Source organism: Littorina saxatilis, linkage group LG9 (assembly GCF_037325665.1).
Source record: "Littorina saxatilis isolate snail1 linkage group LG9, US_GU_Lsax_2.0, whole genome shotgun sequence".
NCBI lineage: Eukaryota > Metazoa > Mollusca > Gastropoda > Littorinimorpha > Littorinidae > Littorina > Littorina saxatilis.
In genome coordinates, this window is record NC_090253.1 from 37,031,600 (window position 1) to 37,140,346 (window position 108,747).

Consider the following 108,747-nt stretch of genomic DNA (forward strand, 5'->3'; position numbering starts at 1 on the left):
CAGTCGGCGTGTCCCCGTAACTGAGTAGGCTACAGACAGGTCTAGATCTAGTGTATCGCACTCTTGCGCCGTGTCACCTATGCTTACTGTGTGTGTGTGTGTATGTGTGACGGAGTGATTGAGTTTGTGTTACTGTTTGTCGATTTCTTACGTGAGCCTTGAAGGCTTCGCCTCTTGTTCACAATGTTGTCGTCAGTTTGTAATTCGCTGTGAGCTTATCTGCAATAGCACGTTATTATGTACCTCTGACTATGCACGAAACAAACAGCTGTGGTTCACAAGAACTCTAGCGATGGCTTTTGACTGTTCAGAGGAACTGGCGATAGGCATAAGCCGTCGTCTGCAGGCTACGAGAACCACGACCTTGCGTGACCCTGCTTCCGGGCTTTTCTTTTTTCAAACTTTCAAAACTTCGAACTGTACTGATCTTGTCTTGATGAAAAAAGAATTCTTTTATGATTTAAGAATGTTTGTGTAACAAGCTGTCAATTTATTATTTAGATTTTAAAAGTTAGGTCTGGCGCCAAAACGCACCACGGTCCGATTGTGTGAGGAGACAATCCGCAAAATTAATTCTTTGAAAATTGCTCGCTCTTTACGTAGGGCACCTAGGATGTTCCCGTTCGGTGAGCGTTCAAATGGAAGGGTGTTTGTACTGTGTGTGAAAGCCTGACAGTATCTGTGATGGTTTACGGGAGGCTTACTGTGCCTTTAATGCACGGAAGTCGTTCTAGCGCAATGATTAGCGAACTGCGATTAGAGTCGTGAGGTCTTAGGTTCGAGCCCTGTCAGGGCGGTAGTTTTATTTTATTTTTTGTTACATTTAGTCAAGTTTTTGACTAAATGTTTTAACATAGAGGGGGAATCGAGACGAGGGTCGTGGTGTATGTGTGTCTGTGTGTGTGTGTGTGTGTGTGTGTCCGTGCGTGCGTGTGTGTAGAGCGATTCAGACCAAACTACTGGACCGATCTTTATGAAATTTTACATGAGAGTTCCTGGGTATGATATCCCCAGATGTTTTTTTCATTTTTTCGATAAATGTCTTTTATGACGTCATATCCGGCTTTTTGTAAAAGTTGAGGCGGCACTGTCACACTTTCATTTTTCAATCAAATGGATTGAAATTTTGGCCAAGCAATCTTCGCCGAAGGCCGGACTTCGGTATTGCATTTCAGCATGGAGGCTTAAAAATCAATAAATGACTTTGGTCATTAAAAATCTAAAAAGTTGTAATTAAAATTATTGTTTTATAAAACGATCCAAAATTACTTTTATTTTATTTTTCATCATGTTCTGATTCCAAAAACATGTAAATATGTTATATTCGGATTAAAAACAAGCTCTGAAAATTAAAAATATAAAAATTATGATTAAAATTAAATTTCCGAAATTGTTTTAAAAACAATTTTATCTTATTCCTTGTCGGTTCCTGATTCCAAAAACATATAGATATGATATGTTTGGATTAAAAACACGCTCAGAAAGTTAAAACGAAGAGAGGTACAGTAAAGCGTGCTATGCAGCACAGCGCAACCGCTACCGCGCTAAACAGGCTCGTCACTTTCACTGCCTTTTGCACTAGCGGCGGACTACGGTCATTGTGAAAAAATGCAGTGCGTTCAGTTTCATTCTGTGAGTTCCACAGCTTGACTAAATGTAGTAATTTCGCCTGACGCGACTTGTTTTCTTTACTTTCCTTTCTTTTGTTTTATTTGACTGTATTCATTTTTATTCCAAAGCATTATTGGTGATCAATTATGGCATTCCATTTGTCAAATAATTATTTGGATACTTTTTCATGTTTTTTCACCAGTTTTAGCTAAATAATCATTATTTAGAAGCTCATGTGCTAAATAAGTAATTGTTTATAAAACAATGTAAAACAATTGGAAATATTTTTTTGTTTACGTAAACCATTCATTATTTACCTAAACAATTCATTGTTTACGTAAATAATTAATTGTTTACGTAAATAATTAATTGTTTACGTAAATAATGATTAATTAGCAACATTGCTGATTGTTTACAAACAATGTAAAATACGTCTAAATAATATATTGTTTACGTAAACAATATATTATTTAGACTTATATAACATTGTTTATAAACAATCAGCAATGTTGCTAAACAAATCATTATTTACGTAAACAATTAATTATTTACGTAAACAATGAATTGTTTAGCCAACACATTTTCCATTATTTAGGGGTTTCTAGGATTCGCTTCTGAACTAAGTTTTATGTCTTTCAGTGATTACTATAATTGAATACAAGGTCTCTCCACACACTCTTATCTTAAAATAGCTGTTGTTTGGATATTATTTTGTTTATTTTACAAGCCGAATTTGCTGTACGAAAATAACTGATCTCAAACACAGTCAAAGGTCAAGGTCAATTAAGGTTTTTCCCTGCCGGGAGTGTTTAGTGTTTGCATTTTCTTGCTTGAAGTTGTTGAAACACAGTTTTTTCCCCTTATGTTCTCTGTTCAGCTGTTTATGTCCCAACAACATGCCTGTCTTTCCATTTCTCTTCCTTTAATCGTTTCATTTCAAAGAGAAAAGTAAAAACATATTCAAAACAGAAAACTTAGGAAGGAAAACTTTTTTTTCAACAACTTCAAGGGAGAGAATGCAAACACTAAACACTCCCGGTCATGACCTTGACCTTTTGTTTGTTTTCGCATTCAGTTCTTTTCGTACGGCAATTTCAGCTTGTAAAATAAACAAATTTACGTAGTATATACACAAAGAAAAAAAATGAAGCTTAGAAGTCAATTCTTGATTCCCCTAAATAATGAAAACTGCTTTCCCTAAACAATGAATTGTTTGGGGAAAGCAGTTTTCATTATTTAGCGAATCTGCTAAATAATGCATTAAGCTTATATAGGTAAACAATGATTTATTTAGCAACTGCTCACTTTATCCACCCAAAAAATATTATTTTGTGAAATAAGTGATTATTTGTGTAAACAATACATTATTTACGTAAACAATGAATTATGTACGTAAACAATGAATTATTTACGTAAACAATGAATTGTTTAGGTAAACAATGAATGGTTTACGTAAACAAAAAATTATTTAGAATTTTTTTACATTGTTTATAAACAATTACTTATTTAGCACGTGAGCTTCTAAATAATGATTATTTAGCTAAAACTGGTGAAAAAAACCATGAAAAAGTATCCAAATAATTATTTGACAAACGGAATGCCATATATCCAGGAACTCTCATGTCAAATTTCATAAAGATCAGTCCAGTAGTTTAGTCTGAATCGCTCTACACACACACACAGACACACACACACACACACACACACACACACACACACACACACACACACACACACACACACATACACCACGACCCTCGTCTCGATTCCCTCTCTATGTTAAAACATTTAGTCAAAACTTGACTAAATGTAAAAAGGAGGGAGTCTTAAAATGGGGTTATGTTTTCAGAGGGTATGAACAGAAAGTCTACATAAGCAAGCCTTAAAGGGGGAGGTCTTAAACTGGGGGTGGGATGGGGTGGTTAATTGTTGTCACGCACACAAACTCACGCAAACGTACCACCATCCATACTAGGTGCAGACCTAGGCAAACATAAATTGAACACTACACTAATTTTAATCACAATATTTAACAAAACATTATACCACCAAACTCTACTACCCAAAACGCACTCATTAACTCATTTGCTCTTTAACGAAACCCTCTCACTCATGAATACAAATACAAATCAAATACAAAAGCAACAATCTCTCAGGTCCGTAGACGGGGCACACAAAGGCAATGTCCAACACAGAATGTCCGAATTGTTAGAGCTCATTTACATGATATACACACGTGTGATTTGAACGATTATTATCTCATGAGTGTCTCTCTCACGAATGTAGGATAAACGGCGTTATTACTGTATATACAGTGGTGTCTGTGTTGAAAGGCGAATACCGTTTGGACCAGCCATGAGTGTTGGAACATTGCACGCGGGGGATCTTGACCGGCACATTTTAGAAGAAATAATTATGAAAGTAACACCAAAAGGTCCGCAATCTGCATGGAAGAGTATACCTCTTAATTTGTCTACAGCGATCGATCTGTTCTCCTATTTCATTGTGTGTGTATGTATGTGTGTCAGTGTGTGTGTGTGTGTGTGCCGTGTGAGTACATGTGTGTGTGTGTGTGTGTGTGTGTCACGGCCGGTGAGCCGCCTGTCTGTGTCACGCCGTCAGTGTGAGCCTGTCTCAGTGTGTGTGTTTGTCAGTATTTGTCGGGTTTCGGCCACGTGCCTGTGTGTGTGTGTGTGTGTGTGTGTTTGTATGTGCGTGTTTGCCTGTGTGGGTGCGTGTGTGTGTTTCAGTGTGTGTGTGTGTCACAGTGTCAGTGTCAGTTCAAGTTGATCCGCTTCAGTAGTTCAGAAGTTGAGATTTTAAGGTGTTAGACGCATCAGGTCAAATGAATAAAGCCATTATATGATAAATGGAGAATGAATCTCTGCAAAAAAAATGTTATTCGAGACGTAGAAAAGATAACTTATCGAAGGTCTCGAAATAAACCCTGCGGGACAAATATTCACAGGTAACAAAACTTTGTCCAGGCTAAGGGAAACAACTCGTATGGCGCAAGCAGATAAACATGGCGACGGATGACAGAAATTTTCATGCGAGGACCCTCCTCCAACTTGCACGCTCTCTTGGTGCAATAAAAGACACGCCATGGGAGAAGGTAAGTCGCTTTTGATTTAATTTTAGTATTCAGAAGTTTCTTTGAGTTACATTTGAGTCGGTTATACTCTGTATCTCTTCGCATTCGCTCTTTTCTTGCTAGGTAGTAGGTAACCCCGGCTCGGCAATCTTGGCCCCTTGCACGGCTGTATTGATCGATCGATGTCTTTTGATAGTGGAATGTGTTTGCCAAAGCTAGGATAGCAAGTCTACATGGCGTTTGTTTTGCGCATCTGTAAAATGGATGAAAACAGCCGTCCTCGATACCTGTTTATTTCGGGCAGGTGTTTTTGATTGCTTTGCCTTTGAAATTAATTTGACGTGTCCAGAGTTGAAGAAAAGCGCACAGATGCAGTTTTCGTAGTGTCTGTCTGTCCATATTTTTCTCACACATAGTACATGTATAATGTGCTCTTCTCAGCAAACTTGCAAAATTCCCTTGCATCACATCACCTGCAAATGCTACTTATACGTGAGTTGTTCTTTGCTACTGGTCACAAGTGGGGGTCAGCTCAGACGGACGCATTTTTTCAATACAGTCTAGGGGAGAAACTGGTCACAAAGCACCCAGTACATGCCAGAGAGATAGGAGAATCGGCACAATCAAAGAAAATAACAAAATCATTCAATAGATATGGAAATATTACGATTTACTGTGAAAATGCTAGCAAAAATGGTGTCCAAAAATGGGAACGCACACTTGGTGCGTCTTTGAAGACTTACCTCCCGTTCTGTGTTGTTGATAATAGTCGTGTTTGTGCTGTTTTTGTTGAAATAGTATCTAATAAAACTGATGCAGTTCTTCAAATGTTGCAAATTATTGTTGTCTTTGTGAAATGCGAGAGTGTTCTGAGGCGTAATCTGCATACGGCTGATGTCCCACATAGGGTACCCCACTTCGATCAGCGTATCACTCCAAATGAGCTTCATAGCAGAAAAGCAGATACACTACCAAAACACTGCATAACAGATCTACAAGTCTGAGCCAGAATCATTGACATTTACTTTCTGTATAAAATATTGCAATCAAATTTGTTCACGCCGTCCCACAAATAACGCAGGTTACCCTCGCCTTCGATTCAAAGTAACTCCAATCTGACTGAATTACCATCGAAACGCAGATGACGAACTGATTCACCACACATTTGTGGTATTTTACACACAAATTTCAACTGTGTTGTTTCGCGATAAACAAACAAATGTGGCGTCGTCACGTCGCCTCGGAAGGAATAACGCAGGTGACCAAGACTTGTTTCCGATACCTGTCTGATTAAAATCATCGTTTTTTTCACAAATGACGGCTCTTTGGCAGATCTGGTGAGTTGGAAACTGTCTATGAATGTTTCATTCAATGTCAAATGCGTACATTCTTGTCGATATTGTTACCTTTGGACTCATTAATTAAGTCAATCGTCGTGTTGTCCAAAAGTGACTTTTGTCAGCATAGAACTTACTGTGCTTTGATCATTGACTGAGAAGAATCTTCCGATGACACTAGTTCATTTCACTATGCGACTGCAGATCTGCAAGGAAACTTATGGCAGGGGAAATAAGCTTAACTGAAGACGAATAAGCGGAGTAACTGTTCTTCAACGGATTGCTCTCACTGATCTAAATATTTAGATCTTGTCGTCTGCTAGTCTGCTAGTAAGTAGTCTTCGGTCGTGTGAAAGTCACATCTATTTCGACTGTGTGCATCGATCCGTGTAGTGAAATGTTGATCTTTGATGATTTGGCAACATAACTTCGCTAAATGTGCTTCGAGTGTATCTCCCCGTTAACCGCATTTGAAAACGTCTTTTAGCAAGACCATGTTTCGACAGCCCAGACGGGGAGGATCCTCGATAGCTCACAGGGTATATAATGTTTTCCGCCGTTTTTTGAAGAATCCTTTCAAATTTGCTATTCCAAAAGTACCTTATGACACGACTCGAGTGGCAAAGAACATTCTCTGCAATTCCTGTCTCAGTCCGTGCAGCCGTTTCGGGTCCTATCGTCATCATACAAACATACACACAGACACACAAGAACCAGCTTTAAAAGTTAGATTATGTAGGAACCATGTGAACCAGTGATTTTTTCTTATGTACAACAGATACTACAATATTTCTGCTTTATGAAAAGCAATATTTCAAAAACAAAACTAGAGATTTGAATTTTGACCACTTTTCCCCCTTTCTGTCACCAGTACTGAAGAACAACTCACATATATATCTTATCCATGTCCACCCAACCCACCCCTCTGTTTTGTGTGAGTGTGTTTTTCACTTGGTCATGCAAGCTGGTGCTGCTAGCGCCAAACTTCAAAGCATAGCATCAACTTTTACTTTTAGAACCTAAATCCAGTTAATGTGGTTACTTTTTTTATTGTCAAAAATAGAACAAGGGACTGCAGGTGAGAGTAACTAGAACAAGATGACATTAAGAATGTAGGCAAAAGCTATACGCACTCCGAGTGTATACAGGATCGATGAGTCTGTATACACTCCGGCAATGAAAAGCTCTGTTACAAATCTGTAGCCAATGAAATGCCAACTAAGAAGTCGTTAGGAAGTAGCCAAAGAAAAATCAGTCTGACGTATGGACTTCCGCTATCTCTTTTTCGGAGTGTCCAGGGTTGGCAAATAATGTACATTCACATAGTATACAACTGTTTCTAGGTCGATACAAATTCCAAGTGTGTTCCAAACTCCGACAATAAACTGCCATGAAGCATCAGTTTCGTGTGTGTGTTTGTTTTTCTTCTGTGTTTGTTCCCAGCATACTTTGATACCATGAATCAAAAGTGAAGCGTACCTTCACAAAATGGCGTCGAATGACGCTCCGAGTGTTGATGCGGTTCAGTGTCGAAAATGTGAAAATGTAATCTATGTCACAGCAAAGGCCGTGCAGCATCAGATTGTTTTCGTTTCTTTGTACTCTTTTATAATCAACTGTTCTGCGTTCCCATCGCAAAGTGGTGTCAAATGGCATATTCGCTTCGCGACCGGAAGTTAAAGCCGGAGTGTATATACAGTGGTCAGGTCTTTTATACACTCCGAGTGCGTATAGCCAGTGCAAAGAATGTACTCACCAGAAAATAGCAACATGAACGAATGAACATAGTTTTTGTTGTACATGAATGTACATGATATCATTAATGTTCATGTTGCTGTTTTGTGGTGAGTAAATTAGTTTTGTTATCTTGTTATATTGTCAAAAACAATAATTATTACATCACAAAAACATTTTCAATGTCACACAGTGGTACCAGCAAAATGAAGCCCCTTCGATGATTGATACTATTGATACTGATAGGATACCTCCCGAGAAAGGAGACCTTCTGTTGTGGTTGTACCTTTGTTCTTTCGTCAAAATAGATCTGTCAAGTATTATGACAAGTCGCCTGTAATGTACACATGAAGGGACACTGTTAGCTGGTCCCAAGGGTGTTATGCCGTTAATAATTTTGTTCCAGACCTAGCTGTTCTAACTACTATTCAACAGATTTTGACTGGGGTTTCACTTTCAACAATTGATACATACTGAAGTGGAGGCAGTTTTCAAGAGGGTCATCAAGATGCAATTGCAAACACAATGCAATGACCAAAACAATAAATAAGTCACCATCTCATGCACCAAAATTTGTATAATATATATATATATATATACACATTATCTACAAGTACAATACCTGTTGAGCCATTTGCACTCATTTAAATCTGATTCTGAACACAAGCCTGCCGATAGGTCTACACACAAAATTGTGGGTTTATTCTTTTTCAGGTTGGCCGCCTGATGGCAATGTGTCCTGCTGACTCGGGCAAAGGGGTGTACAGACTAGATGTTCGAAGCCAAGATGCTATCATTGCCCTAGGGGTGTATTTCTTGGAATCAGGACTACAGGTAAGTCACATCCCCTTTGACCTTCATTTTCAAAAGAGATTATGTTTTGAGAGAGTTATAGAATAGATAGATTATAGGGTATACATTTGCCCTCTAGTACTGAAACTGTATCAAATTATCAGATCAGCAGGCATTAGACAAACTTGTGGTACATAATGACGAAATAACAAATGATTTATTCTTGCAAAGACTAATGCACTCACTTGATGAAACAGTCACGCATACAAAACTGCACAAGCAGAATAAGTACTCACAAAGAGTCACATAGTCACCAATTAAAGCAGCAACTAGCATAACATTTCTGATGGCAAGACAGGGAGTTTGCTCTGTTGGATTATCAATCATGGCACTTACTGTGTTTTTAAAATGGCTCCATTTAACTTTCCATCCCCATTTCATTCTTAAAAGTCTTTTATGACGCCCATAATCTTCATTTTTCTTTCAGCACAAGTTACAGATTCTGCCCTACCTGCTGAAAATACTAAGAGGCATGGCCAAGGCTAAATGGGTGGAAGGACCGAGGGGTCTCAATCGATACAGTGAGTTTCCTTGACGGATGTCATATGAGTTTGATTTATGGCTGACAGTGATGCCATAGATGATAGATCAAATTGCTGGGTGAGAGTTTCTGTTTTTTCTTCTGCATTTATGGGCTGTGACTCCCACCTACACTTGCAGGCACAAGTGGGCTTTTATTTGTATCACCATTTGTTTCCGCCATTTTGGTAGTCTGATACTCTGACTCGGGGGAGGGCGAGAGTTTGATATGGTGTGTCACAGTGTGTGTGTGACTGTGAGGAAAAGAGGGAAAAGAATACAAAGCCATTTATCGTCAGTATGTATATTGCTGCAGCCATTGGTACACATTTTGCATTTGTGTCTGTGAATGTATGTTTGTCAAATCGATGTATAGCCAAGGCTGAAGACCATATTGAAACAAAATGCCTTGGAGCACCTGAATTTTATCAAAAAGAAGAAGCATGTTACAGTGGGTCATTTGTGTCGAGCAGTAATTCACTTTGATATATTTACTTGAATATATTTGACCGTATTACCGTATTTGACGGACTACAAGCCGCGACTTTTTAAAAAAAAAATCGCATTGCGGCTTATAAAAATATGCGGCTTAAACGTTACCTAAACTTGAATAGCATTCACCTAATGCAAGTCGCCGCGGATTTTCATTTCGCTCGATTAGCGATTACCGGTACTTTATTAGCTCTCTACTCAAGACTCGGCGCTTTTCTCTTTCTTTCGCGAATCTTCGTTTGTGAACAAGTCGTCGTGGCAAGATAGCGTACAGAGAAACACCGAATGTTTAAGGATCTCGCGTGCGCGAGATTTCGTTTTTATTTGTGTCTCGCGATAGTTGGAGGAGCGAGAGCCGCCATGTTGTGTTTTCGTCTGCTCAAAATGTGCGCAAAAGTAGTAAATCATCCCAAAAAAGCTTATTCCGGGCGGGACTACATTGTGTGTGTTGGTTACAAATTGTGTGTGTGATATTTTTCTTCAAACTTTTTCACTTTTCTTCTTTGTTTCACTTGTTTATTCTCGGAGCCGATTTCACCAAATAACGGCCGTACTTTCGTTTGCCTGGTTGTTTTGATTGATTGACACGATCTGATTATATTTTTTTTGACGGCGGCTAATATAGTGACGCGGCCTATACGTGGCTCGTCCCAATTTTTGAGTCACTTGAGAAAAAGTGACTCTATGTAATCGGTCAGTGTTAGTCTGTCCGGCCGGCCGTCCGGCCGGCCGTCCGTCCGGCCGGCCGTCCGTCCGGCCGGCCGTCCGTAGACACCACCTTAACGTTGGACTTTTCTCGGAAACTATCAAAGCGATCCGGCTCATATTTTGTTTAGTCGTGACCTCCAATGACCTCTACACTTTAACGATGGTTTCGTTGACCTTTGACCTTTTTCAAGGTCACAGGTCAGCGTCAAAGGAAAAATTAGACATTTTATATCTTTGACAAAGTTCATCGGATGTGATTGAAACTTTGTAGGATTATTCTTTACATCAAAGTATTTACATCTGTAGCCTTTTACGAACGTTATCAGAAAAACAAGGGAGATAACTAGCCTTTTCTGTTCGGCAACACACAACTTAACGTTGGGCTTTTCTCGGAAACTATAAAAGTGACCGGGCTCAAATTTTATGTGAACGTGACTCCCAGTGACCTCTACACTTTGACGTCTGCTTTGGTGACCTTTGACCTTGAAGGAAAAAAATTGAAATATCATATCTCTGAAACTTATTCATCGGATTTGATTCAAACTTTATAGGATTATTCTTTACATCAAATTATTTACATCTGTATTGTGTTGTGAATAGCAATTTCTTCCTGTCCATCTGATGCCTCATATAATATTCAGAACTGCGAAAGTGACTCGATCGAGCGTTTGCTCTTCTTGGTTTTTTTTAAAGTCGGGGGTGCGGCTTATAAAACGGTGCGTCTTGTAATCCGTCAAATACGGTATGCTGTTTTCATGTTTTATCTTCCCCTAAAAGGTCTAATAATTTGGTTTGCTTTCCTTCATAGGGCTTCCCATGGCAGAGTGCTTCAGCTTTTGCCTCAACACCATTCTGACAGATGTGGCTTTCAGAGACAAAGATGTGAAGGATCAGGTATGGTTTTAAGACATCTACCTGAACCATTGCTTCAAACGTATTGCCTGTAAAAACTCTGGATTGTTATGGGATGGTTTAAAATCAAACTTTGGTTTACTTCAAATCCAGAGCTCTTCTTCTCCTGAGATTTATCGCTATAGTATCAGGAGGCAAAGATCGTGATTTTTATACCTGGAACTAAACAGTTAAGCGACTATATACTTCAATGCAGACCAACTGTTGGCATTGCATGCTTGTGTGCTTATATTTGATTCTCAAACTGTGTCTTTCTGTCTTCACAGATAATATCAGCTCAGCTGGAAGTGATGGAGGTACTCACCAAACTGGTGGAAGGGGCACTCAAGCTGCCTGCAGGTATTTGTGTTTTTGATGTGTTTTTCCATTTTCTTTTTTCTTTTTGTGGTTGTTATTGACTGGTTTGACTGTATAAGTAACGCGTCAACATGAAAGACAAGAGATAGGTTCAGATGAAGATACTTGTTGTGACATTGCAACACACACAAAAAGACAGAGCGACAAACAGAACTACTCTTTACAGACTCTTACAGATGCAGACGAAATCATCAGTCGAAACAGTTCACAACTCTCACTCTTGCAAACTCTCATCTTTTCAATTCCTTTCTTGCAGACACACTGTGCCAGTACATGGTGCCAATCCTCATGGGCATGTGCCGGGCGGTGGGCCGCTCCAGTGACGAGGAGATGCCGCTCATCTCCTACCTCCTGTCGGTCCACCGCGACTCCCGTGTGGAGGCGCCAGAGAACCAGGAGAGCCAGCTGGTCCAGCAGCGAAAGTCCTTCAATGCTTTCCGTCCCATTCTGCCCAGGACCATGTCCACCTTGGTGCTGAACCAGACGGATCTGCCAAGTCCCACCTCTCATAGTCTCCTCAGCCCTCCCGATTTCACCACCAGGGAGTGCTCCTCGTCACCCCTCGAAACGCAGGGTCATGGAGGGAAGGAGGGGGCTGTGGATGAGCAGGGTGACCCGGCTGATTTGCAATTCAACAAGGTGTGTGTGTTTGTGTGTGTGTGGTGTTGAAGGCGGAGACTTGTGTTTTTTGTTCACACACAGCATTCCCTGCAGACAGTTTCAAATCAGTGCACTTTCTGGACACACGTTGGGGTTGTGGGGTTAGTTAAAGTTAACAGGAATAGAATGTGTGGAATTGTATGGGGGATGAGAGAAACTGGATGATAGTTGAAATTTGCAGGGATAAAGAAGAATTGCTCAATTAGAAATAATTTGTAGGTTACGGGTATGTTCACATGTGTCTGTATCTGTGTGTTGTCTGCACACATGTATGCTCACTTGAATCTGGCAATGTGTGTCTTCATGACTTTCATGTGAAACTGTGCAGGTTGGATCCAGTTTTACAAGAACGAAGCCTTGGGGGTTTGAAATCATCCCAGAGGAGGATCATCTCAAGTTTTCTAGCAGCCACCTGCAGACACTGGTTGGAGTGGTGAGCATTTTTTCACGCTCCCTTTCTCTGGGCCTATTTTTCCTTTCTTTACCTTTGTGCACTTTTTAAAATTTGTTTATTAATTAATTAAACAATTTATTTATTCAGTATGGAACACAAATGAGTTTGTTAAAATGCTTCCAATTTAATATATTCTTTGCTTTTTCTCTCAGGATAGTGTAGTATTTATCTCTTCACATTGGCTTCTTTAAAACAACAACTGTTGTATTGATTGAGATGTGTATTTTACCCATTGCCAAATTTTGGGAAGATTAGAAACAGCTGTAGGGAAATTTGCACGGAATATTTCTTCTTTTTTTTCAGGCCAAGAGATTGCTGAACAAAGACGTGCAGAAAAGCCTGGACTCCAAAGTCCATGAGTTTATTGCTGATGCTGTAAGTTTTGACACTGTGGCCAGGGGTCGGGTAGCTCAGTTAGTAGAGCACTTGACTTGTGATCCTAAGGTTGCAGGTTTGAATCCCAGCAGGGACGGACACGGTCAACTTTATGTGCAAACTCAGACCCATGTCCTACCCCCGTGTCACCACAGTGGCACGTAAAAGACCTCAGTCATTCGGCCATAAGTACAGGTGGCTGATTACAGCTAAACATGCATACACAGGGATGAAAATTCTCCGTTTTTTCCGACTTTTCCGATTAGTTTCAATGGGCCATCCGATTTATTTGTGCGATTCCGTTTTTTTTACGGTACGGTTTCTGTTTAAAGACGAACAGTCTCATCCTTCTCAAACAAAATGGCGAGCGCGAAAGTTCTCCAACGTGACAAGGATCGACTTCCCGATTCATGCTCCAAGAACAAATTCCGATGGGATTGGATGGACAAACACATCGATGATGTTCGAGTTGGGGACGTTATCCGAAAATTGGACGAGGAAGGCGTGGTGAAGTGCGTGTGTTGCGGAAAAAACATTAAGTATGGTCAGGCCTGAAAGTCTCGGTCATTGTTTTTTGAGCGGGCCGAGACTAGTTGGCAGTCGTGTCGTAGATTGTTGACACTCTCTCTCTCTCTCTCTCTCTCTCTCTCTCTCTCACTCACTCTCTCTCTCTCTCTCTCTCTCTCTCTCTCTCTCTCTCTCTCTCTCTCTCTCTCTCTCTCTCTCTCTCTCTTTATTTTGCACCCACTGACATTTTTTTTTCCGGGCCAACATGCCCCTGGACCCCCCCCCCCTAGTAGTCTGAAAGTGATATAAAATTATATATATATATATATATATATTTCATGACAATACCAGCTTGTTGTAATCCCTTTTTAATGCCTGAAAAAGAAGTAGATTTGCTTTCAAATGAGCACCAGATTGCTTCATTTTGTATGTATTTTGGGGCCATGTTTGAATCCAATTTTAAGGCTCAGATAGCCCCAGATTGCACCAAATTGCACCCTTGAAAAAAACAAATTCCGGGGGGGCATGCCCCCGGACCCCCCTAGAAGTCTTGGCGCTTCGCGCCTGCGAAACTATTGTTTTTTTCAGTTGTTTTTTTTCCCTTCAGTTTTCATCCCTGATACACCGAGGTAGCGCACTCTTGTTGCTGCTAGCTTTCCACTGGGAGGCAGCGACCCCAGCATTGCCATTGGGATAATAGAGTAAATTAAATGAAATGAAATGATAACATTTTCAAGTGAAACTGAAGCTGAGCATCATTCCAGCAACTTCCAGAAAAGAAGCAGTCTATAAAGTGCGCTATAGGGTTTTGCCTTGGTGGTCACGAGGGCACCTGCAATGAGAGGTCACCCTTGGGATCAGCCAAACGTGTCCCTACATTGCAGGTGGCCTGTCATGACAGGTATTGTTTAGTGATGATAAAAAAAAGAGACAACGTAAGGTGTTCTTTATCGGGAGTTGGCCTGTCCACTGAGGGGCCTCACATCACAGGTACAGCTCAAGCAGAGTGCTCCTTTCTTACAAACACGCAGGCAAAAATAGGTAGAAGAAACATAATTTCTATACAGTTAGTGATTTTGATGTCAGTTTGATGCTGGTGGAATGAACTGCTGTTGAAAAATGCCCTTGATCATGTGTGACGCGCACAAGCAAATGAGGAGAGTACTGCTTGACTTTATTGTTTAACATACACATGCAGGTTGTGTATGACTGTTCTGAATTCAGAAAGAGAAGGGTTGGTTAGAAGCTGTGCAGGTACAGTTTTCAGATATTTTGTTTTTTGTTTGACCAGAACGGCAATCTGACCAGATTTCCCTACAAGTCATACAGTGAAGCCATCACAGTGGTTGTTGTCACACTTCTCAGAGATGTTTTGGAGCAAGAACAAGGTTGGTTGTCTTGGTTTTTTTAGAGAAATGGAGTCTGCATGTATGGTGTGGGTTTGACATTTTGATTTTTGTAGTTTTTGATTTTTGTTGTTGTAACTTGCTGTTCTGTCAAACTCTAAATGTCTTCACAATATCAGACCAAACTTACGTAAAGGCAAGGGTCAGGTAGCTCTGCAGACATTTGGTATCTTTATATATTGGTATGTTTTTTCTTCTTCTCTCAGATGTTTGCTTTGAAAATGGTAGACACCGCTTTTTGTTGTCTTTGTTTGACTTTTGTATACATAAGCATATATATAATAATATTACAGAAAGTATCCCGGTAAAACCTACATTTTTGTCTAATCAGATCTGCCAACTTCATTCATGCGTGAAATGTTTGACTTTTGTATGCATGAGCATATAAATATAATAATATAACAGAAAGTATCCCGGTAACTTCTATATTTTTGTTCCTCATTAGATCTGCCAACGTCGTTCATGCGTCAAGTGTTTGACTTTTGTATACATAAGCATATATGATAATAATATTACAGAAAGTACCCCAGTAACCTCTACATTTTTTCTCATCAGATCTGCCAGCGTCGTTCATGCGTGAAGTGTTTGACTTTGTAACGGAGCTGTACCACACGGGTCAAACGGAACTGGAGCACCGCCCCCACAGCCACTCCGACAAACCGCTGGAGTTCAACCCCTACTCCCTCAACGTTCACAGCAACGCTGCCTGCGTCGACCTCCTCTTCTGGGCCATCAAAGATGAAGCAGGTGAGATGTGCATAATCTTGACATTTTTGATTGGAGATGAAAGACCTAACTGAGCTAAGCCGTCAATTTCTGTTCCCTTTTCTATTATAATCTGTCTGTCTGACCTCTTCAAAAGACCACTGGGTCAAAGATCTAGTCAGTGTTTGATTTTGTTAACGATTCAACGTTGGATGAATGAACTTTTTAGTTTTGTTCATTCTTGATTTTAAAATGTTAGCAGTGTATCTGTTTCGAATTTATTTTTTTACAGTGAACACGGCTTTGTTATTTTCGTATGTTGACGAAAGAAAAAGGAGGCACACTTACTTCTCTCTGCGTTTTTTTCTGTTTAGATGCAGAGAACCTTTTTTCTGTTTATATGCAGAGAACCTTTTTTCTGTTTAGATGCGGAGAACCTTTTTTCTGTTTAGATGCAGAGAACCTTTTTTCTGTTTAGATGCAGAGAACCTTTTTTCTGTTTAGATGCAGAGAACCTTTTTTCTGTTTAGATGCAGAGAACCTTTTTTCTGTTTAGATGCAGAGAACCTTTTTTCTGTTTAGATGCAGAGAACCTGTGTCTGAAACTGTCGGAGAAGATCAGCATGAACACAGAGAAGAAGATGTTGCTTTCTCACACGCCACTGATCTTTGCGGTTTTTTCTGTTTAGATGCAGAGAACCTGTGTCTGAAACTGTCAGAGAAGATCAGCATGAACACAGAGAAGAAGATGTTGCTTTCTCACACGCCACTGATCTTGGTGGCTTTGGAGGTACGCAAGGGATGCATGGATAGCAACCGGCACGGTTGGCCTAGTGGTAAGGCGTCCGCCCCGTGATCGGGAGGTCGTGGGTTCGAACCCCGGCCGGGTCATACCTAAGACTTTGAAATTGGCAATCTAGTGGCTGCTCCGCCTGGCGTCTGGCATTATGGGGTTAGTGCTAGGACTGGTTGGTCCGGTGTCAGAATAATGTGACTGGGTGAGACATGAAGCCTGTGCTGCGACTTCTGTCTTGTGTGTGGCGCACGTTATATGTCAAAGCAGCACCGCCCTGATATGGCCCTTCGTGGTCGGCTGGGCGTTAAGCAAACAAACAAACAAAACAAACATGGATAGCAAAACACACGCTTGAAGCAGGAATGACTTTAGATGAACAGTTTCCATTTTCATAGACTGTTTTTCTCACCAACAGTCTTTTTTTTAAAATTTTTTAGATATTTATGTATTAAGGTTGGAATAATTGCAGTAAAGTTTCTCTGTTTGATTTTGGAAGGTAGATTTCCTAGAGGAAGTTTCTTTTCTTTAATTGATTAAATAGACCATGTGTGTGAATTAAGTAAAGTTTAGCATGATAAAAAAGGAGATTGATGATGATTCTTCTTCTTCTTCTTGTTCGTAAATCTTAATCCTTGTAAAATAAAGTTCAATTCAATTCAATCTTCTTCTTCGTTCATGGGCTGTAACTCCATCGTTCACTCGTGGTTTTGCACAAGGTTTTTGTTGTTGATGATACATTTAATAATTGTAACCTTGTCTGCTTAGCCTTAGACTGCTACTAGTATTCCTGCAGAGTTTAGTCATAGTTATATCACTATGCAGTTTACATAACTCCTTGCATTCGTTGTCTACCCTCAAAACTGTCTTCACCATGGCATGAAGTGGTGGTGGAGGGGAGGAAGACGTCCAGGGCTTTGGGCAAAGAAAATTTTTTGAAAATAACCTTAAGTTACGCTATGGAAGTACAGCGTCCATGAGCACCTTTGACGTGATTTTTTCATTTTAAACATGTTTTCACTCCGGTAGGCCATCGGCAAGTTGGCGGTCAAGTTCCCGCACCTGTCGTCCACCATGGTGGCGTCCTTGCGCGACTTTCTGGTCAGCCCCTCCCCCATCCTCAGCAAGCTCAACAAGTATTCCCTGCAGGCAAGCGGCAACAGCGTAGGTGGCAACAACAATGCCAGTCCCAGCATTCGCATCACCGTCACGGACGAAGACCGCCAGTCTGGACGTCGCACCAAGAAACAGAAGAAGGACAAACTCATGACCACGTTGGAGAATCTTAGAGACAATGCCATTCACAACATCTGCAGGTGAGCAGGTTTTTTAGTTTTTGTTATAAGTTAGCGGCGCTCGCAGTGATGTTTTGTTTTGTTTTGCATTTTACAATTCTTTGTACGATCTGTGCAGGGCTCTGAAGGCAGGTCTCCAGGCTGATCCCGACTGTGTGCAGGCATTCCTTGCCTCCATCTCAAACCGTTTATACCGTGCAGAGATGAGTGATAGGTGAGTTCCATGGTAATAGATAAGTGTACATAAAACACAAGTTGCTGATTCGATGTTGTCACATGCATGTTGTTCTGTAAAGTAGTGGTGGATTCTTACAGTGGAAGATCTTGATGCATGACTTCTTTGGGCAGTAGAAGAGTTTAAGTTTTTGCATGGTAGGACAGTTTTACTACACAACTGAAATAGCTCCATAGTCACAGTGTTTGTCAGGCCAGACAACCACTTACGGAAAGATGCAGGGAAGGACAGATTACATGGAGACTTTTTTTTTGACAGTCTAGCAATCACACTTCTCAGGGAGAGAGCAACAAACAGAAAGCCAGAAAGACAAAAAGAGTCAGAATTAAGTGACATGATAAACGCACAACTATTGAGATGGAAAAAAAGAGAGAAACAGGGACAGTGAAAGAATTATGGAAAGGTTCACACTTTAGAAGTAAACAGAGAGAACAAAAATCAAAAGGAAAGAAAGTAGTCAAAGATGACCTGGCGACCACCCATTGATAACGACATGCCCTGACGACCACCTCTCAATAACGACATGCCCTGACGACTATCTCTCAATAACGACATGCCCTGACGACCACTTCTCAATAACGACATGCCCTGACGACCACCTCTCAATAACAACATGCCCTGACGACCACCTCTCAATAACGACATGCCCTGACTACCACCTCTCAATAACGACATGCCCTGACGACCACCTCTCAATAACGACATGCCCTGACGACCACCTCTCAATAACAACGTGCCCTGACGACCACCTCTCAATAACGACATGCCCTGACGACCACCTCTCAGTAACAACGTGCCCTGACGACCACCTCTCAATAACAACATGCCCTGATGACCACCTCTCAATAACAACATGCCCTTACGACCACCTCTCAATAACAACATGCCCTGACAACCACCTCTCAATAACAACATGCCCTGACGACCACCTCTCAATAACAACATGCCCTGACAACCACCTCTCAATAACAGCATGCCCATTACAACCACCCCAAAGGATCCCAGACCATTTTTTTCCTATGTAATTCACATTTCCATAGCAACCATCTGTCTATAACAAAACCTGTCAGTCAGTCCTTTAGGTGGTCGTTATAGACAGGTTGTCTGGACCAAGTGAGTGGGGAAGAAGATGTGAATGAACGAAAGAGTTTTACTGTGTGTTTTAGATGTGCTTAACATATTCCTGCACTTAGTGTATAATTCATAGAAATAAAAATGTTTGTTCTAGTTTTGTGCATTATGGATGTCAAAGCATGAGTTTATTTGTTGGTGAATCAATGTGCTGCATTATTTTTTAAATGTTTCTGGTGGCTGAACGCTATTGTTTGTAAGGCCAAAAAAAAATAGGTCTGTTTACGGTAACATAGGGTGAAAAAATAGGGTCGGTAGGTCAGCTTTTTTTTTTTTTCAATTTTTTTTCAAATTTTTTTTTTTTTTTTTTTTTTCTCCCCTCTCTATGATGTTTCACAGTTCATTTCTTCTCATCAATCCCTGTTTTTGCCTGTTGAAAAACGTTAATGATACTAAAACTCGCTGGATAGGTACTGATAATTTTCACCCCATCCTTTTCATGACAACATTTATCAAGCTTTACAGCTAGCGGGTGGCGAACACCACTGCGTGCATCCATTTTGAAAGGAAGTAACACGAGTGACGACCCTTTACTCCTAACAGTACTTTGAGCTTACCTCCCTTCTGTCGTCTGCTGTTTGAGCGCAAACAGCTCTATTTTGGATGCGGGTTTTTTTGTTTGTTTTTTTCAGACGATCCAAAAAATAGATTAGGGTCGGGCCTAAAAACTAGGGTCGGTCGGGTTACCGTAAACAGACATTTTTTTTTGTTTTGCCTAAGCTGGGCCTCGCATCCTGTGGCTAACTGTGTATCTGCAGTTTCCTCCCTGTCTTATTAAACCTGTTTCCAAGCCGTGGTAGTTTCAACAGGATTCACTCCTATTTCCCCATAACCCCAACCCCCCCCCCAACGTTTTGTTTTGGTAGGGGTATTCTAGCTCTGGCAAGAATCATCATTTAATCTGCCATTAAATTACATTCTTATCCCAACTCACATCAAGCAATTTACTCCAGTTTAGTGCTAGGACGCTGAATAGCATCGCCTTGGTAACAAGGGGAGGTCACCCTAAAAAAGAGCTACCTTGACCCCTTAACATGACAAGTCACGCGTGACTTCCTGACCTTGCCGCCATCTTTGAATCATTCACTCTCCAGCGGTCTGTGTCTACAGACGTGTTTTGATTTTGCTCCGGCTTTCAGCCGGTTTGTCTGACTTCTGCCTTTGTCAGACTCTGCCTTGGTACTTGCACACGGTCCCTCTGCTCCTACTGTGTGTTTGGGTGAGCATTTTTGTCGTTTGTTATCGTTTTGTGACTTAGGTTTTGTCGAGTACTTAGCATTGTTTACACTTTTTTCTGTTCGTCATGTCGGATAAGGAAAAGAAGAATAACGCTAAGTCGGCGGCCGAGCCTTCTCCTACGAGGAAGTCTTCTCGTAAATCTAAGCACTCGTCTAGTCAAGCTTCGATTAGAGTCACTGACCCTTTGTCTAAATCCTCGTTTGATGTTGACATAGACTTGCCGGATTCTCCGGCTATGCCTAGTTTGCCTTTGTCTGCTTCACCGGTCTTGTCCGGTTCAGGTCCGGTCAGCGAGAAGCAGGATGTTTCTGCTATTTTGCACTCCTTGAGTGCTCAGATATCCTCTCTTTCAGCGGAGTTATCTTCTACCAAGGCCGAGATGTTGTCTTTGCCTCCCGGTGTGGGGGGTGTGCGTTCCCTGGCCAGGGTGCGTGTTCCGCCCTCCTCCACTGTTACGTCTGCCGACGTACACGCCTCTTTTGATGGTAGCCGTGGTGTTTCCCTGCTGCGTTCAGCGGCTGCTTGGACTGACGACGATCAAGGTATTTATACTTCGCCAGTAACCGGGTTCTCCGGCCAAAACGAAGTGCGTGGTTTGGAGAGAGTAGCCACACCGGTTCGTGTGCGCGAAAGCTTAGGCCCTCGGTCTACGTCGTTCCGATTGAGTGAACGTCTAGATCGGGGGATAAGCCCAGACACGCGTTCGGTCTCCGACCGAACAGGGGAAGTGCGTCCTCCGACACTCCCTAGAGGAGCGGTTGGTGCGGCAGCACAGCTTTCACAGCTTTCCCCGCTTCCGCCTTACAGGCAGGAAGCAGTCCATAGAGACGTACCGCTTGGGTATAAAATCCCTCGTGTGGCGTCTCTTCCGGGCGACGCTTTGTCGGACTATGGTAGTCACGGCGGAAGTGTCGTGCCCGGCTTCACGGAAGTGAGGGACTACCAGTCGGATTTTGGCACTTCCGTCCAGGGTGACGAAGATGTCAGCTTCCGCATACCGAATAAGCTTCCGCAAGCTCTGGCGTTAGCGGCGGAAGTGGCTTCTCGGTATTTTGAGGAGGGTGTGACGGCGCCTTCCGGTTCAGTTGGTCAACCCTCTTCTGCTTTAGGGGATTTCCGTTCGACCAAGGACGAGAAACAGCAGTTCCGGTTTCGGGAATCCCCGTTAGTAGCGTTTGAGCTTTCAAGGCTTCTGGCCACTGGTCAGTCTGGTGGTGCTTCCCAAGCTGTTCCTCTGTTAACAGCTCATGCTCAAGCTCCTGAGTCTGTACAGGCTTATCTGGCTACTTCGAGTGCGACCTCAGCTTTGCCTCACGGCGCTTCTAAGAGGGTGTTGCTGTCTTTTAACCCGGTCAATCTCATTGACTCGTATGCCTTGCCGCGTTCAACGCTTCCGGTTACGCCGGAGCTCGCAGCACTTAGGCAGGATGGTTACAGCAGAGATAGAGCAGTCCCTTACACGGAAGCCTCTCTTTTGTCTCTGGAGGAGACTGGCAGGCGTCTGCTCGAATTGTCTTCTCTGTCTGAGACTCTGCAAAGATCTCTGTCAAGGTCTATCGCGTCGTCTTTAGATCCATTCATGTTTCGGGACGATGCTGTGGAGTTGGATGTCACTGTTCTGCTAGCCTCTCTGGCTAAGGTGTCGGCTGAACAGATGAATCTGTCGGCTCGCCTTTACGCTCACTCTATCCATGCTCGGAGGTCAGCTTTCCTCTCGGGATCTCGGATTCAGGACAAGGTGACCATTGAGGCTCTTAAGACCTCTCCTTTTGTTGAGGGTGCGTTGCTTGGTCAGCCATCCTTGGATGCGCTTCGCAAGGAGACGCAGGATGCGAGAGATATGGCAATAGCTCAGATTGCGCACCATGGTTTCGCAAACCAGAACAAGAACCAGTCCTCTTCTAAGCCCCATGCTTCGGGTTCGTTCAGGGGCAAGGCTCAGCGCCGAGGTTCTTCTTCTCGGGGTAGGGGCGGAGGTGCCCCTTACCCGAAGAGTGCGCCATCGTTTGGCAAATCGCGGGGGTCGGGGCGCAAGCCCCCCCCCCAATGATGCCCCCCCGATCCACCTGCTCACCTGGCCCCCACCCCTTTGGTGGCGGGCGGCCCCACCAGGGCCCTACTGGCTTGGTTACTGCTAGTAAACAGCCAGTGGATAGTGAGCATCGTGCGTTCGGGGTTCCGGCTCCTCTGGTTAGACGGCAAGGCCCCGTTGACCAGAGTTCCTCCCTCTTTTCGTTTTCCCAAGAGGAGGGAGGCTCAGGAGGCCATTCAGGGAGAAGTTTACTCGTTGCTAGAGAAGCAAGCGATAGAGGAGGTGTTGGACCGCAATTCACCGGGATTCTACGGCAGAATTTTTGTGGTGCCAAAAGCCTCGGGCGCCTGGCGCCCAGTCTTAGATCTGTCTCCTTTGAACAAATACCTCAGAGTGGTGAAGTTCCGCATGGAGACTCCGGCGTCGGTTCGGGACGCACTCAGGCCAGGGGACTGGGTGACGTCAATAGATTTAACCGACGCCTACTTCCACGTTCTCATTCATCCTGCGCACAGGAAGTGGCTGAGATTTCTTTGGGGCAAGAAGATTTATCAGTTTCGGGCTCTGCCGTTCGGCTTATCCCTTGCACCATGGATATTCACGATGGTTGTCCGCCAGCTTGCCGCTCTGGTCAGGCAGAAGGGGGTGCGTTTTCGGGCGTATCTCGACGACTGGCTTGTTCTCAGTCAGAGCTCGGAGTTGTGCGCGACACATACTCAGTGGGTGCTCGCACAAGCGCTGGAGCTGGGCTTTTCAATCAACCAGCTGAAGTCAGAACTCACGCCTTCTCAGGAGTTCACGTACTTGGGCATGACGTTCAACACAGTCGATTGGCTGGTACGCCCTTCACAGAGAAGGGTGGACAAGTTGCAAAGTCTCATTCGAACTCTGTCCTTGAAAGACAAAGCGTCTGTACGTGTTCTGACCTCTCTTCTTGGCCAAATGGAGTCAATGGCCACTCTTGTGCCCTTAGGCAGAGTCCACAAGCGGCCATTTCAGGCCGCCCTGAGTTCGCTGTGGAAGCCTTCTCTTCAGGGCTGGGAGACGGTGGTCTCTATCGAAAGCTGGTTTCGGCACACAACGAGGCAGTGGCTGCTTCCCTGGATTTCACAGGGGGTGCCAATCTCGATGTCCCCTCCAGACGAGTTTCTGTTCACAGATGCGTCTATGGAGGGTTGGGGTGCCCATCTTTCTGTTCACACTGCGTCAGGCCTGTGGAGCGAGACGCAGAGTCGGTGGCACATCAATGCCCTAGAGCTAGAGGCTGTTTTCCTGGGACTCCAGTCATTTCTGTCCCTGGTCAGGAACAAGCATATTCGGGTTCGCACAGACAACACGACCGTGGCGGCCTATATCAACAGACAGGGAGGCACTTTGTCTCTCACTCTCTCTGTCAGGGCATGTCAGATTCTGGCCTGGTGCAGCCAGCACCTGATTCTGTTGTCGGCGAAGTTCATTCCAGGCAAACTCAACGTCCTTGCGGACTGCCTCAGTCGTCCGTCGCGGACTTTGCACACGGAGTGGACTCTGACTCATCAGATCCTACAGCGTCTGTGGTTGCATTTCGGCAAGCCCACAGTCGATCTTTTTGCGACAAGATTCTCCCGCAGGCTCCAGGTCTTTGTCTCCCCCTTTCCAGATCCGGAAGCGTGGGAAACGAACGCCCTCGAAGTAGACTGGTCGCGCCTGATAGCTTATGCTTTCCCCCCGTTTCATCTCTTGGGGAAGGTTCTCAGGAAGGCGGAGCTGGAACAGCCTTGCTTGGTGTTGGTGGCCCCTTGGTGGCCCAGCCAACATTGGTTCCCCGACCTCCTTCGTCTCGCAGACGGTCCTCCCTTCTTTCTGGGCGTGAAAAAGGGAGATCTCGTGCAACCAAGGTCGGGGGTTCCTCACGAGAACCCCCAGTTCCTACGGCTTCACGCCTGGAAGCTGTCCAGGTATCGCTGCGCCGTTCTGGCGCCTCAGAGGCTACTTTAGGGTTTGTCCAAAAGGCCCACAGGGATTCGACCAGCACCGTTTATGCTTCTCACTGGTTAAATTGGACAAAGTGGTGTTCGGAGAACGGTGTTTCTGCTACTTCTCCTCGCTCTATGCATGTAGCAAATCATCTATCGTGTTTGGCTGCTCAGGGCTTGGCTCCTTCTTCTTTGAGAGTCAGGCGCTCAGCCATTTCTTCTACTCTGAAGCAATTAGGGCATAGCATTAACCTGGGAGGTGTCATTGCTAGTGTTATTAAGGGGGCAGCGATTGGTTTTGCGAAGGCTAAGTCTCCTCTTCCCGCGTGGGACTTATTTTTGGTATTGAAGTTTCTAGCCTCACCGGACTTTGAACCTTTAGCTTCAGCGAGCTTAGCTAACCTGACTCGTAAAGCATTGTTCCTCGTTTTGTTAGCCTCTGCCCGTAGAGGCAGTGAGGTGCACGCTCTCTCAGGCCTGGCTAAGGATATTTCTTTTGAGAGCGATGGCTCTGTCGTTTTAAGATTTAGGCCAGAGTTCCTTGCCAAAAATCAAAAACCTGGTCGTTCTTCTCCTGTTATTCGCATCCCTCCTTTAAGTAGGATTCTCGCGTCTGGTGACCCTGATTTGGTAAATTGTCCCGTTCGTACTCTCACCAGCTACTTATCCCGTACCACTCCTATTAGGTCTAGGGACCAAAAACTGCTCTTCATCTCAATTAACGCAGAACGGAGCAAGGACGTGTCGCGGGTCACTTTGGCAAGATGGGTCTCTACGCTGATTAAACAAGCGTATGCGTGGTGGCACAGTCAAGCTGGCATTGGGTATTCTGTCCTACCTATGACGTCGTCAAGGACGCACGAAGCCAGGGCCTGGGCTACTTCTCTGGCAGTCCTCCGCTCAGGCAGGCTAGCAGAGGTCCTAGACGCTGCCTACTGGAAGTCGCAGGATGTGTTCATCAACTTCTACCTGCGAGATGTGGCCAGCACTCGTCATGATGGCAGTAGCTCCCTACCAGCCATTGTCGCGGCTGGACAAGTCTTACCTTCTGTCTGAGGTAAGTGGAATTTTGTTTCCCCACCTCCTTCATTAGCATTCTGCTTGATGTGAGTTGGGATAAGAATGTAATTTAATTGAAAATTTTCATCTAAATTTTAATTTGATTATATACTTACCCAACTCACATAGTTGATACCCGCCCGCCTGCCCCGCTTTTGGGGTTTTATGGGGGTTTCTCCTAAAAAAGAGGGAAATTTTTCTATGTTCGCTTTCGATTGAATGATTCAAAGATGGCGGCAAGGTCAGGAAGTCACGCGTGACTTGTCATGTTAAGGGGTCAAGGTAGCTCTTTTTTAGGGTGACCTCCCCTTGTTACCAAGGCGATGCTATTCAGCGTCCTAGCACTAAACTGGAGTAAATTGCTTGATGTGAGTTGGGTAAGTATATAATCAAATTAAAATTTAGATGAAAATTTTCAATTTTGCCTTGCCTTCACACACACACACACTCGCACTCACACCCACACACACACACACACACACACACACACACACACACACACACACACACACACACACATTCTACCATACCAACACCTCCAATGCCCTTCCCTTCATTCCCTCCTTATCGTACCCTCATGCCCATACTCCCATGCCTTCAACTCAATAGAATTGCCCCTTTGAAAACATTTACTTTTTCTATATTATATATGCATCGTCGTCGTCCTAGAGTAGAATGTTGGCGTAACTCGATTCTTGGCGATTTTGATTTGAAGCAAATTATGCGCACACACACACACACAAACAACAGAGTATATCATTGGGAGCTTTGGTAAAAATTGTATGAACAATGCGTTGCTTTCCATCTCACAATAACTTCATCAACCAAGTTTTTATCCAGTGGTCTCATGAACAATCTGCCCTTCACCCAGCTATATCCAAAACTTATACCCCTCCCCAAACTTTGTTTTCATGAGAAGGAGTGTGCCTTTTAAGCGAAGAATGGAAACGTTGCTCCCATGCAGTCTACACGCCAGTGACTGTCAGTGCCTTAATTGCTGTCTGTATTGTACTGTTGTTGCAACTCCTATTCTCACTGACCCTATTGTTTTGCTTGCGTTTTGGTTGTTTGGGTGAGAGCAAGTCTTGTACTGTGCTATCCCTCTGTAAATTAGAACCACTTTAGTTTGCATGGTTGATTGCATTTTTGTTGAATTTTTCTTTGCAATGTAGTAGTTTTGAGTTATGGTGACAACCTGTTTCTGCCTCAGAGCTCAGCAGATCAAATCCCCGGAAGCTCGTTGGAACCAGCTAAAAATGGTCATGAAATTTCTGCGTCCAAACTCTTCGCTACTGAACCCTGTGCAGTTGGAAAGGCAATGACCTCCATGAGCATTTTGACACATGCTTGTGTCTCATTATAAGCACTAAATCCCTGATCACTAAAATAACACTGATCCCTAAACTGCTGTTTTGCACAGACATAAAATCAAAGGTTGCCCTCTCAGAAAGCAGACTGTCTCATCGTTTCAAGTCATGATTCAGGCAAGGCATTCTGACAGACAACCATGAAAAGTTTCCATGAAGAAAGGTTAGAAATAAAGAAAATAACGATAAAACACTGGAAATATGAAAAAAAAGAAATTTGTAAAAGACGAGGAGTTTTTTTACCTTTGGTCTCGTGTGAAACTGATTTTATTTTCAGAATTGATTCATATGACCGTTGTCAAAGTTAATAGATTTTGTGTCTGTGGGAAACTCCACTTGTAATGTGGAGCTTGAAAGAGCACTGCCATCTCTTTGCTGCTCTTTGCTTTGCGCAGTTTCTAACAAGAGCTATTCTGCTTTTCAGGTGCTATTCCTGGCTTGCTTTCTTACTGTTCAATGCTCTTCTTTTCTTATTCAGCCTGTATATTAACCAAGCTGTTTACCTGAAAAAAACTAACCCATACCGCAAAAGGTACGGTCTGTATTGAGTTTTATTCTTTCTGTCTTGATTGCTCTGATGAGCCTAGTTTTGACTGCACAACATTTTCTTGAAGGTTATACTTATAATTCTGGTTTTGATTTAAAGTGTTTTTGTTGAATGTTATACTTTTTGAGTCACTTGAGAAAAAGTGACTCTATGTAATCGGTCAGTGTTAGTCTGTCCGGCCGGCCGGCCGGCCGTCCGGCCGGCCGTCCGTAGACACCACCTTAACGTTGGACTTTTCTCGGAAACTATCAAAGCGATCCGGCTCATATTTTGTTTAGTCGTGACCTCCAATGACCTCTACACTTTAACGATGGTTTCGTTGACCTTTGACCTTTTTCAAGGTCACAGGTCAGCGTCAAAGGAAAAATTAGACATTTTATATCTTTGACAAAGTTCATCGGATGTGATTGAAACTTTGTAGGATTATTCTTTACATCAAAGTATTTACATCTGTAGCCTTTTACGAACGTTATCAGAAAAACAAGGGAGATAACTAGCCTTTTCTGTTCGGCAACACACAACTTAACGTTGGGCTTTTCTCGGAAACTATAAAAGTGACCGGGCTCAAATTTTATGTGAACGTGACTCCCAGTGACCTCTACACTTTGACGTCTGCTTTGGTGACCTTTGACCTTTTTCAAGGTCACAGGTATGTCTTGAAGGAAAAAAATTGAAATATCATATCTCTGAAACTATTCATCGGATTTGATTCAAACTTTATAGGATTATTCTTTACATCAAATTATTTACATCTGTATTGTGTTGTGAATAGCAATTTCTTCCTGTCCATCTGATGCCTCATATAATATTCAGAACTGCGAAAGTGACTCGATCGAGCGTTTGCTCTTCTTGTCTTGTGTAATAATGATCATGACTGTCAGGTAACAGGTAAGTTGAATATGACTGTTGCTGATCAAAAGAAGAGCTTCCAAGAATAATGGTTACCGTGACCACGGAAGCAATTTGTTGTGTATGGTCTATGCGCAAGACTGTGAATAACATTGTGTTTAATGTTTTGAAGTCTTGTGAGGTGAGAAGTTTTACATTTTTATTCTAGTAAGCAGACCGGTGAAAGCTATAATGCTTCAATGTAATTAAATTTATAACACAAAGAATGCTGTATGAATAACATATTTTTGAATCGTACACGGGCAAGCTGTTTCACTCACAGTCAAAAACATGTTCTTTGTTGCTTATAACCACAAGTCTTTTGAAGTCTCTTTCCTCCTCATGCTTTGAGCAGACTACCCAAACAAAGTATATGTACATCACTACATGGTCTATGGGAACACTCAATCACTCTCTCTCTCTCTCTCTCTCTCTCTCTCTCTCTCTCTCTCTCTCTCTCTCTCTCTCTCTCTCTCTCTCTCTCTCTCTCTCTCTCTCTCTCTCTCTCTCTCTCTCTTAAAGAACAGGTTGGAAGATTAGGCTGAGCCTAAAACCTTTATCCTTATGTAATAAAGTTCTGAGTTCTGAGTTCTCGCTCAATCAGTCTCTTGTCTATCTTTCTGTCTTTGTAGAGAATGAAAAGGTCTAAATGTTTTGGAGCAATTATGATAACATTCTTGGCTGTACATTTGTAAATGATTGTTATTCAAGTCTCAGTCTGTCTGTCCTTCTGTTTGTTTGTCTCTATCTCTGTCTGTCTCTCTGTCTGACTCTCTGTCTGTCTCTCTGTCTGACTCTCTTCTCTCTCTCTTTCTTTCTCTCGGCAACTTGGTGTGAGTGAGTGTGTGTTTGTGTGTGTGTGTGTGTGTGAAAGAGAAAGAGGGATAGAGAGAGGATAGGGATGAGTAGGTAGGATTATTAAGTGAAATACTGTACTGTACTATTTTAAAAGAGTGTCCGTTTAGTGAAAACTTTCCTTAGCTTGTTCAGTTGTTATGAATTTTGTTGTTGTAAATTCTTATTTTGCGTTCTTATGCATTTATTCACTTGACTACACACAAACAAACAAAAGTTGAGAGTACATTTCAGTCAGTTTGAGTCTTGTAAATTGTTTCATTTTATTTTGATCGCGAAAAGATCTATTTGAATTTAACTTTTCTTGATTCTTTTCCTGGTTTGTCTTAGTTGATTTTTCATTTTCATGTATAAAGCATTAGATGTTGCTTTGTTAAATGGCATTTATAGACAGGTGCAGCATAAATAAATCCCTGCGCCTTGAATATGTGCGCGATATAAATTGCATAAAATAAAAACAAAACAAAAAACTAAATAAATCCCTGCGCTTAGAACTGTACCCACGGAATACGCGTGATATAAGCCTCATATTGATTAATTGAAATACTGATGTTGAAATGTTGAAAATGGTTTCATTTTTTGTATTATTAGCATTGACACAATTTAGTGGAAATTTTTTTTTTATTAAACGTTAAGAATGTCAACCAGAATTGGAAGAAGACTGAATTTGAAAACTGGTCAAAGGGGTCAAGTTTGAAAAGGGGTAACAAAACTGTTACATGTACAATACACTAATGGAGTAACATTGAGCATAGGATTTTTTGTGAGGTCCATGTATTTACTCCAGAACAGATTTATTTAAGTTTTGCATTTTAGTCAGATTCAATTTATTTTAACTAATTTCATTATCCACTGCCCTGTGTTAAATCCAACCAGATTATTCACATTACTGGTGCTAATATAATATTGTATATCATGCATGGAATCAGTAAAAACTGGAAGAATAACCTGAGGGACCGAGTTTAAATTAGACATTCTCTCGAAGACTTTGATAACACTTTACTTACTTCTTTAATACTGTATATGAGGAATTTTGACTACACATGCAAAATGCTAAAAATCATACGTTTTTGACTTTTCATTTGTCTTTTGAAGAAAGGAACATGATCTGGTTAGTTCAGAAACCCTAGCCAGGAAATTGCAGGATATTTGTTGAATAATTTAAAAAAAACATAATAATTTTATAGTAATATATCCTTAGGGTGTTGTCATTTAGTTTATAACCGTAAAGTAATTACTTCAGGCAAGAGGTATTATGAAAATGAAGTTGTTGGATGCAGTTAGGTAAATGCATTTTGTTTTATTAGAACAACAGGTTGTTGGTCTCTAGTGTCATTGCCTTCAACAGGTTTTGAGTGTGCTTCGATCACCTCACTGAAAATTTGAAGATTGTAAATTAGTTCAGATGCACTTTACATGTATTGTGTTTAGAATATGTGTTGGTCTGTTGAAATAATTTTTTCAAGGCATTTGTGTAACTTAATTGTAAGTATTTCTTTTTTTTGTGTAATAATTGTATAAAAAGTTTGATTAAGGAATAACAATAGTTCAATCAACATTGCTGAAGATGCTAATTTTACAGTGCTTCGAGAAACCAATTTTTTTTCAATTAAATTTAAGATGTGTACAGCATATGCTTCTGTGTACAGTGAGTCCAAAGGGAGTCTCAAGCGCCAGCTATTAAGTCAATGGATGACACAGTGGACTTATTAAAATGGAGAGCATGCAGTCTGAATACTTCAATAGAATCTGAAATAACACTGCTTTATCAATGCCCTCACAACTATAATTATGTTTGCTGGAAGACAGGAACATTGAAGACAATTGGCTGATATTACAAGAGTTACTTTCTACTGACGCGACTCCTCAGGGTAGCATGTTTCAGAGAACATATGAAATAAAGCTTACAGGGATACAGTGTAGTGTCAGTTCCTGCCTAATTAGTTCTGCTAAAACAATGAATGCGATTATGTACATTTAGCAACCTCTTCATGAGAAAATGATGAAAAATAACTCTTGCCTCAGCACTGCCTTTGTAATCACAATGAATTAAGTTATCAATGGGGTCCTGATTTGGCCTATTATAGTCCGCTGGACCCCAAAAGCAAAAACTAACTAACTAAGTTATCAATACTGCGGCAGTATGTGGAGCAGTGTTAAACCTCATGCAAAAAGAACGGTTTGAAAGACACGGATTTCTTGAACGAACTCCCAGACCTTCTTGAAATGTACCACACAAAGAAACACTTGTTTGTTGGTGATTTTAATTGTCACTTCGACGCACAGGCAAACAGTTCAGTGAACCGAGTAAAGACATTTCTGAAGGACTATAGTCTTGTTCAGCTGATCAATGAACCCACACATACAGATGGTCACACTCTTGACTGGCTTGTTGTGCGTGAGGCCGACAATCCAACAAGCTCATTTTCTGTGAGAGACTGTCAGATATCCGACCACTCAGCTCTTTTCTTCAACATCAGCATTCAGAAGCCCAAGCCTGCAGTAAGAACGGTCACGTCACGAAACCTGAAGAAGATGAACGTGGACAATTTCAGGGAAGACGTGAGGGTGTTTGCCGCCTCCACTGCTGCCGACACGCCAGACACAGACCTCTTGATGGTCTTCAACACCTGTCTACGTCAGCTGATGGACAGCCACGCCCCCCTTGTCACCAGGCAAGTCACTGATCGTCCCTCAGCACCATGGATGTCCGAAGATATAAAGGACCACAAACGGCTCGTACGCAAGTGGGAGAGGTTATGGAGAACGTCAGGCCTGACAGTTCACCGTCAGATTTATCGTCAACAGCTTGACGACATCAAAGCTCTCCACACCAGTGCCAAGCAGGAATACTATACATCCCGCCTCGCTGAGTGCAAAGACACCAAGGCTCTGTTTTCTGTAACAGATGAGCTATTTGCGAAGAAGAAAGCCACTGCCCTCCCTAAATTGATTCCCCCATCAGAACTCCCCGAGACTTTCAGCAATTTCTTTGACCAGAAGATCTCTGACATTCGCAAAGGTCTCGACTCATCCAAAACACAAATGTCCTTCGCCGCATTTTCAGGGACCCCCCTTACACGGTTTAGCCCTGTTTCTGAGAAGTTTGTTTTTGAACTTATTTCAAAATGTGCTCCAAAATCCTGCACACTTGACCCCATTCCCACGTCACTCATGAAAACTTGCCTGGATTTCCTTGTTCCTGTTGTAACGAGAATCTTAAACCTTTCTCTTCAGTCTGGGTCTGTGCCTGCACAGTTTAAAGAGGCAGTCATAACACCACTTCTAAAAAAGCCAGGCCTTGACACGGAGTGCTTAAAGAACTATAGACCCATTTCAAACTTACCCTTTCTGACCAAGCTGTTAGAAAAGTGTGTGCTAGCGCAGCTCCAAGAACATCTGCTGAGTAATGATCTTTTGGACGTCCATCAGTCCGCATACAAGAAAAATCATAGCACAGAAACCGCTCTTCTTTACGTAACTGACAAGCTGCTGACCAGTGCTGACAACAAGGAAGTGTCTGTGCTCGCACTCTTGGACCTCTCGGCGGCATTTGACACCATCGACCACGACGTCCTCCTAAAGAGACTACAGTTCACGTTTGGAATTGCCGACAAAGCCTTCCAGTGGTTCGTGTCATATCTCTCTGAACGCTTTCAAAGAGTACAAATAGGTCAAAAAGAATCATCCCCTGTTCCCCTGAAGCACGGAGTACCTCAGGGCTCTGTTCTAGGCCCGGTTCTGTTTACACTATATACACAGGACCTATCTGACGTCATCTCGAGGCATGGCTGCGAACACCACAAGTATGCCGACGACACCCAAATAGAGGATTCTGCTCCCCCCAGTGATTTTCCAAAAGTGGTTAAAAACACTGAGCGCTGCATTGAGTCAGTTAAAGACTGGATGATAGACAATAAACTCAAGCTGAATGACTCAAAAACTGAGGTGATGCTGTCAGGCTCAAGGCATGCTTTAAATCAGATTGACTGTACTTCCCTGACAATAGGCGACACTCAGATTGTTTCCCAAACCGCTGTTAAGGACCTAGGCGTGTACCTGGACTCTGCTCTGACAATGCAAAAACACATTAGTTTTGTTTGTAAATGTGCCTTTTTTGAGTTGCGCAAGATTTCCTCTGTCAGATCATTCCTGACACTCCAAGCCACTGTTCAACTTGTCTCCTCTCTGATCCTGAGTCGACTTGACTACTGCAACTCATTGCTTGCCGGCCTCCCCACTGAAGAACTTGATCGCTTACAGAGAGTCCAGAACAGTGCTGCAAGGCTCATTCTGCAGAAGTCTAAGAAAGACCATGTCACTCCCCTACTTACCACCCTTCACTGGCTTCCTATGAAGTATAGAATCGAGTACAAGCTCGCTCTGTTAGGGTACCGCTGTTTTGAGAAATCACTTCCCCCCTATTTGTCCCATTCCCTCAGTATCTACGAGCCATCCCGTTCTCTCAGATCCTCCTCTGAAAAACTCCTTCGCATCCCCAAAACCAGGACCAAGACCTTTGGTGAAAGAACCTTTAGGTACCAGATTCCGACCGTCTGGAACTCGCTTCCAAGTTCTATCCGTGATTCCAGCAGCCTTTCCTCCTTCAAAACCCAACTCAAAACATACCTGTTTCGTAAAGCCTTTGCTTAGCCTGAGTAGACTCTCCACAACTCTATTCTGTTTTGGAACTCTCTACCCTGTATGTGCTTTATGGTCTCTTTGTCAATGGTATCTTTGTGTGTGCGCGTGCGTGCGTGTGTGTGTGTGTGTGTGTGCGTGTGTGTGTGTGTGTGTGTGTGTGTGTGTACTTTTAACATTGTACGCTAAGTTTTGCTTAGTGCTTGGGTTCTTGGTGTTATGTCTCAGTTAAATGTATGCTTTGTATGCTTGTTGATTTGTGCTAGTTTATTCTATAATGAATTTGTAAAGCGCCTGGAGCCAATTGATGGGACTCGCGCTATAGAAAAGTTATTTATTATTATTATTATTATTAAACCTACAAAGATAATTGATTAAAATCATTGAAGAATGAAGGTGGCGGAGCCATTGCTTTATGAATCTTGAAATCATGGGGTAGCATAAGATGGACATTTTTCAATGGGTAGTCAATTCTTGTCTCCGCAATGCAAAAGCTAAGTTTGAATTAACATGGATACCAAGGGTAATATTTAATCTCGCTCATTATTTTTCACAGAGAGTCCACCCTGATCTCCACCAACACCATTTTGACCTTGGGTCACCTTGCCGTGGCGCTCAAGGACACTCCGAAGACGGTGGAATCCATCTTGCAGATCTTCCAGCAGCGCTTTTGCTCCCCACCTTCTCCTCTGGACGTTCTCATCATCGACCAGCTGGGCTGCATGATCATGGCCGGATGTGTGAGTTTGAGGAGGGAATGGGGGGGTTTAGGGAGGGAAAGGGGTGGTAGGGAGGGGTTGGGAGATGGAGTTGGGGGGGGGGGGGTGATGGTGGGATAGAGATGGTGTGAGTACCAGCTAGTGCAATGAGTAGCAGTTGCATCTCATATTTTCATGAGTGTCAGGTAGTTGTCGTTTTTTAAGATCTATAAATTGCTTGTACTCGCAGGGGATACACAAAAGATGTTGGATGTTTCATTTGTCTTAAATTAAACATTCCACTAACTAATCTTTCTTGATTTTTGATTCTTAGAAAAAAAAACATCTAACGCAGAAGAAAGAGATTCTTAAAAAAGAGTATTTTACATCTCTTTGTATGTACTTGACATCCCTTAAGAAAAATTCATTAAAAGATTCAGGATGGTGAGTAAAAGCTAATGTAAGGTAATCCATTAAAAACCTTTGTTATATCTTCCTCTTTTAGTCAGGAATCTACCAAGAAGTGATGTCCATGTTCACACAAATCAGCGTTGAGAGCAGCTCCCCCTACAAAAAGACGGAAGCTGATGAAAAACTTCGAGGCTACCGGTAAGCATAAGAGCTGTGGACCGATCTAATGAAAATTGACGTTTGAGTGTGACACATGCATAGGTTTTGTAGTTATTGACTGATATCTTATCTAAACTCAGTAAACTTACTGACACTATCAGAACCACTGGATTATCTGTTTTCCCACTGAAAGTAGAAACAAATATGTCGTTATCTTGCATTTGCCCCTTCGTCTTTCTTTTTACAAGATACCTAACAATACCCCCCCTCCCCCCCCCCCCCCACCCCCACTACCCCTCTCTCCACCCCCACCCCTCCCCCCGCCCCCACCCCCCAAAAAAAGAGAAAAGAACAGCAACACACACACAATAGCAAATAATAACAAGTCGCGTAAGGCGAAAATACAATATTTAGTCAAGTAGCTGTCGAACTCACAGAATGAAACTGAACGCAATGCCATTTTTCAGCAAGACCGTATACTCGTAGCATCGTCAGTCCACCGCTCATGGCAAAGGCAGTGAAATTGACAAGAAGAGCGGGGTAGTAGTTGCGCTAAGAAGGATAGCACGCTTTTCTGTACCTCTCTTTGTTTTAACTTTCTGAGCGTGTTTTTAATCCAAACATATCATATCTATATGTTTTTGGAATCAGGAACCGACAAGGAATAAGATGAAAGTGTTTTTAAATTGATTTGGACAATTTAATTTTGATAATAATTTTTATATATTTAATTTTCAGAGCTTGTTTTTAATCCGAATATAACATATTTATATGTTTTTGGAATCAGCAAATGATGGAGAATAAGATAAACGTAAATTTGGATCGTTTTATAAATTTTTATTTTTTTTTTACAATTTTCAGATTTTTAATGACCAAAGTCATTAATTAATTTTTAAGCCACCAAGCTGAAATGCAATACCGAAGTCCGGGCTTCGTCGAAGATTACTTGATTAAAATTTCAACCAATTTGGTTGAAAAATGAGGGCGTGACAGTGCCGCCTCAACTTTCACGAAAAGCCGGATATGACGTCATCAAAGACATTTATCAAAAAAATGAAAAAAACGTTCGGGGATTTCATACCCAGGAACTCTCATGTCAAATTTCATAAAGATCGGTCCAGTAGTTTAGTCTGAATCGCTCTACACACACACACAGACACACACACACACACACACACGCACACACACACGCACACACGCACATACACCACGACCCTTGTTTCGATTCCCCCTCGATGTTAAAATATTTAGTCAAAACTTGACTAAATATAATTAAAAAAACAACCCAATACAAAAAAATAAACTAGTATTGAAAGCTTGTTGTATTTTGTTACACCTCCGATGTGCATTTTCAAAATGGCATGATGCTCAGGCTGATGGCTTTGAGGATTAGAACATTTTAAAGAGTTTAATTTCAGCTTCTCAGGAATGATTCAGGCAGAGATGACAAATGATGGTTGATTTCTTCATAACTCAGGATTTAAAGTTTTCAGAGCGGAGTAATGAAAGATAATTTTCAACAGCCATGCAATCCAAGCGTAGATCCGTGAGAATGAAATGCCCACCTGTGCATGAAAAACTGACTATCTCTCCATTGCTTTCTGTTCAAAAGTTTCTGACATACTTTTTTCCAGTGATGTTTATGGCAGTACAGGTCTTTATTCAGAGTGAGTGGCTGCTTTGGTATTTTCTGTTAAAGACTTATACATTTTGTTATTGTTTCTTCTTTGTTAAAGTTGAGTTGCATGCGTTTCAGTCCGAGAGGAAGAGTATCAGTGCGTCTCAGATCTAGTTCTATTTTTAGATTTTCACAGTTTATTGTTGTGTTCTGCCGTTGAAAGCAGATTCATGTGGTGCAATCTGTGCGCATGCTGAGTCTTCCCGTTTTCTTTGTGTTGTTGTTCGACTCCTTTTCCATTTTTATATTTTCCACGTTGACATTGTTGATATTTTGAACAGGCACATGTCAAACCTCAACAGACATTTTCGGCCACCTTTGAAATAGACCTACTAAGGAGACTTACGTAGACTTTCTTTGTTGCATGTACATGTACAAGCAACTGTCACATGCAGTCATCATTGCTCTTTCCCTTGTGATGATCGTCAGATACAGTGGAACCCCCGTTTTAAGACCTCAAATAATCTGAGAAAATCAGATCTTAAATAGAAAAGAGTCTTCAAATGGAGATTATAATGATAATTGCAGATATTAAAAACAAGTCGCGTAAGGCGAAAATACAACATTTAGTCAAGTAGCTGTCGAACTCACAGAATGAAACTGAACGCAATGCCATTTTTCAGCAAGACCGTATACTCGTAGCATCGTCAGTCCACCGCTCATGGCAAAGGCAGTGAAATTGACAAGAAGAGCGGGGTAGTAGTTGCGCTAAGAAGGATAGCACGCTTTTCTGTACCTCTCTTTGTTTTAACTTTCTGAGCGTGTTTTTAATCCAAACATATCATATCTATATGTTTTTGGAATCAGGAACCGACAAGGAATAAGATGAAAGTGTTTTTAAATTGATTTGGACAATTTAATTTTGATAATAATTTTTATATATTTAATTTTCAGAGCTTGTTTTTAATCCGAATATAACATATTTATATGTTTTTGGAATCAGCAAATGATGGAGAATAAGATAAACGTAAATTTGGATCGTTTTATAAATTTTGATTTTTTTTTACAATTTTCAGATTTTTAATGACCAAAGTCATTAATTAATTTTTAAGCCACCAAGCTGAAATGCAATACCGAAGTCCGGGCTTCGTCGAAGATTACTTGACCAAAATTTCAACCAATTTGGTTGAAAAATGAGGGCGTGACAGTGCCGCCTCAACTTTCACGAAAAGCCGGATATGACGTCATCAAAGAAAAATGAAAAAAACGTTCGGGGATTTCATACCCAGGAACTCTCATGTCAAATTTCATAAAGATCGGTCCAGTAGTTTAGTCTGAATCGCTCTACACACACACACACACACACACACAGACACACACACACACGCACATACACCACGACCCTCGTTTCGATTCCCCCTCGATGTTAAAATATTTAGTCAAAACTTGACTAAATATAAAAAGCAAAGTCTTAAAAGGGAGGCAAGTCTTTAATGGTGGGGGAGAATCTTGAAAAGGGGGGTTCCACTGTGATACAGATTCATAAACAAGGCTGAAATGAAATCAACTGTGGCATTATCACAGTCTGAGTTACTGAACCTCAATGGTCATCAATTTTAGAGCAGCATAAACAACTTCCATGGATAAATATTTACTCACAAGGGCTAATTTTACACCAGAATCAGGGTCTTTTGGCCGATTTATGATAGAATTAATGTCTTTTTTTCTAATAGACGACGTTGGGAAATACCTCTTTGTGAAAGAGTGAATACCCTTGCTTTTAGGGAGACAAACAGTCCACACATGCTCCTCGACACTGTTTGTCTCACATAAAAGCGAGGGTATTAACTCTTTCACAACACGTAAAAACCTGACAGTTATTTCCGGACTTCGTCTATAAGTGTGTTAGTCTGTGACATTTTTGGATAAGTGAATCATTTGTGTGAATCCCAGCCAGAATGATTGGTCCGATATTTCAGTATTTAATCCATCAGTGACTGGCAACTGATGCCTGGAGCCTAAACATTGATACGAGAAGTATGTTGTATGTATTGGCCAGCATTCCCGTCTGTACCCAACACACTCTGGCCAAACTCAGTGCATGAATAGTCAGTCTTTTACAGTGGATTACGCCTTTTTATACCTAAAAAAAAAACCTTGAGATGATCAGGTCTTGAAAAGGAGGTAAATTTACAAATGTTATGAAAAGAAATCTGTCTTTAAAAAAACCCAACAAGGTCTTAAAAAGGGTTGGGGGTGGGGGGTGAATCAGAAATCAGGGAGGTCATCAACGGGGGTTTTCGTTGTACAAATGTTTCATCCAGGACCTTGGAAATCTCTTTGATAATTACTGATACATAATCTGAAAAGAGGAAATTTAAGACTCCTTGTTTTGAGAGCAACCGGCTTTTAAGACCTTAGTTTTTCAGATCCCCCCCGCGGGTTAGGGGGAAGAATTTACCCGATGCTTCCCCCCCCCCCCCTCCCCCCGCTGGTTAGGGGGGAAGAATTTACCCGATGCTCCCCCCCCCCCCCCTCCGCAGGTTAGTGGGAAGAATTTACCCGATGCCCCCCCCCCCCCCCCCCCCCCCCCCCCCCGCGGGTTGGGGGGAAGAATTACCCGATGCTCCCCCCCCTAACCCGCAGGGGGAAGAATTACCCGATGCTCCCCCCCCCCCCCTGCGGGTTAGGGGGGAAATTTACCCGATGCTCCCCCCCCCCCCCCCCCCCCCCCCCCCGCGGTTAGGGGGAAGAATTTACCCGATGCTCCCCCCCCCTGCGGGTTAGGGGGAAGAATTTACCCGATGCTCCCCCCCCCGCGGGTTAGGGGGAAGAATTTACCCGATGCTCCCCCCCCCCCCCCCCGCGGGTTAGGGGGAAGAATTTACCCGATGCTCCCCCCCCCGCGGGTTAGGGGGGAGAATTTACCCGATGCTCCCCCCCCCCCCCCCCCCCCCGCGGGTTAGGGGGAAGAATTTACCCGATGCTCCCCCCCCCCCCCCCCCCAGGGGTTAGGGGGAAGAATTTACCCAATGCCCCCTCCCCCCCGCGGGTTAGGGGGAAGAATTTACCCGATGCTCCCCAGCATGTCGTAAGAGGCGACTAACGGATTCTGTTTCTCCTTTTACCCTTGTTAAGTGTTTCTTGTATAGAATATAGTCAATTTTTGTAAAGATTTTAGTCAAGCAGTATGTAAGAAATGTTAAGTCCTTTGTACTGGAAACTTGCATTCTCCCAGTAAGGTAATATATTGTACTACGTTGCAAGCCCCTGGAGCAAATTTTTGATTAGTGCTTTTGTGAACAAGAAACATTTGACAAGTGGCTCTATCCCATCTCCCCCCTTTCCCCGTCACGATATAACCTTTCGTGGTTGAAAACGACGTTAAACACCAAATAAATAAAGAAAGAAAGATGACCTCTATTTTGAGACTCCCTCCCTGTTAGACCTGATTTCTAATCATTTTTGAGTTGTTAAAAAGTGATAGGGGGGTGCCCCTGTACAGATTTCACATCCAGCACCTTGGACTTGGAGATCTCTCTGACAACAATTTCTTCTTCTGTTCTTCTTCGTTGATGGGCTGAAACTCCCATGTACACTCATGTTTTAAGCACAAGTGGGTTTTTATGTGTATGACTGTATTAACCCCGCCATTTAGGCAGCCATATGCCGCTTTCGGGGTGAAGCATGCTGGGTATTTTTGTGTTTCTATAACCCACCGAACTATGACATATTGGATCACAGGATCTTTTCCCTGCGCACTTTGTCTTGTATTTACATGTACACATGAAGGGGGATGATTAAGGCACTTGCAGGTTTGCACATAAGTTGACCTGGGAGATCGGATAAATCTCCACCCTTAACCCACCAGGCGCGGCCGGGATTCAAACCCACGACCTTCCGCTTGGGAGGCCGGCGTCTTATCCACTAGGCCATTGCGCCCGTCTGACAACAACGAGTGATACATAATCTGTTACACAGAAGATAATGTAAAATGGACCCCCTCCCCCCAATTTAAGACCTCTCCACTTTTTCCTAGATTTTCTGTTCATTACATCTTTAAATTGAGCTCCGTTTTCAGACTGATCCCCTCCCTTTTAAGACCTGATTTTCTCAGATGTTGCGGCATCTTAAAAGAGGGGTTCCTCAAATTGTACATGATCTGTGCACGGTGTATGATGAACATGATCTGTGCACAGGCAAGTGTCTCAAGCGGTGATCAACGCCCTTGCCAACATTGCGGCCAACCTGAACGGGGAAGCGGAACAGGTGGACCTGCTGTCAAGGCTGCTGGAACTTTTCGTCCAGATGGGGCTGGAGGCGAAGAGAGCTAGTGAGAAGATGTCGGGACTCATGAAGGTGAGCGGGAAGTACTATGCTGAACTGTTCTGCATGGTCAGAAATGTTTACGATATTTTATCCCACTATCTTCTGTATGTTGCTCAGATCTGGAGAATTTAAAAGTCCTCCCCTTTTCCCTTCTCCGCCCCCTCCCATTCTCCCCCCCCCCCTCTTCTCCTATCCCCCTCCCCCCCCCCACTCCTCCCCTCATAGTCAACAGTTTAAAACTGATCAGCCTTTTTCCTGTATCTTTCCTGTGTGCCTCAGATAAAATAGAGAATTTCAAAGTCCTCCCTCTCCTCAAAATTTGTGATGATTTTTTCCCTGGCATTCCTGCAACCAATTTTCTCTTTACCAATGCTGTCCAAGCGTTATGTGTTATAGAATTTAAATCCCCAAACTTCATGACTATAGTAAGTAAACTTGAAAAGAAGAGGAAAAAAAAGAAGGAAAAAAAAAGAAAGAGGATTCCAGAGGCCAGGAGTTTATTTTGGTGTTGTCAAGAAAAAACAAGAGACAATTTTGTGATGATTTTGAATTTGTTCCCATCTCGTTAGTAACTGGCTGACAGACGGATAAATAATATCTTTTTTGTGTGCATTTTGCTCCCATGCTTTTATGTGCAGAATTAGCTCTACTGGTTTTACAGACGTGAATTAAAATTTGTTTCAGAATGTGTTTATGATAAAAATTCTGAAACAGTTGGTAAAGACCACTTTATATTTATGTTATTTGTTTGCTTTTGTTGTGGAGTGTTAAGAATTGAATTTGGTTTTGATTTTGTTGATTCGGTGGGTGAAATATTTTGATACTTTCGTTTATGTTTGAAATTGTGATCATTCAGAGCATTTGCTTCCAAATGTAATGCCTTACTTTTTTATGAACTGATTGTTTTGTTTTTGTTCTGATGCCATTAAATTATCATAAGTAAAGTAAAAAATTTGCTCCCACAAAAAGAGGCTATTAAAACTGTTTTTTCCCCATTCATTGAAAAACACATTTGATCTGATTTTGAAAAAAAGAAAAGAAAAGAAAGATCACTTAGGCAGTTTCTGTTTAATGCATGCATGCATGCATGCATGCATGTCTACACAGACAGTGAGAATTAAATCTTATTTCAGTTTAAAAAAAAAAGAAAAAAAGAAAGGTTGTTCATAGGCTCTTGCATCAGTTAGATACTTTCTGAATGCTAATGTTCAATTGTATCTTTATGAGTATTGATTGACTCTGCAGTTGATGCTGATATTTGTTGTCAGAACAGTTGCAGAAACTTCCATGATATGCTGTGCAGTTGGTGCTTACATTTTCTATTAGAAGAGTCACAAGAACTTGAATTAAGTCTTTTGCGCAGATCTAAGCTGTTGCAGTTTAATTGCATTTTGAAAGATCAGAGAAACTAAGGGAAGTAATTAGCGCTCTAAATGCATTAGAGTAAGTGAGAGTCCGTACTTTCATCATACTATCCTGAAGAAGGTAGTTTATCACTGCCGAAATATTGATGAAGAACAGAAGAACATACCAAACCTGGTTTCCTGTTGTGTCCTCTTTTTGTGTAATGGAGAGTTATTCAGGCCCATTCTCCTGGCACCTGAGAGAATAACAAGCATTTAAATAAACAAGCAACTTTCATACTCACTTGCATCTTGCAAGTCTTCATTTTAATCTTGCATTTTGAAAGATTCCCACTCCAGCATGATGAATGAATAATGACACTCTTACGATGATTGCAGGCGTCGAGCACAGCAGGCAACCTGGGCGTTCTGATCCCTGTGATTGCGGTGTTGATGCGCCGCCTGCCACCAATCAGCAACCCCAACCGACGTCTCCACAAGCTGTTCCGAGACTTCTGGCAGTATTCTGTGGTCATGGGCTTCACTGATGAAGACTCGGGTGAGCTGATGTTTTTTGACAATCTTGGCCCGGTAGCTCAGTTGGCAAAGCATTGGACATGTGATTCACGGGTCACGGATTAGAATCCGGGCTGGGATCGAGTCATAACACATAAAGTTGACCAGTGTCTGTCCACGCCTGGATTCGAACCTGTGACCCGCTGATCACAAGTCAAGTGCTCTATCAACTGAGCTACCGGACCCCTCTCTTGGGCCATCTCTATGGTCATACAGTTGAACAATGTCAGCAAATGCCTGAACATGGATGTAAATATTCATCTAATAAGGTCGTTTTGAATGCAAAACATGTAAAAACTAACAGTGGCTATCAAGCAGTGATCAGCAAACATGTTAAAAGTAATTTGTACCTCATGTGCAAACCATAGATATCTAACAGGGCGGGGGAGGGGGGGGGGGGCTCAGTGGTTGTGGCGCTGGCTTTTAAACCTGTTTGTTGGTATCCCCGTGCGTTCGACCCCAACATTCGGCAAGGGATTAATTTCCCAGTCAGCTTTGTGTAGATTCTCCTCAGTGTCTGAACACCCTCGTGTGCAAAGATCCCAAGTTCTCAACAAAAGTTTCAGGGCTTGGAAACACGAACACACGCAAAAAAGGAAATACAATTTTTTTAAAAATGGGTAGCGGTAGCAACGTACTATATTGCATTTCACTTTCCCCTGGGTGAAAGCAAGCTGAATTTCCATGAGGATAACCTCACAGGACTATATGATACCATGTCCTTATCCTAATGCATGACACTGTCCTTTTCAGGCCTGTGGCCCCCCGAGTGGTACCATGGTGTGTGCGTCATCGCCACCAAGTCACCGCTGTTGCTGTCCAAGGAGGTGATCAGGAAAGAACTGCTCTACAACACTGCTCTCAGGAATGACTCTGTAGCACCGGTATGGTAGCGCTGATGTCATGTACAGTGGAACCCACCTTTTAAGACTCTGTATTTTAAGACCTTGTTTTCTCAGACTTTCTGTCCAGAACCTCTGTAAGGACTGGGTGGGCGAGTGGTAAACGCACTTGCCTCGGAAGCGAGAGGTTGCGAGTTCGACCCTGGGTCAGGGCGTTAGCAATTTTCTCCCCCCCTTTCCTAACCTATGTGGTGGGTTCAAGTGCTAGTCTTTCGGATGAGACGAAAAACCGAGGTCCCTTCGTGTACACTACATTGGGGTGTGCACGTTAAAGATCCCACGATTGACAAAAGGGTCTTTCCTGGCAAAATTGTATAGGCATAGATAAAAATGTCCACCAAATACCCGTGTGACTTAGAATAAAGGCCGTGAAAGGTGAATGCTCGCCCTAATAGGCTTGAGGTTTGCTGGCCGATGTGAATGCGTGATATATTGTGTAAAAAATTCCATCTCACACGGCAGAAATTAATATTGTAAAGCGCATTGAGCATACATATGATTATGCGCTATAGCAAATGTCCATTATTATTATTATTATTATTATTAAATGTACCCCCATTTTAAGACCTTGTTTTCTCAGACTTTCTGTTCATAACCTGTGTAAATTTACCCCCATTTTAAGACCCCCTCCTTTTTCAGACCCGATTTTCTCACATTTTTTGGGTCTTTAAAGGGGGGTTCCACCGTACTGTTGTAATGCTGAAAGTCTGTTCAGTGCTTTGAGGCAAGAGACTGGTTGGTAGTGTTGTAGTTTTGTTAGAAGAAAAAGGGAATTGTGTAGTTTCATATCTGCTTTGGTTTCAGGTCTTTGTTAAAAGTTGTGTCTAAAATGTTTCTGATATCTTTAAAAAAAATTTAAAAAATCCGAAAAAATCAAGAAAGAATAAAAAAGATAACAAGACAGTAAACAGGGTTCGTACAGGTCATGGAAAACCTGGAAAGTCATGGAATTTGATTTTTGATTTTCCAGGCCTGGAAAGTCATGGAATTTCAATTCAAGTCATGGAAAGTCATGGAATTTAACAAAAATAAGAAAGGAAGAAAAATTAACCAATTAGCACGCCAGCGGCGATTTTCGTTGCCCAGCCATTCCCCCCCCCCCCCCCCCCCCTTTGCCAGCCAGCAGCGATTTGCGTCGCCAGCACAAGGCTTGTTCGTATGACCAACTTCTCGTTCGTATTTGCATACGAAAATAACGGTATTTTTAACGGCACTTGAGCCAAAGCGAGGCTCACTTCCTTCCGTTATCTCGTCGTGTCGTCTGCGCTGCATTTGAGTCGGTTTCGTCGAAGTTTTCTGCTTTTGTTTTTGCATCGATAAAGTACTTTAGCGCTTCGACAAGCAAGATGGAGGATGATGAGTTTGAAACTTTCTTTCGAGTTGTTTCTTGACAACAAAAAGTATGCGGAATTGGAACGAATTACCGAGGAAGATCTTCGCAATGAACTGTGTATCGCGGTGAAAAAAATGACAGTTCGTCAAGTCACAGTGACGGTTACGAAACGGAATTTACGAAAGTGCAGATGGATACAAACAGTGGCTGGTCCAGTTTAGTGAAATGACAGGACCAGCAAACATTACCGATAATCTGATTGCGTAGCAAATGCTTGACTTGCTTGTCGAAGAGACACTGCGTAGAAAATGACTCAAATTCAGTGCAAAGCAAGCCAGTGTCAAAACTGGCAGTGACAAGACGTAAAAAGTTTGCGTGTTTGGAAATGGCGACCTGTGGATCTAGTCATGGAAAATGTTATTGAGGCTCATGGAAAGTCATGGAAAAGTCATGGAATTTTGTTTCTAAAAACCAGTGGGGACCCTGAGTAAATCCACAAGATGAATACCTTTACAAAAAGACTGTCCAAAAAATTGAAAATAGAAGAAAAAAACACATTCATGAAAAAGTAAATCCACAAGATAAATGCTCAGAAATGGCCTAAGTGTGGAGAAGATTTGACTGCAATTGAACCTTTGTTTGAAGACATTCTGATTTAAATGTTCTCCTTTTTGAGACATTTTTGGTGCTGTAAATGTATAAGCTCTGTCAATTGACCATTTAGAAATTATTCTCCTATGAGACCTAACTTCCTCAGATTTTACTCCCATAGTATTTTTCTCTCTTGCTCCTTTGACATAAATCAGGATCCAACATTCAGTGTTTTTCTGAGGTTATCAAGTCTTCCGTCACTGATGCACATTTTTGTATCTGACTCATTGCTCTCATTGGTTGACCGTTTGATAGTTTTGACATATAGGAGGTCTTTTGACCATGCATTTTCCTAAGAAACGGACAGAGCAAGGTCATTTGGACCTGTACTAAATTTTCAATTAAATTACATATCTTATCCCAATTCACATATAGCAATTTACTTCAGTTTAGTGCTAGAACACTGAAGCTACGCTCAACCCTGGTAAGGGGGAAAAGTAACCCTAAAAATAGAACGGCCTTGACGGTCACATGACAACGCCAGGTCAAGGTTACCTCCCAACATGCATTGCGCACGCGTGTTCTCGCCGCCATGTTTTATTCATTCTACTCTTCAGCGATAGCGTCTAAGGACGTGTTTTGGATTACGCTCGGGCTATTTTTTAGCCCACTGCTTTTTTGGCAGACTTACCCTGGTTTTCGTCTGTATCTTAGCTTCTAGCTGAGATTGGGTGAGATTTTTCCATTTTCTTCGTTGTATTTGCTTTCGTTTGCCACGAGTTAGTCTTTGTTTACTTTCGTCTGCAAGACTAACGCCAGTATGGCGGACAGTGGGAAGAAGAAACCCAGCTCTAGACAGGTAGCAAATACAGAGTCTCCGTCTAAGAAAGCGGCTAAGAAGCCCAAGGGTTCTAAACCTACAGTTACTGTGTTCGAGCCAGTTTCTCAGAATACTTTCACGGTAGAAATTGACAATCCTAAGAGTCCGTTAATGCCTGCGCTGAAGCAAGAATGCAAGACAGCGCCGGTTAAGACTAGCATAGCATCAGAGAAGGAAGATTTGTCAGCAATGTTTGCAACATTTAGCGATCAAATGAGATGCATGTTTTCGTCAGAATTGCGCTCGGCGAGCGAACATTTGCTCTCCCTTCAAGCAAGAGCGGAAGACGCTCGTTCACGGTCGAGGGTTAAGGTAGCGCCGTCAGCCACTGTAACGTCGGCCGACGTTCACGCTGAACAACATTCCGGTGAAGACGGAAAGAGTTCCCCTCACCATGCTTCCACTTCCGGATTCAGCAGCTCCAATAAAGGTACTGTGACTGTCCCACAGGGAGATACGCACGGGCGTTCCCTACTTCCGCCCGGCGCCGGGCAGGAAGCCGTGATAAGACAGGAGGCTTGCTGGCGACGCGACCTGCAGGGGCCTGTACTTGGATCAGGAGACACGCAAGTACCGGTTTGCTATACGGATGCAACATCGGTACAGCGGTCCACACTTCCGCCACGGGGGCAGGAAGCCGTTAAGAGACAGGAGGCTTGCTGGCAACGCGACCTGCAGGGGCCTGTACTCAAAACGGAAGACACGCGAGTGCCAGTTTGCTATACGGAAGCAACATCGGTACAGCGGTCTACACTTCCGCCCAGGGGGCAGGAAGATGTTGTAAGACAGGAGACTTGCTGGCAACGCGACCTGCAGGGGCCTGTACTTACAACGGGAGACACGCAAGTGCCGGTTTGCTCGACGAAAGCATCCTCGGCACAGCGCTCCTCACTTCCGCCCAGGGGGCAGGAAGTATTCTCAGGAGAGGATACGAGCAGAGGACATGCCTCTCACGTTACCTCTCTTCCGGTTGACACTGCCTATGACGATTGTAGTCAAGATGGCGGTGAATTTCCGGAAGGAGAATCGGAATACGGGGCTTCCGCTACAGACGAAGATCCCAATTTCTGGCTACCAGACAAGCTTTCCCATGTGGTAGCATTGGCAGCACAGGTAGCTTCTCGATACTTTGAGGAAGGTGTGGTTTCAGCAGCAAGTTTGACTGCACCACCACCTTCCGCTGTCAGAGATTTTCGCTCAACACAGGGACAAACACAAACTTTTAAGTTTCGTGAATCTCCCTCAGTGGCGTACGAAATGTCTAAGATTTTGGCTAAGAATTCCCGGCCGGAATATGTGCCTTTGGACACAGTGCCTCTCCTAACAGCGCACAGTCAGGCACCGGAGTTGGCACAGCCGTGGCTGGTCTCCGCACAGCCAACCACTTACGTCGGGCAAGCTGCTGGCCGGAAGTTCGGGTTGAACGCTATGCCTCATAATCTGATAGACACTTTTTCTCTTCCACGAGCGCCACTTTCGATAACACCGGAATTAGTGACGCTCAGAGAGGATGGCTACAATAAGGACAGATCTGTTCCTTATACAGAGTCAGCCCTTGTAGCTTTGGAAGAAACAGGGAGATACAAATTGGAGTTAGCGTCTCTTTCAGAAACACTTCTCAGGTCTCTCTCCCGTTCTATCGCTACGTCCCTAGAACCATTTGAGTTTCGACAGGACACGAACGAAAAGGATGTTCCGACGTTGCTCGCAACTTTGGCCAAAGTTTCAGCCGAACAAATGCGTCTTTCTGCGCATCTTTATGCACATGCCGTGCACATGCGCAGGTCAGCGTTTCTCTCGGGTTCCAGGATCCAAGATAAAGCCACACTTGAGGCTCTCAAGTTATCCCCTTTCACGGAGGGTGCCTTGTTGGGACAGCCGTTGCTCGACGCGCTCCACAAGCAAACCCGCGACGATCAGGATTTGGCTATAGCCAAGATAGCGCAACACGGCTTTCCTAAGCCTCGGAGCAAGAGCTACGGACCGCCTAAACCTTCCGCCTTTTCGGCGAATAGGGGCAGGTCAGCACAAGCCAGCTCTTCTTCACGAGGACGGGGAAGAGGCGTGCCTTACCCTAAGAAGAAGCCGTCTTTCGGCAATTCAAGGGGGTCGGGACGCAAAGCACACCCCCAATGATGCGTCCCCGAACCACTAGCCCATGCAACCACCACGCCTTTGGTGGCAGGCGGCCTGTCACGGGCCCTTACACTTTGGTTGCTAAAGGTAAACAGTCAGTGGATAGTGGGTATAGTGCGTTCGGGGTTCAGACTACTCTGGAAGGAGGGGAAGGCTCCCTTAACCAGAGTTCCACCGTTGTTCAAGTTTCCCGTCAAACTGGAAGCAAAGACGGCGATACAAGCAGAAGTCTTGTCTCTGATACAGAAGGAAGCAATAGACGAAGTAACGGGCCACAACTCCCCAGGTTTCTACGGGAGAATTTTCGTGGTACCGAAGGCTTCAGGGGGCTGGCGCCCGGTTTTAGACTTGTCTCCTCTGAACAGATTTCTGAGACAAATCAAGTTCACAATGGAGACACCAGCGTCAGTCAGAGACGCACTCAGGCAGGGAGACTGGGTAACGTCGATCGACCTGACAGACGCATATTTTCACATCCTCATTCACCCATCAGACCGGAAATGGCTGAGATTTCGGTGGGGAGAGAAACTGTTCCAATTCAGGGCCCTTCCCTTCGGCCTATCTCTTGCTCCTTGGATTTTCACGATGGTGGTACGCCAACTGTGCGCCCTAGTCAGGCAGCAGGGCGTACGACTCAGAGCTTACCTCGACGACTGGCTTATCCTTCATCAGGATCGAGAAGCGTGCAGCGCCCATACTCGGCTCGTTCTGTGTCAAGCCGACGAGTTGGGTTTCTCGGTAAATCAAACCATATCAGAACTTACGCCATCCCAGACCTTCACTTACCTGGGAATGAGGTTCGATACGGTAGATTGGTCAGTCCGCCCCTCACAGAGGAGGATCGACAAAGTGCAAAATCTGGTGAAATCTTTAGCGTCACAGAAGCAAGCTCCGGTCAAGGCGCTGGCTTCAGTGCTCGGTCAAATGGAATCCGTGGCCACACTTGTCCCTTTGGGGAGAGTGCACAAGAGGCCATTTCAGGCAGCTTTGAGTTTGATTTGGAACCCCTCCTCCCAGGGATGGCATGTCTCTGTTCAGTTAGAAAGCTGGTTTCAACAGACCACAGAGCAGTGGCTAAAACCATGGATTTCACAGGGAGTTCTCATCACTCCCCCTCCCCCAGAGATTTGTTCACAGACGCTTCCCTATCAGGCTGGGGTGCTCATCTTTCTCACCACACAGCCTCAGGCACGTGGACAACAGGTAAAGCCCTCTCACACATCAATGTGCTCGAGTTAGAGGCTGTAGCCCGCGGTCTCCAGAGCTTTCTATCGCTGGTGGCAGGCAAACATGTTCGTCTTCATACAGACAATACCACAGTTGCAGCCTACATAAACAGGCAGGGCGGTTCCCGCTCTCACACGCTTTCACTCAAAGCATGCCAAATTCTGAAGTGGTGTCACCAGCATCAGATCATGTTATCAGCAAAACATCTGCCGGGAAAACTGAATGATTTGGCAGACTCGCTCAGTCGATCCTCGAAAGTACTCCACACGGAGTGGACGATCACCCACCACGCTCTCCAGCGGCTATGGGTGCAGGTAGACAAGCCGATAGTCGATCTTTTCGCAACCCGGTTCTCAAGGTGGCTACCAGTATTCATATCCCCGTTTCCAGACCCGGAAGCCTGGAAAGTGAATGCACTGGAAGTCGACTGGACAGGACTCACGGCTTATGCTTTCCCACCATTCCAACTTCTTGGAAAAGTGCTGAGGAAAGCAGAGTTGGAACGACCATCCCTGATTCTAGTCGTTCCAATGTGGTCGAGTCAGCATTGGTTTTCGGATCTCCTTCGCTTAGCAGAAGGTCCTCCCATTCCTCTAAACCTGGAAAAGGGAGAATTACTGCAACCACGCACCGGCATTCAGCACGAGAACCCACAGTCCCTGCTCCTTCACGCATGGAGACTGTGAGAAGATCCCTGCATCGGTCGGGCGCCTCGGATAGGACACTGGATTTGGTTCAAAAAGCGCACAGGAATTCTACGAGCTCAGTGTACGCTTCACATTGGACAGATTTGGTTAAATGGTGTGCAGAGAATCAGGTCAATTCTGTCTCCCCGCGTTCAATGCAGGTAGCTAATCACTTGTCATGGTTAGCAGCTCACGGCAGCTCCCCCTGGTCTCTTCGAGTTAGGCGGTCTGCTATATCGGCTACGCTGAGGCAGTTAGGTCACAACATTAACCTCAGCGGTGTTATCGAAAGTGTCCTAAAAGGTGCGTCGATAGGTTTTGCTAGAACCAGAGCCCCAGTTTTTGCATGGGATCTCTTCCTTATTCCAGAGTTCTTAAGATCGCAAGATTTTGAACCGTTGCAATCAGCAAGCCTAGTTAATCTTACCCGTAAGACACTTTTGCTTGTTCTTTTGGCCACCGCAAGAAGAGGCAGTGAAATTCATGCTCTCTCAGGGTTATCTAGAGATATAGCTTTTGAAAAAGATGGTTCTATTTCTTTACGTTTTAGGTCGGATTTCCTAGCCAAAAACCAGAAGCCTGATTAAATTTCCCCTATAATCAGAATTCTTCCTCTTAGCAAAATTCTGGCGCCAGGAGACCCCGATTTGTCTAACTGCCCAGTTCGAGCTCTTAACAGTTATCTGTCCCGCACGGCTCCTATCAGAGCTAAACAGCAGAAGCTTCTTTTCTTATCTCTGAATACGGCTAGAGACAAAGACATCTCTAAGGTAACTCTCGCTAAATGGGTCTCAACACTGATCAAACAAGCATATGAGTGGTGGCACAGTCAGTTCTCCCTCTAACATCGGCAAGGACGCATGAGGCAAGATCCTGGGCATCCTCCTTAGCTGTGCTAAGATCAGGAAGATTATCTGAGGTCCTCCATTCTGCCTACTGGAGATCGGAGGATGTTTTTATCAACTATTACCTGCGCGACATTTCCAGTGCGCGGCAGGACGGTACCAAGGCGCTACCAGCGATGGTAGCAGCAGGGCAATTGTTGCCTAGCTCATAGGTGAGCACACCACCACCTTAATTAGCAATCTGCTATATGTGAATTGGGATAAGATATGTAATTTAATAGAAAATTTTAGTAATAAATTTTCATTTGATTAATATACTTACCCAATTCACATAGTAAAGTCCCTCCTGCCTACCCCGCTTTAGATCCCCTAAAAATAAAAGGGCGTTTCGAGCGAATGAATAAAACATGGCGGCGAGAACACGCGTGCGCAATGCATGTTGGGAGGTAACCTTGACCTGGCGTTGTCATGTGAACGTCAAGGCCGTTCTATTTTTAGGGTTACTTTCCCCCCTTACCAGGGTTGAGCGTCATTTCAGCGTTCTAGCACTAAACTGAAGTAAATTGCTATATGTGAATTGGGTAAGTATATTAATCGATTCAGGTTCAACTGACCTGTTGTCCTGTCTAGGCCTGGGAACAACACTGAACATTTACTTTATATTATTTTTATAATTATTATTATGAATATGGTTAATATGTAAAACACTGAGAGCACAGATCTCGCACTATATAAGCTGTCATCACTATCCTTATTATTATGATGTTAACGCAGGGTGAGCTGAACGAGCTGAGAGCCAACATCGTAGCTCTGCTGGACAACAATCCTGAAGCAGCGACAGTCATCAACAGACTGACCTTTGCCCAGTGCACCTACATCCTGTCTGTCTACCGCCTGGAGACACTCAGGTATTGGCTGGATGGATCGTTGTCGTACCAAGCGTCACAATAATGTCTTACGGCTCAATTGTTGACAGTCTAACAGTACCATGCAAATGTTAGATTTCCTCATAGAAGATGGCAGCACTGTATGTCGTATTTTAAAACGGTTTTATTTAGATAATTACAAATAACAATGCCGTATACAGTCAATTGAATAAATAGAGCGCAACAAGATGAGCTTTTGAATGTTCTCTTATAAGCAATATAATATCTGATGTGGCGGACGAATGTCTTACATGAAAGAGCATAAGTATGTTTGTCTGCCAGTCCTGTCCCGATCATGGTAGTGCTAGCATGCATGCTCACAAGCAGATGCACACGCACACATCTTCAGGTGAAGGCAAACAATGGAACGTCACTTTCCAAAATGGCGAAATGCCTCTACGCAATAGCTACGTTAAGTAGTCAGTGTCAGATACCTGTTGGACGGTGGCTACTTTAATGGGACAGTGAAACTGGAACTGACCCTGTCATGCTGTCTCTTTCAGAGTGACCTTCTCCACTGACCCCAAGGCTTTCCATGGGCTGTTCAAGTACCTCAACAATGATGTACTCATCAAGGATAAAGATGGTGAGAGCAAGATTGTGTGTACAAACAAATCTAAAATCTAGAAAAGAAGGCTGTGTTTTTGTTTTTTATGTTGCATGGGTTTGACTTCAGTTTGAAACTCCAGCAAGTTATGATCAGACTTATGAAAAATGTCGTGTTGATGCTTTGAAATGTTCCTGTTACAGGTTTTACGTCAACATTGTTACTGTTACTGCATACTGAACTCAATTTGTGACCTACAGGTTTGTGGACATGCGTACAGGCAGTGGCAGACAAGGCTTTTGAGAGTTACCTGGACCTGACAGCAGCTAGAGTAAGTGTGTCTCGCTTCATGTAATTCCATGGAGATCATATGTGCACCTGTCATGCAACAACTTTCAAAAATATGCATGTATACTTGAAGTTGAAGTTGTTTTCCAGTAAGCCTTGGTCAGAAGTAAATCATATTACTGAGTGCTTACCTGTGATAGGAAAGCTTTTCAGATGCCTAATTTCCAAAGCCAGATCTCAAGTGCCCCCTAGATTAACTTGGAGTAGATAGTTACAAAAGCCATGAAATCATAATAATAAAGACGATTTTATCTGTGTGTGAAATTCATCCGTTTCTTTCTCCAGCCTCGGACAGAGGAGCGAGAGAAAGAGATTGACAGCCATGCTCAGTACCTGCTTGTCCAGTTTAACCATGCAAACAAACGCATTCGTCGTGTGGCTGACAACTTCCTCTCCCTCCTGGTAGAAAGGTGGGTGTGAATATTAACTGACCAGAACAATCTTCTAATTGCTGCTAAGGGAAAAGCTGTGCAAGGAAAAATGGGATCAGCTTGAGGACAAAACTGAGTGTTTCATGTGTGTATGTGTGTGTTTTATCCTTTTGCATTTTGGACTGGTAAATTGTTTCTTTTAACTTATTTTGCTTCAAGATGATTGTTCCTATTGGTTGGTCTACACTTTCGTGTGGCTGATAATAATTCAGTTTGCTAAATAGCCATTAGGTATTACATTCACAAGAAGAAAATACTTACATGACTGCTGGTTTTCTATTTCTCACAAAAGGTTTCCCCATTTGCTGTGGAGTGGTACTGTGCTGAAGACAATGTTGGACATTCTGCAAGTTCTCTCCAAGGCTTTGGAAATGGTCTGTATCATATATGCACAAAAATAGTTCTTGCAGGAACATGTATATCCTTCATGCAATACGGGTACAGCTCCCTCTTTGCCACAGCTATACACCCTTTCTCCTTATCACATACAATACTGCGATCGCTTCGATCGTTTTGTCTCGTCCCATCCCCCATCATACAAGTTTTCTGTTTTTTTTGTTTTTTTCTGTTTGTTTTAGTGTGTTTTGTTGTTTTCTGTTTGTTTTAGTGTGTTTTGTTGTTTTCTGTTTGTTTTAGTGTGCTTTGTTGTTTTCTTATGTCAATATGGTTTTTAAGCTTAAGACATTAAACCATCAGAGCATCAAAGCGCATCATCACATACACAAAAACACGAATACACAAAGTATACTATACAGAGAAAACATTTCTACCAGTTTTCTTTGCTTCCCAGGGAAATTAATATTGTCATCAAAATATTTGTTAAAAACGGAAACAAACAGATAATATATGCTCACGCAAACAGGCAGAAAATCTTGTTTTGACGATGTACCCACAATATGTACATACAACACACACTTGTTAGGTAATCTTTCTTGATGACTTACCTCTTCCTTTGACTGTTGTGTATCAGGATCCTCACGAGGATGTACCTACCTTACCTGTACCCGACACACCCTACCATCTCCGCGTGATGGATAACATGGTGGAGAGAGAGGTGAGTAGCCATGGATAAGTTAATCTGTGTCATTTCTAGTGACTGCATGCTTGCAAGATGTTTTTCTCCATCTTTCTTGGATGGGCCATAAACAAGAACAGGAACAAATACTTTATTGTCTGTCTTTACAAAAGAGACATTTGCCTTCTGTCTAACATTAATTTTATTGAGCTGAAAGTTGTCAGTCTCATATTTTGTTAAAACACACAATCCTGGTTCCACCAGTATGATTACTTTTCCTGCTTGAGGTTGAAGAGGCAGATTAAAAGTGTTTGTCTTTGTTTCCAGTCAGAAAGATGGACTGTGTTTAGGGATTGAAAAGTAATGTTCTGAGGAGATAGTAACAATAAGAGAGCAGCTAGTTTAAGATGATGACACATGAATTGATTGGAGTTGAGATATTATTTTGAATGTGTTCTGCAGCAGATGAGATGGGTTAGGGGTGGACATTGGAGGGGATTTATGACAAGCAGGTACAATGGTGTTCACAGATTTCAGGTTGAATACCAACATACCATGTAGTGAGAATGAATGAGAAAAAGCATGAGGTAGGATATGTATCTATGCTTGTTTCAGTTTGTTTAACACAGAAAAAAAGCAGACCCTAGCAGGGCGCAGAAAAATACGGAATCTTAAATCTTGAATGAACTAATAGTGTCAGCATTATTTTCATTTTCTCTTGGTGTTTTTTCTTTCTTTTTCAGAGCACAGTGAAAGACTTTGCAGAGAGAAGCAAAGGCATCCTACAGGAGTCGATGAAGTGGGCGCCCAATGCTGTACGCTCCCATCTGATCCATTACGTGCTGACCACGGAGAACTCCTCGGCTGGCATGGCTCAGCACTCCGGTCTGGCGCTGGCAACGGAGAGTGTGCTCAACTACGCTGGCTACAACAAGAACGCTGCACCTCTTGGGGTCAGTTTGGGTTGATTTATTGAAAGTCAGAAAGATTTGTTTGCATGAATGAGCAAAACTGCGTGTAGGGGTGAATTATCTAAATGTGCAGCATAAGTTTCAACTTAGTGAAAATGGTTGCCTGTTATGAAGAAGGAAAGAAAATTCTTTTCATTTGTCTTTTTCTCCATTTTGGAAAAAAATGGATTTGGCAGGACTTTTTTTTCCAATATATAAGGAAAATTACGTCGGGTCATACGGTCTAAAAAAATAATTAAGTCCAGATGTGGTTAACCTTGTTTGAAATCATTGCACATGTATATTTATGTGTATTTATTAATACTGCACATTGCTAGAAAAGACTGTGTCAATGTTATTGTATGAATAAGGGTATATTGAGCTTAAGAATTCATACATGTTTTGAGAATAAAAGTCGCTTGTTAATTTCAATGCTTGTTATTCTCTCAGGTGCCAGGAGACTGGTTCCTGATAACTCCATTACACATGTCGAATACATTTAGACCGCTTACTTCCCTTTGTTAATCAGATATATATATTGAGCTTAGTTTCCTTCTCTGACCAGATTTTTTTTTTACTCCTGACCGACTGTGTAAAAGCTGTAAGTTTTTAGCGTTCGATTCCACAGCCAGCAACGCTGGACAGACGACCCACTTGCGTCAACACGGACAGCTCGAACTTCATGTCTTACCTCAGTCTACGCAGTCGCTTCATGGGGGAGGTACGTCATCCGTTATGGACTTAATTCTCAGTTTAATTTGTGTGTGTGTGTGTGTCTGTGTGTGTGTGTGTGTGTGTGTGTGTGTGTGTGTGTGTGTGTGTGTGCGTGTGTTCTTTGTGAGCTGCTTTCCTGATTTTGAATTTGCTTGGTCTGTTAATATCTTGATGAGAACATATCAGCATCAGTATAAATGCTTTCTGATAATTTGAATTGTTTTCAGTCTCCTATCACAGTATGATAACAATCAGGAGATCATACATGAAAGATATGCAAGAGTCTAGACAATTTATGATTGTGTTGAATTTCTTGCGGTACACTGGGCCCCTGTTTCAAGATCTCCAAAAAATCTGATAACTTCTTCTTCTTCAGCGTTCCACATTTGTCTGGTTACGTGTGAGCTTGTTTGCCCATTTGGGTTCCCCACACTATACTCTGAGAGCTTAGTCAGCTTCACTCCGCTTTCGTTGAGTAGGCATGCTGGGTATTTTCGTATTTTCATAACCCACCGAACTCTGACATGGATTACAGGATCTTTTCCGTGCGCACTTGGTCTTGTGCTTGCGTGTACACACGAAGGCGGTTAAGTCACTAGCAGGTCTGCACATAAGTTGACCTGGGAGATCGGAAAAATCTCCACTCTTAACCCACCAGGCGGTAGCGACCGGGATTCGAACTCACGACCTCCCGATTAGGAGGCTGACGTCTTACCACCACGCCACTGCGCCCGTCAATCTGATAACAAACCCAGGGGGTCTTAAAATGGAGAGGAATATATATATATATACCCAGAAAAAAAATGATCTACAGAAATAAGGGTGTTAAAAAGGGGGAGGTAAGAAATAAGGGTGTTAAAAAGGGGAAGTAAGAAATAATGGTGTTAAAAAGGGGAGGTAAGAAATAATGGTGTTAAAAAGGGGAGGTAAGAAATAAGGGTGTTAAAAAGGGGAGGTAAGAAATAAGGGTGTTAAAAAGGGGGAGGTAAGAAATAAGGGTGTTAAAAAGGGGAGGTAAGAAATAAGGGTGTTATAGAGGGGGAGGTAAGAAATAAGGGTGTTAAAAAGGGGGAGGTAAGAAATAAGGGTGTTAAAAAGGGGGAGGTTAGAAATAAGGATGTTATAAAGGGGGAGGTCTTACAACAGGAGATCTAAAAGGGGAGTTGCAGTGTATTCAAACCATGATGGCAATTTTTGTATGAAGACAAGCTGTAAAATAACTTTTCTCCTTTGATGCAGGTGTGCGGCATGCAGGACATGTGCGACAGTGTCATTGAGCTGGAGAGCAAACTGTGCCGTGACCTTGACAAGGCCCTCAGCAGCAAAGGTCAGCGGATATGCTAGCTGTCTTCGATCTTTGCATACCTCCCCTACCCCCTGCAGAGTCCTGTCTATGTGATTCATGAGCCTTTCTGCCTTCCTCCTGCCTACTTCAGGCATGGAAACTGTCAGATGGAGATTGCAGGGTCTGATTTCAGATGATGAGAAAGTTCTGCCTACATTCTGTCTCATGCTTTTGATGTAATTTATTTTACTACTACACCATGCTTTCATGGTTGCCTGCAGATCAACCCAGAAACTGTCTTTTAACTAGATACTAAATAAGTTGGCAGCAGTCATTTTGCTTTCGAAGCAAAGGTCTGTACATCAAACATATTTTCCTGGGAGACTGTGAGAACAGTTGGCAGTTTATGCTGTTCCCATGCCTGCTACTTGCCAACATTATTTGTTTGGCTTTTATTATAGGCTATCACTTTTAGTTTTAAGAAATCAGAAACCGTTCTGTTGTTGCATGTGTTTGTTGCATTTTGAGTGCCGCAACTTCTTTTTCAACATATGCGTTACTTTTGCAGAGGATGTTTTGTGCCAGAAAGCATTGTTCAGGATTTGCGCACTGCAGATAAAGATGGAAGGTAAGCGTTGAGTCAAAGGACCCGTAACCAATGACTTTGCTTATTTTAAATGTCTAGAATGTGTCCAGATAGGTCTGGGTGGCCGAGTGGTAAACGCACTTGCCTCGGAAGCGAGAGGTTGCGAGTTCGACCCTGGGTCAGGGCGTTAGCAATTTTCTCCCCCCTTTTCTAACCAAGGTGGTGGGTTCAAGTGCTAGTCTTTCGGATGAGACGAAAAACCGAGGTCCCTTCGTGTACACTACATTGGGGTGTGCACGTTAAAGATCCCACGATTGACAAAAGGGTCTTTCCTGGCAAAATTGTATAGGCATAGATAAAAATGTCCATCAAATACCCGTGTGACATGGAATAAAGGCCGTGGAAGGTGAATGCTCGCCCTGATAGGCTTGAGCTTTGCTGGTCGATGTGAATGCGTGATATCTTGTGTAACAAATTCCATCTCACACGGAATTAATAGGTAACTTGCGCCTTGAGTCGCCTTGTGTGGTAAGATATGTGCGCGATATAAATTCTCGTAAAAAAAAAAATAAACAAAAAGGATGTTTACACAAGTGTTGCTGTTGTTGTTGCTTTTTAATGAATAAAATTGTATGCTGTTCTTTCAGATTCATGTTTAATTTTAAAGAATCAGATAAGCTGACAGTGCATTTTTTGAAAATATGACCACAATGCTTTTCTTAGCGAAAGTGTGTTGTTGCAACTTATACCTGTTTTTCATGGATGCTGTGACAAACGTCAAGACACGAACACATCTAGCTCAGCAGAGTTGCAAAGAATGCACAAGATGGTGTTTTGTGTGTGCACAGTGGTGAGCCGTCGTCTGCTGCATGCAGTCTGTTGGGCGCCAGTCCAATACTTCTCCGAGACCATCATGGGAATGAGCGTGGCCTGCTGGGACTGGATTCTGGCCGCCAGACCTGACATCAGCATGGAGGTAATGGGGCATTTCAATTCCTGCTGTTTGATTTTTGTAAGAGAAGGGTAGAACACGCAATGTTTTAATTTTTTAATTTTTTTTAATTTTTAAATTTTCATTATTTTGTAGTCCCATCGCTGGGACAGTTGGGTCACTTCCTCTCAGTAGAAAGCTAGCAGCAACAGAGTCGCGCTACCCAGGTGTGTGCGTGTTTAGGTGTAATCTGCCACCTGCACTTATGGCAGAATGACAGGTCTTTTACGTGCCACAGTGGCGACACGGGGGTGGAACATTGATACCGTCTCTGAGTCTGCACGTAAAGTTGACCCGTGTCCGCCCCGGCCTGGATTCGAACCCTTGACCTTCAGATCACAAGTCCAGTGCTCTACCAACTGAGCTACCGGGCGTGATGATATGTCATTCTAGTTGCTGCTTCTGCTGAAATGCTTTGAAAATAAAATGGGTTTACCTACATCAGTCTAGTTTTTCCTACTTTATGAAAGTCCTCAGTGTGTTTGAGTGTCAGCTGTACAGATATTACACTTTGTGTGCTAAGCATGCACTGACTTTGAGGTCTGATTATGCCCTTATGCGCAGTGTTTAGTCTGTGGTCATTGTTATAAGCCCTTTGAAAAAATCAAGGATTTTAGACAGTTTTCCCTCAGAAATGTATGCAGAAGTTTCAAACTTATCTCTAGTTGTACAGTTTCTTTGTGAGATGGCAGCAGCATGGCAGATGAGTATAGATCAAAAGCAGCTTTCTTTTGGCAGAAACATACACATTCTTACTAATGTGACAGGGAGACTACCGTCGCCCTTCACAGCAGACTCTGCAGAGTTGTTCGCCTTTGAAGTAGGCAACACCTGTGGATTGTAGAGTTCTGTTTGTGATGGGGTCTGGCGGCTTTTGTCTCTCTGTATGTTCATGGATTCCTTTGCGAATGCATAACAGTTTTTATGGGGCTTAGAAATAGGCTCTGAGGTTCTCAATCCTGTTTGATTGGACTTCGCCTCCAAAGGTGATTGTGGTGTTTCAGCACTCGGTTACACTAAAATATAAAACTTTTCTCAAAACTTAGGAATGGTTATGCAGGTTCCATGTGAAAAGTGAAATGTTGGCAGCATGGCAGATATGTGTAGATCGAAAACTAGGGAGGGTCAAAAGACACCCCTGTTAAACTCTCACCGAATTCACACATTTACCTCAAACTTTTGTAACGTTTTGAATTTACCTCAAACTTTTGTATCGTTTTGCAGTTTCTGTGCGAGATGGCAGCGGCATGGCAGATGTGTGTGGATCGAAAGCTGGGGATTTTCGCGGAAGATACCCCCCGCTCTGACCCCCTGGCCAAACGGGAGGGGGAGGTGCTGCACCCCAACCCACCTTACGTTGCCCCTCACCTCATCTGGACAAAGGTCAGTCCGTATCACGGGCACACAAGTTTATGTGGAAGGTTGAGTTATTTTAGAAGACATTGTGAAGGGTGCAATGGCCTTAGTAGATAGAACGCCAGCCTCCTATGTGGAAGGTCGTGGGTTCGAATCCCGGCCGCGCCTGGTGGGTTAAGGGTTGAGATTTTTCTGATCTCCTGGGTCAATTTATATGCAGACCTTCTAGTGCCTGATCCTCCTTTGTGTGTACACACAAGCACAAGACCAAGTACGCACGGAAAAGATCCTGTAATCCATGTCAGAGTCCGGTGGGTTATAGAAACACGAAAATACCCAGCTTGCTTCCCCTGAAAGCAGCGTATGGCTGCCTAATGACGGGGTAAAAATGGTCATAGACGTAAAAATCCACTCATGCGAAAACATGAGGGAACGTGGGAGTTTCAGCCCATGAACAAAGAAGAAGAAGAATACTGAAGTTATTGATACCTCTTCATTTGGGGGAATTCAGGAAATACAATATTACTGATAATTAGATTGATCTTCATGTGATCAGTCATGAGTGAGCAAGTGGGTGGGCTAGCAAACCCAGTGAGTGAGCAAGCAAATAAGTAGTGAGTGAGTGACTGAATGATGGGGTGGGTGAGTGACTGAATGATGGGGTGAGTGAGTGACTGAATGATGGGGTGGGTGAGTGACTGAATGATGGGGTGGGTGAGTGACTGAATGATGGGGTGGGTGAGTGACTGAATGATGGGGTGGGTGAGTGACTGAATGATGGGGTGGGTGAGTGACTGAATGATGGGGTGGGTGAGTGACTGAATGAGTAGGTAAGTAGACATAAGCCTAACCCAAACAGAATTGGCATTGTCCAAACTTGTTTTTCTATTGTCTCTGCTTATGCAGATTTTACTTGAATACATGGAGACAACCAAGTCCACACCTTGATTTTTCTCTGTGTCTGCCTGTGCAGTTTTTGCTGGAGAGAGTGGAAATAGCCAAGTACAGCAACGCCTCCCAGGTGGAGGTCCTGATGTGTCTGCTGAACAAGTCCCTGTCCATCACCGTGGGAAGGTCTCCTGCCCCCATCTCCAGGCATACTGCTGCTCTCGGACCACGATTCAGGTGGACTTTTTTGGGGGGGAAAATATTTTCTGTTAGAATAGTGTTCCTGCTACATTGGGTACAGAGTTGTCTGTAAATTGAACAAGGAAGCATGAACTTTATTTGTTTAATTTGTGTGTGTGTGTGTGTATGTGTGTGTGTGTGTGTGAGTGTGTGTGTGTGTGTGTGTGTGTGTGTGTGTGTGAAAGCGCGTGTGTGTGAGTGCATGTGTGTGTGTGTACATGCGTGCATGCGTTTGATCTTTTGTAACAACATAGAATTGTTGGATAATGTTTGTTAATAGGATTCTCAGTGTACTTCCATTGTCCCTTTTGTGTTGACAGGCTGCTGACCATGGGCTTGTCGCTTCTGCAAGGAGACGTTCTGCCCAACATCGCTGCCAAGAGTGTCCTCAGGGAGCGCGTCTATGCTGCCACGATCGACTATTTTTGGTAAAACACTGTACAGTGGCAGGGCCTAATGTATTACAATGTACTGAGAGGGACTTCCAAATGAGGCAGGGGCATGCCAGGCTGTTGAAATTTAGCATTTGAAAGGGGTATTTTAGGTCTACATGAATGGAAATTCTGCCGAAACACAGCATAAATATGGGGTTCATTTGGGTGATCACTAACTGTGACACCATGCCAGCGCAGCACAAGCAACGGTTTTTCAGCAGTTTAGGTCTTGATATAGCTTGTAGGTTATGTTAATCTAGCAAATGCAGTACTGAGTAGACGTACATAACTTATTTTGTCTACATTTGAATAAATTTGTTTAATGCTATGCGACAGGGTTCATGTCTTGATAGATCCAGAGGTTATGTTTATCTAGAAAATGCAGTAGATGTACATCACTTATCTCGTCTACATTTGAATAAATTTATTTGATGCTAAGCGACAGGGTTCATGTCTTGATAGATCCAGAGGTTACATTTATCTAGAAAATGCAGTAGATGTACATCACTTATCTCGCCTACATTTGAATAAATTTATTTGATGCTAAGCGACAGGGTTTATGTCTTGATAGATCCAGAGGTTACATTTATCTAGAAAATGCAGTAGATGTACATCACTTATCTCGTCTACATTTGAATAAATTTATTTGATGCTAAGCGACAGGGTTTATGTCTTGATAGATCCAGAGGTTATGTTTATCTAGAAAATGCAGTAGACGTACATCACTTATCTTATCATTTGAATAACTTGTTCTGTACTTAGTGGACCGATCATCTACCCGACACAGCTGGGTTCGGAACTGCGGAATGACATCATCACCCTGGTGAAGTTCTGGAACATGATGCATGCAGACAAGAAGTACATCACCACAAATATCGTCCCTTTTTCAGGTAGGGAGTGGTCAAATACATTAAAACACCCCTTTTAAGCCCTCTAAAAATCTGAGAAAATCATGTCTTGGAAAGGAGGAGGATCTCAAAAGGGCTGTTTCAGTTTGTGCCAGAAATGTGATATCAGAGGTAACTTTTATGATTTTCAGGTCTTTATGTGAAAAACTTATGGCATAATTGGCTGGTAGTTCTGTGCTTGTTTCCATCTCTTTTTGATTCTTTATTTCAAACTTTCATTTTGACTTTTTACAGAAAATATTTTGTTGTCGTTTTAGGTGTTCGAGTAATTGAATGTAGGACAAAGAAAACAAATTGTGAAACCTGTTATCTATGAAGAGAAAAAGACTAGCCGTGTTTCTTGTACTATCAAGAAATAATTGCATATGTTGTCAGATCCATACAGAATGGATTGAGCAGTTGTGTCCCCCTCTTCCTCTCTGTTAGTGTGTGTGTGCGTGTGTCTGTCTGTCTGTCTGTCTGTCCATCCACAGGTGTGCATTTGTGTGTGTGTGTGTGAGTCTCTGTCTGTCTGTCTCTTGTCTTTGTGTCTGTGCCTGTACTTGTTCACCACTGCAACCGATTCCAATGTATCAATCAAAATGCATATTTTCTTGCACCACCAACAGATCCACTGAGTCAGGGCCCCAACACACTGACCATCAGCACTGCCCAGTCAGACATGCGCTCGCAGGGAGCTGGCTGGATGAACACCATGAACAGCTCCATGTCCGTCTACTCCAAGAGATCAGCAAGTACGTTGTACTTTTACCTGTTGACTTGGTCTGTTTGTATGTTTTATGTTAGATTGGCGTGATTGTGTGTGTGTGTGTGTGTGTGTGTGTGTGTGTGTGTGTGTGTGTGTGTGTGTGTGTGTGTGTGTGTGTGTGTGTGTGAGCTAGTGTGTGTGCATGCATCTGGCTGTATTTGTGTGCATCTCCGTCTGTCCATCTCTTTGTCGTTTTTTTCTGTCTCTCTCTCTCTCTCTCTCTCTCTCTCTCTCTCTCTCTCTCTCTCTCTCTCTCTCTCTCTCTATCTCTATCTCTATCTCTCTAAGGACAGGTTGTAAGACTAGGCTGTGCCTAAAACCTTTATCCTTATGTAATTAAGATCAGTCAGTCAGTCTCTCTATCTGTCAGTCAGTCTGCGTTTGTAAATAAAATGAGTAAACTGAATAAATGATTATGGTGTTTTTTTCAATCCGGAAAGGTTGGCAAGCATGCCATTAGCATTACTGAGATGATGTAGTTTCCACTGGTTTTATTTAAGATATGTCAAGCCAGAGCCCTGAAAATATAAAGTTTATTTTATTAATTATCATTAAGGGTACATGAATGATGTAGTATGTACAGGTTGATGAATGTGAAGTAAAGTACACTCAGGGTATTAGATCTGACAATCACATCTCAAAATATATGTAAAGTTGTAGTCCCAGAAGCTAAGCTTTGTGCACTCTTTTCAGTCACAAATTGGGGATCAAATAACAAATGGACTTAAATTTCTCAGAGCGCAAGATAGATAACTGAAAGTTGAATCTGGAGCCTTTAATCTTGCACCTTGAAAAGTACGTATGTGAAAGAACAAGCAATTTTCATCCTTGAGGATGTTTCTTCATGTAATTCCTTTCATAGCTATATGGATGCCAGCTGCTTGAGACTGGTTCCCCATAAGTATTACTGATATTACACCTCAAGAAACAAGATCACGTTCACCGCCACAGATCTAGCCAGGCTTTTCACGGAATAATCCTTTCTCTTTGAAACAAACCAAAAATCAATAGCTGCACTCTGTGCACAGGGAGCATTTTGTGTGTGAATTGATTTAGCAGATTGGCATAGGTTTCACTCACATAATCGATTAACAAAAACTAATTAAATTACATATCCATACCCAACTCACAAATAGCAATTAACTCTAGTTCAGTGCTGGTAACGCTGTACGCGTCCCCTTGGTAACCAAGGGAGACCACTCTAAAAAAGAAAGTGATCCATCCCATAATGCCAGACTATCAACAGTCCGACATCCGTATGCGCGCGCATACGCCGCCATCTTATCATTCCACTCTCAGCGAGCGACGTGTCTGGTCGCGTTTTGTTGTACGCTCCGGCTGTGTTCAGCCTTGGTCTTTGTTTCCTGACTTTGACTTCGCCCCTTGGTCTGCCGCCGAGCTTTGTCAATACCCTGGCTGTTTTTGGGTGAGAGCTTTCTTGTTTTATGTAACTTTGGCGACGTTTCTGTCGCACGTTTGTGAACTTGTAAAATTTTTCAGTTTCGAAAATTTTTTGTGAGTTCGCTTTGACATGGCGGAGTGCGCCAAGAATAGAACTAGTTCGAGACAGGCTGCTGCTTCAGCTTCTCCGGCTGCTAGTACTTCTTCCTCTAAGAGAAGTTCTTCGTCTAGAAGAAAGAGTGATGGAATTTCCGCCACTTCTCAGATAGAACCGGGAAATGTAGGATGTGATGTTGATGTTGTTGTTGACAAGCCTTCGTCCGCCATTTTGTCCGCGAAGAAGGACAAGGTCACACGTAGTGATAAGGATAAGGATGTTGTTAAACCGGTTGTTTCGTCGGGGGCTCCTGGTTATTCAGGTGTGTCTCCCGCCGATATTGCGTTATTGCTTTTGACTTTAAGTACACAGGTTTCTACTTTGGCGGCCGTTTTGTCGTCGACGAAAGCAGAGATTCGCGCACTTCCGGCTGGCGTCTTCGATGTATCTTCCTTGGGTAGAGTCAGGTCTTCACCGACTCCTTCCACTTCCGGTTTCGCTTCAGCTCCTGCTGCGACTTACGCTGTGGCTGCTCCTATCGTGGTTCGGGCGGAAGTACATGCGTCTCAGCATGCTGATGGACGGCTGGCGTCCCTTCTGCATGGGCCGGTGCGCTCTAAAGGTATGTCTAGCCCTCAAGTTACCAGGTTCTCTGGTGACGAGGGTTTGCGATCACAGGAGAGAGTAAGCCACATGCGTGGTGAAAGCCCTCCTGCAATTTCTGGCCAATGGCATCGCGCCGATCCAGCAGTTGCAGGGAGCCCTGTGAATCGTAAGAACGCTGCATATACCTCTGATTCAGTGTCGGGTATGCCGGTTCTATATCCGTCCCGCGGGACGGATGGTGGGTGTGACTCCGAGGACTTTGCAAGTCTCTCTGGCGTTGACCCACCTGGCTGTGAATCGTAAGAACTTGCATATACCTCTGATGCAGTGTCGGGTATGCCGGTTCTACTTCCGCCCTGGGGGCAGGAAGTTGGGTGTGTCTCAGAGGACCGCTGCAGGTCTGCAAGTCTCTCTGGTGCGCATCTACCTGACTACGATGGCGAGCAGGAAGGGTGCGTCCATGGTTGGATGACGCCCAGCTTACTTGCCGTTCTAGTTGTCCAGTGCGGTGACGTGGGCTAACGAGAATGGCATTTAAGTTTTGTGGAACTTGGTGATTCTGGGATTGACCGCGAACGGCGGCTTTCCTGGGGTCACCTTCCTGATTGCGATTGCGAGCATGAAGGAAAGGATAACGAGGGTGCGTCCATGGTGGACGACACCCAGCTTACTTGCCGTTCAAGTTGTCCAGCGCAGTGACGTGGGCAGCGGAAAACGGCATTTAGGTTTTGTGGAAGTTGATGATTCTAGGATCGACCGCGAACGGCGGCTTTCCGGGGGTCACCTTCCTGATTGCGTTTGCGAGCATGAAGGAAAGGATAAAGAGGGTGCGTCCACGGTGGACGACACCCAGCTTACTTGCCGTTCAAGTTGCCCAGCGCAGTGACGTGGGCAGCGGAAAACGGCATTTAGGTTTTGTGGAAGTTGGTGATTCTAGGATCGACCGCGAACGGCTTGGCCGGGAACGTCTTTCCGGGGGTCACCTTCCTGATTGCGATTGCGAGCATGAAGGAAAGGATAACGAATGTACTTCCATATGAGGGTGGTTCATGGGGATGGACGACACCCAGCTTAACTTGCCGTTCAAGTGGTCCAGCGCAGTGACGTGGGCGGCGGAGAACGGCATCTAAGTTTTGTCCGGAAGGGGTGGTTGAGAGCTAGGAGTTACTTACTCCACCTCTATCTGGTTTTGACTTCTGGAAGTTCGGAGGAACAGGATGTTCGCTTCAGCTTCCGGGAATCGTTATCCATTGCCCTGGAGTTGGCAAATGGCCGCGTGTAGCCGGGTTCTCAGGTGGAAGTGGTGTACGTTCGCAGGAGGAATGTAGCACGCATTTTCGTGGCTGGGCAACGTAGCTTCCGCCCAGGGGGCAGGAAGTTGTTGGGCTGGGTGATTCTTGGGTTGACCATGCGAGTCTCTCTGGGGGTCACCTTTCTAACTTGGATATTGACAGGAAGGGGTGGCTGAGAATAGTTTTCTTTAATACGTCCACCTCTTTCTTCGTTCGACGACTTCCGGAGTTCGGAGGAACGGAAGGTTCACTGCCGCTGCCGGGAATCGTCGTTCTTTGCCCTGAAGATGGCAAATGTCTTGTAGTGTGACTTTCTCTTCCTCCCAGGGGGCAGGAAGTGAGCAGTAGGGCTGGTTCTTTGTTGGACAATTTAGTCAAACAGGGAATCAGCTTCCCGATTGCACGATTGTGCTTGACGGCTGTTCAGATGAAGGTGCTTCCGCTTGACTGAAAAGCACTGAATTCAGGTTCCGTTTCATGTTAGCGAGTGCAGTGTCGCTCGCAGCTGAAATGGTTCGAGGTACAACGGGTTCGTCCGGTGTGTTTATATGCAACCGGTTGGTTCGGATGTTTACTAATCCACGGCCGGTTTCGCTTCCGCTTTTGCGGCTGTGTCTCTGGTACAGGATGGGATAGCCTGCTATAGTTAACACTGTGGTGTTGGTAGTCGGCACTTTTTAGCCTTTGGCTTCCGGTTCCGTTACTGCGGTTCCTTAGCTGTTTTACAGGCTGTATCCTCTTCCTCTTCCAGTTTGCCGGCTGGAAGGGGCAGGTGGATGAAGTATCTGGCATGGAGTTCCGGTGTTTGAATATTTTCAAATTTTTTCCGATTTCTGGCAAGTTTTGCCTTATCGGGATTGGTGACTGGTTCTCATCATTTCGATGATCGTTATGATGCTATTGATCAAGGGGAGGCTCATACTTCAGCTGTGTCGCTGTTCGCGGCATTTTATAGTTGTTTTGAGCCTTCTGAGGAGAATCTTTGAGTGTTAAGTTCTTAGATTCTCTGGCCAGTCACGATATAACCTTGAATGGTTGAAAATGACGTTAAACATCCAATAAGAAGGAAAGAAAGAAAGATCCTCTGGCGGGGTCTTTGTGTACTTGTGGATTTTTTCACAAGCGAGTTGTCTTGGTCTCCACTATCTTTGTGGATTACGTTCGACTTATACCTGCGGCGGTGTTGCTTTAGTTTGTGTCTTACGCTCAAGTAGCGTGTCACTCGCGGAGCGCTTTCTGTAGGCTTCGGTTAACTCCAAGCTTAAGAACTTAGGTTCGACGGAACCGCCCTCGGGTTTGGCAAACATCCATCTGGATTTTGATAGCTAGGAGAAACTGTCTGTAAGATCAAGATCTCCTAGCTCGGGTAGATTGTGGCTTCGGTTCTTTGTGATCGGCACTTTCGAACAAAACTTGCTTTTTTCTCTCTCTTGTTTGAAAGGTCTCTTTTTGAGGCCGCTTCTAGGCACGCGGGCTTTTATCTATCAAAGAGACGCTCACGGTAAAAAGAAGGCGCAAGGCAGGCCTTGGCTGTTGTTTGTTTCCAAACGAAAAGCTTCAGGCTGGCTGTTATCTACTTTAGCTTTTGGCTCTATACCCTCGTTTTCACAGGGTCGTCTTCATAGATCGTTCTGGCGGCCGGTTGGTCGCACAGTACGGGTCGTCGCAATCTGGGTTCCAGACCTCTTAAGGCTGGCAAGAAGGCGTTTTTGCTTTCTTACATTCGAATTACACGGATGTCTACTGTAAGGGTATCCTTGAGATACTTATGGGCTTCCCCCTCAACTCTGGTTTTGATTCAGGGTCTTTATAGGGGATTTGGCGTGTTTGTTCACTTGTCACTTAGACTGGCTTGGTACAAAGCGCTTACTTCTTACGGAAAGAACTCCTCTTCTTTCTGTTTAATGCAGGTGGAGTGCCACCTATTCTGGGTTTCCGCTTTTTCTTCCATGTCTTACTTTTAAGACTTTATGTAATTTCTGTCACATTGTTACGGCTTGGTGCAGTGTTGCTTTAACCCGTTTCAAGACTAGCCTGGCGGATCTACACGGAAAACGGCCAAGCTTACTCTTGTAGCTTCTGTGAGAAGTGGGAGTAAGCGTACTCTCTGGCTTTTTTGGAATATAGACAGCTTTCTCAAGAAAGACTGATCTATGACTTTTGGGTTTCTTCGAAATTTTCAGGCAGTTTATGCGGAAAACGGGGAAACTAGCTTCCAATTGCATTTTCAATTTATGAAGCAATACTTCGGCTCCTTTAGAGTCAGGTTTAGTCATTTGAATATTGCGAGTTTCGGAAATTTTTCTGACTTTCACTGATCTTATTAGATCATTGATTTAAAGGGCAGTTTTTTTTTAGATATTTGGCTTCTAACGAGGTTGAACTGGTAGTCAACTGGTTTGGCTATCTTGACACGCAAGGCAGTTTTTCTAACGTTGCTCGCTACGTCTCGTTGAGGAAGTGAGGTTCATACTTTATTCGGCTTAGCTAAAGATTTTTCAACCGGAAAAGATGGTTCTATATCTCTCAAATTCGGGCCAGAAGTTTTAGCTAAAAATCAGAAACCGGTCCAAATTTTGCCTGTCATTAACATTCCTGCTTTGAGCAACATTCTTGCTCCTGGAGACCCCGACATCGTTAACTGTCCAGTTTGAACGCTCAGCAGTCGTTTGTCTAGAACGCAGTTCATTTGTTCAGGAAGTCAAAAATTGCTTTTCATTTCGCTCAATACAGCAAGGTGCAAAGACATTGCGAAAGTGACTTTAACCAAGTGGGTCTCCACATTGATCAGACAAGCGTATTCCTGGTGGCATACTCAGTCTGGAGAGGTTAGGGCGGTTCTTTCCCTGACTTCGGCAAGAACTCTTGAGGCAGGGGCATGGGCCTCCTCTGTGGCAGTGCTCCGATCAGGCTGATGTTTTGAGGCGGCCTATTGGAAATCAGAGGATGTCTTCCTGAGTTATTATCTCAGAGACATCGCCTCCTTCAGACGGGACGGCAGTTTTGCGCTACCTTCTATGGTGGCAGCAGGACAAGCCCTTCTACTTTGATTTTGATGAGTACCCGCCACCTATAGTAGCAATCTGCTATTTGTGAGTTGGGTATGGATATGTAATTTAATTAAAAATTTTAAAAGTAAATTTTCATTTAATTAATATACTTACCCAACTCACAACGTTTATTCCCTCCCACCTCCCCGCTGTGGTTGGTACTGGGGTCTAAAAAAGAGTGAGTTGGGCTTCGTTTTGGAATGATAAGATGGCGGCGTATGCGCGCGCATACGGATGTCGGACTGTTGATAGTCTGGCATTATGGGATGGATCACTTTCTTTTTTAGAGTGGTCTCCCTTGGTTACCAAGGGGACGCGTACAGCGTTACCAGCACTGAACTAGAGTTAATTGCTATTTGTGAGTTGGGTAAGTATATTAATTAAATGAAAATTTACTTTTAAAATTTTTAATTCTATTCTGCACAGGAATCAGCCAAGCTGTTGATTTTTTGCTTATGTGCAGGCCTGAAAGTGGCGAGTAGAAACATGTAAATGGCGAGTAGAAATGTTAATCTACTCGCAAAAGGCGAGTAAAGTTGCTGAAACAAACTGTTGGTTTGGCAAGTAAAATTTGCTCTCTGGCTAGTAAATTATGAGAAGTACTAGCCAAAGGCGAGTGCCCCATTTTGTGGACTTTCAGCGCTGACGTGTTTTAGAATAAGGATAAGATTAGGATAAGTTTACATATAGTCATGTGAGGTTACCCTCATGGAAATTCGGGTTGCTTTCTCAATCGGAAAAGCGAGGTGCCATACAGTACAGCGCTACCCAAGTTTGTTTCTTTTTCCTTCATTTGTGTATTCATGTTTCCAAGCCCTGAGACTTTCGCTGTGAACTTGGGATCTTTATCGTGCGCATGCGTGCACACAGGGGTGTTCAGACACCAAAGAGAGTCTGCAAAAAGTCGACTCTGGGAAATAAATCTCTTGCGGAACATCGGGATCGAACTCACGCTGATAGCGACAAGTGGCTTTGAAGCTACCGACTGGACTATTTCCACGTTTTATTTTGCATCAAAGTCCAATTATTAACAGATCTGTGAGGGTGAACATGATAGCTTGCGTGTAAAGAAATGTACTGTAAATATTATCGTTTGCTCTGAGTACTTACATCCCTTTGTTACCTGATCTTGAAATTACGCTCTTTTCTCTTTTGAAATATGATTCTTTTTTAGTATTATCTTTTGCTCAAGCATCACTTTTTTTGTGTGTGACAAAGAGTTTGCAATATTTTGTAGAGAACAGCACTTTATGCTCTGCTGATTTTTTCTTTGTTTTCTTCACAAAGACTATGACGAAGATTTTCTAAGTCCAGGAGGGGGTGAGACTGAAAAGAAAAAAATTGTATATATATAGTTAGATCACAGTACAATATTTTACTATATGGGTGCTGCTGGTGCATTGCGTTGTTTATTTACCCTCGATTTTTTTCTCAATTTCATACGTTAGCATTTTTGAGGAGCATCTCTGAAAAATATACAGTGGCAGGTTTTCAGATTAAGACGTTTTAATGAGGACTACAGTTTCTTGGAAATGAGACAGCTAAATCTTCAGCTTAATGTTTGCCCTGGGATGAAGTTTTTTTGTGTGTTGACTTATATGTACATGCAGCTGATTAATAAAAGGCGTGACTTAAAAATGATACATTTTGGTTTTAAACTTTGTTATTAAATCAATAGCAATTAGCATAACTGTCCAGAAGCCTTTAGATTTTAGCAATGGTAAACTCACCAGTATATTAAGATATCGAGCAGTAATCAGTGTGTGTTATCCTTAATTGTTTACATAAAATTGTAACCATAATAAAATTGTTTACCGTGTTGATGATTCTCTTTGATTGTCTCTTTTCTTTCTTGCTGTTGTCTAATGCACAGGTAAAAGTAAAGCCACTAAATTAATCATGTAAAAACTATATAAGGGATCCTAGAGGTGCTCCTCAAAATTCAAAGGGTTTTTTTTGGAATGAGGTCGCCCCAAGTTGCTTGCACCAGTATATAGTGTGTTTTTTTACCAGGTTGTAGTATCATATTTTTGTTTTGTTTGGGAATGATGGTTTGAAGTTTTTGGATCACAAGTATTTCATTTTTCTGGACGATAGTAAATAGGGTGTTTATTTTCGATTTTTCTTTTTGTAGTCGTTCAGGGATATTTGACTCACCGCCTACGTTGTCCATGTTGCACTTCCTATGGTTTTTGACTTGAGATGTATACTTTTTATGTCCTCTTCTTTGTGTCATTTACATGTTTAGTGGTGTCTTTGTCATGTCATATTTTGTCATTCCTGTATCTCGTATTCTGAGTGGTAAATGTAACATTATGATAGATTTGGAGAAAATCAGTAGCTAGCTCATGAAATGTTGTCCTCTTTGTTGAACTGATTCACATTCGGAATCAGAGGTTAGAGTTACAATTTTAAAATTACAGCCGATTCCTGTGCCTCCTCAAAACTGGCACATGAAAAGGAGTTTCAAGATTGTGTTTTGTGTGTAGTAGAAAAACAAAATGATGAAGTACCCCCCCCCCCCCCCCCCCCTTGACCCCCCCCCCATCTCCACCCTTACTATTATTACTGTTATATATCAGTGACCTGTAAATTTAAGATGAACAAACATGCCACATTAAAGTGTGTGTGTGCGTGTGTGTGTGTGTCACAGTGTGTGTGCTCATGTGAGATTTTTCGGTGTGAATGCTTGCTGTTCAAGGGAATATTTTCAGTTACATTTTTCAGGGATTGGTTTCAGTTTGAGTAAGAATGACGACAGGTTGCAAAAAGCAGCAATCAGAATTACTAGCCCAGCAACTGTCTTTTCATTCGTTGATGTTCCCTTTTTTTTTCTTCTTACCAATTAGTCGTAGCAGGACAGAGGCATTCCATTGTGTTTGGCCTTCACGGACACATAGAGCCCGGGCCTGCCTCAGACAATGTTTTTCTCAACCCAATGGTAGGCAAGTACACGCTTTTGAGAGCCACGTCTGTAAGACCTGAAAACTGCCCGTGGTCCGTCTTGGGATCCAGGGCAAGATTTGTGACAGCGTTCGTTATCCAGGGGGTACTTCCCCAGGGGCTGGGCCGGGCATGCCTTTGAGGAGGCTGTCCCCAGAAAACCCCACAGATTAGCAGCGTGAAGCAACCGGGTGGCTCTCTTTTTTTTCAGCATGCGTCCCCAAGTTGTTGAGGCCTTGTTGGTGTTGTGGTGATGTGACGGACTGTGTTTCCAGTTCTAAACGCTTGTTTTTCGTCGACTGACCTGACTGCAAGAGTACTGTGTGATTTGGGCTTGCTGTTGGTAGTTTTCACGGAAGATGTTTTGTTCTCTGAGCTGGAATGTTACGTGTTTTATTAGCTGTGCTGATGATGTGCAAAGGTTTGAATCTGATGAGCGTCTCCATTTCGTCCTTCCATGCCATTTCTTCAGGGGTCAAGTTTAAAATGTTGTTTTTTTCCCAGCATCATAAACAAATCTTGTGCATTCTTAGCATCTACAGTTCTTGTCTTTGTTTCGTGCTGCAATTTTGTTTTGAACCAGTGTTAGCAACAGAAGTGTTCTTGTCTCAGTGTGAAGCTTCGATTTTATTTCATTTGTGTTTGTCCCTACGCAAATATGTTTCAAAATGAAACAGTAAGCTGATATTTTATTCTGTAGTTGAGATGTTCCTTCATTTAAGCTCAGATTTACTCTACCGATCTTGGAAAAGGTGTTCTCTTGTCTTATGGTTTTGTTTTGAAAGTATTTTTAAAATTTATTTATTCTCTTTTTGGTCGGGGGAATGTTACTTAACCCTATCAGCCCTGACCGCAGTGCAGGCTCAGCAGCCTCTCCAGCCTGGAGGGTTTTGGCACTGTAGTGCAAATCTGATGGGTACTTCACTAAAGCGCTTCCAACTCTGCAACTACATAAAATTTTGAGTGTTGTATGATAAGTGCATGTTCTAACTTGTAGTAACTTTTCATGTTCATGCATGCCTTTTTGCACTCTCAACTCATCCCACAAAGTAAACAAATACAAAAAATGACAGCATTTTAGTTGCAAAAAACATCAAACACAGAAAATGGACAAAACTTACTAAAACTAGAAAAACAAAACAACTTCTTACCTGTTGAGTAGCAGTCAGTACCTTCTGAAGTGTGTAAAGTTCAAAGAAATCCTTCTTCCAAGTCACAAACACAACACCAAAAAGTATGTAAACACACCACTCTGTCACAGTTGTTCCAACAAAAATTAAGTCACATGATGTTTCTGTCTTACATTTGCATCGAAGCCCGCGCACAGGTCTTGTGCACTTAAATCACCACTTGTTTCACTCGATTGAGACGAAGAAACGTCGCATTCGGGATCATAATCACTGTCATCGTCGAGGAAAATCTCGTCAAGAACCTGCCTCAACGAGTAGCGGCATTGGTTGCTCATATTTCGCAGGAAAAATGCTCAAAAAACACTCAATCGGACGATTTTCGTTCGCCAAATTGCGCCAAACAAAGAAGAAGGAAGTGGGAGCAGATTTACCTCCCTTGCTCGTGACCTGTCTTTTATTTTTAGATCAGAACCAAGGTCAGAGAAGATGCGTGTCACCGCCCGACAGTTTGTCGGGCGCAAGTATTGAAAGCTGCTAAGGAGCGCCCGACAAACTGTCGGGCGCAGGGCGTAAAGAGTTAACAAATTCAGTTTTGTTGTCGTTGTGTTTCTCAAAAGATTGAAGAGTTGTTGTTTTTACTAATAAGTATTTCCAAGTCTACTTTTTATACATCCAAACACTTTTCCCTTGTTTTTTTTTTACATTTAGTCAAGTTTTGACTAAATGTTTTAACATAGAGGGGGAATCGAGACGAGGGTCGTGGTGTATGTGTGTGTGTGTGTCTGTCTGTCTGTGCGTGTGTGTGTGTAGAGCGATTCAGACCAAACTACTGGACCGATCTTTATGAAATTTGACATGAGAGTTCCTGGGAATGATATCCCCGGACGTTTTTTTCATTTTTTCGATAAATACTTTTGATGACGTCATATCCGGCTTTTTGTAAAAGTTGAGGCGGCACTGTCACACCCTCATTTTTCAATCAAATTGATTGAAATTTTTGTAAAGCAATCTTCGACGAAGGCCAGACTTCGGTATTGCATTTCAGCTTGGTGGCTTAAAAATTAATTAATGACTTTGGTCATTAAAAATCTGAAAATTGTAATAATATTTTTTTTTAATTTAAAACGATCCAAATTTACGTTCATCTTATTCTACATCATTTCCTGATTCCAAAAACATATAAATATGTTATATTTGGATTAAAAACAAGCTCTGAAAATTAAAAATATAAAAATTATGATCAAAATTAAATTTCCGAAATCGATTTAAAAACAATTTCATCTTATTCCTTGTCGGTTCCTGATTCCAAAAACATATAGATATGATATGTTTGGATTAAAAACACGCTCAGAAAGTTCAAACGAAGAGAGGTACAGAAAAGCGTGCTATGCAGCACAGCGAAACCACTACCGCGCTGAACAGGCTCGTCAGTTTCACTCCGTTTTGCACAAGCGGCGGACTACGGTCATTGTGAAAAAATGCAGTGCGTTCAGTTTCATTCTGTGAGTTCCACAGCTTGACTAAATGTAGTAATTTCGCCTTACGCGACTTGTTATGAGTTTCCTCTCACCTTTATTTACTAGATTATTTGTTTAAATGTATTTATTTATTATAAATTGTTCATTATCTCATAAAGACTCATGTTAGTTTTCACGTGGTAACAATAGTGGCACTTCCTGTAACCCCCTCCTCTCCTTCAACCTTACCCCCTCCCAGGCCCCCCCCGCCCCCCTCAGAAACCACCCATCAATTCTGGCCTAACAATTAAAGAAAAATTCTAAGGCAATTGGATTGTGTGGGGTTTGCTTTTTGTTATTCCTCGTTTTTCAATTTCAAAGGGAAGCATGCTGGATATTTACTGATTTAGCATGTTTGTACATGTTTGTTAAAACAGAATATACCATTTATTTTTGCTACTGGAAAGTATGAATGCGATTTTTGATGGAATGAGCTTTGACCTGCAGACAATTTTATTTTTTTTCACTGGTTCTTGACTGTGAGCAGATTGAGAATTTATGTGGGTCTAATTTGCATGTCATGATGTGTGTGTGTGTGTGTGGGTGCATGTGCGTGTGTGTGTGTGTGTGTGTGTGTGTGTGTGCAAGTGTGTCTGTGTGTGTGTGTCTGTGTGTGTGTGCGTGTGCGCATGTCATTTGTGATGAATAGTTCAGAATATTTGGTTGCATTACGATGATTGATGCATCGCATCAGCTAAAATTGACAGAAAACTGAAAGACTGAAAGTTCTGCAGATTTCGCACCAGCACTGGTTGACGGATTAAATCATTGATTGAATCTGTGTGTGAATGCGTGAGTGTGCGTGGTTATGTGATAGTAATGAGAAATTTATTGACATTTTGAAACCTGAGTATTAAGTCTGGCATTTGGCTGTTTCATACCATCTGTGTTGCATTTTGTTCTTGATTTCATGCTTAAAATCTGTTCATCCCATGCTGTGTGCTTCATTGTTTAGATTTTGTCACATGATTATCCATATCTTTTTCATTGCAAATAAGACCCTAAATAATAACAATGGGTTAGCATCACTCCTTAGTCAATATGATACATTCAGCTGATATCAGTCATGATTGCGCTTAGTGTTAAATGGGTATTGCTTAAAAGACTGCGTAAGCAAAATAGGTTTTCTGCTGATTTCAAAGACTCAGCTGATTCAGGTTTTTGTGTTTTTGTCAGTCATAATCAGCACTGAAAATTACGAATTAACCACAGCTTGATTGCTTACTTCAGTAGATTGCTTGCCACGGCTTGATTGCTCACTTCAGTAGAAATGTAGATTGCAGAATCCCTTATTTGAGATGAAAGATGGAAAAGATCAAGTCTAGAAAATGAAAGGAAGACAGAGGATGTTACTGTTAGAAAGGACACAAACTATTTGCACAGGCTTAGAAGCAAGCACGGTTATTATACAATGCATGAAGTATACATTTTGAAACTACCAGGGTTTTTAAACTGCTGTTATCATGATCCTGGGTCTATGTAGGATGGAAGTCAGAGACTGTGCTTTCTGTGGACTAAGTATCTCTTAGTTGCCTTCATTCATGTCAAGTCATTGGCTGCAGCATTACACGTGCAGTGGAACCTCCCTTTTAAGCCCTGAACAGATCTTAAAAAATCAGGTCTTTAAAAGGACAGATCAGTCTTAATATGGGGGTAAATTTACAGAGGTTATGAACAGAACATGTGGGAAAACTGAGTCTTAAAAGCTTGGGGGGGGGGGGGGAGGTCTTAAATTGGGATGGGGGTCTTATAAGGGGCCGGTTCCACTGTTTTATATTTCGCTTTCTGCCTGTGTGTGTGTTCTTCAGTTGTTGGTTCACACTGGCTGGCAATCTCTTATTTTCATTTTCTCATGATCGAACCACATTCATGACTATTTTCCAGTCTGGATTTTGCTCAGCATCTTGATTATGGTAACATGTTTGGATTCATCATTGGAATGCTTAGTGGAATCTCACTAAAACTGCGTCAGTAAGAGCATTGAGTCATGAGCACTAACTTAATACAGCAAGTTATGAGCACTAATTTGATACTCAGGAAAGTATATATTCATGGCTGCATGTTGAATTTTATGTGACACAATGTTTGCTGCTAACTTTGTTGAAAATGTTTCCAAATTTGTTGTGCACAGTTTGTTGCACAGTTGCAGATTTGAAAGCGAATGTTCATAGGTGTGTGTGTGCGCGTGCTTGTGTGCGAGCTTCACCTATGTGTGTGTGCGCGTGCTTGTGTGCGAGCTTCACCTATGTGTGTGTGCGTGCATTTTTGAGTGTGCATTTCCTTTATTTGGTGTTTAACGTCGTTTTCAACCGTTCAAGGTCATATCGCGACGGTTGAGTGTGCATGCATGCGTGCATTTGTTTACAAACAGATCTTAAGAATAAAAGAATACTGCCCGTGTACAGACCAAAACAGACTCAATTAATATGCCTTTTCTGTTTGTGGTTATTAGTTCTTTTCTTTTGAAAACGTCATCTAAGCCGTACGTGTAATGATGTTTATGTGGGTAACTTTTAATGTTTTTTCAGTGGTCAGGTCATCCGCAATCTATGATTTCCTGAGGCAAATCTTTATAATTATAATATGTAATTATTCGCTCTAAAAAGCAACAGTGGATGCCTGACTTTGATAATTACGACTCTTTGTTCTAGAATTGTCCTCTTTTGTGAATATATTTGTTTTTGTACTGCATTGACTACTGAGTAGTATGTGCCTCATTTCAAAACTGAACATGAAATATTTTCAAATTCTGAATGGCACTCCATTGAATTAAAACTCACTGGCAGCATTTTCTGGACATTGCAGGTCATCGCAAAGTGGCAGGCGCTACAAGTGGACTGGTGAAAGATTACATGCGCAAACGCAACCTTATCCTGTCTCTCTTGGTGAGTAAAACAACTAGGCTGAATAACTGCATTAGCATTTCCTGAAAAGGAAAAGAATCCAGAAATGAACAGGGCTAGAAGAGTTCATAGGCTAATTTGTCCTGTAAGTTTGAATGGTATTTATAATTTGGCTTCGTAAAGACTTGATTTATTTTATTTATTTTTTTTAATATGTGAAGGAACCTGACTTCTGAATAGTTTGTTTTAGAGTAGGGGTGGGGAATCCTAGCTTATGTGTATGTTGACCCTTCATGGAGACTTGGTCGAGTCTAACTGTCAGAGCTTTCCAGTTGTATGGTAATATCACATCATCAAGGTAATTGACCTTCTTTCAACCAAGCTTAGTGGCTTTCTGAATAGTAGTGCTAGAGACAGGAGGCTCACAATCGAAGAGCCTCAGCCAGTATGTTGTACAGGATTTCTGCATTGTTCAACAAGTCTCTGATGGTCGCACACTAATGCAAAAGTCAACTGTCAGTTTGCTTGTGCTTGTGTATGTGTGTGGCGTCTTTATGCTTCCCGTTGAGAAATAACTGCAATGCCTGGCAGGTTACGTCATCATTGCTGAGACTGAAAAAGGGTGGGAACATGGGTTAATCATTTTTCAAAAAAACACTCCACGAAAGCCAGAAAATGTCACCTTTGCACTGGAGTGATTCAGTCCTTTAATGCTTGCCGTGGTATGAAGATGTGCAGGAACTCAAGTTTAACACAACCCTCAAGCATGTCAACCCTTGGAGTGACTCAGTCCTTTAATGCTTGCCGTGGTATGAAGATGTGCAGGAACTCACGTTTAACACAACCCTCAAGCATGTCAACCCTTGGAGTAATTCAGTCCTTTAATGCTTGCCGTGGCAGCAATATGTGCAGGAACTCGCATTAAGCTCAACCCTCAAGCATGTCAACCCTTGGAGTGACTCAGTCCTTTAATGCTTGCCGTGGCAGCAAGATGTGCAGGAACTCGCATTAAGCTCAACCCTCAAGCATGTCAACCCTTGGAGTGACTCAGTCCTTTAATGCTTGCCGTGGCAGCAATATGTGCAGGAACTCGCATTAAGCTCAACCCTCAAGCATGTCAACCCCTGATTAGGATTAGTGTGCAAGCACTGTCAGTTCAGCCAACTCACTCAAAGGGCTAAGTCTAAATGCACCCAGTGTTCTGTGTAATTACACCAACAACCCTAGTGTGTAAATGCTGTAAGTTGACCCAACTCACTCAAAGAGCTAAGTCTAAATGCACGCAGTTTTCTGTGTAAATACGCCAACAACCCTAGTGTGTAAACGCTGTAAGTTGAGCCAACTCACTCAAAGGGCTAAGTCTAAATGCACCCAGTTTTCTGTGTAATTTAGGCAGCCAACTCACTCAAAGGGCTAAGTCTAAATGCACCCAGTTTTCTGTGTAATTAGGCCAGCCAACTCGCTCAAAGGGCTAAGTCTAAATGCATCCAGTTCTCTGTGTAATTAGGCCAGCCAACTCACTCAAAGGGCTCAGTCTAAATGCACCCAGTTATCTGTGTAATCATGCCAACACCCCTTTCTCCCCCAGGCCAACTGCATCGACAGCCTCATCACCTGGCACAACCCTCTGGAGACGCCGGAGCTGCGTGTACCGGACGAGGACAAGATTGCCGCCTGGCGTGCCACACCCATGACGGAGAAACAGTGGAGAGAGATCGGGGCCCTCTCCTGGGACATCTCTCCCGCGCTGGCTGTCGGGCTGCCATCACGGTAGACTTATAAAGATGCAGTGGAACCCCCCCTGAAAGACCTCAAACAATCTGACAAAATCAGGTTTTAGAAAGGAGGGAGTCTGAAAATGGGGGTAAACTTACACAGGTTTATATGAACAAAAAGTCTGAGAAAACCCGGCCTTAAAAGAGAGGATGGGGCGGGGATGTAGCTCAGTCGGTAGCGCGCTGGATTTGTATCCAGTTGGCCGCTGTCAGCGTGAGTTCGGGTTCGTCCCCACGTTCGGCGAGAGATTTATTTCTCAAGAGTCAACTTTGTGTGCAGACTCTCCTCGGTGTCAGAACACCCCCGTGTGTACACGCAAGCACAAGACCAAGTGCGCTCGAAAAAGATCCTGTAATCCATGTCAGAGTTCGGTGGGTTATAGAAACACGAAAATACCCAGCATGCTTCCTCCAAAAACGGCGTATGGTTGCCTAAATGGCGGGGTAAAAAAACGGTCATACACGTAAAATTCCACTCGTGCAAAAAACACGAGTGTACGTGGGAGTTTCAGCCCACGAACGCAGAAGAAGAAGAAGAATCAATCAATCAATATGAGGCTTATATCGCGCGTATTCCGTGGGTACAGTTCTAAGCGCAGGGATTTATTTTTTAATTTTTTATTTTATTTTTATTTTATGCAATTTATATCGCGCACATATTCAAGGCGCAGGGATTTATTTATGCCGTGTGAGATGGAATTTTTTTTACACAATACATCACGCATTCACATCGGCCAGCAGATTGCAGCCATTTCTGAAGAGAGGATCCACTGTAGTCAGAGGACAAGGTCCTGGCTAAAAATGTCATTTTGTGTCAAATCAGCCACAAAATGTAAATGTAAATCAGCCAAAACATACATGTACGTTAGATTTACAGGCACTTCTTTATCATCACATTTTTGTTGTTGTTCAATGTTCAACCAGAAAATAGTGCAGAAAAGGAAAATTAGGCAGATATATTTTCCGGCTGATTTATGTTTGGATGAAGCTGCACGCTTGTTAAGTTTGCTGAGGACGTGACAGGGGTAAGTTGTTTCCATGCATGGATCTCAAGTTACCGTGTTCATGAAGATCCACACTGACATTCGTTTGGAATACTTGATGACACACCTCAGACATGAGATTTTTGTGTAAATTAGCAACTTTTCCCCATAAATTTCAAAGCAACATCTGAAGGGTTTTAGTGGTTTCTGTTGGTCAAAATCAGCATTAAAAAGTAGGTATAATCCACCGCTTTGCTCACTATCAATCGTTTCAGTCAGAACTGAGATTTAAGACCTGCATGTCTGACAACTTCAATTCAACTTTGCCTTTGGTGCAGTTGTTTCTGTTTTACATTTAGTCAATATTTGTCAGTTATTTATTCTTTTTTTTTACCAAAGGGTGTAACTAAAACTTCATGCTTCTGCTTCATTGCTTTGCAGCTTTCGTACGGCAGAGACGGTGAAGCGTGAAGTGACACGCCTGGTTCGACTGGATCCGGGTGCCGTGTGCCACATCCCGCAGGCCCTCAACTTCTTGGTCACCGCTCACAATGTGGAAGTGGACGCTCCAGAGGTAAGACAGTATTTCTGTTTTTGTGTGTGTTTTTTCAAGTGATGTTGCTGTACTACAGTTGAATCCCCCTTTTAAGACCTCCCAAAATCTTAAAAAAACAGGTCTTAAAAAGGAGGGAGTCTTAAAATGGTAAATTTACAGAGGTTATGAACAGAAAGTCTGAGGAAAGAGGGTCTTAAAAGGGAGGGAGTCTTAAATTGGAGGTTCTTAGAAGGGGGGTTCCACTGGACTATGTACTATAAAATGGAGGAAAAAAATAATGGAGGTGGTGGTGGTGGTGGTGGTTGCGGCTGTGGTGGTGATGATGATGACGATGATGATGATGATGATGATGATGATGATGATGATGATGATGATGATGATAATGTTGATCATGATGATCATGATGACAATGACCTGATGATCACGACGACAACAGCGATATTGATGATGGGGAGGATGATTCTTTTGTCTGACAGCTGACCCACATGATGACGTGGACAACCATCTCCCCGGTGCTGGCCCTGTCCTACTTCTCCCGTCTCTACCCGCCCCACCCTCTGACTCAGCAGTTTGCTGTACGCGTCCTTCGCTCCTTCTCCTCTGTGAGTACCGCATAGAGTCCACTTTTGACTTCATCCTTTGAAAAATAACCATTTGTGACACAGAGTGTTGAGATAATACAGCAAAGGGAAGTAGGCGCTCTAATTCTGGCAAGTTGATTATTGTTTTGAGTTGGCAGTTTGCAAGAAGAAAATTCAGGTCTGTACAAAGGTATTGATGATACCGACATTTTTCTGTCACGGTTTTCCTGCCCCCAAATGTACCCATGCATTTGGAACCATTTTAAGTTGCAGTCAATGAATATGGCGTTCTTGTTTTTAGCAAGATATTTTTTAGTTATGATTTTTTCCCCGTGTTTTGTTTTTCTTTAGTTACAGTGACTCTGCTTTTTTTGTTACAAATGGTGAGGTAACAGTACGAGGTATTAAGTTGCAGAGCACTTCAGATGTACAGGCAGGTAAACTGTGAGTTACAATGTAAACCAGGAGGCCAAAAGATGGACAAGCAAACTAAGGAACAAACAAAGGACTAATTTGATGTGCGCATTTGTATGTTGCAGGATGTGCTGATATTCTACATTCCACAGATAGTCCAGTCCCTGCGCTACGACCCTGTAAGTAATCTTTGTTGTGGCTGTGTTGCTAAATTTTCTTCTTTATCTTCTTCTGCGTTCATCAGCTGAAACTCCCACATACACTTGATGCTTGTTGCACAAGTGTTGTGGATGTTTTGTTTTGTTTTTTGTTTGCGTATGACCATTTTACCCCAACATATAGGCAACCATACTTCTATTTCGGAGTTAGCATGTCTTACTTATGAAGCTGATTTCACCACTTTGCTGGCTTGCAAGTTCAATACAGTTTATCATAGCAAAACAATTGACAGTTGTGTAGTATAGCTTGAGTTGTACGTGATTTGACTGATTTTTATGAATTTTACAGTCATCATGCTTTAACTTTTTCTTTTATTGTGTTTTGTATATTCTTGACAAGCCAAAATACAGTTTTTTCTTTGTAACATAACGTTAACAGACAACAAATTTGTATGACTTGAAAGGGGAGGGGATCAAGGTTTTTCGAATGTGCTCAGAAATTTATACTCCTGAAGTGTGTTGAATTAGATGTATGTTCCCCTGTTGTTGTGTAGATGGGCTACATAGCCGAGTTCATCCTGTGGGCGGCCCACAAGTCTCAGCTCCTGGCCCATCAACTGCTGTGGAACATGAACACCAACATGTTTACCGACGAGGAGGGGACGATCAAAGATGGTCAGAGATCTTTTCTCGGTGTCGTTGTTGTTGTTGGTGGTGGTGGTGGTGGTGGTGGTGGTGGTGGTGGTGGTGGTGGTGGTGGTGGTGGTGATGGTGGAGGTGGTGGTGGTGTTGTCATTGTTGTTGTTGTTGTTGTTGACTTAATTATCTTGGGTATTTTTGTGAGAGCTGGTATCTAAATGCATGGCTTTTTCAATACACCGATATAGCCTGGAAGTCCCCTCACTCAATTTTCTGTGAATGGCTCCAGATGTTTACACACTTGCGAAAGAACAGACAGCTTAAATGAAAAGTCATGCAACAAATAACTGTTCCAGCTATGAACTGATTGATCACTATGGCCACTGCAAGGAATATAGCATGATCACAGTTAATTTCATGTGAACAATCAGTAATGAATAGCTGTAACCCTACCAGCAGTTACACAGAATGGAAATGAGTTGAGCTTCACAGAAACTGAATCAGTGCTGCTGCATGCTACTCACATTACACCTGTGATAAGATGGGAAACTTCAGTAAGTTCTTGGTCACAATTTAGTATTTTTACATGGTTCTTTTGTGTATATTCTAAACCAGTGTTATGTACTTGTTAAACATTCAGAACATGTGCAAGATTTATATCCACAACCCCTCAGAAATAGGATGTTGAGTATGGTCTGTGTGTGATATTCATTATATATTTTGATTGTACAGATGAGATTGGAGACAAGCTGGAAGAGATGGTTGGCAAGATCAAGAAATCTGTGTCTGGTTATTCGCTTCAGTTCTACGAGAGGGAATTTGCCTTCTTCGGCGAGATCACTGGCATCTCTGGGAAAATCAGGTCAGTGGTATTATGGTAATGAGGAGGGGGGTGACCATGTTTTTCACTTTTGTCACCACCAGACTCTGTCAAAATGGTGCTTGATGATGTGACTAATTTGCAGAGCGTTCCCTTTCGGTGCTTCCCCCAACCCATTCATACCCACCCCCACAGTAGAGAAAGAACTGCCTCAAAAGGAAAAGTCAAGTTCCAAATCTTGCATTGCAGACTGGTCATTTCCCTCTCCCACTACCGACACACAAGCACACAGTCGTACACACACTTCCAAGGACAAATGCAAGACCCTTGTGGCGTGTGTTACACCCACAGATGATTCTGAAAGAGTCAGGCAGACGGGAAAACAGTCAGACGAAAGGGCGGATGGGTGGGTGGGCGGATTAAGGCAGGAAGGCAGTGGATGGGTGGGTAGGTGGTTGAAGGGAGGGTGAGAGGGGGGAGAGAGAGACATGGCTGGCTGACTGGAGGAAAACAAGGGGAGGGGGGGGGGGGGGTTGGTGGGCGGATGGTTGAATGGATTGTGACTTTGTTAGGAGGGAGGGAGAGAGATGGGTGGATGGCTGGAGGAAAGTGGGATGGGGTGGTTGGGGGTTGATTGTTTGGGTGGATTGTCACTTTGTTGAGGCAGGGAGGGAGAGAGAGATGGGTGGATGGCTGGAGGAAAGTGGGATGGGGGGGTTGGGGGTTGATTGTTTGGGTGGATTGTGACTTTGTTGAGGCAGGGAGGGAGAGAGAGATGGGTGGATGGCTGGAGGAAAGTGGGATGGGGTGGTTGGGGGTTGATTGTTTGGGTGGATTGTCACTTTGTTGAGGCAGGGAGGGAGAGAGAGATGGGTGGATGGCTGGCTGGAGGAAAGTGGGATGGGGGGGTTGGGGGTTGATTGTTTGGGTGGATTGTGACTTTGTTGAGGCAGGGAGGGAGAGAGAGATGGGTGGATGGCTGGAGGAAAGTGGGATGGGGTGGTTGGGGGTTGATTGTTTGGGTGGATTGTCACTTTGTTGAGGCAGGGAGGGAGAGAGAGATGGGTGGATGGCTGGAGGAAAGTGGGATGGGGGGGTTGGGGGTTGATTGTTTGGGTGGATTGTGACTTTGTTGAGGCAGGGAGGGAGAGAGAGATGGGTGGATGGCTGGAGGAAAGTGGGATGGGGTGGTTGGGGGTTGATTGTTTGGGTGGATTGTGACTTTGTTGAGGCAGGGAGGGAGAGAGAGATGGGTGGATGGCTGGAGGAAAGTGGGATGGGGTGGTTGGGGGTTGATTGTTTGGGTGGATTGTGACTTTGTTGAGGCAGGGAGGGAGAGAGAGATGGGTGGATGGCTGGAGGAAAGCGGGATGGGGGGGTTGGGGGTTGATTGTTTGGGTGGATTGTGACTTTGTTGAGGCAGGGAGGGAGAGAGAGATGGGTGGATGGCTGGAGGAAAGCGGGATGGGGGGGTTGGGGGTTGATTGTTTGGGTGGATTGTGACTTTGTTGAGGCAGGGAGGGAGAGAGAGATGGGTGGATGGCTGGCTGGAGGAAAGTGGGATGGGGGGGTTGGGGGTTGATTGTTTGGGTGAATTGTGACTTTGTTGAGGCAGGGAGGGAGAGAGAGATGGGTGGATGGCTGGAGGAAAGTGGGATGGGGGGGTTGGGGGTTGATTGTTTGGGTGGATTGTGACTTTGTTGAGGCAGGGAGGGAGAGAGAGATGGGTGGATGGCTGGAGGAAAGTGGGATGGGGTGGTTGGGGGTTGATTGTTTGGGTGGATTGTGACTTTGTTGAGGCAGGGAGGGAGAGAGAGATGGGTGGATGGCTGGAGGAAAGTGGGATGGGGTGGTTGGGGGTTGATTGTTTGGGTGGATTGTGACTTTGTTGAGGCAGGGAGGGAGAGAGAGATGGGTGGATGGCTGGAGGAAAGTGGGATGGGGTGGTTGGGGGTTGATTGTTTGGGTGGATTGTGACTTTGTTGAGGCAGGGAGGGAGAGAGAGATGGGTGGATGGCTGGAGGAAAGCGGGATGGGGGGGTTGGGGGTTGATTGTTTGGGTGGATTGTGACTTTGTTGAGGCAGGGAGGGAGAGAGAGATGGGTGGATGGCTGGAGGAAAGCGGGATGGGGGGGTTGGGGGTTGATTGTTTGGGTGGATTGTGACTTTGTTGAGGCAGGGAGGGAGAGAGAGATGGGTGGATGGCTGGCTGGAGGAAAGTGGGATGGGGGGGTTGGGGGTTGATTGTTTGGGTGAATTGTGACTTTGTTGAGGCAGGGAGGGAGAGAGAGATGGGTGGATGGCTGGAGGAAAGTGGGATGGGGGGGTTGGGGGTTGATTGTTTGGGTGGATTGTGACTTTGTTGAGGCAGGGAGGGAGAGAGAGATGGGTGGATGGCTGGAGGAAAGTGGGATGGGGGGGTTGGGGGTTGATTGTTTGGGTGGATTGTGACTTTGTTGAGGCAGGGAGGGAGAGAGAGATGGGTGGATAGCTGGAGGAAAGTGGGATGGGGGGGTTGGGGGTTGATTGTTTGGGTGGATTGTGACTTTGTTGAGGCAGGGAGGGAGAGAGAGATGGGTGGATGGCTGGAGGAAAGTGGGATGGGGGGGTTGGGGGTTGATTGTTTGGGTGGATTGTGACTTTGTTGAGGCAGGGAGGGAGAGAGAGATAGGTGGATGGCTGGCTGGAGGAAAGTGGGATGGGGGGGTTGGGGGTTGATTGTTTGGGTGGATTGTGACTTTGTTGAGGCAGGGAGGGAGAGAGATGGGTGGATGGCTGGAGGAAAGTGGGATGGGGGTGGTTGGGGGTTGATTGTTTGGGTGGATTGTCACTTTGTTGAGGCAGGGAGGGAGAGAGAGATGGGTGGATGGCTGGAGGAAAGTGGGATGGGGGGGTTGGGGGTTGATTGTTTGGGTGAATTGTGACTTTGTTGAGGCAGGGAGGGAGAGAGAGATGGGTGGATGGCTGGAGGAAAGTGGGATGGGGGGGTTGGGGGTTGATTGTTTGGGTGGATTGTGACTTTGTTGAGGCAGGGAGGGAGAGAGAGATGGGTGGATGGCTGGCTGGAGGAAAGTGGGATGGGGGGGTTGGGGGTTGATTGTTTGGGTGGATTGTGACTTTGTTGAGGCAGGGAGGGAGAGAGAGATGGGTGGATGGCTGGCTGGAGGAAAGTGGGATGGGGGGGTTGGGGGTTGATTGTTTGGGTGGATTGTGACTTTGTTGAGGCAGGGAGGGAGAGAGAGATGGGTGGATGGCTGGAGGAAAGTGGGATGGGGGGGTTGGGGGTTGATTGTTTGGGTGGATTGTGACTTTGTTGAGGCAGGGAGGGAGAGAGAGATGGGTGGATGGCTGGAGGAAAGTGGGATGGGGTGGTTGGGGGTTGATTGTTTGGGTGGATTGTGACTTTGTTGAGGCAGGGAGGGAGAGAGAGATGGGTGGATGGCTGGCTGGAGGAAAGTGGGATGGGGGGGTTGGGGGTTGATTGTATGGGTGGATTGTGACTTTGTTGAGGCAGGGAGGGAGAGAGAGATGGGTGGATGGCTGGAGGAAAGTGGGATGGGTGGGTTGGGGGTTGATTGTTTGGGTGGATTGTGACTTTGTTGAGGCAGGGAGGGAGAGAGAGATGGGTGGATGGCTGGCTGGAGGAAAGTGGGATGGGGGGGTTGGGGGTTGATTGTTTGGGTGGATTGTGACTTTGTTGAGGCAGGGAGGGAGAGAGAGATGGGTGGATGGCTGGCTGGAGGAAAGTGGGATGGGGGGGTTGGGGGTTGATTGTTTGGGTGGATTGTGACTTTGTTGAGGCAGGGAGGGAGAGAGAGATGGGTGGATGGCTGGAGGAAAGTGGGATGGGGGGGTTGGGGGTTGATTGTTTGGGTGGATTGTGACTTTGTTGAGGCAGGGAGGGAGAGAGAGATGGGTGGATGGCTGGCTGGAGGAAAGTGGGATGGGGGGGTTGGGGGTTGATTGTTTGGGTGGATTGTGACTTTGTTGAGGCAGGGAGGGAGAGAGAGATGGGTGGATGGCTGGAGGAAAGTGGGATGGGGGGGTTGGGGGTTGATTGTTTGGGTGGATTGTGACTTTGTTGAGGCAGGGAGGGAGAGAGAGATGGGTGGATGGCTGGAGGAAAGTGGGATGGGGGGGTTGGGGGTTGATTGTTTGGGTGGATTGTGACTTTGTTGAGGCAGGGAGGGAGAGAGAGATGGGTGGATGGATGGCTGGAGGAAAGTGGGATGGGGGGGTTGGGGGTTGATTGTTTGGGTGGATTGTGACTTTGTTGAGGCAGGGAGGGAGAGAGAGATGGGTGGATGGCTGGCTGGAGGAAAGTGGGATGGGGGGGTTGGGGGTTGATTGTTTGGGTGGATTGTGACTTTGTTGAGGCAGGGAGGGAGAGAGAGATGGGTGGATGGCTGGAGGAAAGTGGGATGGGGGGGTTGGGGGTTGATTGTTTGGGTGGATTGTGACTTTGTTGAGGCAGGGAGGGAGAGAGAGATGGGTGGATGGCTGGAGGAAAGTGGGATGGGGGGGTTGGGGGTTGATTGTTTGGGTGGATTGTGACTTTGTTGAGGCAGGGAGGGAGAGAGAGATGGGTGGATGGCTGGCTGGAGGAAAGTGGGATGGGGGGGTTGGGGGTTGATTGTTTGGGTGGATTGTGACTTTGTTGAGGCAGGGAGGGAGAGAGAGATGGGTGGATGGCTTGCTGGAGGAAAGTGGGATGGGGGGGTTGGGGGTTGATTGTTTGGGTGGATTGTGACTTTGTTGAGGCAGGGAGGGAGAGAGAGATGGGTGGATAGCTGGAGGAAAGTGGGATGGGGTGGTTGGGGGTTGATTGTTTGGGTGGATTGTGACTTTGTTGAGACAGGGAGGGAGAGAGAGATGGGTGGATGGCTGGAGGAAAGTGGGATGGGGTGGTTGGGGGTTGATTGTTTGGGTGGATTGTGACTTTGTTGAGGCAGGGAGGGAGAGAGAGATGGGTGGATGGCTGGCTGGAGGAAAGTGGGATGGGATGGTTGGGGGTTGATTGTTTGGGTGGATTGTGACTTTGTTGAGGCAGGGAGGGAGAGAGATGGGTGGATGGCTGGCTGGAGGAAAGTGGGATGGGGGGTTGGGGGTTGATTGTTTGGGTGGATTGTCACTTTGTTGAGGCAGGGAGGGAGAGAGAGATGGGTGGATGGCTGGCTGGAGGAAAGTGGGATGGGGCGGTTGGGGGTTGATTGTTTGGGTGGATTGTGACTTTGTTGAGGCAGGGAGGGAGAGAGAGATGGGTGGATGGCTGGCTGGAGGAAAGTGGGATGGGGGGGTTGGGGGTTGATTGTTTGGGTGGATTGTGACTTTGTTGAGGCAGGGAGGGAGAGAGAGATGGGTGGATGGCTGGAGGAAAGCGGGATGGGGGGGGTTGGGGGTTGATTGTTTGGGTGGATTGTGACTTTGTTGAGGCAGGGAGGGAGAGAGAGATGGGTGGATGGATGGCTGGAGGAAAGTGGGATGGGGGGGTTGGGGGTTGATTGTTTGGGTGGATTGTGACTTTGTTGAGGCAGGGAGGGAGAGAGAGATGGGTGGATGGCTGGCTGGAGGAAAGTGGGATGGGGGGGTTGGGGGTTGATTGTTTGGGTGGATTGTGACTTTGTTGAGGCAGGGAGGGAGAGAGAGATGGGTGGATGGCTGGAGGAAAGTGGGATGGGGGGGGTTGGGGGTTGATTGTTTGGGTGGATTGTGACTTTGTTGAGGCAGGGAGGGAGAGAGAGATGGGTGGATGGATGGCTGGAGGAAAGTGGGATGGGGGGGTTGGGGGTTGATTGTTTGGGTGGATTGTGACTTTGTTGAGGCAGGGAGGGAGAGAGAGATGGGTGGATGGCTGGCTGGAGGAAAGTGGGATGGGGTGGTTGGGGGTTGATTGTTTGGGTGGATTGTGACTTTGTTGAGGCAGGGAGGGAGAGAGAGATGGGTGGATGGCTGGAGGAAAGTGGGATGGGGGGGTTGGGGGTTGATTGTTTGGGTGGATTGTGACTTTGTTGAGGCAGGGAGGGAGAGAGAGATGGGTGGATGGCTGGAGGAAAGTGGGATGGGGTGGTTGGGGGTTGATTGTTTGGGTGGATTGTGACTTTGTTGAGGCAGGGAGGGAGAGAGAGATGGGTGGATGGCTGGAGGAAAGCGGGATGGGGGGGTTGGGGGTTGATTGTTTGGGTGGATTGTGACTTTGTTGAGGCAGGGAGGGAGAGAGAGATGGGTGGATGGCTGGCTGGAGGAAAGTGGGATGGGGGGGTTGGGGGTTGATTGTTTGGGTGGATTGTCACTTTGTTGAGACAGGGAGGGAGAGAGAGATGGGTGGATGGCTGGAGGAAAGTGGGATGGGGGGGTTGGGGGTTGATTGTTTGGGTGAATTGTGACTTTGTTGAGGCAGGGAGGGAGAGAGAGATGGGTGGATGGATGGCTGGAGGAAAGTGGGATGGGGGGGTTGGGGGTTGATTGTTTGGGTGGATTGTGACTTTGTTGAGGCAGGGAGGGAGAGAGAGATGGGTGGATGGCTGGCTGGAGGAAAGTGGGATGGGGGGGTTGGGGGTTGATTGTTTGGGTGGATTGTCACTTTGTTGAGACAGGGAGGGAGAGAGAGATGGGTGGATGGCTGGAGGAAAGTGGGATGGGGGGGTTGGGGGTTGATTGTTTGGGTGAATTGTGACTTTGTTGAGGCAGGGAGGGAGAGAGAGATGGGTGGATGGCTGGCTGGAGGAAAGTGGGATGGGGGGGTTGGGGGTTGATTGTTTGGGTGGATTGTGACTTTGTTGAGGCAGGGAGGGAGAGAGAGATGGGTGGATGGCTGGCTGGAGGAAAGTGGGATGGGGGGGTTGGGGGTTGATTGTTTGGGTGGATTGTCACTTTGTTGAGGCAGGGAGGGAGAGAGAGATGGGTGGATGGCTGGCTGGAGGAAAGTGGGATGGGGGGGTTGGGGGTTGATTGTTTGGGTGGATTGTGACTTTGTTGAGGCAGGGAGGGAGAGAGAGATGGGTGGATGGCTGGAGGAAAGTGGGATGGGGGGGTTGGGGGTTGATTGTTTGGGTGGATTGTCACTTTGTTGAGGCAGGGAGGGAGAGAGAGATGGGTGGATGGCTGGAGGAAAGTGGGATGGGGGGGTTGGGGGTTGATTGTTTGGGTGGATTGTCACTTTGTTGAGGCAGGGAGGGAGAGAGAGATGGGTGGATGGCTGGCTGGAGGAAAGTGGGATGGGGCGGTTGGGGGTTGATTGTTTGGGTGGATTGTCACTTTGTTGAGGCAGGGAGGGAGAGAGAGATGGGTGGATGGCTGGCTGGAGGAAAGTGGGATGGGGAGTTGGGGGTTGATTGTTTGGGTGGATTGTGACTTTGTTGAGGCAGGGAGGGAGAGAGAGATGGGTGGATGGCTGGAGGAAAGTGGGATGGGGTGGTTGGGGGTTGATTGTTTGGGTGGATTGTGACTTTGTTGAGGCAGGGAGGGAGAGAGAGATGGGTGGATGGCTGGAGGAAAGTGGGATGGGGTGGTTGGGGGTTGATTGTTTGGGTGGATTGTGACTTTGTTGAGGCAGGGAGGGAGAGAGAGATGGGTGGATGGCTGGAGGAAAGCGGGATGGGGGGGTTGGGGGTTGATTGTTTGGGTGGATTGTGACTTTGTTGAGGCAGGGAGGGAGAGAGAGATGGGTGGATGGCTGGAGGAAAGTGGGATGGGGGGGTTGGGGGTTGATTGTTTGGGTGAATTGTGACTTTGTTGAGGCAGGGAGGGAGAGAGAGATGGGTGGATGGATGGCTGGAGGAAAGTGGGATGGGGGGGTTGGGGGTTGATTGTTTGGGTGGATTGTGACTTTGTTGAGGCAGGGAGGGAGAGAGAGATGGGTGGATGGCTGGCTGGAGGAAAGTGGGATGGGGGGGTTGGGGGTTGATTGTTTGGGTGGATTGTCACTTTGTTGAGGCAGGGAGGGAGAGAGAGATGGGTGGATGGCTGGCTGGAGGAAAGTGGGATGGGGGGGGTTGGGGGTTGATTGTTTGGGTGGATTGTGACTTTGTTGAGGCAGGGAGGGAGAGAGAGATGGGTGGATGGCTGGAGGAAAGTGGGATGGGGGGGTTGGGGGTTGATTGTTTGGGTGGATTGTGACTTTGTTGAGGCAGGGAGGGAGAGAGAGATGGGTGGATGGCTGGCTGGAGGAAAGTGGGATGGGGGGGTTGGGGGTTGATTGTTTGGGTGGATTGTGACTTTGTTGAGGCAGGGAGGGAGAGAGAGATGGGTGGATGGCTGGCTGGAGGAAAGTGGGATGGGGGGGTTGGGGGTTGATTGTTTGGGTGGATTGTGACTTTGTTGAGGCAGGGAGGGAGAGAGAGATGGGTGGATGGCTTGCTGGAGGAAAGTGGGATGGGGGGGTTGGGGGTTGATTGTTTGGGTGGATTGTGACTTTGTTGAGGCAGGGAGGGAGAGAGAGATGGGTGGATAGCTGGAGGAAAGTGGGATGGGGTGGTTGGGGGTTGATTGTTTGGGTGGATTGTGACTTTGTTGAGGCAGGGAGGGAGAGAGAGATGGGTGGATGGCTGGAGGAAAGTGGGATGGGGTGGTTGGGGGTTGATTGTTTGGGTGGATTGTGACTTTGTTGAGGCAGGGAGGGAGAGAGAGATGGGTGGATGGCTGGCTGGAGGAAAGTGGGATGGGATGGTTGGGGGTTGATTGTTTGGGTGGATTGTGACTTTGTTGAGGCAGGGAGGGAGAGAGATGGGTGGATGGCTGGCTGGAGGAAAGTGGGATGGGGGGGTTGGGGGTTGATTGTTTGGGTGGATTGTCACTTTGTTGAGGCAGGGAGGGAGAGAGAGATGGGTGGATGGCTGGCTGGAGGAAAGTGGGATGGGGCGGTTGGGGGTTGATTGTTTGGGTGGATTGTGACTTTGTTGAGGCAGGGAGGGAGAGAGAGATGGGTGGATGGATGGAGGAAAGTGGGATGGGGGGGTTGGGGGTTGATTGTTTGGGTGGATTGTGACTTTGTTGAGGCAGGGAGGGAGAGAGAGATGGGTGGATAGCTGGAGGAAAGTGGGATGGGGTGGTTGGGGGTTGATTGTTTGGGTGGATTGTGACTTTGTTGAGGCAGGGAGGGAGAGAGAGATGGGTGGATAGCTGGAGGAAAGTGGGATGGGGGGGTTGGGGGTTGATTGTTTGGGTGGATTGTGACTTTGTTGAGGCAGGGAGGGAGAGAGAGATGGGTGGATGGATGGCTGGAGGAAAGTGGGATGGGGGGGTTGGGGGTTGATTGTTTGGGTGGATTGTGACTTTGTTGAGGCAGGGAGGGAGAGAGAGATGGGTGGATAGCTGGAGGAAAGTGGGATGGGGTGGTTGGGGGTTGATTGTTTGGGTGGATTGTGACTTTGTTGAGGCAGGGAGGGAGAGAGAGATAGGTGGATGGCTGGCTGGAGGAAAGTGGGATGGGGGGGTTGGGGGTTGATTGTTTGGGTGGATTGTGACTTTGTTGAGGCAGGGAGGGAGAGAGAGATGGGTGGATGGCTGGCTGGAGGAAAGTGGGATGGGGGGGTTGGGGGTTGATTGTTTGGGTGGATTGTGACTTTGTTGAGGCAGGGAGGGAGAGAGAGATGGGTGGATAGCTGGAGGAAAGTGGGATGGGGTGGTTGGGGGTTGATTGTTTGGGTGGATTGTGACTTTGTTGAGGCAGGGAGGGAGAGAGAGATGGGTGGATGGCTGGAGGAAAGCGGGATGGGGGGGTTGGGGGTTGATTGTTTGGGTGGATTGTGACTTTGTTAGGAGGGAGGGAGAGAGATGGGTGGATGGCTGGCTGGAGGAAAGTGGGATGGGGTGGTTGGGGGTTGATTGTTTGGGTGGATTGTGACTTTGTTGAGGCAGGGAGGGAGAGAGAGATGGGTGGATGGCTGGAGGAAAGTGGGATGGGGGGTTGGGGGTTGATTGTTTGGGTGGATTGTGACTTTGTTGAGGCAGGGAGGGAGAGAGAGATGGGTGGATGGCTGGAGGAAAGTGGGATGGGGGGGTTGGGGGTTGATTGTTTGGGTGGATTGTGACTTTGTTGAGGCAGGGAGGGAGAGAGAGATGGGTGGATGGCTGGAGGAAAGTGGGATGGGGTGGTTGGGGGTTGATTGTTTGGGTGGATTGTGACTTTGTTGAGGCAGGGAGGGAGAGAGAGATGGGTGGATGGCTGGAGGAAAGTGGGATGGGGGGGTTGGGGGTTGTTTGTTTGGGTGGATTGTGACTTTGTTGAGGCAGGGAGGGAGAGAGAGATGGGTGGATGGCTGGCTGGAGGAAAGTGGGATGGGGGGGTTGGGGGTTGATTGTTTGGGTGGATTGTGACTTTGTTGAGGCAGGGAGGGAGAGAGAGATGGGTGGATGGCTGGCTGGAGGAAAGTGGGATGGGGTGGTTGGGGGTTGATTGTTTGGGTGGATTGTGACTTTGTTGAGGCAGGGAGGGAGAGAGAGATGGGTGGATGGCTGGAGGAAAGTGGGATGGGGGGGTTGGGGGTTGATTGTTTGGGTGGATTGTGACTTTGTTGAGGCAGGGAGGGAGAGAGAGATGGGTGGATGGCTGGCTGGAGGAAAGTGGGATGGGGGGGTTGGGGGTTGATTGTTTGGGTGGATTGTGACTTTGTTGAGGCAGGGAGGGAGAGAGAGATGGGTGGATGGCTGGAGGAAAGTGGGATGGGGGGGTTGGGGGTTGATTGTTTGGGTGGATTGTGACTTTGTTGAGGCAGGGAGGGAGAGAGAGATGGGTGGATGGCTGGAGGAAAGTGGGATGGGGGGGGTTGGGGGTTGATTGTTTGGGTGGATTGTGACTTTGTTGAGGCAGGGAGGGAGAGAGAGATGGGTGGATGGCTGGCTGGAGGAAAGTGGGATGGGGGGGTTGGGGGTTGATTGTTTGGGTGGATTGTGACTTTGTTGAGGCAGGGAGGGAGAGAGAGATGGGTGGATGGCTGGCTGGAGGAAAGTGGGATGGGGTGGTTGGGGGTTGATTGTTTGGGTGGATTGTGACTTTGTTGAGGCAGGGAGGGAGAGAGAGATGGGTGGATGGCTGGAGGAAAGTGGGATGGGGGAGTTGGGGGTTGATTGTTTGGGTGGATTGTGACTTTGTTGAGGCAGGGAGGGAGAGAGAGATGGGTGGATGGCTGGAGGAAAGTGGGATGGGGGGGTTGGGGGTTGATTGTTTGGGTGGATTGTGACTTTGTTGAGGCAGGGAGGGAGAGAGAGATGGATGGATAGCTGGAGGAAAGTGGGATGGGGTGGTTGGGGGTTGATTGTTTGGGTGGATTGTGACTTTGTTGAGGCAGGGAGGGAGAGAGAGATGGGTGGATGGCTGGAGGAAAGCGGGATGGGGGGGTTGGGGGTTGATTGTTTGGGTGGATTGTGACTTTGTTGAGGCAGGGAGGGAGAGAGAGATGGGTGGATGGCTGGAGGAAAGTGGGATGGGGGGGTTGGGGGTTGATTGTTTGGGTGGATTGTGACTTTGTTGAGGCAGGGAGGGAGAGAGAGATGGGTGGATGGCTGGAGGAAAGTGGGATGGGGGGGTTGGGGGTTGATTGTTTGGGTGGATTGTGACTTTGTTGAGGCAGGGAGGGAGAGAGAGATGGGTGGATGGCTGGCTGGAGGAAAGTGGGATGGGGGGGTTGGGGGTTGATTGTTTGGGTGGATTGTGACTTTGTTGAGGCAGGGAGGGAGAGAGAGATGGGTGGATGGCTGGCTGGAGGAAAGTGGGATGGGGGGGTTGGGGGTTGATTGTTTGGGTGGATTGTGACTTTGTTGAGGCAGGGAGGGAGAGAGAGATGGGTGGATAGCTGGAGGAAAGTGGGATGGGGTGGTTGGGGGTTGATTGTTTGGGTGGATTGTGACTTTGTTAGGAGGGAGGGAGAGAGATGGGTGGATGGCTGGCTGGAGGAAAGTGGGATGGGGTGGTTGGGGGTTGATTGTTTGGGTGGATTGTGACTTTGTTGAGGCAGGGAGGGAGAGAGAGATGGATGGATGGCTGGCTGGAGGAAAGTGGGATGGGGTGGTTGGGGGTTGATTGTTTGGGTGGATTGTGACTTTGTTGAGGCAGGGAGGGAGAGAGAGATGGGTGGATGGCTGGCTGGAGGAAAGTGGGATGGGGGGGGTTGGGGGTTGATTGTTTGGGTGGATTGTGACTTTGTTGAGGCAGGGAGGGAGAGAGAGATGGGTGGATGGCTGGAGGAAAGTGGGATGGGGGGGTTGGGGGTTGATTGTTTGGGTGGATTGTGACTTTGTTGAGGCAGGGAGGGAGAGAGAGATGGGTGGATGGATGGAGGAAAGTGGGATGGGGGGGTTGGGGGTTGATTGTTTGGGTGGATTGTCACTTTGTTGAGGCAGGGAGGGAGAGATTGATGGATGGATGGAGGCAGGGAAAAAAAGGAATGAGGGGGAGGGATGGTTGATTGAATGGATTGTGATTGTGTGGGCTTGTTTTGCAGGCCATACCCCAAGGGCCAAGAGAGGAAGAAGGCATGTCTGGAGGCACTCAGCAAGGTCAAGTTGCAGCAAGGTGAAATGAATAAGTTATCTTGTTTGGGATTTGTACACTGTCAAGCCACTGTTTGTGTGTGTGTGTGTGTATGTGTGTGTGTGTGTGTGTGTGTGTGTGTGTGTGTGTGTGTGTGTGTGTGTGTGTGTGTGTGTGTGTGTGTGTGTGTGTGTGTGTGCCTAAACAAGAGCACAATGTCAGTAACTCACTCTGCAGCATATCTTAAAATTGCAGTTTATTGAAGCTGCTTTATGGCCCCTGCACCCCTCCCTCTGTGAATGTAACTTTATTATCAGGATGATATGAAATCCAGCAGTTTAATTATAAATGGAAAGAGAATTAAAGCCTACACTTGAATGCTAATAGATACACATGGACACACGAATATTTGAGTAAAAAGAACATATTGTTTACGTCAGGCATGCATATTTAGAGGGATGAGCAGATCAACGTAACAAGACTTTCAACCCTACCAACTGGTATAGACACATGACAACTAATATATTACAAGAATGCACACAGGGACTAGAACATTATTTATTTTCAAATTTTTGTCAGTTCCGTATGATGACTTATTTATGGTTTTGTTTGAAACACAGGCTGCTATTTGCCATCTAACCCAGAGGCCATCGTCACACAGATTGACTACAAATCTGGCACACCCATGCAGAGGTAAGATTAAGATGTTCATAAATTATTCATAACATTTTTGTGTGTGGTTTAATATTAAAATACCTTGGCTAGACTACAAACGGATGGCCAGATAAACTCAAGCAGAGTTTATGGATGCTCTGCAGTGGACTATCAACTTCATTCAAAAGCTGTGACAGGTGATCGAGAAGAACAAGAAGATTCAAGTAGACCAATATAAATTTTTAGTTTTCTGCATAAATGGAAAGTTACAAATTTGAAGCCAGTGGGTGTCGGTTTGTTTATGTTTTTGTTTGTTTGTTTGTTTGTTTGTTTGTTGCTGTTGTTTTTGTGTGTGTGTGTTTTTGTGTTTTTTTGGTGTTTTTGTGTGGGGTTTTCAGGGGTTGGGGGATTTATTTAGGAGGACAAATCTAGAATAACTACCCGATACCAAATTACATGTAATAAAACAAAAAGTCCATTTCTGTTCACCCATGATTTTACTCTTCATTTTGTGTTGCTATGGTGAAATAAACACTCGTCTTGGAATGATCAAGAAATTGCATTGGTTTTGGTATTTGTTACAATTATGGCCATAGAGGAACCACGAACACACGATTCATGTTGTTCATGTTGCTGAATGGTGTGACATTTGTGTTGTACACAGTGCGGCCAAAGCCCCGTTCCTGGCCAGGTTCCGTGTGAAGCACTGTGGAATACACGAACTGGAGAGGCTGGCGGAGGGCGGGGCTCCGGAGAACACCGACCACGACATGTCCTCACAGTACTGGCAGGCCTGCATCTTCAAAGTGGGCGATGACGTCAGACAGGTAGGGTTTAATAGCCGTTCACATGGCCTGTTTTTGGACCGATTTCAACAGACTTTTGTCAGCTAGAAGTCACTCAAAGTTGGTGAGGCAAAATCAGTTAGATTTTCAGCGGAGGCAAAATCAGTAAGAAGCCACCTGATTTTCAACAGAGGCAAAATCGATGAAAAGCCTCTTGATTTTCAACTGAGGCAAAGTCAGCGAGAAACCACCTGATTTTCAAATGAGAAAAAAAAAAATTAAAGTCGGCAAGCAGCCACTTGATTTCAAACTGAGGCAAAGTCAGTGAGAAACGATCTGATTTTCAAATGAGGCAAAATCGGTGGGAAGCCACCCAATTTTCAACTGACTCTCAGCCAACTCAAAAACCCCAGTTGAGTACTTTTTAACTCTCTGAATTAAACTTCCGCACCTTGACGCACCCCCCCCTCCCCCCCACTTGCTGACGCGCGCACTTCAATGTTGCTGCTGCTGCTGCTGCTTTGCCGCTAGTGAGGGAGTGTATATCCTCTGGCACTCTCTTGCCAGAATCGTTTGGCGCCAAAAACCTCCACTACAACACCCCTCACCCTCCCTTCTTACTTCTAGGTCCCGCCCACATCCGCCATCTCCATTCCTTCCCCCTCCCTCTCCATCCTTGTCCAGTCCTAAATACCATTGCATCACCTTCAGTTTAAAAACAATTTATCGTTCCTCTAAACCGACACGTGACTTATATACGTCAACATTCTTGGTGTTTAAAAAACGCAAACCTACTCATGTAGCAAGATGGGAAGTAAATTGAGGAGTGCTGTACTGTGGCAGCTCGCTTTCTTTCCTCAGGGTTAAAAGAACCCACATTTCTAGGAATGAAACCTAACTGGACCATATGAGATTACCTTATGTCATTTTAGGAACCGAAACCCTTGATTCATTACCTCGTCCGTTGATTTTTACAGGGCCTAGCATTGTAAGCCGTTCGGCGTACTTTACGCCGAAATAACATCTCCAGTACGCGGAACTCGATTTGGTGTACGCCGAAATGCAAAAACCTGTTATTCCCAAACGGTAAACCCAAACAGTCCCAGCTTTCGTTTTGTGCGCCGTTCGGTTCAATTCTCAATCGGTTTGACAGTTTGCTTGAGCACGCACTTCCTCTGGCATCGCGCGAGCATGCTTTGTGCCGGTGTTTTGTGGCTCTAGACTTGAAATAATGTCTCGAAGCGACATTGTTGAACGTGGTCAGCCATTCAGTGACAAAGAATCCAGGTATTCCTGGAAGTGGGAATGGCACTTTTAGGCCAAATAATACAAGATTGTCAGTTTTCTTGTTTTCTGTCTGTGTTTTGTTTGTTGGTGAAGGCATAATTTAGTTGCTCAATCTTCTTGGGGGGGGGTGTCATTTTAGGTAAAAAATCTTCACCACTGGGGGCCTCCTGCGGCCCCCAGACCCCCGCCTTTGTAAGCTGAACTCACTTTTTCCAATGCTAGGCCCTGTTTTTAAGATGAGATACTCTTAGCCCTCAACTAGCTGAGACGTGAAAAGGTAAGGCCATCTCCCAAATTAACGCTGTGGAAGTAACATCACACACTGAAAGAAGAATGGGCATTTTGAGATTCATTCAGTGTGTCAATGAATGTCAGATGTAGCTTAATCAGGAGACAGCCTTTTTTGTAAATTTAGCTTCCGTAGTGACTAAACAATGTTGGTTTCTGTTTTTCTCTTAGGACATGCTGGCACTGCAGGTGATCGAGATGTTCAAAAACATCTTCGAGCAAACAGGGCTGCGACTCTACCTGGCACCGTACAGAGTGGTTGCCACGGCTCCTGGGGTATAGCTTGTATTCTCTCTGTCCATGTGTTCATCTATATGTCTACATCTGTGTCCATGTCTGTCTCTTTATCTGTCTGTCTGCCCCTTTTTCACTCTGTCTGTCTTTAAGTCTGTCCTCTCCCTTTCCTGCCTCAAGCGTTTGTTGTTGGTGTTTGTTTTAACAAAAATATCATATGTATATTGTAGTCTAGGAACGGTTCTCTTCTGTGTTTGGTTTTTCTGTTCTTTTCTTCTTCAAGTATTCCGTTGGTGTGTATGAGACCACTTCGTTTAAAAATAACTGATTTTTACTGTAAATGATATCTTTTCATTTTAAATTGTTGGGTTTCATGACTTTACTTTGACTTTCTGTGACAGTCATGTTTTGAATTCCTTTCAAAATGTCCTGTACATTGTATCGTACATTTTCAGTGTGGAGTGATAGAGTGTGTGCCGGACAGCAAATCCCGTGATCAAATCGGGCGACAAACTGACATCACCATGTATGACTACTTCATCACAACCTACGGAGATGAAAATACACAAGCTTTTCAGGAGGTAGAGCATTATTTCCTTATTGATCTTCCAAAATATTTGTGACGATTTTAAAACCACCCAAAAAAAGAGTTCTTATTGAGAAAAATAAATTAAAATAAATCAATCAATTGATAGAGTGAGGATAAAAGTTATCAGGCACATTTTAGAACCTCTTATTCTTAAAGACGCTTAGAAAATAGCTTAGATTAACGCATACTTGCTTATTGTTATTTCGTATTGTAAGTACTTCCTTCCTCTGTGGTCAAATCTAAACCAACATTTGTTTTTTAAATTACCGTAGTAATATCACCAGAGACTGGTAGGGCAGAGATGTGAATTTAAAAAAATGAATATGGGAAATCCAGCTAGTTCAAGCAAGAAGTTTAGCTGTTGGTATAAAGATTGCTCTATAAATTGTAATAAAAATTGCTGTATAATTTTGGAACTTTTTTTCAGGCCCGGAACAACTTTGTGGTGTCCATGGCAGCTTACAGTATTGTCAGCTACCTGCTACAGTTCAAAGATCGCCACAACGGAAACATCATGCTCAACAAGTCAGGGCACATCATCCACATTGGTAAATGGCTGAGACACTTATCATTATACATTTTATAAGTAGTTTGTGTGCGTGTGTGCGCGAGTACCGTAGTTTCGGGACTATAAGGCGCTCTGTTATATAAGGCGCAGCAACCCCCACTTTTGAGGTAAAATTGAGAAAAAACATCACATTAGGCGCTTCCAATCTATAAGGCGCACATTAGGAAGAATACAGAGTAGAAATATTATACTTGTCTGTCTATATCTGTCCCTGAGTTTTTGAGTGTGTGTGTGTGTTCTTGTCTGTCTGTCTGTGTTTTTCAGTGTGTGTGCATGTGTTTCTGTGTGTGTGTGCATGCTCGCGTGTGTGCATCTTGTCTGTCAGTCCGTCTGTCTGTCTGCATACCTGCCAAGCAGGAAACCACTGTCCTCTCAATCACTTTCACTGTCCTCTCAATCACTTTCACTGTCCTCTCAATCACTTTCACTGTCCTCTCAATCACTTTCACTTTTGTCTTCATGCCTCACCTGTAATCTGTCTTTTTTCTCCACAGACTTTGGCTTCATGTTTGAGAGCTCGCCGGGAGGAAACCTGGGCTGGGAGCCTGACATCAAACTGACGGAAGAGATGTTCAAGGTGATGGGGGGAACCATGGATGCTGCCCCCTTCCAGTGGTTCATGGAACTCTGTGTGCAGGGCTACCTGGCTGTCAGGTAAGCTCGTTAGGATATGGAGAATATGTGCCTTCTTCTGCGTTCCCATGCAGGCATTGCTAGATTTTTCGTTTGGCTTCTAGGGTGAAGTGTGCATTCCGCCGCAGTAACTTTTCTGTTCCACACAGATTCCTGAAGGCCTTCACTGCACGTCTGAGGTCTTGAGGCCGATTGAGGATGTGATAATGTCACAGAATGGCAGAGACCTTTTAGCAGTCTAAACAAAAATACGTTAAACAATGTACGCCCAGTTTGCTTAGTGCTTTGGTTCTTGTTGTTTTATCTCAGTTATATGTTACTATGCTTTGTGTGCATGTTTCATTTGTGCTAGTTTATTTTAGAATGAATTTGTAAAGCGCCTGGAGCCAATTGATGGGACTCGCGCTATAGAAAAGTTATTTATTATTATTATTATTTTAAAGCTTTGTGTGTATATTGCCTAGCCTTCAGATCACTTGGACGGTAGCTTATGATAGAGCGACTGTGTACCATATTGAACTGCGTCACAACTGCTCTAACTTTTTCACACGTTGTTTTCTATACTGTTTCTGCTTTTGTTCAACTATGATGCACCTGTTTCTACATCTGATTTTCTTGTACAGTGGAATTCCCCCTTTTAGAACCTCCGCAAATCTGAGAATATCAGGTCTTAAAAAAGGAGGGAGTCTAAAACTTAAATTTACAGACGCCATGAACAGAAAATGTGAAGAAAAACCCCAAGCAGGGAAGTGTTAAATTGGGAGGTCTTGAAAAGGGAGTTCCTCTGTATTGACGCCAGGCCCTGCACATCTCTTTATATTGGGTCCGCTTTGATATCATGCAACCATCCCGGCTGTACTAGTTGGGCATTGCTTACGGTTTTCTCTCGTCTTTTGCAGGCCGTACCAGGAGGCGGTCATCTCGCTGGTCTCTCTCATGCTGGACACACGGCTGCCCTGCTTCCGTGGTCAGACCATCAAGCTGCTTCGTGCCAGGTTCGCCCCCAGCGCCTCCGATCGGGAGGCTGCCAGCTACATGCTGAAGATCATCACAGGCTCCTGCCTCAACTGGCGTGGCAAGACCTACGATATGCTGCAGTACTATCAGAACCAGATCCCTTACTGAGCTGGGAGGAATGGGGGGGTTCTACATGCTGAAGATTATCACAGACTCCTGCCTCAACTGGCGTGGCAAGACCTACGATATGCTGCAGTACTATCAGAACCAGATGAGCTGGGAGGAGGAGGGAAGAGTTTTTGATCCCGTTGAGACAGCGAATATGAATGTGTGTGTGCGTGTTGACTGTAGGCTTCAAATTAATTGCGCAAAGTCGACTTCGCAGTCTACTTCATGAAGCTGGTTGGACAAAGCTTTGGCACTGAATGTTGGGTAGAAAGACTTTGAGAAGTAGATTTGGGGTCAATTGAGAACAGCCTTTAGTGTTGGTTGGCTCACAGTACTGTCTTACTGTGCTTGTTGTTTTTAGTTGGGTTAACTGCAGTGTATTTTATCTGTTCTTATGATCCACTAGTTGTTGATTTTAGAAATCAAACATAAAACATATTACTTATTGGAATGTTTGCTCATAAACAAAGCAGAAATGTTCACAAGTACGTCAACCTGGTGTTTCTTTGAAGTGGGTGGACAAGCAAATAAAGATAAAATAATGAAGAGAAAATAAACTTTCTCAGTTAAGTGTTGTATCTTTGACCTCAAAATGGCAAGAGTCGTGTTTATTTTATTGTAATGCCAGTGCAATGTAGCAGTGTTTCATTTTGATATGGAGCACCTGGTATCACATTGCAGCAGAGAAGTGGAGATTGTTCATGGTTGACAATGAGAGGCTTCTCTATTTTTACTTCAGAGTAGTTCAAGGAAGGAAGTTGCAAGAAAACTGACTGCACTGTTTTATTCGTAAGTAGGCAAAGATATTAGTTCAACTGGGACAAACACCATTGTGGACTTGCTTATTTTAGATTTAGGCACAGAACTTGGCATGCACATAATGCTAATGTTAGAGAGCTCAAAACAGTTAGTATCTGTTTCTGTTTTGAAAAACCCAGTATGTACCAGTTGTGTATGTATTTCAACAGTGACCTTTGACAACAGCCAGTGTTTGTACAGTTAGGATTCTGTTATATGTCTGAATGCACAGTTTGAATGTTGACAAGAGCCAGTGTTTATACAGTTTTGATTCTTATACAGATTCTGGATGCGTAGTTTAAACATCTATACTGTTTTAGAGCCAGGATCCTGAATAAACTTACAAAACAACCAGTTGTTGTTTATGTCATGTCGATTCAGTTGTGGATGAATACTGACTGACTGTGCCAGTTAGTGATGGAAAGTAGTTGAACTTTTCAAAACAGTGTTGTTTCTGGCAAAGTGGATCTATCCTAGCATTAGTCCATTCTCTCTGATTGAAAAGATAAGCGACCACCACAGCCAGAGATTTGTCCAAGTCAATGCTGTTTTCTACCACACAGATCCTTAATTCTTCTTGAGTGTGGAATACACTAGATGCAAAAATTATTATGACACTTGAGTCAGACTGTAGCTGTTCTCTTGGTTTCACAGTTTGACAGACAAGTTTGTGTTGTTTGCTACCATGCAGATCCAGGCCTTCTTGAGTGTGGAATACTCTTGATATGCGATACTTTTCAGTTAAAATTATCACTTTCTGCGATGCCTTTGAGTTTTGTAAATAGTTTTACAGTTCTTAGCATTGTTTTTCAAAATAATCTTTTATGTGAGATTATTTTTTTACAAAAGGAGTGTGTTGTCGATGAAACAGAGAGACATTTTTTTTTCCCGGATGTCATTTTGTCTGATTTACTTTGATATCCAACTGTGTGTTCTAGAGGTATCCATATATATGACCCATTTTGTTGCCATTTCTTGTTTGAATGTCAGGTATTTATGAAAAACAAGAGAAGATTGATGGAAAAGTTGTGGTAATTTTTCCATTCTTTAGGTTTTATCCTTGTTAAGAAGAATGCATCTTTTTTTCATTGAATTAAGTAGTGTGAGATTTGGTTGTATGAGTTTTGTGTGTGCATGTTTATTTTGAACAAATTCTGAAAAGTGATGGACTTCAATATGTGAGAGAATCCATTTGCTTGTTTGTTTGAGAGGAGGTTCAATTCTAAGCTTTGGCTCCATGTTGATGATCAAATGTAAATTGGTCACAGCTGGTCAATGTTAGTAAGCCTCATATCAACCCCTTCTTTTTAGTGATTCTGCCGTTTTGAAAGAAGCATGGGTAATCCTTCCTTGCATAATTGTTTAGTTCATAACAGGATAAATCACTTTTGCCCCTAATGTATTGAACTGTCATATATGTGTCGATCTGTTTGAATACTCAGCTGCAAGTATAAGTTCACTTTGTCTGAAGGTGAGATGCTGGTAGGTTGTGAATCTGATATATGAATAGGAACTAATGAATCAGTCAAAAATTAATAGATTATTTTTTGGATAAATCTGTTGCAAATGTTGATGCTGCTGCATGGAAAGATTTCCAAGAGAAAAAGTTTGTTCACATAAAGATTTCTTGCTTAATACTTGCTGAGAAAGATTTCACTGGTTTGTGTTTCTCTGCAAGATGCCTATCTTGGTCTGCCGGGTATGACGTAAACTTGAAGTGATAGCGCCTCCGAACAAACTTTCTGTTAGGCCGTGTCTTTATCAAGCGTTTCCAGTCACGTTGCTGATCATGTGACTGCATAAAGCTAGGATTCCATTCTTACGGCTGCGGTGCGGCTCCGGCGACGGCAACGGCATCCGGCTCTGGCGAGAAAAACGCATCGTCGTGAACCGTATATAACGGCGACGTCGTCCGGATATGTTCTCTTCCCGCCAATGCTGCCATGGCTCCACATTGGTCTCGTCTCATGCAAACTGTCATTCATAATGAAGAACAATTTATGTTAATATTATTAGTGTACCGCCAAATGAAAAAACGCCAAAAGAGACGACATCGCTCGGGTGGGTGCATGCCATTTTGGAGAAAAGACGGCAGTATGGAACCTATCACCATCTTGTTCAAGAACTGCAACTCGATGGCGAAAGGTTTCAGCAGTATTTTCGTCTCTTTGTGCTCGGAAAGGCTCTGAGAAAAACGCGGGAAAAGAGACACGCCCACAAAATACCAGACGGCGTCCGGCGACGGCAGTCCAGAAAGCCACATGGAGCTTTCTTGAAAAAACGCACGCACGCCGGGCCGTCACCGTCGCCGTACCGCACCCGTGTGAATGGGATCATCCCTTCTTTCATCAATGTTTTTCAAATTGCCGTCGCCGCTGCCGTCGCCGGAGCCGCACCGCAGCCGTAAGAATGGAATCCTAGCTTAAACCCTTGGACCAGGGCCTAGCATTGTAAGCCGTTTGGCGTACTTTACGCCGAAATTACATCTCCAGTACGCGGAACTCGATTTGGTGTACGCCGAAATGCAAAAACCTGTTATTCCCAAACGGTAAACCCAAACAGTCCCAGCTTTCGTTTTGTGCGCCATTCGGTTCAATTCTCAATCGGTTTGACAGTTTGCTTGAGCACGCACTTCCTCTGGCATCGCGCGAGCATGCTTTGTGCAGGTGTTTATGGCTCTAGACTTGAAATAATGTCTCGAAGCGACATTGTTGAACGTGGTCAGCCATTCAGTGACAAAGAATCCAGGTATTCCTGGAAGTGGGAATGGCTGGATTTCGTTCCGAAGGCGGAAGGCAAGTCAGAAGAAGTAATGTGCCGATATGGACTATGGACTTTGGCATAATTTAGTTGCTCAATCTTCTTTGGGGGGGGGGGGGGGGGTCATTTTAGGTAAAAAATCTTCAAATTCGGGGGGCTTTCTTCGCCCCCCGAACCCCCACCAGGGGCTTTGCCCCTGGACCCCACTGGGGGCCTCCTGCGGCCCCCAGACCCCCGCCTTTGTAAGCTGAACTCACTTTTTCCAATGCTAGGCCCTGCTTGGACAGTTACTTTGAAAGAGTTAAATTCCTTTTTTAGGTAGCTGACCTGGGTAAACATACATGCAATTGACCTGCAACAGGACTGCCACTTAACTCTAGGTTAAACACCTGTTTACATGGCCAAAGTGTGATTTAATTTGACGACTCCTTTATATCAAAATCCCTCATCACCTCACAAGTCTGTGGTTTGCTTACTGTGATGAGATATAGAGCCGTATAAGTTCACTTTGTCTGAAGGTAAGATGCTGGTATAAGTGTCTTTTTTTCGGTTTTTATGACAGGTGATTGCTTGCACTGCTAGAAAGAAATTGGTACATATCCAATGTTGACTATGAAGGGATGTGAGATGTTATGTGTATAGCAAGAAAGAGTAAGGCTGCGTAAACCTCTGTTAATGTTGGCTTGTTAGTGCGTGTGTGTGTGTGTGTACGTGCATGTGTGTTCATAATTTAGTGGATGAATGTTGTGTTTGCTAGTGTGCCGTTTGCCGTGGCCGTGGGTGTTACAGTTAATTGCTCATTTCTGGATCTTGGTGTAATATCTGTGATAGAAGTAAAAAAAAAAAAGAATCTGTAACTAAATAGTTTTGTAAATGTCAAGAGCCGTTGATGTAAAATGAGTTTCTGTGAACTCTTGAAACACAGGGAACATGTACATTTTGTTATCAAGTCTTGTGTAAATAATTTGTTTCAATGCTGTCTTTTCATATTAGCTTTTATTTATGTACCCATTTTGTTCCAACCAATATTACTTCCAAAAAAGAAACACCAATGTATTCCCCGCAATATTGCACTGTTTTTATTAAGCAATCTGCAGTTACATGTATCACTCCAGCTGCCATATATACATGATGTCACTTCCGTTTTAATTCTCCCTCTCTTTTAAAACGTGATTTTCTCAGAATGTTCACGGTCTTAAAAAGGGGTTCCATTGTCAGGTCTGTAGATAAGACAGCTGCATTAATGAAGACGACGGCTTGTATGAATCGGAAAATAAAGACGGAACCCTGTGGAACATGTGTGTGTTCTAGCAGCGTGCTTTGTTTCCAAATACTGCAAATCCATTAGGATCTTTTTGTTTGTTGTGATGTTTTCTAATTATGTGAAAGTTTGTGTGTATTCTTTTAAAGTTTTGTTCAGATTGCATGGAGTATTTAATTTTACTTAAATGTGACCGTTTCACCCTTTGTCCCCTTTCACTTTGATTTCAAAGGACATAACCTTTAATCTAGAAATTATTGTTGATATGGTGTCAACAGTTTGTATTTCCTGATGAAGAAAACAAACCACATCAGTGCAATTCCCTTTCTTTTTGTGATATCTTTTCTTATGCTTTTGCCTGTGGTAGCTTGTTACACTGTGAGTGAGCAAGCAATGTGCATCATGCATCTTGGAAGATTTCTACCAGCTTGACCTGTAACTTTTAACAATTGTGCATTGCAAAATGTTTTTGTTTTTTTTACCAAAGTTAGAATTTAGATAATCAAACTCAAATACTGGTATCAACATACAACTGTTTTTTCACTTGTTATATAGAGGAATGCATGTGATTGTTAGTCACTATTTTTACACAGTTAGTTCCTTTTTGGGCAACACATTGTGTTGTAAACGACA

At 44.2% G+C, this 108,747-nt stretch overlaps 1 protein-coding gene across 1 annotated transcript; it reads left to right on the plus strand.

The window, feature by feature from the left end:
* Nucleotides 1–4,630: 4,630 nt before the first annotated feature.
* LOC138975951 (phosphatidylinositol 4-kinase alpha-like) lies at nucleotides 4,631–106,966 on the plus strand. Its single transcript, XM_070348730.1, has 50 exons — nucleotides 4,631–4,726; nucleotides 8,491–8,610; nucleotides 9,056–9,149; nucleotides 11,156–11,241; nucleotides 11,526–11,598; nucleotides 11,873–12,255; nucleotides 12,605–12,709; nucleotides 13,034–13,105; nucleotides 14,904–15,000; nucleotides 15,574–15,765; nucleotides 16,413–16,513; nucleotides 17,546–17,832; nucleotides 17,930–18,025; nucleotides 26,673–26,777; nucleotides 34,317–34,500; nucleotides 34,964–35,067; nucleotides 40,846–41,005; nucleotides 42,718–42,877; nucleotides 43,648–43,778; nucleotides 52,269–52,402; nucleotides 52,924–53,006; nucleotides 53,228–53,298; nucleotides 53,601–53,725; nucleotides 54,039–54,120; nucleotides 54,717–54,800; nucleotides 55,505–55,714; nucleotides 56,340–56,432; nucleotides 57,665–57,752; nucleotides 58,279–58,338; nucleotides 59,145–59,272; nucleotides 60,512–60,670; nucleotides 61,617–61,768; nucleotides 62,092–62,199; nucleotides 62,968–63,095; nucleotides 63,722–63,847; nucleotides 78,703–78,782; nucleotides 80,329–80,510; nucleotides 81,940–82,072; nucleotides 82,531–82,656; nucleotides 83,175–83,228; nucleotides 83,762–83,882; nucleotides 84,579–84,708; nucleotides 97,104–97,174; nucleotides 97,753–97,825; nucleotides 98,451–98,613; nucleotides 100,318–100,422; nucleotides 100,836–100,961; nucleotides 101,397–101,517; nucleotides 102,032–102,191; nucleotides 103,070–106,966. Exons 1-50 carry the CDS (start codon nucleotides 4,637–4,639, stop codon nucleotides 103,293–103,295), a joined length of 6,342 nt encoding a protein of 2,113 aa, XP_070204831.1. The 5' UTR covers nucleotides 4,631–4,636; the 3' UTR covers nucleotides 103,296–106,966.
* The last annotated feature ends 1,781 nt before the right edge of the window (nucleotides 106,967–108,747 follow it).

Bases quoted from the DNA above. Each gene is read 5' to 3' on its own strand.
- LOC138975951 (XM_070348730.1), top strand. From the start codon at position 4,637: ATGGCGACGGATGACAGAAATTTTCATGCGAGGACCCTCCTCCAACTT. The intron at 53,726-54,038 runs GTGGGTGTGAAT...TTCTCACAAAAG, and splicing joins CTCTCCCTCCTGGTAGAAAG to GTTTCCCCATTTGCTGTGGA. The intron at 55,715-56,339 runs GTCAGTTTGGGT...TCGATTCCACAG, and splicing joins AGAACGCTGCACCTCTTGGG to CCAGCAACGCTGGACAGACG.